This window comes from Oratosquilla oratoria, chromosome 2 (genome assembly GCF_046742065.1).
Source record: "Oratosquilla oratoria isolate Oo_2021 chromosome 2, ASM4674206v1, whole genome shotgun sequence".
Taxonomy (NCBI): domain Eukaryota; kingdom Metazoa; phylum Arthropoda; class Malacostraca; order Stomatopoda; family Squillidae; genus Oratosquilla; species Oratosquilla oratoria.
This window is the reverse complement of record NC_134778.1, coordinates 82,872,370-82,981,924: the sequence shown is the minus strand read 5'-3', so window position 1 is coordinate 82,981,924 and position 109,555 is coordinate 82,872,370. Positions and strand designations below refer to the sequence as shown.

The 109,555-nt window shown below is 42.3% G+C and overlaps 2 protein-coding genes across 3 annotated transcripts; one reads left to right on the top strand and one right to left on the bottom strand.

Annotated features, from left to right (window-relative positions):
• Positions 1-20,872: 20,872 nt before the first annotated feature.
• On the bottom strand, positions 20,873-83,150 carry LOC143040772 (actin-histidine N-methyltransferase-like). Of its 2 annotated transcripts, none has more exons than XM_076212206.1 (12): positions 82,996-83,150; positions 81,285-81,397; positions 80,114-80,218; positions 63,723-63,799; positions 63,229-63,370; positions 59,321-59,512; positions 58,955-59,078; positions 50,210-50,321; positions 47,126-47,267; positions 37,891-38,076; positions 35,170-35,321; positions 20,873-30,117 (listed from the first exon to the last, which is right to left on the bottom strand). In XM_076212206.1, exons 2-12 carry the CDS (start codon positions 81,394-81,396, stop codon positions 29,992-29,994), a joined length of 1,470 nt encoding a protein of 489 aa, XP_076068321.1. In that variant the 5' UTR covers position 81,397; positions 82,996-83,150; the 3' UTR covers positions 20,873-29,991. The 2 variants fall into 2 exon arrangements, with proteins under 2 accessions (XP_076068321.1, XP_076068325.1); XM_076212210.1 differs by lacking the exon at positions 82,996-83,150 and adding an exon at positions 82,862-82,884.
• Positions 71,761-76,576, top strand: LOC143033437 (uncharacterized). The gene is made up of 2 exons (XM_076198882.1): positions 71,761-72,426; positions 76,167-76,576. Exons 1-2 carry the CDS (start codon positions 71,761-71,763, stop codon positions 76,242-76,244), a joined length of 744 nt encoding a protein of 247 aa, XP_076054997.1. The 3' UTR covers positions 76,245-76,576.
• Positions 83,151-109,555: the final 26,405 nt, after the last annotated feature.

Sequence of the window (109,555 nt, the reverse complement as noted above, 5' to 3'; positions counted from 1 at the left end):
CCACACAATTCGTCTCACGATTCTAATGTCTACGCCCATGTGCACCCTATCCCACACTCCACCCGTGGCGCAACTTTGGACCAAATCGCTCACCCTCGGATTTCACCCAAAAATCCATGGGGTACCCCCTTGAAGATTTTCCGGATTTTGGGCCATTTTGCTCACCTCCACCGATTTACCCCCTATCACACCCACAGGTCCCGCAAGGCCTGGGATGCCCTCCAGTCCAATCCCACACCAGTCACCCACACCCTATCCCTGCCAGAGGCATATACGTCAAAAGGCCCTACTTTCCAGGGCTCTCACCGCCACACAATTCGTCTCACGATTCTAATGTCTACGCCCATGTGCACCCTATCCCACACTCCACCCGTGGCGCAACTTTGGACCAAATCGCTCACCCTCGGATTTCACCCAAAAATCCATGGGGTACCCCCTTGAAGATTTTCCGGATTTTGGGCCATTTTTGCTCACCTCCACCGATTTACCCCCTATCACACCCACAGGTCCCGCAAGGCCTGGGATGCCCTCCAGTCCAATCCCACACCAGTCACCCACACCCTATCCCTGCCAGAGGCATATACGTCAAAAGGCCCTACTTTCCAGGGCTCTCACCGCCACACAATTCGTCTCACGATTCTAATGTCTACGCCCATGTGCACCCTATCCCACACTCCACCCGTGGCGCAACTTTGGACCAAATCGCTCACCCTCGGATTTCACCCAAAAATCCATGGGGTACCCCCTTGAAGATTTTCCGGATTTTGGGCCATTTTGGTTCACCTCCACCGATTTACCCCCTATCACACCCACAGGTCCCGCAAGGCCTGGGATGCCCTCCAGTCCAATCCCACACCAGTCACCCACACCCTATCCCTGCCAGAGGCATATACGTCAAAAGGCCCTACTTTCCAGGGCTCTCACCGCCACACAATTCGTCTCACGATTCTAATGTCTACGCCCATGTGCACCCTATCCCACACTCCACCCGTGGCGCAACTTTGGACCAAATCGCTCACCCTCGGATTTCACCCAAAAATCCATGGGGTACCCCCTTGAAGATTTTCCGGATTTTGGGCCATTTTGCTCACCTCCACCGATTTACCCCCTATCACACCCACAGGTCCCGCAAGGCCTGGGATGCCCTCCAGTCCAATCCCACACCAGTCACCCACACCCTATCCCTGCCAGAGGCATATACGTCAAAAGGCCCTACTTTCCAGGGCTCTCACCGCCACACAATTCGTCTCACGATTCTAATGTCTACGCCCATGTGCACCCTATCCCACACTCCACCCGTGGCGCAACTTTGGACCAAATCGCTCACCCTCGGATTTCACCCAAAAATCCATGGGGTACCCCCTTGAAGATTTTCCGGATTTTGGGCCATTTTGCTCACCTCCACCGATTTACCCCCTATCACACCCACAGGTCCCGCAAGGCCTGGGATGCCCTCCAGTCCAATCCCACACCAGTCACCCACACCCTATCCCTGCCAGAGGCATATACGTCAAAAGGCCCTACTTTCCAGGGCTCTCACCGCCACACAATTCGTCTCACGATTCTAATGTCTACGCCCATGTGCACCCTATCCCACACTCCACCCGTGGCGCAACTTTGGACCAAATCGCTCACCCTCGGATTTCACCCAAAAATCCATGGGGTACCCCCTTGAAGATTTTCCGGATTTTGGGCCATTTTTGGTCACCTCCACCGATTTACCCCCTATCACACCCACAGGTCCCGCAAGGCCTGGGATGCCCTCCAGTCCAATCCCACACCAGTCACCCACACCCTATCCCTGCCAGAGGCATATACGTCAAAAGGCCCTACTTTCCAGGGCTCTCACCGCCACACAATTCGTCTCACGATTCTAATGTCTACGCCCATGTGCACCCTATCCCACACTCCACCCGTGGCGCAACTTTGGACCAAATCGCTCACCCTCGGATTTCACCCAAAAATCCATGGGGTACCCCCTTGAAGATTTTCCGGATTTTGGGCCATTTGGCTCACCTCCACCGATTTACCCCCTATCACACCCACAGGTCCCGCAAGGCCTGGGATGCCCTCCAGTCCAATCCCACACCAGTCACCCACACCCTATCCCTGCCAGAGGCATATACGTCAAAAGGCCCTACTTTCCAGGGCTCTCACCGCCACACAATTCGTCTCACGATTCTAATGTCTACGCCCATGTGCACCCTATCCCACACTCCACCCGTGGCGCAACTTTGGACCAAATCGCTCACCCTCGGATTTCACCCAAAAATCCATGGGGTACCCCCTTGAAGATTTTCCGGATTTTGGGCCATTTTGGTCACCTCCACCGATTTACCCCCTATCACACCCACAGGTCCCGCAAGGCCTGGGATGCCCTCCAGTCCAATCCCACACCAGTCACCCACACCCTATCCCTGCCAGAGGCATATACGTCAAAAGGCCCTACTTTCCAGGGCTCTCACCGCCACACAATTCGTCTCACGATTCTAATGTCTACGCCCATGTGCACCCTATCCCACACTCCACCCGTGGCGCAACTTTGGACCAAATCGCTCACCCTCGGATTTCACCCAAAAATCCATGGGGTACCCCCTTGAAGATTTTCCGGATTTTGGGCCATTTTGGTCACCTCCACCGATTTACCCCCTATCACACCCACAGGTCCCGCAAGGCCTGGGATGCCCTCCAGTCCAATCCCACACCAGTCACCCACACCCTATCCCTGCCAGAGGCATATACGTCAAAAGGCCCTACTTTCCAGGGCTCTCACCGCCACACAATTCGTCTCACGATTCTAATGTCTACGCCCATGTGCACCCTATCCCACACTCCACCCGTGGCGCAACTTTGGACCAAATCGCTCACCCTCGGATTTCACCCAAAAATCCATGGGGTACCCCCTTGAAGATTTTCCGGATTTTGGGCCATTTGGGTCACCTCCACCGATTTACCCCCTATCACACCCACAGGTCCCGCAAGGCCTGGGATGCCCTCCAGTCCAATCCCACACCAGTCACCCACACCCTATCCCTGCCAGAGGCATATACGTCAAAAGGCCCTACTTTCCAGGGCTCTCACCGCCACACAATTCGTCTCACGATTCTAATGTCTACGCCCATGTGCACCCTATCCCACACTCCACCCGTGGCGCAACTTTGGACCAAATCGCTCACCCTCGGATTTCACCCAAAAATCCATGGGGTACCCCCTTGAAGATTTTCCGGATTTTGGGCCATTTTGCTCACCTCCACCGATTTACCCCCTATCACACCCACAGGTCCCGCAAGGCCTGGGATGCCCTCCAGTCCAATCCCACACCAGTCACCCACACCCTATCCCTGCCAGAGGCATATACGTCAAAAGGCCCTACTTTCCAGGGCTCTCACCGCCACACAATTCGTCTCACGATTCTAATGTCTACGCCCATGTGCACCCTATCCCACACTCCACCCGTGGCGCAACTTTGGACCAAATCGCTCACCCTCGGATTTCACCCAAAAATCCATGGGGTACCCCCTTGAAGATTTTCCGGATTTTGGGCCATTTTGTTCACCTCCACCGATTTACCCCCTATCACACCCACAGGTCCCGCAAGGCCTGGGATGCCCTCCAGTCCAATCCCACACCAGTCACCCACACCCTATCCCTGCCAGAGGCATATACGTCAAAAGGCCCTACTTTCCAGGGCTCTCACCGCCACACAATTCGTCTCACGATTCTAATGTCTACGCCCATGTGCACCCTATCCCACACTCCACCCGTGGCGCAACTTTGGACCAAATCGCTCACCCTCGGATTTCACCCAAAAATCCATGGGGTACCCCCTTGAAGATTTTCCGGATTTTGGGCCATTTGGGTCACCTCCACCGATTTACCCCCTATCACACCCACAGGTCCCGCAAGGCCTGGGATGCCCTCCAGTCCAATCCCACACCAGTCACCCACACCCTATCCCTGCCAGAGGCATATACGTCAAAAGGCCCTACTTTCCAGGGCTCTCACCGCCACACAATTCGTCTCACGATTCTAATGTCTACGCCCATGTGCACCCTATCCCACACTCCACCCGTGGCGCAACTTTGGACCAAATCGCTCACCCTCGGATTTCACCCAAAAATCCATGGGGTACCCCCTTGAAGATTTTCCGGATTTTGGGCCATTTTTGTGTACCTCCACCGATTTACCCCCTATCACACCCACAGGTCCCGCAAGGCCTGGGATGCCCTCCAGTCCAATCCCACACCAGTCACCCACACCCTATCCCTGCCAGAGGCATATACGTCAAAAGGCCCTACTTTCCAGGGCTCTCACCGCCACACAATTCGTCTCACGATTCTAATGTCTACGCCCATGTGCACCCTATCCCACACTCCACCCGTGGCGCAACTTTGGACCAAATCGCTCACCCTCGGATTTCACCCAAAAATCCATGGGGTACCCCCTTGAAGATTTTCCGGATTTTGGGCCATTTGGGTCACCTCCACCGATTTACCCCCTATCACACCCACAGGTCCCGCAAGGCCTGGGATGCCCTCCAGTCCAATCCCACACCAGTCACCCACACCCTATCCCTGCCAGAGGCATATACGTCAAAAGGCCCTACTTTCCAGGGCTCTCACCGCCACACAATTCGTCTCACGATTCTAATGTCTACGCCCATGTGCACCCTATCCCACACTCCACCCGTGGCGCAACTTTGGACCAAATCGCTCACCCTCGGATTTCACCCAAAAATCCATGGGGTACCCCCTTGAAGATTTTCCGGATTTTGGGCCATTTGGCTCACCTCCACCGATTTACCCCCTATCACACCCACAGGTCCCGCAAGGCCTGGGATGCCCTCCAGTCCAATCCCACACCAGTCACCCACACCCTATCCCTGCCAGAGGCATATACGTCAAAAGGCCCTACTTTCCAGGGCTCTCACCGCCACACAATTCGTCTCACGATTCTAATGTCTACGCCCATGTGCACCCTATCCCACACTCCACCCGTGGCGCAACTTTGGACCAAATCGCTCACCCTCGGATTTCACCCAAAAATCCATGGGGTACCCCCTTGAAGATTTTCCGGATTTTGGGCCATTTTGCTCACCTCCACCGATTTACCCCCTATCACACCCACAGGTCCCGCAAGGCCTGGGATGCCCTCCAGTCCAATCCCACACCAGTCACCCACACCCTATCCCTGCCAGAGGCATATACGTCAAAAGGCCCTACTTTCCAGGGCTCTCACCGCCACACAATTCGTCTCACGATTCTAATGTCTACGCCCATGTGCACCCTATCCCACACTCCACCCGTGGCGCAACTTTGGACCAAATCGCTCACCCTCGGATTTCACCCAAAAATCCATGGGGTACCCCCTTGAAGATTTTCCGGATTTTGGGCCATTTTGCTCACCTCCACCGATTTACCCCCTATCACACCCACAGGTCCCGCAAGGCCTGGGATGCCCTCCAGTCCAATCCCACACCAGTCACCCACACCCTATCCCTGCCAGAGGCATATACGTCAAAAGGCCCTACTTTCCAGGGCTCTCACCGCCACACAATTCGTCTCACGATTCTAATGTCTACGCCCATGTGCACCCTATCCCACACTCCACCCGTGGCGCAACTTTGGACCAAATCGCTCACCCTCGGATTTCACCCAAAAATCCATGGGGTACCCCCTTGAAGATTTTCCGGATTTTGGGCCATTTTGGTCTCACCTCCACCGATTTACCCCCTATCACACCCACAGGTCCCGCAAGGCCTGGGATGCCCTCCAGTCCAATCCCACACCAGTCACCCACACCCTATCCCTGCCAGAGGCATATACGTCAAAAGGCCCTACTTTCCAGGGCTCTCACCGCCACACAATTCGTCTCACGATTCTAATGTCTACGCCCATGTGCACCCTATCCCACACTCCACCCGTGGCGCAACTTTGGACCAAATCGCTCACCCTCGGATTTCACCCAAAAATCCATGGGGTACCCCCTTGAAGATTTTCCGGATTTTGGGCCATTTGGCTCACCTCCACCGATTTACCCCCTATCACACCCACAGGTCCCGCAAGGCCTGGGATGCCCTCCAGTCCAATCCCACACCAGTCACCCACACCCTATCCCTGCCAGAGGCATATACGTCAAAAGGCCCTACTTTCCAGGGCTCTCACCGCCACACAATTCGTCTCACGATTCTAATGTCTACGCCCATGTGCACCCTATCCCACACTCCACCCGTGGCGCAACTTTGGACCAAATCGCTCACCCTCGGATTTCACCCAAAAATCCATGGGGTACCCCCTTGAAGATTTTCCGGATTTTGGGCCATTTTGGGTCACCTCCACCGATTTACCCCCTATCACACCCACAGGTCCCGCAAGGCCTGGGATGCCCTCCAGTCCAATCCCACACCAGTCACCCACACCCTATCCCTGCCAGAGGCATATACGTCAAAAGGCCCTACTTTCCAGGGCTCTCACCGCCACACAATTCGTCTCACGATTCTAATGTCTACGCCCATGTGCACCCTATCCCACACTCCACCCGTGGCGCAACTTTGGACCAAATCGCTCACCCTCGGATTTCACCCAAAAATCCATGGGGTACCCCCTTGAAGATTTTCCGGATTTTGGGCCATTTTGAGCTCACCTCCACCGATTTACCCCCTATCACACCCACAGGTCCCGCAAGGCCTGGGATGCCCTCCAGTCCAATCCCACACCAGTCACCCACACCCTATCCCTGCCAGAGGCATATACGTCAAAAGGCCCTACTTTCCAGGGCTCTCACCGCCACACAATTCGTCTCACGATTCTAATGTCTACGCCCATGTGCACCCTATCCCACACTCCACCCGTGGCGCAACTTTGGACCAAATCGCTCACCCTCGGATTTCACCCAAAAATCCATGGGGTACCCCCTTGAAGATTTTCCGGATTTTGGGCCATTTTGGAAACCTCCACCGATTTACCCCCTATCACACCCACAGGTCCCGCAAGGCCTGGGATGCCCTCCAGTCCAATCCCACACCAGTCACCCACACCCTATCCCTGCCAGAGGCATATACGTCAAAAGGCCCTACTTTCCAGGGCTCTCACCGCCACACAATTCGTCTCACGATTCTAATGTCTACGCCCATGTGCACCCTATCCCACACTCCACCCGTGGCGCAACTTTGGACCAAATCGCTCACCCTCGGATTTCACCCAAAAATCCATGGGGTACCCCCTTGAAGATTTTCCGGATTTTGGGCCATTTTGCTCACCTCCACCGATTTACCCCCTATCACACCCACAGGTCCCGCAAGGCCTGGGATGCCCTCCAGTCCAATCCCACACCAGTCACCCACACCCTATCCCTGCCAGAGGCATATACGTCAAAAGGCCCTACTTTCCAGGGCTCTCACCGCCACACAATTCGTCTCACGATTCTAATGTCTACGCCCATGTGCACCCTATCCCACACTCCACCCGTGGCGCAACTTTGGACCAAATCGCTCACCCTCGGATTTCACCCAAAAATCCATGGGGTACCCCCTTGAAGATTTTCCGGATTTTGGGCCATTTTGGTCACCTCCACCGATTTACCCCCTATCACACCCACAGGTCCCGCAAGGCCTGGGATGCCCTCCAGTCCAATCCCACACCAGTCACCCACACCCTATCCCTGCCAGAGGCATAAACGTCAAAAGGCCCTACTTTCCAGGGCTCTCACCGCCACACAATTCGTCTCACGATTCTAATGTCTACGCCCATGTGCACCCTATCCCACACTCCACCCGTGGCGCAACTTTGGACCAAATCGCTCACCCTCGGATTTCACCCAAAAATCCATGGGGTACCCCCTTGAAGATTTTCCGGATTTTGGGCCATTTTGGTCACCTCCACCGATTTACCCCCTATCACACCCACAGGTCCCGCAAGGCCTGGGATGCCCTCCAGTCCAATCCCACACCAGTCACCCACACCCTATCCCTGCCAGAGGCATATACGTCAAAAGGCCCTACTTTCCAGGGCTCTCACCGCCACACAATTCGTCTCACGATTCTAATGTCTACGCCCATGTGCACCCTATCCCACACTCCACCCGTGGCGCAACTTTGGACCAAATCGCTCACCCTCGGATTTCACCCAAAAATCCATGGGGTACCCCCTTGAAGATTTTCCGGATTTTGGGCCATTTTGGTCACCTCCACCGATTTACCCCCTATCACACCCACAGGTCCCGCAAGGCCTGGGATGCCCTCCAGTCCAATCCCACACCAGTCACCCACACCCTATCCCTGCCAGAGGCATAAACGTCAAAAGGCCCTACTTTCCAGGGCTCTCACCGCCACACAATTCGTCTCACGATTCTAATGTCTACGCCCATGTGCACCCTATCCCACACTCCACCCGTGGCGCAACTTTGGACCAAATCGCTCACCCTCGGATTTCACCCAAAAATCCATGGGGTACCCCCTTGAAGATTTTCCGGATTTTGGGCCATTTTGGTCACCTCCACCGATTTACCCCCTATCACACCCACAGGTCCCGCAAGGCCTGGGATGCCCTCCAGTCCAATCCCACACCAGTCACCCACACCCTATCCCTGCCAGAGGCATATACGTCAAAAGGCCCTACTTTCCAGGGCTCTCACCGCCACACAATTCGTCTCACGATTCTAATGTCTACGCCCATGTGCACCCTATCCCACACTCCACCCGTGGCGCAACTTTGGACCAAATCGCTCACCCTCGGATTTCACCCAAAAATCCATGGGGTACCCCCTTGAAGATTTTCCGGATTTTGGGCCATTTGGGTCACCTCCACCGATTTACCCCCTATCACACCCACAGGTCCCGCAAGGCCTGGGATGCCCTCCAGTCCAATCCCACACCAGTCACCCACACCCTATCCCTGCCAGAGGCATATACGTCAAAAGGCCCTACTTTCCAGGGCTCTCACCGCCACACAATTCGTCTCACGATTCTAATGTCTACGCCCATGTGCACCCTATCCCACACTCCACCCGTGGCGCAACTTTGGACCAAATCGCTCACCCTCGGATTTCACCCAAAAATCCATGGGGTACCCCCTTGAAGATTTTCCGGATTTTGGGCCATTTTGGGTCACCTCCACCGATTTACCCCCTATCACACCCACAGGTCCCGCAAGGCCTGGGATGCCCTCCAGTCCAATCCCACACCAGTCACCCACACCCTATCCCTGCCAGAGGCATATACGTCAAAAGGCCCTACTTTCCAGGGCTCTCACCGCCACACAATTCGTCTCACGATTCTAATGTCTACGCCCATGTGCACCCTATCCCACACTCCACCCGTGGCGCAACTTTGGACCAAATCGCTCACCCTCGGATTTCACCCAAAAATCCATGGGGTACCCCCTTGAAGATTTTCCGGATTTTGGGCCATTTTTGTCACCTCCACCGATTTACCCCCTATCACACCCACAGGTCCCGCAAGGCCTGGGATGCCCTCCAGTCCAATCCCACACCAGTCACCCACACCCTATCCCTGCCAGAGGCATATACGTCAAAAGGCCCTACTTTCCAGGGCTCTCACCGCCACACAATTCGTCTCACGATTCTAATGTCTACGCCCATGTGCACCCTATCCCACACTCCACCCGTGGCGCAACTTTGGACCAAATCGCTCACCCTCGGATTTCACCCAAAAATCCATGGGGTACCCCCTTGAAGATTTTCCGGATTTTGGGCCATTTGGGTCACCTCCACCGATTTACCCCCTATCACACCCACAGGTCCCGCAAGGCCTGGGATGCCCTCCAGTCCAATCCCACACCAGTCACCCACACCCTATCCCTGCCAGAGGCATATACGTCAAAAGGCCCTACTTTCCAGGGCTCTCACCGCCACACAATTCGTCTCACGATTCTAATGTCTACGCCCATGAGCACCCTATCCCACACTCCACCCGTGGCGCAACTTTGGACCAAATCGCTCACCCTCGGATTTCACCCAAAAATCCATGGGGTACCCCCTTGAAGATTTTCCGGATTTTGGGCCGTTTTGGTCACCTCCACCGATTTACCCCCTATCACACCCACAGGTCCCGCAAGGCCTGGGATGCCCTCCAGTCCAATCCCACACCAGTCACCCACACCCTATCCCTGCCAGAGGCATAAACGTCAAAAGGCCCTACTTTCCAGGGCTCTCACCGCCACACAATTCGTCTCACGATTCTAATGTCTACGCCCATGTGCACCCTATCCCACACTCCACCCGTGGCGCAACTTTGGACCAAATCGCTCACCCTCGGATTTCACCCAAAAATCCATGGGGTACCCCCTTGAAGATTTTCCGGATTTTGGGCCATTTTGGTCACCTCCACCGATTTACCCCCTATCACACCCACAGGTCCCGCAAGGCCTGGGATGCCCTCCAGTCCAATCCCACACCAGTCACCCACACCCTATCCCTGCCAGAGGCATATACGTCAAAAGGCCCTACTTTCCAGGGCTCTCACCGCCACACAATTCGTCTCACGATTCTAATGTCTACGCCCATGTGCACCCTATCCCACACTCCACCCGTGGCGCAACTTTGGACCAAATCGCTCACCCTCGGATTTCACCCAAAAATCCATGGGGTACCCCCTTGAAGATTTTCCGGATTTTGGGCCAGTTGGGTCACCTCCACCGATTTACCCCCTATCACACCCACAGGTCCCGCAAGGCCTGGGATGCCCTCCAGTCCAATCCCACACCAGTCACCCACACCCTATCCCTGCCAGAGGCATATACGTCAAAAGGCCCTACTTTCCAGGGCTCTCACCGCCACACAATTCGTCTCACGATTCTAATGTCTACGCCCATGTGCACCCTATCCCACACTCCACCCGTGGCGCAACTTTGGACCAAATCGCTCACCCTCGGATTTCACCCAAAAATCCATGGGGTACCCCCTTGAAGATTTTCCGGATTTTGGGCCATTTTGCTCACCTCCACCGATTTACCCCCTATCACACCCACAGGTCCCGCAAGGCCTGGGATGCCCTCCAGTCCAATCCCACACCAGTCACCCACACCCTATCCCTGCCAGAGGCATAAACGTCAAAAGGCCCTACTTTCCAGGGCTCTCACCGCCACACAATTCGTCTCACGATTCTAATGTCTACGCCCATGTGCACCCTATCCCACACTCCACCCGTGGCGCAACTTTGGACCAAATCGCTCACCCTCGGATTTCACCCAAAAATCCATGGGGTACCCCCTTGAAGATTTTCCGGATTTTGGGCCATTTTGGTCACCTCCACCGATTTACCCCCTATCACACCCACAGGTCCCGCAAGGCCTGGGATGCCCTCCAGTCCAATCCCACACCAGTCACCCACACCCTATCCCTGCCAGAGGCATAAACGTCAAAAGGCCCTACTTTCCAGGGCTCTCACCGCCACACAATTCGTCTCACGATTCTAATGTCTACGCCCATGGGCACCCTATCCCACACTCCACCCGTGGCGCAACTTTGGACCAAATCGCTCACCCTCGGATTTCACCCAAAAATCCATGGGGTACCCCCTTGAAGATTTTCCGGATTTTGGGCCATTTTGGTCACCTCCACCGATTTACCCCCTATCACACCCACAGGTCCCGCAAGGCCTGGGATGCCCTCCAGTCCAATCCCACACCAGTCACCCACACCCTATCCCTGCCAGAGGCATATACGTCAAAAGGCCCTACTTTCCAGGGCTCTCACCGCCACACAATTCGTCTCACGATTCTAATGTCTACGCCCATGTGCACCCTATCCCACACTCCACCCGTGGCGCAACTTTGGACCAAATCGCTCACCCTCGGATTTCACCCAAAAATCCATGGGGTACCCCCTTGAAGATTTTCCGGATTTTGGGCCATTTAGATCACCTCCACCGATTTACCCCCTATCACACCCACAGGTCCCGCAAGGCCTGGGATGCCCTCCAGTCCAATCCCACACCAGTCACCCACACCCTATCCCTGCCAGAGGCATATACGTCAAAAGGCCCTACTTTCCAGGGCTCTCACCGCCACACAATTCGTCTCACGATTCTAATGTCTACGCCCATGTGCACCCTATCCCACACTCCACCCGTGGCGCAACTTTGGACCAAATCGCTCACCCTCGGATTTCACCCAAAAATCCATGGGGTACCCCCTTGAAGATTTTCCGGATTTTGGGCCATATTGCACACCTCCACCGATTTACCCCCTATCACACCCACAGGTCCCGCAAGGCCTGGGATGCCCTCCAGTCCAATCCCACACCAGTCACCCACACCCTATCCCTGCCAGAGGCATATACGTCAAAAGGCCCTACTTTCCAGGGCTCTCACCGCCACACAATTCGTCTCACGATTCTAATGTCTACGCCCATGGGCACCCTATCCCACACTCCACCCGTGGCGCAACTTTGGACCAAATCGCTCACCCTCGGATTTCACCCAAAAATCCATGGGGTACCCCCTTGAAGATTTTCCGGATTTTGGGCCATTTTGGTCACCTCCACCGATTTACCCCCTATCACACCCACAGGTCCCGCAAGGCCTGGGATGCCCTCCAGTCCAATCCCACACCAGTCACCCACACCCTATCCCTGCCAGAGGCATATACGTCAAAAGGCCCTACTTTCCAGGGCTCTCACCGCCACACAATTCGTCTCACGATTCTAATGTCTACGCCCATGGGCACCCTATCCCACACTCCACCCGTGGCGCAACTTTGGACCAAATCGCTCACCCTCGGATTTCACCCAAAAATCCATGGGGTACCCCCTTGAAGATTTTCCGGATTTTGGGCCATTTTGGTCACCTCCACCGATTTACCCCCTATCACACCCACAGGTCCCGCAAGGCCTGGGATGCCCTCCAGTCCAATCCCACACCAGTCACCCACACCCTATCCCTGCCAGAGGCATATACGTCAAAAGGCCCTACTTTCCAGGGCTCTCACCGCCACACAATTCGTCTCACGATTCTAATGTCTACGCCCAAGAGAACCCAATCCCACACTCCACCCGTGGCGCAACTTTGGACCAAATCGCTCACCCTCGGATTTCACCCAAAAATCCATGGGGTACCCCCTTGAAGATTTTCCGGATTTTGGGCCATTTGGGTCACCTCCACCGATTTACCCCCTATCACACCCACAGGTCCCGCAAGGCCTGGGATGCCCTCCAGTCCAATCCCACACCAGTCACCCACACCCTATCCCTGCCAGAGGCATATACGTCAAAAGGCCCTACTTTCCAGGGCTCTCACCGCCACACAATTCGTCTCACGATTCTAATGTCTACGCCCATGAGCACCCTATCCCACACTCCACCCGTGGCGCAACTTTGGACCAAATCGCTCACCCTCGGATTTCACCCAAAAATCCATGGGGTACCCCCTTGAAGATTTTCCGGATTTTGGGCCATTTTGGTCACCTCCACCGATTTACCCCCTATCACACCCACAGGTCCCGCAAGGCCTGGGATGCCCTCCAGTCCAATCCCACACCAGTCACCCACACCCTATCCCTGCCAGAGGCATAAACGTCAAAAGGCCCTACTTTCCAGGGCTCTCACCGCCACACAATTCGTCTCACGATTCTAATGTCTACGCCCATGAGCACCCTATCCCACACTCCACCCGTGGCGCAACTTTGGACCAAATCGCTCACCCTCGGATTTCACCCAAAAATCCATGGGGTACCCCCTTGAAGATTTTCCGGATTTTGGGCCATTTAGGTCACCTCCACCGATTTACCCCCTATCACACCCACAGGTCCCGCAAGGCCTGGGATGCCCTCCAGTCCAATCCCACACCAGTCACCCACACCCTATCCCTGCCAGAGGCATATACGTCAAAAGGCCCTACTTTCCAGGGCTCTCACCGCCACACAATTCGTCTCACGATTCTAATGTCTACGCCCATGAGCACCCTATCCCACACTCCACCCGTGGCGCAACTTTGGACCAAATCGCTCACCCTCGGATTTCACCCAAAAATCCATGGGGTACCCCCTTGAAGATTTTCCGGATTTTGGGCCATTTAGGTCACCTCCACCGATTTACCCCCTATCACACCCACAGGTCCCGCAAGGCCTGGGATGCCCTCCAGTCCAATCCCACACCAGTCACCCACACCCTATCCCTGCCAGAGGCATATACGTCAAAAGGCCCTACTTTCCAGGGCTCTCACCGCCACACAATTCGTCTCACGATTCTAATGTCTACGCCCATGTGCACCCTATCCCACACTCCACCCGTGGCGCAACTTTGGACCAAATCGCTCACCCTCGGATTTCACCCAAAAATCCATGGGGTACCCCCTTGAAGATTTTCCGGATTTTGGGCCAGTGTGGTCACCTCCACCGATTTACCCCCTATCACACCCACAGGTCCCGCAAGGCCTGGGATGCCCTCCAGTCCAATCCCACACCAGTCACCCACACCCTATCCCTGCCAGAGGCATATACGTCAAAAGGCCCTACTTTCCAGGGCTCTCACCGCCACACAATTCGTCTCACGATTCTAATGTCTACGCCCATGTGCACCCTATCCCACACTCCACCCGTGGCGCAACTTTGGACCAAATCGCTCACCCTCGGATTTCACCCAAAAATCCATGGGGTACCCCCTTGAAGATTTTCCGGATTTTGGGCCATTTAGGTCACCTCCACCGATTTACCCCCTATCACACCCACAGGTCCCGCAAGGCCTGGGATGCCCTCCAGTCCAATCCCACACCAGTCACCCACACCCTATCCCTGCCAGAGGCATATACGTCAAAAGGCCCTACTTTCCAGGGCTCTCACCGCCACACAATTCGTCTCACGATTCTAATGTCTACGCCCATGTGCACCCTATCCCACACTCCACCCGTGGCGCAACTTTGGACCAAATCGCTCACCCTCGGATTTCACCCAAAAATCCATGGGGTACCCCCTTGAAGATTTTCCGGATTTTGGGCCATTTTGCTCACCTCCACCGATTTACCCCCTATCACACCCACAGGTCCCGCAAGGCCTGGGATGCCCTCCAGTCCAATCCCACACCAGTCACCCACACCCTATCCCTGCCAGAGGCATATACGTCAAAAGGCCCTACTTTCCAGGGCTCTCACCGCCACACAATTCGTCTCACGATTCTAATGTCTACGCCCATGTGCACCCTATCCCACACTCCACCCGTGGCGCAACTTTGGACCAAATCGCTCACCCTCGGATTTCACACCCAAAAATCCATGGGGTACCCCCTTGAAGATTTTCCGGATTTTGGGCCATTTTGCTCACCTCCACCGATTTACCCCCTATCACACCCACAGGTCCCGCAAGGCCTGGGATGCCCTCCAGTCCAATCCCACACCAGTCACCCACACCCTATCCCTGCCAGAGGCATATACGTCAAAAGGCCCTACTTTCCAGGGCTCTCACCGCCACACAATTCGTCTCACGATTCTAATGTCTACGCCCATGTGCACCCTATCCCACACTCCACCCGTGGCGCAACTTTGGACCAAATCGCTCACCCTCGGATTTCACCCAAAAATCCATGGGGTACCCCCTTGAAGATTTTCCGGATTTTGGACTCCACGCCAGCTCCTGTCGGTGTCATAGCGGGGAAATCGGTGGAGGTTACGATAATTACATCAATTTCACCCAAAATCCCAAAGCCACCGATTTGATCTAAACTTGTCCCACAAGGAGAGAGACGGATACATTGCACATCAACGTAGACATCAGAAGTCTCAGACCAAGGGTGTGGCGGTGACAACCCTCCAAAGTTGGACCTATTCACCCAAGTAGTATGAAAGGGAGAGTAGCAGCGTATTTCACATTTTAACCATCTCTCAACCACCAAAATCTACTTTTAATATATCATGGTTAGATCTAAATCTAACTTTAATATATCGTCTTTAGATTCAATCACCAAATCTAACTTGAATCAAAATACAAGTAAAAGCGCCCCATGCCTCCATACTACCCTCTCCAACTGCACATCTTCAAGCCGCTTCCAGATTCAGAAGGGACCAGAGTGCACCTCAATTCCTTATACCCAGCCACCCGACAGTAATCCATCGTCTTATGCATGGCCTGTCGGACGTGTACTGAATTGGGGGAGAAGGATAGCATGTGGTTGGTATTATTAGTCATCCACGCCTGAACATGATTATATAGAATTGCTTAATGCGCACTCGGCAATTCCAAACCACTTTCAAATATGGATAACCCCTCGAGGGAGCACCGCAATGCAGATTCGAACTCGGACCGTTGGGCTTAATAGGTCCAGTCTTAGTCCGCTTGGCCATGGGTGCCCAACGTGCTTTAAAAGTGGAACTTAATACCATGGTCGAAGATTAACAATAAGTTCTCTGTAATTTCACTCTAGATCAATTTTTGCAATTCAATTTATTCATCTCCTCCTTCTTCTCCTCCAATTTATTCATCTCCTCCTTCTCCTCCTCCTATTTTTCCCCCTCCACTCATAGATTAATCAAAAACATTTGCACCCAGCATGGGAATCGAACCCAAGTTCTATAGCACTTTGCCACTATCATTTCCTTACATCCGGCTTGAACATGACGTATTATCTCCCTCATTTTCTTTCATTAGTCAATGGGTAACTATATCTTAGACAGGTCACCGAAAAAAGTTCAAATTTAGAAACAAAATTCCATTGTCAAATTTGTAACAAGACCATTTTTAACCCTTTAAGACATGACAAATCAGTCTATCACAAAAAACGGTTAGATCCTAATTACAATCAAGAGAGAAAATTTCATTGCGAAATTTGTCATCAAATTATGTTTAACCCTTTAAGACATGAAAAATCAGTGTATCACAAGAAACGGTTCAATCATAATTACAATAGGTTAAATAAGTAGGGAAAATTTAATTGCCAAATTTGTAACAAGACCATTTTTAACCGTTTAAGACATGAAAAATCTAAGAAACATTACTACAAGGTTAATCCCCAAGATATTCCAAAGAAATCAAAACCAAAATGTCAGATATGTAACATTGAAGTCTCAAACCTCAAAAGGCACAGTGAAAAAAAAAAAAACTTTTCAGAACCTGATATCTAAAGTGACATGTAAATACGATGATAGTCGGGAAGGTTGTGGAGGTCAATTACGAGTTTATTGTTATTCCGACATTAGTACAATTGATCCAAAACTTTTGATCATGAGTATGGTGGATGTTATAGAGAACAGAGTCAAAAAGGTTTGAAAATTTCTCTTTGTCTCAAAATTCGCCTCTACAAGAAGTTAGGAGATGGGAGCAGATCAATTCAAGAGCCCTGGATCAAGAGTGGCGAGATGAAGCCGATGACAGATCTTTCAGAAATAAAAAGTGTAGTGCTAGATATGATTGGTGTCAGGTTGCTTGGATGAAAAGGACAAAGAGAGAATTAGTAAGACAGTTGAGGCTGCTGCTCAAAATTACGATTGGAGTGGAACAGAATTCCCAGTCAAATTAGATAAGATCACCATATTTGAAAAGAAGAATGCCATCAGCGTCAGTGTCTTTGCCTTTGATAATGATGAAAATAAAAGCCTGTATCCTTTAAGAATGACAAAAGTGAAAAAAGATCAAGATGTAAACCTTCTGTATATATCCGAGGAAGAAAATAAGCACTATGTATTGATGGAAGATTTGAGCCCATTTATTAATAAAAGTCATAATGGACGAGTTTTCCCTTGTTCATACTGTCTGCATCCCTTCTGAAAGAAGGAGGTACTTGATAAACATGAACCTGAATGTTCAGTCCATAAACCTGTACGAATGGAGCTTGTAGAGGGACCTATTGTCTTTAGATCATTCTTTAAAAAGATAGAACATCCTTTTGTAATATATAGCGATTTTTAAAGTACTCTTCATAGAATAAAAACAACACAGCCAAATCCTCAAGGATCTTATACCTTCTATATGCAAAAACACGAGCCTAACTCATTCGCATGTTACGCAAAATGCTCGGTTGATAAACACTCAAAGTATACAGAAGACGTAAGTAGCGGAGCTGCCCCGTGACCGGAGGCCTTAGGTGAGGATACAGCAAAGAAATTTGTAGAGTATTTAGTTGAGGAGATGAAACGTATATACAATATCATGAAAAAGATCAAAGCAATGCGCCTCACCAAGGATGATTGGGACAAATACAATACAGCTACTCATTGTAGCTAGAAATCATAAGGCTACAAATGTTGATAGCGAGAAAGACCTTGTCATTTTTGTGAACAAGTCTTTGAACCCCAGTGAACATATTGCGAGCATCGTAATAAAGGCAAATGAAGTTGTGGGGAGTATCAAAAGAACAATGGAGGATAAGAGTATAAACAATAGTGTATGCCTTTACAAATAGCTAACACACCCACATCTTGAGAACTGTGCCAAAATCTGGCAGCCATACGACAAAAAAGATGATGTAGATATGGTGGAATTATTATAGTGAAGAATGATGAAACTGGTTCCTTCCCTAGCATCGTAATAAAGACCTACCTTCTGTCCTTTTCCTCTTTTTCCATCTATCCTCCACTCTCAACTTACCTTCCATCAAAAAATGATCTGATATTCCCCCACTCTCACCCCTTAGAACATGTACATCCAAAATTTTCCCTAGTCTTCTCCTGTTTACCACTATATAGTCCATTAAAGCTCTATCCTCTCTTCCACCTACCACCCTCTCCCATGTGTACTTATGCTTGACTTTCTTCCTAAACACTATATTTGCTATCATCAAAAGGCATTTGATAAGGTACCACATAAAAAAAAAAAAAAAAAAAAGAGTCAATAGGTGGCATCAGAGGAAAATTATTGGAATGGATGAAAGACTTCCTGATTGGGAGGAAAATGAGGGTAGTAATTAGAGATAAATTCTCAAACTGGGAAGAAGTGATAAGTGGTGTCCCACAGGGATCAGTACTGGCCCCGATCATGTTTGCCATATACATTAATGACATGGATGAAGGTGTAGAGTGTTATATGAATTTCTTTGCAGATGATGCAAAGATACTAAAGAAGGTAAAAACAGAGGAAGACTGCAACTCATTGCAACAAGATTTGGACAAGATCTGGAATTGGACTCAAAAGTGGGAAGTAAAATTCAATATAAAGAAATGTAGTATAATGGAATTTGGAGAGAGTAAAAACAGAATATTAAAAAATTACAAAATTGGTGAAGAGGTGAAAAAAGTAAACTCTGAGAAAGATCTTGGAGTGATGATCAGCAAGGACATGACACCGGATAAGCATATTGATAAAATATTCAGAGAAACCTACAATTTATTGAGGTCAATTAAAGTGGTGTTTGCTTATTTGGATGAGGAAATGATAAAAAATACTCTAACTACACTAATAAGACCAAAACTTGAGTACGCACAAACACTATGGACACCCAGTACCAAAAAGAATATAAAAAAAATTAGAAAGAATACAAAGAGCAACAACAAAACTAGCACCAACTCTTTCCAAACTGACATATGAGCAAAGACTGTCCAAATTAGAATGACCAACTTTGGAACAAAGAAGGGAAAGAGGAGACTTGCTGACTATCTATAGAATAATGAAAGGAATGGAAGTCTTAGATATGAATGACTTGTTAATATGGGATAATGGTAAAACAAGAGGACACGAAAATAAACTAAAAAAGGATAGTTACAGAAAAGATCTGAAAAGGAACATCTTCCCACACATAGTGATAGATACTTGGAACAAATTAGACAATGAAACAGTGTGTGCAAATACTATTCAAGATTTTAAGAAAAACTTGATGCTGAGAGATACAAAGACGGGTTACCACGAGCATAGCTCTCTTCCTGTATAATACAACTAAGTAAATACAACTAGGTAAATACATGCACACACACATCAGGATAATAAAAATTAGTGCAAATGAAGTAAAGAAAGTGGGATCTGAAAAAAACCTGGGAGTAATTATCACAAAGGATAATGTCTCCTGATAAACAGATAAACAAAATTGTTGGAGAAACCTATAACTTGCTAAGATCAATAAAGGTGGCTTTTACTTATTTGGATGAAGAAATGGTAAAGAAAATACTAGTCACATTGATAAGGCCAAAATTGGAGTATGCAGCAACACTATGGTCACCCAGTACCAAAAAGAATACAAGGAAAATTGAGAGAATACAGACAGCAACTATGAAGATGGCCCCAACACTACCAGAACTGTCATATCAAGAGAAATGTCAAAACTAAAATTGCCAACTGAAACAAAAGAGAGAAAGAGGTGACTTGTTGACTCTCTACAGAATCATGAGAGGTATAGAAGTCCTTGATAGAGAAGACATACAGTAATAAATTGGGATAAGAGAAATACAAGGAGACATGAAAGGAAGCTCAAAAAGGACAGTTATAGAAGAGACCTAAAAAAACAGCTTTCCCTACAGAGTGGTAGATATATGGAAGAAATTAGATGAAACAATAGTGTGTGCAAAAACCATACACAAATTTAAGATCAAATTAAACATGGCGAGATACAGAGACAGGACACCGCAAATGTAGCTCCCCTTCCTGCAAGATACAACTAGGTAAATACACATGGATTATTGAGCACTAGGGAGAACACATTTATCATCCATAGAAAATGATAATTGAAGGGCTGACTCAGTGAGAGATTATATAATAATTTTTTAATATATTCAGGAAGCCTCACATCCCCAAGCACCTCTTGTGGTAATATCTTCTTTATTAGAGCATGGATAACTTCATTATTCCACTCCACTGAGAAAAGTGTATAGATACCAAGTAAATGATGAGAAGAGTTTTTGCACTTGAGAAAAATTATCAATGTTTACATACAGTGGTCAAATGACTGATTATTGCCACAATATACATTCTATAAAGCTTATTTTCTATTTCAGGATAATTTTATACAATTAAATAATTTATCTTTTATTACTAAATAAGTTGTACATACATTTTTTAAATATGTTGTAAATATTAATAATATTAACATATATCTCAAGTTTCTTTCCCTCGGATCTCTTTCAAGGTGTGGACTACAACAATGTTACATTGGGCATCCCTAGGCTTGGATTCCAACCCAAGTCCCCCAGCATTGCACAAAATCCATCCTTAGGCTCAGAATCCAACCCATCTGTTCATTAGTATAACCACACCTTAATTGGTCACATTTCCAAAGATTCCTGACAATAGCCAAAGGTGTGAAGGTGTCGTTTTCTAAATGCAGACGATTTATTTAGCTCTAAAATGAAATTTTTGTTGCCTGAATATAAGTACAATAGAAAAAATATTACATAGGAATTGTTGGCAATTACTGTTTTTTTATTTACTATGCTTGGAGTTTTGCAAGTGTCTCCCATTGTGCATTCTGATCTTTAACATTGACAAATGGAAGTAATTTCTTGTCATAAAGTGGCTGTATGAAGCAGGCATGTCATGTTCTCTGGTGTAAAATACTGGTGCTGTTTCAAAATGTCAGTTATGTTGACATGGAGACAGCCATGAATGCACGTGGTGGTTGTTTTTAGGTGGTTTGTTGGGTGTTGTTCCCAGCATCTTTGCTCCATGTTTAGCATTACTGATCAGAGGACTGGATAGGTAGTCTGTAATTGGCTGTGGAATGGAGGCTTCGAGAAGGGTGGATACCATCAAGCCACCTTGTTAGCTTCTTCATTGCCCAGGATGCCTACATGAAGTGGCACCTAGCAGAAGAATGGAGATTTGAGGTGGAATGGAAATTTGGATGATTCATGAATGGATTTTGTGGGCAAATAGGTGGCAGAACTTCAAGGTGAAAATTGCTTTATGGAGCTTTGTGAATCTGATATCATTATAGATACGGGGGTGGGAGGTATGAAGTTGGGTGTTGTATTTATAGTTGTAATATACGGGAGGGGAGCTATGCTCATGGTGACCTGTCTTTGTATCTCTCCGCATCAAATTTTATCTTAAAATCTTGTATAGTGTTTGCACATACTGTTTTGTTGTCTAATTTGTTCCATGTATTTATCGCTCTGTGGGAAACTGTTCCTTTCAAGTTTTTCCTATAACTATCCTTTTTCAGTTTTTTTCCGTGTCCTCTCGTTTTACAGATGTCCCACACTAACAAGTCATTGCTGTCTAAAACTTCCATTCCTTTCATTATTCTGTAGATAGTCAGCAGATCTCTCTCTCTTCTTTGTTCCAGAGTTGGTAGATTCAATTTGGACAGTCTTTGCTCATTTGCTAGTTTGGTTGTCGCTCTTTGTAATCTTTCTAGTTTCTTAATATTCTTTTTGGTACTGGGTGTCCAAAGTGATGCTGCGTACTCAAGTTTTGGTCTTATTAGTGTAGTTAGTATTTTCTTTATCATTTCTTCATCCATATAAGCAGATGCCACTTTGATTGACCTCAATAAGTTGTAGGTTTTTCCGAATATTTTATTTATATGCTTATCTGGTTTCATGTCCTTTCCAATCATCACTCCAAGATCTTTTTCCGAGTTTTTTATTTTTATTTTTTCTTCCCCAATTCTGTAATCTTTTGATATTCTGTTTTTACTCTTTCCAAATTCCATTATACTGCATTTCTTTATATTAAATTTTACTTCCAACTTTTGTGGATGTGTAAAGCAGCGAGACTGGTGAAGAGTTCAGTAAACTACTCCATGGTTAGAGTAGAAACCATTGGCACTTGTGGTGACAACTGTTTAATTGGTAGGTGGGTGGGAAAGATTCTTCTTGAATGACTTAAATTGACCAAGGTGGCTAAAATGAGCCAGGGGTGTATTGGAGGAAGTAGCCGGGGGGCTTGGTTGGGTGTTGCGAGGACTTTGTAGGGATAGTTTGATAGTGATTGATGATACTATCAGTCTTGGTCACTGCCTTACTCTTACCAATGATAGGAGTCAACCTAGGAGTACCATGTGGGGATGAGGTAGCAACTGGTTTTCCTTACTGTTTTTGAATCCCTCTTTGATATCTTGACTCCCTCTTCTTAGGCAGGAATTAAGAGTGGGCTGCAAGACTTCAAAACAGGATTCATAGTGGGTAGGGAAAACCTCATCCCCTGTATCCTATGAATGATATCTACATGACCATAAATCTGGAGTTTAAAAACCTATAGGTCATTCCACTGTCATATGCACTTCACATTTTATTTTGGTTGGTGCAAAGGTGATTTTGTTTTGTCTACAGAATTTTTTCAGTTAAGGGGTTAATGAAATGCATTTGCTATAAGCTAAAGGACGAAAACTAGTGCACTTAAATTACCACCACATCTCAGGTTTAAAGTCTCACCAGCCCATGAAAATGTTTCCATGTTATGTAATTATTTAATTGTAGTACTGTATATAGGAAAGGATCAACACTCATTGTTTCCCATCTCCTAGTCTCCAATTTGTCATCTCTAGCCTCAAATTCATGTACATTTCAAACTTGATCTATACCCTTGATTTCCAACTACTCTATTCAGATTTTAATTCAAGTACTTATGCATCTTTTTTTTCTTTTAGGAATGTCCCCTGTGGGGCTACAAGGAGAAGGATGCCTAGTCCCAATCCCCGTCCCTTTCTTCTCGCCTCTTACGATCCAAATGGGTAAGAGTATGACAGAAAATTTTGAAAGTAATAAAAAGATGTTTTGGAAAGAAATTTAGAGAGGAAGAGGAGGCAAATCAAGTAGAGAGGAAAAGGTAAAAGGTGCAGATGGAGAGATGATAATGGAAGAGAAGGCAATAAGGGGAAGATGGGCAGAATATTTTAGGGAGTTGCTAAATGTGAAGGATAGGGAGGGAAAGATAGCTGCAGTGGGAAATGCTAAGAAAATGAGTGATGAGTGAGGAAAATGGAGGAGAAATAAGGAAGGATGAAGTGAAGGCAGTTGTTAAGATGATGAAAGCAGGTAAGGCACCTGGTCTGGATGGATGCCATGCAGAATGTCTAAAAAAAGGAGGTACAGTGATGGTGGACTGGCTGGTGAGGTTATTTAATGTTTGCTGGAGAGAGGGTAGAGTGCTGGAGGACTGGAGGAGTGCCTGTATAGTTCCACTTTACAAGGGAAAAGGGGACAAGTGTGAATGTAGTAGTTTCAGAGGGATTAGCTTGTTAAGTGTAGTTGGGAAGGCTTATGGGAGGATCTTGATTGAGAGGATTAGGAGAGGAACAGAGGAAGTAATTGGTGAGGAACAGTGTGGATTTAGGACAGGTAGAGGTTGTGTAGATCAGATTTTTGTGGTAAGACAGATATGTGAGAAAGCTATAGGAAAGGGGAAGAATGTTTTTTGGGCCTTTATGGACCTGGAAAAGGCTTACGACAGGGTAGACAGAAAGGCACTGTGGGAGGTTTTGCGGATATACGGGATAGGAGGAAAGCTTCTAGGAGCTGTCAAGAGTTTTTATGAGAGTAGTAGAGCTTGTGTCAGGATTAGAAATGGAGAGAGTGAGTGGTTCGAGGTAAAGGTGGGACTTCATCAAGGATGTGATATGTCGCCCTGGATGTTCAACTTATACATGGATGGGGGTAGTACGGATGACACTGCGCTTGTGGCAGGATCAGAGGAGGGATTGAGGAAGTTGTTGACAGAGTTTGGGAGAGTGTGTGACAGAAGAAAGCTGAAGATAAATGTGGGTAAAAGTAAGGTGATGAGATGTACAAGGGGTGAAAGTGGCACTAGTCTGGAAGTGAGCATTAAGGGAGAGCGACTGGAGGAAGTGGATGGTTTTAGATACTTGGGTGCAAATGTGGCAGGAAAAGGTGGAGTGAAGGTGGAGGTAGAATGTAGATTGAGAGAAGCAAGTAAATGCCTTGGTGGATTAAAAAGTGTAATGAGGAATAGACATTTGGGAATGGATGCTAAGAGGAGACTATATGAAGGAGTGATTGTGCCAACAGTACTGTATGGGGCAGAAACATGGAACATAAGAGAGGAAGAGAGGAGTTTGAATGTGTTTGAGATGAGGTGTCTGAGAAGTATGATGGGGGTTACTAGGCTAGATAGAGTGAGAAATGAGGAGGTGAGGAGGAGAACAGGGGTGGAAAGGGGGTTGGGAGATAGGGTTGATGAAAGAGTATTAGGATGGTTTGGACACATGGAAAGAATGAGTGAAGACTAGTAAAAGAGGTATGGAAGACAGATGTGGAGGGAGTGAACATGAGGGGATGTCCTAGGATGAGGTGGATGGATGGGGTGAAGGGGGCTTTGGGGAAGAGGGGAATGTCTGTTGAGGAAGGATGAGAGAGGACAGAAGACAGGGGTGAATGGAGAATGGTTGTGTGTGGATGATGTTGTGATGCATGAGGTGGAATGGGCGGGGATGGGGGGTGAGGTAGTAGGTGTGAGCAAGTTTGGATGCAGCCCGAAGGAATTTCTCCCCATCTTCTCCTTTATGCATGGGGGGACGGAGAGGTGGGGTCGCCGATTTAATGAAGCGGCCTTGCTGTGGATGTGCTGTGTCTTGCGACACTGCTTCTGACCCAGGGCAGTGGACAAGGTGCAGGGATGACCCATCATCCAGGAGGTGCTAAGATGGGAGTGAGGGTGGAGGGGTGTGGAGTGTATTCAGGGATGGAATGGGTGGGAATGATTTTATGCCTTTTCCTTTTTGGCTACCTCCCTTGTAAGGGGGAAAAAGCCTTGGTATATGTATGTACTTATGCATCTATATGGAAAACTATTTCTTCACATCCTTTAGACATATTGTCTTCCTTAAAATGTTCTCATGACCTCTTAAAGCCCTCCTATCCTTAATCAAAAGAACTCGTCTGTCAGAATTGATCTTCTTTAGTGACCTGAATCATATCACCTCTTTCTCTTGGGTCTTTCAAAGTTGGCAGACTTGCTCAAGGTAGGTCAATAAAACACTCAGAAAAATGTGAAATTTAAAAATCTGCTAACTCAACAATCCATACTGTACAAAAGTTTCTAAATACAAATCTTCTCTAGCACCATTCAAGATCAAGTGTCTTACCCCTCCAAGACAGGTGGGAAGGGCATTGGGGGGAGGGGGGCTGCACCAAAAGTCATCATTTGTAAAAAATAAAAATGCCTTCAAATTACACTGTAAACCCTGCTGTCATAAGAGGTATTGATAATTATCTTGCAGTTTCCTCCTCCCCAAATACACTTGCATACATAACAGAATTAATATTACAAGGTCACAAGTGGAGGGAGGCAGGCCTATTACTCGGGGGTCATTGCCAACCAGAGACCAAAAGTTACACACTACAGTACAATAGACACAAGCTGAACAGTATTTACAGTAACTATAAACTTGATTAAAAAAAATGTTCCAATGTCTTGTGAACATGCTATTTGAGATTCAAGTGCCTAATGAACTTGTCACCATTTCCCACCTTATATGTGATATATTTCAATTTCATTAATTTAATTTTCCATAAAGAAGAAAATGGGGCATTATATTCTCTACATCATTAAAGTCCAAAAACATATCCTTACCTTCTGCTGAAATCTTCTTTTATATCTTACAGCAAATACTTGATATATGCACCCTCTTTTTCTTCTAGATTGTCATACAAATCTAGTACATATTTCTTCTCTAAGTGATTTATGGTCCTAACCACAGGCTGTTGCTGGATTCTTGGATGCTGGAAGTCTTCGGCAAGAGACCTGGGGCAATTGATTGATTGACTGACCATACAAGCCTTAAAAGTGGCAATTATGATATCAATGGCATATACCACAAAACTGTTGTCGACATCATTGCTTGATTCAAGCATTCTCAATGAAGTTGTCCCAATATAATCCCTTCTTTTCAAAACAAGGAGAAAAATGGGAATTTTCACCATATAAAATGGGATCAAAGATTTACTATATGTTATGGAAGTACTAGACAATCCAGAGAAAACCTAATCCCATGTATCCTTCAAACTATATCTACATGACCATAAGTCTAGTTTAAAAACCTATCACTCATTCCAGTGTCATATACATTTGTCTCATCCTGTGTGCAGGTACCTTGCAGGTTAAGTTTATTACATTTTTATCATGTTAAAGTATGACTTGTGAGACTAGTTGAGTCTCTTATCCCAGCATGTACATTCTCATTATGAAAATATACTTCCCATGTGACCAATACAGCCTCTCAAGCCAATAGAAGTTATTATGAAAGGACACCTATTATAGTGTCACCACCAGTCTTGCTTCTAATACTTCAACAACTACACACTAATAAATCTGATAAAACACTAATCAGTCCACTGCCCTAGGTCTCTCTTGTATAAGACTGATGGCTCCCAGGTAACCACCAAGTTCCCAGATTTGCCTACAAGTCACTCAAGGAAAAGATACTGTGTTAATGTCTAGGTAAATCTATACAAGTGTAGTGTAAAATGAGAGTGTCTTCTGTGTGGTGATTGCATCTGAGGCAACTTGATTCTATGGCCAAGCCTTCTCTGTGTTGGCAGTGTTTTAAAGCTGAATGGTGTCCTGAATGCAGTCATGTTAATATGGTTCTTACTTGTTGCAGGAGGGATTTCTTTGTGCGACTGATGTCCAGGGGAGTTTCATGGTGTATGGAGTTTAGTCGTTGGCCTCAGAGTGCTCATGACCTGTGTGTGTACGTTTTTTTCTTTATGGAAAAGTTGTATGGTGAAGATGATAAATTTTTGTAGGTGTTTGAATAGTATTCTCTCTCTCTTTTTCCTAGTTGGATGTATTGTGTTGAGGAGATGGATGGTTGAGGCTGAGGGCTTTTACAAAGAATTGCATGCCTATCAATTTCATGTGATGTTTTATGGGAAGGATTTTGTGAGTAAATGTTCTATTGGGTTTTAGTACATCCTATTACTATTCTTAATGTTTTGTTTGTGTAGTTTGTAGGGTGTATATGTTTTCTTGATTGTAGGGAACCATGCTGCTAAGGTGTAGTGAAGTGTAAATATATGGAAGATGTTATAAACAACACAACACTGGAAGTAGATAAAGTGTTTAAACTACCCAAGGACCTGGAAGTGAGGCCTGGCAAGATGGTATTTTAAATTGGTAATTGAAAAAATGTGAAGAGAACCAAAGGCAGTGGGGTTGGCTGAGTCAATGCATGACTTGACCCTTTATGGAAAAACATATAGAAAGGGGAATACCTAGTTCCCTGACTCCACCCCATTTAGTCACATTTTATGACATGTTTGGGAATGTGGTCATGGCATTCACATCCCCCTGTCATAGGAGCATGTCACATTACCAATATAGAAAAATAATTTGTGCGATACAAAGAAAAATGTTGTCTGATCTGAATCTGTTACCATACTCCCTTCACATGCAAACTATAGTGAATCATAAAAAAAATCTATTACAGGTACTCCATAACAAGGACTTCATCATAAAGCAAATTAATTGATAAAGTACCACTTGATAACAATGTTTCTAAAACATTCTTTGCTTTCAAAATGCAGATGATATGGTATCTTGCACTGATGCCATATAACAACAAACTTAGCTTTCTTATTAAATCTTATAACAAATACTGCAACATTACCATATTTTTACACTGCACTATCAAAGTATACATTAAATATTGACATATTATCACAACACCCAAGTAAAACCTTGATCTAACACACTAACTGCTGCAGGTAGCAATTCATCACAGCTGCATCCAATTACATCTTGCAGCCAGATTCAAGTGCTTGCAAAGGCACACACTGCCTTTATTACTCATGAGGTCAACACAGAATGTAGCAGCATACATGAGTAGCCTGTCCATTAAACTGAGAATTACTAATTCTGGGTTCTTTAAATCAAGGGTTTATGGTGTTGTATTATCTAACCTTTGTAACTGAGTGAAATAGTCATGAACTGAACTAGATATGGTAGTGCTATGCCTTGCTGATGTAGCAGAGGGCATGCTGACCTTCTCAAGTAACCCCATTATGAAACCTCTCAAGATTTTATTCTGGCTAAAGCTTAATTACTTAACTCAGCTTTTGGCAGGACTTATCCTACTCAAAGGGTTATGGTAATTGGTTTCAGCCTTTCGGGAAATGAATCTTGTTTCCTGATCATATCATGAATAGTACCAATATGAAAGTAATAATGGGTATTTATGGGTTATCCAGCTATGTCCCCATCAGTACTTATGAAAAAAAAGGCAAGTACCTGTGTGAGGTGGTCCTATAAGATGAGCATCAGAGAATCATCTTGTCACTTGTCTATAAAAACCCATTAACCCCTTCACCTCCATCTGGAGGTGCAGTCCCATGGGGCTGACATGGTCTCTGCACTGATTCCAAAATCTCTCTCATCATCTTTCACCATTCTCATGTGTTATCCCCAAACTTAACATATCAAGGACTCCAAACTTTACAAATCCAAACATTTATCATACAAACCTAGTTTGTACCAAGTACCAAAGGAGGATTCTTTCAAGTATGGCTCTATATAATCTTGATGGATTTCATGAATATTTTTATACTAAAAAAGTTACTTTGTCTTGAATAAATTTGCTACCTAGAGGTTCTGGTGTACACAGTCATTTTAACATATCCTCCCATCACCTGCTGAGCAAGAATTACATTTCTGCAGTGCAAATACCTCTCTCACATTGGAGATCCATAGAAAATGATCAGAAGCTCCAAATATATGTTTTTATCTAGTTGCATTTTTCAAGATGGAAGTTCACTGTATCCTACTTCTTGATGTATATGTGTATTAACCTAACTGTATTTATTTGTGTGCACATGTGTATATGTACTGAATCTATTACACAAGTTTGAGAAACATTCATTACAATAAATACAGTCATAAAATATGATTATGAAATGCTTTGCATTCCTACCATTACTAATGTCTCAATTGCAAGCTCTAAAAACATCACACACCATGAAGCAATGAAGAAAATGCATCAGCAATAAAACTTCCACATAGTCTCTATCACACACTTGATAGATTTTTGCTGTTCAAAATTATTACTGTTTATATACATGGGCTTCTACAAAAAACAGATCACACATCTCAAAGCAATGAAGAAAATGCATCAGTAACAAACTTCCACATAACCTCTATCACACTTCATAAGTTTTTGTGGTCCAGAATTATGTTACTGCTTACATACACGGGCTTTTAGAAATATGCTGGCATCCCTCAGAATCTTCTTCTCACAGAGCAAAAGGTTCCTGATTGTGGATTCAGGTTCCTGAAGACTGACAACTGCTTCCTCATCCTCCTGTTGGATCAGACCAGGTTTCTTCAGTTTTCATTGTAGAATATAATGATTCAATTCTTGTGAAGAATGACACTAAACAAGAATTACAACTAAATAGATACATAAACAATCTTATGATACCCCTGTTCATGGATGGTCACATATAGTTCTACAGTGAATGGAAATGGCCTTTGAATCCTCCCACAGATCTCTCTGGGAAGAAACATTGGACTGTTGTCTACACTGTATTAAATATAATTTTAGGAAGGGATACCAGACAGAATGTAAATGAAGGCCAAAATATCATGATAGGATGTAATGTCGCTAGAGGACGAAATGTCACATTAGGATGTAATGTCATAGGACAAAATGTCACAATGGGATATAATGACAGTGGAGGACAAAAGATCACGATGGGAAGTAATGATAGTGGAGAACAAAATATCATGATAGGATGTAATGATAATGGAGGAGAAAATATCACGGTAGGATATAATGTCAGTGATAGTGGAGAACATAATATCATGATAGGATGTAATGATAATGGAGGAGAAAATATCACAGTAGGATATAATGTCAGTGAAGGACAAAATGTAATTTTAGGAAGGGATACCGGACAGAATGTCAATGAAGGCCAAAATATCATGATAGGATGTAATGTCGCTAGAGGACGAAGTATCACATTAGGATGTAATGTCATGGGACAAAATGTCGCAATGGGATGTAATGACAGTGGAAGACAAAAGATCACGATGGGAAATAATGATAGTGAACAAAATATCACGATAGGATGTAATGATAATGGAGGAGAAAATATCACGGTAGGATATGTCAGTGAAGGACAAAATATAATTTTAGGAAGGGATACCAGACAGAATATCAATGAAGGCCAAAATATCAAGATAGGATGTAATAACAGTGGAAGACAAAAGATCACGATGGGATGTAATTATAGTGGAGGAAAAAATATCACGGTAGGATATAATGTAACTGGAGGACAAAATATAATTTTAGAAAGGGATGCCGGACATAATGTCACTGAACGACGGGAGGCCGGCGTGAATCACGGTGACGTAGGGGGAAAAAATGTACAAGAGAGACCGGATGACCGTGATCGACCAGATGTCCGTGATGGGGTAAATGTTAATTTTGATAGGAGAAATGTTAATGAGGCATTGAATGTCAATGAAGGACCAAATAATAATATAGAGCAAGGTATAAATAAAAAACAAAATGATAATATAAGACATGATATTGAAACTCAAAATGTGTCAAAAAGAAATAATCACGAGTTTCTTAAAACCATGTACAGACGCTCCTCTACTTACGTTCATTCGTTTTACGTTTTTTGATTTTATGTTTGAACAGACTGTAAAAAAAAAAAAAAAAAGTTATTTTTTTAGTTTAGCGCGCTCTCCTTAGTTCGAACGATACTTACGCATGACGCTGCGTCCATTGTTCACATTGCACAAACGACAGACTGAAAGTGCCTTGCCTCATCCTCCTCCTCCCCTCCTCCTCCACCATCTCAATTTATGTTGCTTGAATTTAATTTATTTGAAATTAATGTTATTATTTTACAATGTTATGTGTATAATTAATGATTTAGGGGTGTTTTGTAAGATACGGTAATAGAATTTATGGATGTATAGTACAGTAACAACTTACGTTCATTTTCAACTTGCGTTCGGCCGTTCGGAACGTAACTAAAACGTAAGTTGAGGAGCGTCTGTACTTTAATGCTCATAGTATTAGGAACAAATTTCAAGAAATACAGGCGTATGTCAAAAGCGAAAATCTCTATATGATAGGAATAACTGAGACATGGTTAAATGGTACAGAGTTCGAAGCTGAATTTAATATTGCGGGATTTAAACACTTTCATCAAGATAGAAACCACAAGAAAGCTGGGGGTGTTCTATTGTACGTTAAAAACAATGTTCATGCTTGTGTTTTAGAAAAAAAGAAACAGGATGCATATGATAGTTTGTGGGTTGAGTTAACCCAAACAAATGGACAAAAAATGAATATAGGTGTAATATATAGGCCAAAGACATTATCATTAGCAGACGACAAACTGTTATTTCAAGAACTGTCTAGTTTCTGCAACCGGGATTTATTGATAATGGGTGATTTCAATTTTACTGACATTGATTGGATGACCCTTGAACATGGCCATATAGGTAGTCGCTTGATTGATTTTCTTGGTGACAATTACTTAATTCAGCATATAAAAGAGCCCACAAGATATGGAAACTTACTCGATCTTTTGATCACTAGCCGCGAAAGCATGGTAACTGATGTAGAATCGGTGAATCTGTTGCAAATAGCGATCACAACTTAGTTAGATTCAAACTCCTAAACAATTTTAGAATAGATATTTGTGTTTCTAAAATACCCGATTTCAGTCAAGCTCAGTTCATAGGACTACGTCAGGAGCTTCAGCTTACAGATTGGGAGGCAAAATTAAACGAAAGACCTGTAGATCAGATGTGGGAAATATTTCAAAATACGCTCACTAAGATGATTCAAACTTACATTCCTTTTAAGGACAGACGTCCCCCAAATCAGGCTCGCCTAAAGTGGCTTGACAAAGAAACTGAAAAAAGTATAGCTAAAAAGAGACAGGCTTATAAGAAATATAAGTGCTCGGGTGCATCTAATGACTATGAAAGTTATGTATCAATACAGAGAGATTTAAAAAAGACAATAAGAAAAAGAAAACGACAATACAAAATGAACATAGCTGATAAATCCAGAGAGAATCCCAAAGAATTCTATAGTTACATTAGAGATAAAAAGGTTGTTAGGAATCACATTGGTCCACTATTATCTGCTGACGGTCAGCTTGAATATTCAAATGAAGGAATGTGTAATATCTTAAACAATTATTTTAGCTCGGTATTCGTAAACGAAACACCTCAAAATGAATTCCAAACTGAAACCTGTGAAAAGTCTGGGGTAAACTTACTCACTACGGTAAATATAACAAAAGAAAAAATTAAAAGGTGTATAGACAAACTCAAAGTTGATAAAACACCAGGGCCTGACGGTTGGCATCCAAGAATCTTAAAGGAAATGAAAAATGAGATTGTTGTTCCATTAGAAACTATTTTCAAGAAATCCATCATATCCGGAGATGTCCCAAGAGAATGGAAGCTCGCTAACATTACTCCCATATTCAAAAAAGGTGACAAAAAGAAACCAAATAACTATAGGCCTATAAGTTTGACTTCAATCGTAGCAAAAATAATGGAAACTATCATTAGAGATGCTATCGAACATCATTTAGAAAGTAACCGTTTGATAAATGATAGCCAGCATGGTTTCAGACGGAAACGTTCTTGCGTGACTAACTTACTCGAATTCTACAACACAGTTATCTCGAATTATGACAAAAGAAACAATATAGATTTAATATATCTAGACTTTGCAAAAGCTTTTGATACCGTCCCACACGAAAGACTACTTACTAAATTAGCTTTGCATGGAATAAGTGGTAGCCTATTAGGTTGGACTAGTAATTGGTTGAATGGTCGAAAACAGAGTTGTTTTAAATGGAAAAACTTCTGGATGGAAAAGTGTTGCAAGTGGAGTTCCTCAGGGTTCCGTTCTTGGGCCACTTCTATTCATAGTATATATAAATGATATAGACCATGGACTAAAATCTACTGTTTCCAAATTTGCTGATGATACAAAACTGTGCGGAGTGGCAAATGATCACTCAAACCAATTAGTTATTCAAGAAGATTTAGCTCAATTACAGCAATGGTCTGAAAAGTGGCTAATGAAATTTAACACAAGTAAATGCAAGGTAATGCACAAAGGTAAAAATAACAGTAAGTACTATTACAAGTTATTTGGAAATTCGTTAACAAAAGTGGATAGTGAAAAAGATCTCGGCGTAATTATCAGTAACGACCTCAAATCATCCAAGCAGTGTATTTCAGCCTCTGAGAAAGCAAATGAGATTCTGGGACTGATTGCGCGATCTTTTGATTTTAAAAGTCCATCACTCATTAACAAGCTATATAAATCGTTAGTTCGTCCACATTTGGAATATGCTGTTTCCGTATGGTCACCGAATCTCATTAAAGACATTGACAGACTGGAAAAAGTACAACGGCGAGCCACAAAACTGATTCCAAATATCAAAAATAAATCATACGAAAATCGACTAAAACACATGAATCTGTTTTCCCTAAAAAAGCGTAGACTCAGAGGTGACTTGATACAGGTCTTTAAGATTTTAAAGGGAATTGACAACATCAAGTGACAAAATTTTCACATTGAATGAGAATCAGACAAGAAACAATGGTCTCAAACTGTCCGGAAATAGATTCAATTTGGAAGTAGGTAGAAACAACTTTGCCAACCGTGTAGTTAATGAATGGAATAAACTTCCTGCACAGGTAGTGCAATGTAGTTCAGTTCGAAGCTTCAAGAATCATTTAGATAAATACCTAAATAAGATGCTGTAATGATTATAATTTATCTTATATTATTTGTTTTTGTTTTGTTATCATTTGTCTGTCTGATTTTCATTTATTATTAGTTATATGTCAATTTATTGTTATTTACTATTTACCTGTTTGTTTATTATTTAACTATACCTATGCATTTATTTATGTATTTTATTTGTTATTTACATTATTATAGTTTTTATTTATTTATTGTTTTATTATTATGATTTTTTTTTTTGCATCCGACCTAGATATGGACCAAAAGGTCTCCTGTCAGCATGCTCCGCCTTTGTAATCCTTTGTGTGGGAATGTGTCTATCTAACTGGGTTATATTAGAGAGTCAATAATGTCTCAGTCTTTGGTAAGTAGAAGTCCAACCCCATGAGAGTGTGATCCTCTCCTACTCCAAGTCACCCTCTTTACTAATTGGTCATTGTGTCCCCAAGAACAGAAGCAAATGTTATAACCAAAAAATTTTGTACTGAATACTATGCAAGGGAGTGATTACTTGCAATTATCAGTTTGTACACAAGCTGGAATCTGCTATTGCATAGACACACATCATTCATTTCCATGAATATAGAAACCATAAAGCCCCTTGAAGCCTACCTCTAGTGTCGTTGGGTAGGCACGGGTAAGGAGGGCCACCCGTGTGCTCAGAAAAGCCCATGTTTTGTCCTGGATAGTTGTGCCTACATCACAGTCCTCATGAAGGAGTCCCTGAGCCTTAGAGCCATCCTTCACCCACTTCTGGAGGGAATCTGGTTGACCAAAGAAGACAAGAGAGTAAGTTATGATGAATCACTTGGTACAACAATCAATCTTAACTCCTTCAATATGATATCATACTTTCTGCTTTATTCTGGCTGACAATGGACCAATGACAGGTACCTGCATATGGTGGTCCTGCAAGATGGACAGGGAAGCTGCCTATTTTAAAAACCCATCAACCCCCTCACCTTAATCACAAGGTGCACCCCTGAGTGGCTGACACTCAGTCTACAGACAAGGAACAAGGTATCACTTTATCAACTTCAACTGTATTTCTTGAATTTTTTCACATGTGGAAAGCTAACAGCCAGCAACTGCTTTCCTCTCCCTACCACTATGAACTGGTGAAAGAGTACCAAAGCCACTTAGATAAAAACAGTGCCAGCCACCATTTTTTTTTTTCTTTCAGATTTTCTATTTAACGAAACTTGAGGCAACAATTGCTTAATTGATTGATTAGCTGACAATCAGTAAACTCAAACCTGTATTTATTTGAATTCACTGCGAGTTACTGTGGGAGGTTTTGCAGATATATGGGAAAGGAGGAAAGCTGCTGAGAGCAGTCAAGAGTTTTTAAGACAGTAGTAGGGCCTATGTTAGAATTAGAAATGGGGGAGTGAGTGGTTTGAGGTGAAGGTAGGACTTTGCAGGGATGTGTCATGTTGCCATGGCGGTTCAATTTGTACATGGATGGGGTGATGCAGAAGGTAAATGTAAGGGTAATGGGCAGGGAATTGGAGATGATTAAAGAAAACAGAGAAAAATGGGAGATAAGCCAGTTGTTGTTTGCTGATGACACTGCACTTGTACCAGGATCAGAGGAGGGATTAAGAAAGTTAGTGACAGAGTTTAGGAAGGTGTGCAAGAGGAGGAAGTTGGAGGTAAATGTGGGTAAAAGTAATGTGATGAGATGTACAGGGGGAGAGGATGGCAGCAAATTGGAAGTGAGCATGAAGGGAGAAAGACTGGAGGAAGTGGATAGCTTTAGATTCTTGGAGGTGCATGTGGCGGGAAAGGAAGGGGTGGAAGCAGAGGTAGAATGTAATGAGAAATAGAAATTTGGGAATGGATGCTATGAGGAGATTGTATGAAGGAATGATTGTGCTGACGGCACTGTATGGGGCAGAAACATGGAACATAAAAGAGGAAGAGTTTTAATGTGTTTGAGATGAAATGTCCAAGAAGTATGTTAGGGGTTAACTAGGCTGGATAAAGTGAGAAATGAGGAGAGTGGGGGTAAAAAAGGAGTTGGGAGATAGGGTTGATGAAAGAGTACTGGGATGGTTTGGACACATGGAAAGAATGGGTGAAGAAACATTAGTAAAAGAAATGTGGAAAGCAGAGGTGGATGGAGTGAACAGGAGGGGGGTGAATGAGGAAGGGGCATTCAGGAAGAGGGGGGATGTCTGTTGAGGAAGGAAGGGAGAAGACAGAAGATAGGGGCAAGTGGAAAATTGTTGTGTATGGATGATGCTTTGATGCATGGAAAGGATTGGGTGGCGGATGGGAGAGTTAGGGAGTGGTTATGTGTGAATGATATTTTGATTCAACCTGAAGGGATTTCTCCCCATCTCTTCTTCTGCATGAGGGGATGGAGAGGGGGGGGCCGCCGATTAAATGAAGTGGTCTTGCTGTGTCCTGCTGCATTGCTTCTCACCCAGGGCAATGGGTGAGATGCAGGGATGACCTGTCATCCAGGAGCCAAGAAAAGAGGGAAGGAGGGAGGGATGGTGAATGGGTGGAGTGGGTGGGGATGAAATGGGTGGAAGTGGCATTATGCCTTTTGACTTTGGCTAACTCCCTTGTAAGGGGGAAGGAGTCCTTGGTTTATGATGAGAACCTCTTTATTCAAAAGCAATGAGTCTCCTACAAGAGAGACCTGGGGTAATAGAATGGCTGGCTGATACAGTGAGTCCTTTTTATACGGTAATTCTTTATCCAGTACATTCACAGTTACGGTATTTGGTAATTACTACCCTCGATTCTATTTACGGTAAGAAAAAATCACAGATATCTGCTCGTGTTTTGAAGAGGAAAGAGCAGGGAGAAGGTACATCTGCCATATCCTATTATTACATGATATAACGGGTTCGGTATATGGTAATTTCAATTTGCAGTAAGGTTTTCAGGAACGCATGTATACCGTATAACAAGGACTTGCTGTATCCATATTTGTATACAAAATAAATATACAAGTAAATGTGGGTAAAAGTAAGGTGGTGTGATGTACAAAGGGTGAGGGTGGCAGTGAGTTGGAAGTAATTCTTAAAAGAGAAAGGCTGGACAAAGTGGGCAGGCTTCAGATTATGTCTACAATCTATCAACTTCTATACATTTTTTTCCACTGTTTTTCATGTAAGAAGAGAAAACAACCATTGACTGCTCCCCTTCCCCTTCTCTCCCTCCTATCAGCACTTACAAAACATTACCTTCCAATATTTCTCACAAAAGAAATTAGAGAGGGTATGAAGACCACTGCTGAGTGGTTTGGGTTGGTATTTGTAGCTACAATTGACTGATCAACAGGGGCTCCTTACTATGCTCCTGGCAAATGCTTACCTTTATCCATACAAAATACTCTGGTGAAAGCAAGGAGTCCTCGTGTGATAGGATGAAGACCTCTGACCAAATGGAAGGTCCCTGATGAAGGGAGGCCCAAGGACTGAAGAAGCTGGTTTTTCTCATCATGGAGAGGGTCACTCTTGCTCACTCCTAACTTAATACTCAGGTGGTTATTCTCATTATCTGTAAGTAATGGAATTGTTGTTATGTGTAAATAACTATTCAGTGGGATCAATGATGAATGCCTGCAAATGGTGATCCTGCAAGATGGATGTCAGAGAAAATATTTCTCTGTGTCCATTTTCAAAACCCATCCACACCTTCACCTTCATCTGAAGATGCAACCTTACATCTAGTCTCTATACCAGGCCCAAGGTCTCTCTCAAATTCAGCTTCACATTAACACAACAAAGACAACAGTCCAAATTTTCTTCCCAGAGCACTCTATGAGAGACCCTGAGAACTGTTGCTGGCTACTTTGGAACTACAGGTTTCCACTCAGTGTCAGTTAGTTTTTTGCCACTAGTCTCTCTTACAGAAGACCAGTGTACTTTAGGTAACCAGCAACAGCCTCCGGGTGGGACCATAAGTTGCTCAGGGAAGGTGTGTTGTTATCTGAAGATTGTTAGTAAGGGGCATTGTAATATAAGGTGTTCTGTCTCTTTTGTGTGGTGGTTGCACCTGGGGCAGTTTGGATCTGTGGCCAAGCCTATTCTGTGTTGGTACTGCTTTAATGTTGGATGGTGTCCTGAACACAGGTGCACAGTTGTGGTTCTTATCTCTTGTGGGAAAGTCTTTTCTGTGGGGCTTATTTCTAGGGGTTGTTGTTGGAGTATTGAGTTTGGCAGTCTGTCTTGAAGTGATTTATTATTATTATTTATATTACTATAATTTTTATGGAGGGGAGGGGAGTGGAGTGTATTTAGGGATGGAATGGGTGGGAATGATTTTATGCCTTTTTCTTTTTGGCTACCTCCCTTGTAAGGGGGGAAAAGCCTTGGTATATGTATGTATAATTTTTATCTATCTTATTTATTTTATTTTTCATTTACCGTATATACTCGTCTATAGGTCAATCTCGTGTAAAGGTCGACCCCCCCATTTTTGGCCAAAAAATCTGGAATTTTCCATATACCTCATGTACAGGTCGAGTGGCTTGTTTTTGTTTTGGTGCTGTGGGCATTCCACTGTCTTAATGCTTTGAAGTGGCATGGCTTGCCTGGTATAGCAATTGATTATTATGGTTTTTTCACTTCATTAACTCTGATGTATTTTGGTTTATGTTTTTTTCAAGTTCACGGACTTTAATATTTAATAAGTTTCACTGAAGTTGCCATTTTAGCAGAGTGAAAAACTTGAACAGATTACCAAGTAATGTACGGTATACTGAATAAACTGGCTAGGCATGTTTTGTTAGAAACAATTTTAACCAACAGTGTCTCAGAGTAGTCTTGTAATCTCAACTGTGCGGATGATCTGGCTAATGATAATGTGGAGGAGGAAGATAATGTTGATGTTCCTATGGCTGATGAAGTTGATCCATATGACGATACTCTACACAGAAGTGAGTGGGAGGAGCTGTTTGGTGGTGAAGGTGACGACAGCAAGGAAAACAATTTTGGTGGATTTTAGTTAAAATATTTAGGATTATACCATGTGTCACTGTAACAGTAACAAGTTGGCAATACTGAACAGTTTGTTTTCGTGATGGTGAGATCCATGCATTGTTTTGGTAAGGGTAACAATAATATATATCATATAGAAAGCTAAATTTGGGTAAATTTTTAGTTTCAACCATGGGCGCAATATAGCAATAAAAATTAATTATAAATTTTGTAAATTATAATGTATCAACGTAATATGCAATTTTGCGAGCGGAAAAAAAAAAAAAAGGTGCTAAAACAGATTTCATAAGTAACGAAGTCGTGTCGGACGAATGGTACGCCATGTTTGTTATGATAGATGCCGACATCGAAGAAATGAAAGGATGATAAATTCGTCTAACCTAAACTAACCTAACCTAACCTGTGTTTAATAAATCATTACCTGCAAATTAAATGTCATCCGGCTCGTCCTCGTTGTCGTCGTCGGGAGAGAAGTTGGCGGGCTTTTCAACCACTCTCTCAGCTTGCGGGGTATACAAAGTTCTTGCAGCTTGAAGGAATGCATGTATCTCCGCTCCATAACATTCCTTCAAGAAAATGTACCTGACAAGGTACTGTCGGAAGTACCGAGGCCGTCAATTGACAGACAACAAGATGGCGTCCCGATCCTATGCTACCAACTTCATTCATTAGCATATTTGCTTGTAGCAAGGTATTTTTTATTTTCACTTCCGCCCACAAAATTGCATATTACATTGATACATTTTAATTTACAAAATTAATAATTGATTTTCTATTGCTATATTGCGCCCATAGTCGAAACTAAAAAAATACCTAAATTTGAGAATATCACAGCATTTTATTATTTTTTAAACTATGGGTACTATAATAGTATACATGATATAATAAGCTCGCCTGTGCTAAGAATTTTAACAAACAGGTAAAACCACAGTATGGGGTTACCATATCTAGAAGGAATTTCACATGTTTTGGTACGTACCGTGTATTTTATGTCCCCATTGTTTATTGGTAGTGACTAGTAGGTAAATATTTTGATTTCTGAACCTAAAGAAAAGGTAAGACTTCTTCCTAGCCTTTCTTGTCATGTCTGGATTTCAACCTAACAAGATTATTACTTGAGTATAGGTCGACCTCTAGGTTTTGGCCTAAAAAAAATTCCTTAAGATTTCGACCTATAGACGAGTATATACGGTATCATTATTACAATTTTTTTTCCTGCATCTGACCTAGTTATGGACCAAAAGGTCTCCTGTTGGCATGCTCAGCCTTTGTAATCCTTTGTAATCTGAGTGTGTATGGATTTTAGTGTGGATGTTTTGTGCTGTACAGATGGTTGGTTGTTCTACATATTTGTGTACTATGCCTCAGGTGTAGTTTTTTGTTGCATTCTGTTAGTGGTGCTTGTGAAATGTAGTGTGAAGGGTGTGTGGTGTTTAGGGTTCTGGCATAGAACTGTTTCTGTCCTTTCCATGTGGTTTCTGTATGGATGTGTCCAATAGAGGTTGTTTTGATGCACCCTGTTATTACTCTTAGAGCTCCATTCTGTAAAGTTTGTAAATTGTTTGTGTTTATTTTGCCAATTGCTGGGAACCATACTGTGAAGGTGTAGTAAAGGGTGGTTTTTATAAATTGCTTGTGGTTGATTTTTATAATTCCTTTCTGTTGGTGTCAGGTTCATATGTGGGATGAAAGTCATAGAAGTAGCAAATGTTACATTAGAGATAAAAAGGTTGTTAGGAATCACATTGGTCCACTATTATCTGCTGACGGTCAACTTGAATATTCAAATGAAGGAATGTGTAATATCTTAAACAATTATTTTAGCTCTGTATTCGTAAATGAAACACCTCAAGGTGAATTCCAAACTGAAACCTGTGAAAAGTCTGGGGTAAACTTACTCACTATGGTAAATATAACAAAAGAAAAAATTAAAAGGTGTATAGACAAACTCAAAGTTAATAAAACACCAGTGCCTGACGGTTGGCATCCAAGAATCTTACAGGAAATGAAAAATGAGATTGTTGTTCCATTAGAAACTATTTTCAAGAAATCCATCATATCCGGAGATATCCCAAGAGAATGGAAGCTCACTAACATTACTCCCATATTCAAAAAAGGTGACAAAAAGAAACCAAATAACTATAGGCCTATAAGTTTGACTTCAATTGTAGGAAAAATAATGGAAACTATCATCAGAGATGCTATCGAACATCATTTAGAAAGTAACCGTTTGATAAATGATAGCCAGCATGGTTTCAGACGGAAACATTCTTGCGTGACTAACTTACTTGAATTCTACAACACAGTTATCTCGAATTATGACAAAAGAAACAATATAGATTTAGTATATCTAGACTTTGCAAAAGCTTTTGATACCGTCCCACACGAAAGACTACTTACTAAATTAGCTTTGCATGGAATAAGTGGTAGCCTATTAGGTTGGACTAGTAATTGGTTGAAGGGTTGAAAACAGAGAGTTGTTTTAAATGGAAAAACTTCTGGATGGAAAAGTGTTGCAAGTGGAGTTCCTCAGGGTTCCGTTCTTGGGCCACTTCTATTCATAGTATATATAAATGATATAGACCATGGACTAAAATCTACTGTTTCCAAATTTGCTGATGATACAAAACTGTGCGGAGTGGCAAATGATCACTCAAACCAATTAGATATTCAAGAAGATTTAGATCAATTACAGCAATGGTCTGAAAAGTGGCTAATGAAATTTAACACAAGTAAATGCAAGGTAATGCACATAGGTAAAAATAACAGTAGGTACGATTACAAGTTATTTGGAAATTCGTTAACAAAAGTGGATAGTGAAAAAGATCTCGGCGTAATAATCAGTAACGACCTCAAATCATCCAAGCAGTGTATTTCAGCCTCTGAGAAAGCAGATAAGATTCTAGGACTGATTGCACGATCTTTTGATATTAAAAGTCCATCACTCATTAACAAGCTATATAAATCGTTAGTTTGTCCACATTTGGAATATGCTGTTTCCGTATGGTCACCGAATCTCATTAAAGACATTGACAGACTGGAAAAAGTACAACGGCGAGCCACAAAACTGATTCCAAATATCAAAAATAAATCATATGAAAATCGACTAAAACATATGAATCTGTTTTCCCTAAAAAAACGTAGACTCAGAGGTGACTTGATACAGGTCTTTAAAATTCTAAAGGGAATTGACAACATCAAAAGTGACCAAATTTTTACATTGAATGAGAATCAGACAAGAAACAATGGTCTAGAACTGTCCGGAAATAGATTCAATTTGGAAGTAGGTAGAAACAACTTTGCCAACCGTGTAGTTAATGAATGGAATAAACTTCCTGCACAGGTAGTGCAATGTAGTTCAGTTCGAAGCTTTAAGAATCATTTAGATAAATACCTAAGTAAGATGCTGTAATGATTATGATTTCTTATATTATTTGTTTTTGTTTTGTTATCATTTGTCTATCTGATTTTCATTTATTATTAGTTATATGTCAATTTATTATTATTTACTATTTACCTGTTTGTTTATTATTTAACTATACCTATGCATCTATTTATGTATTTTATTTGTTATTTACATTATCATAGTTTTTATTTATTATTTTATTATTAATAAGTGAGGAGTTAGGTAAACAGGTAGAGGAGTGGAAGGAGGTTTCCTCAAGGATAATGTGGATGAAGGTGAAACTGGGAAAGGAGATGTGGGTCTTTGTAAGTGCATATGGGCCTGGCAGTGAGAAGAGTGTAGAAGAAAGGGAGGCCTTTTGGATAGATTTAACCCCTTCCATACGGTGCCGCACACGTAGGCGTCATGGACTTAGATCTCAGTGGCAGCAGCCACTGCCAGCCGTACGACGTGTCGTAATAATACTCGCATCATAAAATATAGTCACCGCTTATATCGATCGTTCTCTCTTCACCCGTGAATTTTGATAACCATAGAAAATGCGATTACAAAAGAATTAGAAAGAATGTCATTATGGAGGGGCGACTACAATAAATATAATCAAGACGCCGATATGGCAGCCTCGCGAATACACTCGCTCCCCATGACGCCTACGTGTGCGGCACCGTATGGAAGGGGTTAAATGAGTGCATAGAGGGTTTAGGAAGAAATGTCAATGTAATAGTACTGGGAGACCTTAATGCTAGGGTGAGAAATGGTCCAATCGATGAAGTGGTTGGGAAGTGTGGAGTTCCAGGAAAGAATCGTAGTGGAGAGTTGATGGTGGAAATGTGTCTAGAAAGAGAGTTGATGATAGCAAATACAGTGTTTCGGAAGAAAGTCAAGCATAAGTACACATGGGAGAGGGTGGTGGAGGGAAGGGTGGTAGATAGAGCGCTAATGGATTATGTAGTGGTAAATAGGATTATGATAGGACGAGTTAAGGATGTACATGTGCTAAGGGGAGAGGGTGGGGGAATATCAGATCATTTTTTGGTGGAAAGTAAGCTGAGAGTGGAGGATAGATTGAGAAAGAGGAAAGGGACAAAAGGTAGGGAGGTTGTTAGAGTGAACTCCTTGAATGAAAAGGAAAAGGAGAAGGAGTACGAAAAGAAGCTGAAGGAGGAGTGGGAGGGAGTAAAGGATGGAGCAGAGATGGGTGTGGAGGAGGAATGGGGATGGTTCAAGGAGGGAGTCTTAAAGTGTGCAAGGATGGTGTGTGGAACAAAAAGGACAGGGGGAAATAGAAGAACGGGTAGTGAATGGTGGGATGAGGAAACAAAGAAGGTTGTAGAAGAGAAGAAGCGAGCATTCACAGATTGGTTACAAAAGAGGACGGGGGAGTCATATGAGACGTACAAAGAAAAGAAAAGAGAAGTAAAGCAAAAGGTAAAGGAGGCAAAGAGGAGAGCAGATGTGAAATGGGGTAGGAGTATGACAGAAAATTTTGAAAGTAATAAAAAGATGTTTTGGAAAGAAATTAAGAGAGGAAGAGGAGGCGAATCAAGTAGGGAAGAAAAGGTAAAAGGTACAGATGGAGAGATGATAATGGAAGAGATGGCAGTAAGGGGAAGATGGGCAGAATATTTTAGGGAGTTGCTAAATGTGAAGGAGGATAGGGAAGGAAAGATAGCTGCAGTGGGAAATGCGAAGAAAATGAGAGTGATGAGTGAGGAGAATGGAGGAGAAATAGGGAAGGATGAGGTGAAGGCAGTTGTAAAGATGATGAAAGCAGGTAAGGCACCTGGTCTGGATGGATGCCATGCAGAATGTCTGAAAAAGGGAGGTTCAGTGATGGTGGACTGGTTGGTGAGGTTATTTAATGTTTGCTGGAGAGAGGGTAGAGTACCGGAGGACTGGAGAAGTGCCTGTATAGTTCCTCTTTACAAGGGAAAAGGGGACAAGTGTGAATGTAGTAGTTTCAGAGGGATTAGCCTGTTAAGTGTAGTAGGGAAGGCTTATGGGAGGATCTTAATTGAGAGGATTAGGAGAGGAACAGAAGGAGTAATTGGTGAGGAACAGTGTGGTTTTAGGACAGGTAGCGGTTGTGTAGATCAGATTTTTGTGGTAAGACAGATATGTGAGAAAGCTATAGGAAAGGGGAAGGATGTTTTTTGGGCTTTTATGGATCTGGAAAAGGCTTATGATAGGGTAGACAGAAAGGCACTGTGGGAGGTTATGCAGATTTATGGGATAGGAGGAAAGCTTTTGGGAGCTGTCAAGAGTTTTTATGAGAGTAGTAGAGCTTGTGTCAGGATTAGAAATGGAGAGAGTGAGTGGTTTGAAGTAAAGGTGGGACTTCGTCAAGGATGCGTTATGTCACCCTGGCTGTTCAACTTATACATGGATGGGGTGGTGCGAGAGGTGAATGCTAGGGTAGTGGGTCAGGGATTGGAGATGGTTAAAGAAAATAGAGAAAAGTGGGAGGTGAGCCAGCTGTTGTTTGTGGACGACACTGCACTTGTGGCAGGGTCAGAGGAGGGATTGAGGAAGCTGGTGGCAGAGTTTGGGAGAGTATGTGATAGAAGAAAGCTAAAGATAAATGTGGGTAAAAGTAAGGTGATGAGATGTACAAGGGGTGAAAGTGGCAGTAGACTGGAAGTGAACATTAAGGGAGAGCGACTGGAGGAAGTGGATAGTTTTAGATACTTGGGTGCAAGTGTAACAGGAAAAGGTGGAGTGAAGGTGGAGGTAGAATGTAGATTGAGAGAAGCGAGTAAATGTCTTGGTGGATTAAAGAGTGTAATGAGGAATAGACATTTGGGAATGGATGCGAAGAGGAGACTGTATGAAGGAGTGATTGTGCCAACAGCACTGTATGGGGCAGAAACGTGGAACATAAGAGAAGAAGAGAGAAGGAGTTTGAATGTGTTTGAGATGAGGTGTCTGAGAAGTATGGTGGGGGTTACTAGGATAGAGTGAGAAATGAGGAGGTGAGGAGGAGAACAGGGGTGAAAAGGGATTTGGGAGATAGGGTTGATGAAAGAATATTAGGATGGTTTGGACACATGGAAAGAATGAGTGAAGAAAGACTAGTAAAAGAGGTATGGAAGGCAGATGTGGAGGGAGTGAACATGAGGGGATGTCCTAGGATGAGGTGGATGGATGGGGTGAGGGGGGCTTTGGGGAAGAGGGGAATGTCTGTTGAGGAAGGAAGGGAGAGGACGGAAGACAGAGGTGAGTGGAGAATGGTTGTATATGGATGATGTTGTGATTGCATGAGGAGGAATGGGCGGGGGGGTGGGGGGGGGTAGTATGTGTGAGTTAATTTTGACGCAGCCCGAAGGGATTTCTCCCCGTCCTCTCCTTATATGCAAGGGGGGACGGAGAGGGGGGGTCGCCGATTAAATGAAGCGGCCTTGCTGTGGATGTGCTGTGTCTTGCGACACTGCTTCTGACCCAGGGCGGTGGGCAGGGTGCAGAGATGACCCGTCATCCAGGAGGTGCTCAGATGAGAGGGAGGGTGGGAGGGGTGTGGAGTGTATTTAGGGATGAAATGGGTGGGAGTGTTTTTATGCCTTTCCCTTTTTGGCTACCTCCCTTGGAAGGGGGAAAAAGCCTTGGTATATGTATGTATGTATTATTAATATGATTTTTTTTTCGCATCCGACCTAGATATGGATCAAAAGGTCTCCTGTCGGCATGCTCCGCCTTTGTAATCCTTTGTGAGGGCTACAATTTGGATTTGGTGATTCATTTTTACAAAAGGGTGTTTTATTTTATTTGTATCTGTCAGGTGTGAGTAACATCACTGTTGACTTCTGGAATGAATTGATCCATTCATTGTAGTTCAAGGCAACAATCATTAATATTCTTCCACATTTTCATATAAGGAGAATTGACAAGTAGCAATTTCTCCCCTCCTACCAAAACTATGAGCTAGTTGACAGAAACAGTCCCACACTTATACAATAGAGACAATAGTCGAAAAGTCTTTAGGTGTGCCCATGGACTGGTGTCAGCATATGCGGCACTGCAGAGTTCCGGTCAGAAAAAAAAAAAAAAAAAATCCTTATATAAATCTTTCCCTTCCCAGGATCTATATGAGGAAAGATTTTTTTAAGAATACCACCCGTTACACCATTAATCAATCTATATACTAAGGGCTTCTCCCCTCCCCCCCCTCTCTCTCCCTCTCTTGAAAAAAAAAGTGTTTTCTCACCTGCGTATACAAATCCATTGTGAATGAACAGCTCAAAATTTGATCTTTGTCCATAAAATATTGTAAACTGCTCCCCTGCTTTGAAGTCCTTCTGTGCTAAGCAGACACTCTGCCTTTTTTCATCATCAAAATCAGTTGAATACTGAAAATCAAAGAACCTTTAGTTATCTGACCTGATAAGATGACTAAATATTCAACATGATAACTGTTTAATAAAACACTACCAACAGAAATATACATACATACATACATTCTGAAAGAAAGAAGGGTACCACAGGACTGGAAAAATACAAATATTGTACCAATCTATAAAGGAGGAAGCAAAGAAGATCCAACCAACTACAGACAGGTCTCTCTAACAAGCACAGTAGCAAAAATATGTGAACAAGTTATCAAAAGTACATGGGTTAAACATCTGGAAGAAAGAACTATACTGAATCCAAATCAATTTGGATTTAGACACGGAAGATCATGTACAACAAACCTGATCTGCTTCTATTCGAGACTAATAGAAATAATACAAGGGATGGATGGGCGGACTGTTCCTTTCTAGACCTACAAAAAGCATTTGATAAGGTACCACACAGGAAACTAATAAGAAAAAAAGAATCAATAGGTGGCATCAGAGGAAAATTATTGGAATGGATGGAAGACTTCCTGACTGGAAGATAAATGAGGATAGTAAATAGAGACAAATACTCAAACTGAGAAGAAATGATAAGTGGTGTCCCGCAAGGTTCAGTAGTGGCTCCAATCATGTTTCCCATATATATAAATGACATGGATAAAGGAGTAGAGTGTTATATGAATTTCTTCGCAGATGACGCAAAAATACTAAAGAAAGTAAGAAGAGGATTGTGAATCATTACAGTTAGAGCTGGACAAAATCTGGAAATGGACTCAAAAGTGGGAAGTGAACTTCAATATCAAGAAGTGTAGTATAATAGAGTTTGGAAAAAGTAAAAATAGAATATCAAGAAATTATAAAATTGGTGAAGTTAAAAAAGTGAACTCGGAAAGAGATCTTGGAGTAATAATCAGCAAAGACATGACACTGGACAAACATATTAATAAAATAGTCGGAGAAACCTTCAACCTATTAAGGTCAATGAAAGTGGCATTTGACTACTTGGATGAGGAAATGATTAAAAAAATATTAGTTACACTAATAAGACCAAAACTGGAGTACGCAGCAACACTATGGACACCCAGTACTAAAAAGAATATAAAGAAATTAGAATACAAAGAGCAACGACAAAGTTGGCACCAACTCTCTCCAAATTAACACACAAAGATTGTCCAAGTTGTAATTACCAACTCTGGAACAAAGAAGAGAAAGAGGAGATCTGCTGACTATTTATAGAATCATGAAAGGAATGGAAATCCTAGATAAGAATGATTTACTAAAATAGGACAATGGAAAAACAAGAGGACACGAAAAGAAACTCAAAACTTGATGCTGAAAAATACAGAGACAGGTCACAATGAGCATAGCTCCCTTCCCGTATAATGATGATGATATGGTTTAATGTCATAAACTCCCCCCTATCGGAAGGCTAGGATGGTGCCCCTCACAGAGGGCTTTGTAGCGTGGAATTTAATGAACCATGCCCTTGGTTCAACTTCGCTGGTGGCACGATTCAGATTGCCATCCCCTCGACCTTCGCTGCAAGTAATGACACCCTAACCTGCTCAGCCAATAAGCTTCCATACAATACAACTAGGTAAATACATACATATACCAAAGGCTTTTTCCCCCTTACAAGGGAGGTAGCCAAAAAAACCAAAGGCATAAAAACCACTCCCACCCCATTCCATTCCCATCCTTTCCCTCCCTCTTATCTTGGCTCCTCCTGGATGACAAGTTATCCCTCCATCTTGCCCAATGCCCTGGGTCAGAAGCAGTGTCGCAAGATACAGCACATCCACAAGGCCACTTCATTAAACTGGCGACACCCCCTCTCCATCCCCTCATATACTCCAGACATTTTTACACCTATTCCAAATAAAGACCTCTCATAACATGCATAAAATTATCTGGTGTTTGCCAGAATAAAATTTATAAATGTACAGTGGCAATGGCAGTAATTGGGATAACCTTAACCCCTTCAGCATAAGGTTCTGCCCTAAAATTATGACACAAAGTCCCACATCAATATTGCACAGGCAACATTCCAAATTTTCTTCCCATAGAGATCTGTGATTCACCAAAGTCTTGGATCACATGTTGGACTCATGATCAACAGCTATCACCCTACCAGATGAGAGCTCATATATTCCTGATCTATGGGTAATGATGTGACCTTATACATACATACATACATACACACATACACACGAGGAAATGGTGAAGATAATGCTAGTTACATTGATATGACCAAAATTAGAGTATGCAGCGTCAATATGGACACCCAGTACAAAAAAATCAAAGAAACTAGAAAGAATTCAAAGAGCACTAACAAAGATGGCACCAACACTTAGCATGTTGACATACGAACAAAGATTGGACAAACTAAACTTATTAACTCTGGAGCAAAGAAGAGAAAGAGGCAATCTGATAACCATCTATAGAATTATGAAAGGGATGGAAATCCTTGACAGGGATGATCTACTTAAATGGGACAGAAGAAATACAAGGGGACACAAGAAGAAACTTAAGAAGGACAGTTACAGAAGAGATCTGAAAAAGAATAGCTTTCCACACAGAGTGATAGATACATGGAATAAATTGAAAGAGAAAACAATGAGTGCTAAAAATATACACAACTTTAAGAAAGAAGTGGACTGGATGCGGAAAGATACAACTGCGGGTCCCTACGAGCATAGCTCTTCTCCCGCAAAATACAACTAGGTAAATACACACACCCCAACTCCTTGATGGTGAAATTGTTTCAGTCCTGGGTGGGAATCAAACTCAGACCACAGGATTAGCACTTGTGAACAGTAATACTGCACATGGAAGGGACTGGGGGCTGTTATCAGCTAATGTGGAGGCTGAGGGTTCTCCACTCAGTAAAACTGGAGTCAACATTCATCTTGACACATAATGTGATATGTTAGTGATGCTTTCCTAAGGCTACTCACAATGCCCTGTTGATGATTTGCCATGTCCCAGGCAGGGATAAGTGCCAGCTGTCCACTTGACTCTTTGGATGAGATCAGGTTCTGTCGTGTCATCACACTGGAAACAGCCCATCTGCACAGGAGAAAGATGAAAATAGTTTGGTGAAAACCTACTCAAGCTCTCTATTTCAAAAAAAGGTCTGACAGCCTTAATCTTTTTATGGTCTTCACAGATGTTCTGGACACTGATGGATAATGTTCTTTTGCTGATGCCAAGCCCCCCTCCCTGCCATTTATATATACACACACACACACACACACTTCAACGAACGGACGGCTTAGAAGATGTTCTGAAGAAAAAGTGAAATTTCGTGGATCCCAAAGCAAAGGAAGTACCTATTGTATTTACAGGGTGGGAGGGAAATTGCTCGTGGTGTAGGGAAAGTAAGGAAAAAGGAGAAGGGGAGGGATTACTGAGGGAAATGGAAGGAAATGAGGAAGGTGAGGACTTGGCCCAGGCAGGCAGACGAAATCTAAACAAACGAGGTCCGGACCAATTTAGCGATGATGAAATGTCTAACAAAAATGTAAAGATTAGAAGTATAGATAAGAGCAATACAGTAGAAGATGATGAGAATATTTTCCAGGGATTTAAAGAGGGTGGGGGGGACACAAACCCCCCCCCCCCCCGATTAACAAGACTAGAAGAGAAACTCGATAAGATGATCAAGCACTGGGAATTTAAGTTCAGTCACGTTAACAACATTGTGCAGAGAGTTGAAAAATTGGAAGAACTAGAGAAGGCGAACAAAAACTTAACTAAGGAAATTGAAGAATTAAAAAAAAATAGTTAAAAGAAAAGAAGAGAATAAAGTCTTAAAGGAGAATAATAAGGAGAACAAGGAGGGTTGGAAAAAAATTCAAGAAAATAGCAAAGTTGCATTCACTGACATAATCAGACAGCAAATGAATGAACAAACTGAAGACTCAGTTATTAAAGTGATGAGACAGAAGGAGAATATAGTAAGAGACTTAGCAGACAGAAAGAAATGTATAATTATATTAGGAATGGAAGAGAAACATAACCCAGATAGAACCACAAGAATCAAAGAGGAAAATGAAAAAGTAAGAAATTTACTAGAATTAGTTCAGGAAGATGAACCAGAAATAATGAAACAAATCGAAGAGAAATTCAGGCTCGGCAAATATAGTACAGACAAGACCAGACCAATTAAGATTAAATTCAGGTCACAAACTACGGCTGAGAATATCTTATCCAAAACAGGGAAACTAGCAACAAGTGAACAATATAAAAAGGTATGGATAAAAAGGGAAATGAATAAAGAGGAAAGAGAGGAGGAAATAAGGAATAGACATGAAGCTAAGAAAAAAAACGAGGCCAGAACGGAGACAGAAAAACTAGAATTCTACTGGAGAGTAGTGAATATGAAACTGAAGAAATGGAACATAAGAGAAAAACAAAAGATACAGAGAATACAATGGAAATAACAGAAAGTTAAGAGTATCCTACACAAATATAGATGGATTAATAACAGGACTGAATGAACTGAACAAATACCTGAAAGAAAAAGATCCGGACATAATGGGAATTGTTGAGACAAAATTAAAAGGCCCACTACCACCCAACAGCATAGGACACAATGCATATAATTATTGGATTAGAAACAGAAAGATAAAACAAGGGGGTGGAGTTATGTTCCTGACTAAGAAGGATATAACCTGAAGAGAGTCACAAATGGGAACAATAGAGTAGAGATGATAATGATAGAAGTAGAAGATAGAGATAAGAAGAGCAGAAAGTTTGTAATAAACTACGTGCCCCCACAAACAGCCTCATGGGAAGAGAATGAACATAAAAGCATGTTAGAAGACACAAGAGTAACACTAAACGAGATAATGGAAGATGGAGGAAGAATAGTTATGATGGGCGACTATAATTGCAAAGAAATATGCTGGGAAGAGATGACCGTAAAGGGTGGAGAAGACTCATGGGGAAGTGTTCTACTTGAGATGATTATTGACCACACAATGACACAACGGATCCAAGAGAACACTAGGTATAGAAATGAAGAAGAACCATCGAGACTAGACCTAATAATCATATCAGAACCTAAAATAGTGGAAAAGATAGAATACCTGGCACCAATAAGCAAAAGTGACCACATATTGATAGAACTAGAACTAAATGAGAAAAAATACATGAAAAGAAATGAACAATATAGAAAAGGAAGATTGATGTATGAAAAAACAAATTTTGATAAAATAAGAGAATTCTTCCAAAATGAAAACTGGGAAAGAATACACAAAGAAGATACAACAGTAGAAGAGAAATGGAATATTTTGACAAAAATCTATAAAAAGGAGTAGAAAAGTATGTCCCAAGACAAAAACAAGAAAAAGAATATGTAAAATGCTGGTACAACAAAAGTTGTAGGGAGATAAAAGACAATAGAGACAAAGCTTGGACCAAATGGAAGAAAAACAGACCAGAAAAATGGAAAATATATACTTGTTATAGAAATGAATATGTACAAGCGTGCAGAGAGGAAAAGAGAAAATATGAAAAAGATGTCATAGAAAAATGTAAAGATCAACCAAAACTATTCTACAGATTTGTAAACAACAAACTGAAAAACAAACAAGATTTGGAGAAATTAAGACAAGGAGGAATTGAATACACAGAGGAAATTGAAATGGCGGAAATTATGAACAAACATTTTAAATCGGTGTTTACAAGGGAGAACATACAACCTGAAGAGATCGAATGGAAAGAGAAAGTCCCCCTATGAAAGAAATAGAAGTAACAAAGAATGAAATATTGAACCACTTGAGTAATCTTGATGTCAGAAAATCACATGGACCAGATGAAATAGCAAACTGGATTTTGAAAGAATGCAGGAATGAACTAGCAGACATAATACATAGCATAATAAACAGTTCCTTGAAAGAAGGTAAAGTTCCAGAAGATTGGAAAAAAGCAAATATAGTACCTATATATAAAGGAGGAAATAAAGAAGACCCTAACAACTATAGGCCAGTCTCTCTAACAAGTACAATAGCAAAAATTTGTGAAAGAATTGTCAAAAATAGATGGGTAAAATATTTAGAAAAAAACAATGTGCTCAATCCAAGGCAATTTGGATTCAGACAAGGACGATCATGCGTCACCAATTTAATATGTTTCTATTCAAGGCTAATAGATATAATACAAGAAAGAGATGGATGGGCTGATTGTGCATTTCTAGACCTAAAAAAAGCTTTTGACAAAGTACCACATAAGAAGTTGCTTAAGAAATTAGAAACTGAAGGAGGAATACAGGGCAAACTGCTAAATTGGATGGAAGACTTTTTGCAAGAAAGAAAAATGAGAGTAGTGATAAGAGATCAACACTCAAAATGGGATGAAGTAATAAGCGGTGTTCCACAAGGAACAGTTCTGGCCCCAATAATGTTTGTTATATATATTAATGATATGGATGAAGGAATTGAAAGCTATATGAGCTTTTTTGCAGATGATGCAAAACTATTGAAAAAAGTGAACACGGAAGAAGATTGTGAATCACTACAAAGAGATCTAAATATAGTACAGGAATGGAGTAGGAAGTGGGAGATGGAGTTCAATACAAAAAAGTGTAGTATAATGGAATTTGGAAAAAGTAAAAACAGAATAACAGGATCATATAAATTGGGAGAAGAAGGAATAAAAAAAGTAGAAAATGAAAAGGACCTGGGAGTCATTATTATGAATAATATGTCACCTGAAAAACATATAAATAAGATTTTTGGAGAAACCTATAATTTAATAAGAACAATCAAAGTGGCATTTACATACCTGGATGAAGAAATGGTGAAGAAAATTCTTATCACTATGATAAGACCAAGATTGGAATATGCAGCAACAATATGGTCACCAAGTGCAAAAAAATGCATAAAAAAAACTTGAAAGAATACAAAGAGCAATTACAAAATTGGCACCAACACTCTCAAAACTATCATATGAAGAGAGACTAGCAAAACTTGAACTACAGACACTAGAGCAAAGAAGAGAGAGAGGAGATTTGATAGCTATTTACAGAATCATGAAAGGCATAGAAATTACTGATAGAGAGAATCTGATAAAATGGGATGACAGAAATACAAGAGGACATGGAAAGAAAATAAAAAAAGACAGCTATAGAAGAGACCTGAAAAAGAACAGCTTTCCTCACAGAGTAATAGACAGTTGGAACAAGTTAGATGAGAAAGTGGTGTGTGCAAAAACAATACATGAATTTAAAAATAGTTTAGATCAAATGAGATACGAAAACGGGACACCACAAGCATAGCTCCCCTTCCCGTAAAATACAACTAGGTAAATACACATATATGGTCATACGAGCTCTGAGCTCTCATCCAGGAGGTTACTAACTGTTGATCATGTGTCCAACATAGGATCCATGACCATGGTGAATCACATATATACCAAAGGCTTTTTCCCCTTTACAAGGAAAGTTAAAAAAAGACCACTCCCACCCATTCCATCCCCACATCCTCCTGGATGATGGGTCATCCCTGCACTCTCGCTCACTACCCTGGGTCAGCAGTGTTGCAAGACAGCATATTTACAGCAAGGCCCCTTCATCAAATCGGTGACCCCACTCTTTGTCCCCTCCTGCATAAATGGAGAAGACAGAGAAAAATCCCTTTGGGTTGTGTCAATTCATTATTCATATATACTCCCTCACCCCCATACCCCAACCACTCCCCTTCATGCATCACAGCATCACCCATACACAACCATTCTCCATTCATCCCTAATCTTCTGTCCTCTCCTGTCCTTCCTCAACAGACATTCCCCTCTTTCCCAAAGCCTTTTTTATCCCATCCTTCCATCTCATCCTTGGTTGCCCCTCAATGTTCACTCCTTCCACACCTCTTTCATTAATCTCTCTTCATGCATTCTTTCCTTATGCCCAAACCATTCCAATACTCTTTCATCAACCCTATCTCCCAACTCCCTTTCCACCCCCGTTCTCCTCCTCACCTCGTTTCTCACTCTATCCAGCCTAGTAACCCCTATCATACTTCTCAGGCACCTCATCTCATATATATATATATACACAGTATATATATATAAGAGAGGAAGAGAGAAGGAGTTTGAATGTGTTTGAGATGAGGTGTCTGAGAAGTATGATGGGGGTTACTAGGCTGGATAGAGTGAGAAATGAGGAGGTGAGGAGAAGAATGGGGGTGGAAAGGGAGTTGGGAGACAGGGTTGATGAAAGAGTATTAGGATGGTTTGGACACATGGAAAGAATGAGTGAAGAAAGACTAGTAAAAGAGGTATGGAAGGCAGATGTGGAGGGAGTGAACATGAGGGGACGTCCTAGGATGAGGTGGATGGATGGGGTGAAGGGGGCTTTGGGGAAGAGGGGAATGTCTGTTGAGGAAGGACAGGAGAGGACAGAAGACAGGGGTGAATGGAGAATGGTTGTATATGGATGATGTTGTGATGTATGACGTGGAATGGGCAGGGGGATGGAGGGTGAGGTAGTATGTGTGAGCAAAATTTGACGCAGCCCGAAGGGATTTTTCCCTGTCTTCTCCTTTTATGCATGGGGGGACGGAGAGGGGGGGTTGCTGATTTAATGAAGCGGCCTTGCTGTGGATGTGCTGTGTCTTGCGACACTGCTTCTGACCCAGGGCAGTGGACAAGGTGTAGGGATGACCCGTCATCCAGGAGGTGCTAAGATAAGAGGGAGGGTGGAGGGGTGTGGAGTGTATTCAGGGATGGAATGGGTGGGAATGATTTTATGCCTTTTCCTTTTTGGCTACCTCCCTTGTAAGGGGGAAAAAGCCTTGGTATATGTATGTATGTATGTGTGTATATATATATATATGACCCATCATCCATGAGGAACTAAGATGAAAGAGGGAAAAGGGTGGTGGATGGGAGTGGAATGGGTGGAAGTAGATACATACCTTTGACTTGGCTACCTCCCTTATAAGGGGGGAAAAGCTCTTGGTATATAGATAGAATATATATATATATATATATATATATATATATATATATATATATATATATATATATATATATATATATATATATATATATATATATATATATATATATATATAGAAGAAAGTATACGCTGGACTCGACGTACGTCCAGCGTATACTTTCTTCCATAAAATGGTTCCTGGACTCCAGCTATTTTTGAATATATATATATATATATATATATATATATATATATATATATATATATACACACACACACACACACACACACACACACACACACACACACACACCAAGGGCTGTTACCTCCATACAAGGGAGGTAGCCAAAAAACAAAGGTATAAAATCCACTCCCACCCATTCCATCCCCACATACTCCACTCCCATTCACCCTCCTCCCTCTCTCTTATCTTGGCTCCTCCTGGATGACGGGTCATCCCTGCATCTCGCCCACTGCCCTGGGTCAGAGGTAATGTACCACGACACAGCACATCCACAGCATAGCCTCTTCATTTAATCAAAGACCCCCGCTTCTCCATCTCCTCATGCAGAAAAAGAGAAGATGGGGAGATATCCCTTTGGGCTGTGTCAAACTATCATTCAAACATACTTCTTCACCCCCCATCCATACACAACCATTCCACACTCACCCATATCTTCTGTCTTGTCTCGTCCTTCCTCAACAGACATTCCCCTCTTTCCCAATGCTCCTTTTACCCCATCTATCCATCTCATCACTGGTTGCCCCCTCATGTTCGCTCCTTCCACCTGTGCCTTCCACACCTCTTTAACTAATTGTTCTTCACTCATTCCATGTGTCCAAACCATCCCAACTCCCTTTCAACCCCCAATCTCCTTCTCCCCTCCTTGTTTCTCACTGTATGCCTAGTAACCCCTAACATACACCATACTTCTCAGGCATTTCATCTCAAACACAGAAGGAACAGAGGGAGTAAATGGTGAGGAAATGTGTGGGTTTCGGACATGGAGAGGTTGTGTGGATCAGATTTTTGTGCTAAGACAGATATGTAAGCTTTAGGAAAAGGTAAGGATTTTTTTTGGGCCTTTATGGATTTGGAAAAGGCTTATGACCGGGCAAACAGGAAGGCACTGTGGGAGGTAATGCAGATATATGAGATAGGAAGAAAGCTGTTAAGAGCAGTCAAGAACTTTTATGAGAATAATAGAGCCTGTGTTAGAATTAGAAATGGAGAGAGTGAGTGGTTTGAGTTAAAGGTGGGACTTTGCTAGGGATGTGTTTTGTCACTTTGGCAGTTCAATTTATACATGGATGGAGTGGTGAGAGGTAAATGCAAGGGTGGTGGGTCAGGGACTGGAGATGGTTAAAAAAAATGGAGAAAAGTGAGGCTTGCCGACAACACTGCACTTGAGGCAGGATCAGAAGAGGGATTGAGGAAGTTGGTGACAGAGTTTGGGAAAGTGTGCAAAAAAAAGGAAGTTGAAGATAAATGTGGGTAAAATTTAGGTGATGAAATGTACAAGGGGAGAAAGTGGCAGCAGACTGGAAATGAGTATAAAGGCTGAGACACTGGAGCAAGTGGGTAGTTTTAGATATTTGGGTGCGAATGTGGCGGGAAAAGGAGTGGAGGTGGAGGTAGATTATAGATTGAGAGAAGCAAGTAAATGCCTTGGGGGGATTAAAAAGCATAATGAGAAACAGACACTTGGGAATGGATGCTAAGAGGAAATTGTATGAAGTAGTGATTGTGCTGACAGCACAGTATGGGGCAGAAACATGGAACATAAGAGAGGAAGAGAGGAGTTTGAATGTGTCTGAGATGAGATACCTGAGAAATATGATAGGGGTTACTAGGCTGGATAGAGTGAGAAATGAAGATTTGAGGAGGAGAGCAGGAGTGGAAAGGGAGTTGGGAGATAGGGTTAATGAAAAAACATTGGGATAATTTGGACACACGGAATAAATGAGTAAAGAAAGATTTATAAAAGAGGTGTGTAAAGCTGAACTGGAAAGAGCAAACATGAGGGGGCAACCAAGGACGAGATGGGTGGGGTAAAATGGGCATTGAGAAAGAGGGGAATGTCTGCTGAGGAGGGATGAAGGAATACAGAAGATAGGGGTGAATGGAGAATGGTTGTGTATGGAAGATGCTGTGATGCATGTAAGGGAGTGGGTGAGGGATAGGGGAGTGAGGGAGTATGTGTGAAAAATAATTTGACACAGCCTGAAAGGATTTCTCCCCATCTTCTGTTTTTCTGCGTGAGGGCATGGAGAGGGAGCCACTGATTAAATGAAGCAGCCTTGCTGTGGATGTGCTGTGTCTTGCAACACTGCTTCTGACCCAGGACAGTGGGCGAGAGCAGGGATGACCCATCATCCAGGAGAAGCCAAGATAAGAGGGAGTGAAAAGGGTGAATGGGAGTTAAGTATGTGGATATGGAATGGGTGGGAGTGGATTCTATGCCTTTGTTTTTTGGCTGCCTCCCTTGTAAGGGGGAAAAAGCCTTTGGTATATGTGTATATATATGTATATATATATATATATATATATATATATATATACATATGTATATACTGTATGTCTATATATATATATATATATATATATATATATATATATATATGTATGTATGTATGTATGTATGTATGTATGTATGTATGTATGTATATATATATATATATATGTATATATATATATATATATATATATATATATATATCATAGAGCCAAAAGTGTGAAGAATCAAAGTATGAATCTCACCTGTACGAATCAAAAGTGAAGAAATCTCGTATAGGCCAACTCTTGGCCTCTTGTAGGGACTGTAAGATCCGGTAAAAGTAGGAGTACTGCCGGGAAATGTTCCGAAACATCTTCAAGGCTTCCTCTGCAAGAGTGGCACATGGCAAAATTACAAAACACTTTTAGCAATTTCATCATAATTTCTATTGCATTTGCAAAAATATGTTATTAATGGAAATATAAATGACATCCTACATCTCACCAATATTACAAACCATTCTGACACCTCTTCCACTTTTCTGTATTCCTAAACTGCCTCTTCTCTATCTTTACTGTGGCTACCAATGACCACATGTTTGCCAACTCATGATTTTTAATGTGTCTAACCTAGAGCAGGAGATCCTTTGAGCAACTGCATCTGTTCAGGTGTGTAGTAAAGAGTAGTGCTGTAGGACTCAGGCAGCACATGTATATATGGTGCCCACTTGGAGTCTGGGTTGACAGCTTCCCCCAGGAGATGGAGGGCCAACGAAACATTGCCCATGTGCTGAAGGATGGGATCCCGTTCAATCAACGACCCTGTAGGGTAAGAACAATGTGAAGTGTAACTTAAAAAGAGTTTCAAATTTTTCATATTATATTCATTTTTATGATGTCAGTTTTGTACTTGCTAATTGTTCCAAATATGGAAAAAAAAATATTTTGAATAAAGTCATAGAATAAACACATACAACAAAAAGGACTTTTACTCCTTATAAGCAGGTTGGCCAGCAAAAACAAGCACCCACCTTTCACTCATTCAACATTTATTTCTTCTCCTTTTTACCTTCATTCTTTGTAGATGAAGGGATATCCCATCTCCTACCCACTACCTGGGTCAAGAAATACAACACAAAATACCCCATAGCAAGGCTCAATGGCCAAAGTTGATTTATCCCCTGTGTGAGAGGTCACTAGTGGTGACCATGGTGTAATTGGTAAGCACACCTACCCAGCAAAAGGGAAGTTCCAGGTTTGATTCCCAAGCAGTGCCGACTTTTCAGTGAAGCTCCCTATCCAACATGGCACAGTGAGTAGGATCCTATCACAGTGCAAACTCTTGGATCTACCCCCAGCAGCCAGGGCCGAAGGGGAGATGTGTGAGTGGTCACTGGAGGTGACCATGGTGTAATTGGTAAGCATGACTCCCATGCAATTGGGTTATCCTGGATTCAATTCCTGGGTGGTCCCAATTTTTTGGTGAAAGCTCCCTATCCAACACCCCCACTTCCTCATTACATTTTAACCCCCCCCACCCTCTAATCAACTGATGAGAAATACAGAGAAGACATGAGAAATCCCTTTAGGCTGTGTCAATTTACATTATCCATTCACAACAACTCAACTCACCCCTAACTCTTGCCCTCTCTCTTCCCAACTGAACATTCCCCTCTTACCCAAAAAATAAAATACCATTCACATTCCCTCTGAAATATATATATATATATATATTACACATTTACTATTATTACTAAAAATAGTGATGGGTCCTACTGCATTGCCTTTGACCTGATCAGGGGGGGGCGGGGATCCTTCGTCCATGAGGTACTCAATACACTTTCATATTGACAATCACCTACTCCAGCAATAAATCAAATCACAGGTTATTGCAAGCTTAGAAATATGCCTCTATAGATGACCATCAATACGAAATTGTAATGTACATACATACCAAAGGCCTTTTCCCCCCTTTCATCTCATGGTCTCTGGTCCCTTCACTAACAGCTCCTTTTTATCAAGTAAGCCTATCCACACCTTACACCTTGGTAAGGCTGGCTCTGGCAAACTGTCCCCCTTAAATGAAGAAATCAAAGGAAGGATTCTAAAATGTTGTGAAAGATCAAGTGAGCAGTGGGCCTATTCTAGAGACTAGGTACTAGGCCTTTTCCCCCTTACATGGGAGGTGGCCAAAAACAAAGGTATAAAATCCACTCCCAACCATTCCCTCCCCGCATACTCCACTCCCATTCACCAACCCTCCCTCCCTCTTCTCTTGGCTCTTCGTGGATAACGGGTGTAAGAGGCCGGTAGATTGAGGTAGACAAGTAGGTAGATAGAGGGGTAGGTGGAGGAATTCATTTTTTTAATTTGATGTTTTGAAACAATGGCCGAGAGGAAGTTGCAGAGTTGCACATTCTCACTCACCATCCAATATTTGTAAACACAAGCTAGGGTATTAATAGAGGTGATGATGTTGCAAAATGTATATGCTAAGCCACTTTCGCTTCGTGACAGAAGTGCTTGTGTAAGCAGTACTGGTTGAGACAGTATAACTGCCTTTCTGATTAGAGAAAAGGGTGGAGGAGGAGAGAAATTATTGGTGCATGGAGGTAAAGTCATGCATACGGTGCCACATACGTAGGCGGCATGAGGAGCAAGTGGATATGCGAGGCTGCCATATCGGCGTCTTGATTATATTTATTGTAGTTGCCCCTGCGTAATGACATACTCTCTAAACTGTCTTCATCACATTTTCTATGGTTATCAAAATTCACGGGTGAAAGAGAGAACGATCGATATAAGCGGTGACTATTTTATTATGCGAGTATTATTACGACACATCGTACGTCTGGCAGATAATGCTGCCCGCGAGATTTTGGCCCGGAGTGAAGAGGTTAACCCCTACCATACGGTGCCGCACACGTAGGCGTCATCAGGAGCAAGTGGATTCACGACGCTGCCATATCGGCGTCTTGATTATATTTATTGTAGTCACCCCTGCATTTTTACATTCTCCCTAATATGCACTGAATCCCATTCTCTATGGTTTTCAAAATCCATGGGTGAAAGAGAGAATGATCGATATAAGCGGTGACTATATTTTATAATGCGAGTATTATTACGACACGTCGTACGGCTGGCATTGGCTGCTGCCCGCGAGATTTAAGTCCCGGAGTGAAGTGGTTAAAGGGTGGCACTTATCTGTAATGTTCAAAGTTATTGGATGAATTAAATAGTGACGTCGAAGCAGACTTGGCTTGGTGGGTGTACAAGGATCCCAGGTGGGAGTCCTATGGTGTACTTACTCAACTAAGTTGTAGAAGTGTAACATTATTCGGAAGAAAAGAAGAAGAAAATTTATGTTTAATTCACCTTCATACTGAATAATGGAACTTGACTACGTAGGATGAAAGAGGCATGGGGCCTACAGATGAATAATGTACAAATATAAGTGGATAAAAGAAAGTGAAGAAAATTGTAAGTGACTGAGGACTTACTGAAAGTGTTAGTAGCAGCGGAACTAACATTGGGTCATCCCTGCATCTCACTCACTGCCCTGGGTCAGAAGCAATGTAGCAAGACACAGCACATCCACAGCAAGGCCACTTCATTTAATCAGTGAACCCCTTCTGTCCCCTCATGCAGAAAAAGAGAAGACAGGGAGACATCCCTTTGGGCTGCATCAAAATATCATTCACACATACTCCCTCACTCCCCATCCACTCCCTTTCATGCATCACAGCATTATCCATACAGATCCATTCTCCATTCACCCCTATCTTCTGTGTTCTCCCATCCTTCCTCAACAGACAATCCCATCTTTCCCAATGCCCCTTTTACCCCATCCATCCATTTACTCCTTGGTCACCCACTCATGTTCATTCCTTCCACCTCTACCTTCCACACCTCTTTTACTAATCTTTCTTCACTCATTCTTTCCATATGTCCAAACCATCCTAATACTCTTTCATCAATCTTATCTCCCAACTCTCTTTCCACCCCCATTCTCTTCATCACCTCCTTATTTCTCACTCTATCCAGCCTAGTAACCCCTACTATACTTCTCAGGCATTTCATCTCAAACACATTTAAACTCTTCCTCTCTTATGTTCCATGTTTCTGCTCCATACAGTGCTGTCAGCACAATCACTCCTTCATACAATCTCCTCTTAACATCCATTCCCAAATGTCTCTCAGTACACTCTTTGATCCCCCAAAACATTCACTTGCTTCTCTCAATCTACATTCTACCTCCACCCCCACTCCTTTTCTCGCCACATGCACACCCAAGTATCTAAAGCTCTTCACTACCTCCAGTCTCTATCCCTTAATACTCACCTCCAATTTGCTGCCACATTCTCCCCTTGTACATCTCATCACCTTCTCAAACCACTCACTCTCCATTTCTAATTCTAACACAGGCTCTACTACTCTCACAAAAACTCTTGATGGCTAACAGCTTTCCTCCTATCCCATATATATGCAATATCTTCTATAAAAATACTTTAATCATCAGGCAAGGATCAGCTTCATACCTAAATATGATTTTTTGGCTGTCTCTTCTGTCATCATAGCATGAACAGGGACTGTGATAACTGGATGACCCTGAGGAATGTCCTTCTCAGTTTGAAGCCCCAAACCTTCTGCCCCATAATCAGCTATGGTCACTCCATCAACCTGTAAAGAAACATGAATTATTAAAAACTAAGCAAGAACTGTACATTAAATATTGGTACCACTAAGTAAATACACCTTACACCTTGGTAGGGCTGGCTCTGGCAAACTGTCTGCCTTAAATGAAGAAATTAAAGGAAGGAATCTAAAATGTTGTGAAAGATTGAAAGAGCAGTGGGCCTATTCTGGAGTCACACCTCTGGGTGAAAACAGAGGGCTGTTAGCTGCTCTGTGCATTGGTCAAGTTGACAGTTCTTCCTTAGGATACTGTGCCTTTCAGGGTTCCATCATCCTTCCACCAACTTGATGTTGCCACTTAAATGTGCACCTTCTTGACAAACATATTTATACATACCTGGACTCCTTTTTCCTGTAGCCAGACCATAAAAGCTGACACCTCATCCATGCGTTTATACTTGGGAAGCACCAATTCTGCAAAGAATTATAAGATTGCTGTAGCATATCAAAGGTTGGTCTCAATTTTAAACTACATATTGCTACATTTTATCAACCCTGTAGAAAGTTAATTTCCTTTACTGATTATATAACTAACAACTCCCCTCTTGATTAAACCTACTGTTTTATGATAAAAGCCCATTTATTTAGGAGTAACAATACTGAAAATATTTGTTTTGGTATTAGAGCCAATGTTATAGTACTTTTTACATAGATATAATAAAGAATAATACATCAATGAATATATAAATGTGTATTTACCTAGTTGCATTATACAGGAAGGGAACTATGCTCATGATGACTGTTTTTGTATCTTTCAGCATCAATTTTTTTCTGAAAATTTTGAATAGTGTTTGCACACACTGTTTCCTTATCTAATTTATTCCAGGTATCCACCACTCTTAAGTGGGAAGCTATTATTTTTTAGATTTCTTCTATAACACTGGGTAACAGCCAAAAAATCGTCAGGGGTTTCTCAGCTGATTTAGACTAATTTTGGTGTTCTGAGTCCGAATATCACATTGGTTTTGCTCAATCAGGTCAACTTTTTGAGATACAGCCATAGGCCTACCTGACGAGCTATACATATGATAATTTGAAGGGTTTTGAGTTCAATCCTATTTTTCTTGAAGAATATAGCGAATTATTCATATATAAATGGTTGCTTCTGGTGTGTTTCTGTTTGAAATTGACTAATTGACTTATTTCTTTCTTTTCAGGGTATTGATATGGCTTCGGCGCGACGGTCATGCAGGAATAATCCTGACATTTTCTGCTACATTTGCGGAGAATACACGCTGTCAATGCACAGGAAGAGCATCACAAGCTTTGTGAAGCGCGCATACCAGGCTTACTTTCAAGTCAAGCTGGGTGACCAAAATAAGTCCTGGGCACCGCACACGGTGTGCATGACGTGCGTGGAATACCTCCGGCGGTGGACGAAGGGCACGAAAACTTCACTGAAGTTTGGGATTCCGATGGTTTGGAGGGAGCCGTCTGACCATGAATCGGATTGTTACTTCTGCGCCATCAATACTACTGGCATCAACCAGAAGAATCGGAGCAGCCTCCAGTACCCCGACCTTCCATCTGCCCGCCGTCCAGTTGCTCACTGCGAAGAACTTCCTGTACCAGCGTGCAGAGAGCTTCCTGACAGCGATGACGAGGCCACCACTGCATATGAGGGAGGAGATATAGAAGAAGAGTATGAAACACAAGATGGTCCACAGCCCTTTTCACAATGTGAGCTTAATGATCTGGTTCGGGATCTCAGCTTGTCGAAGACTTCCGCCGAGCTGTTGGCCTCCAGACTCAAAGAGAAAAATCTACTCGGCGAGGACGCGCGTATCACGTTCTTTCGTAGAAGGCATCAGGACTACATGGGCTACTTCTGCCAGGAGGAAGACCTCGTGTACTGCCGAGATGTCGCCGGTCTTCTTGTTAAACTCGGCACTCCTCAATATGATCCGAGAGATTGGCGACTCTTCATAGACAGTAGCAAGCGCTCTTTGAAGAGTGTGCTCATCCACAATGGGAACGAGTTCGCCTCAATTCCTCTTGTGCACTCCACAACTCTCAAAGAGAAATATGAAGCAGTCAAGTACGTGCTCGACAAAATCCAATATGAGCAGCACCAATGGCTCATCTGCGTCGACCTTAAGATGGTGAACTTTCTACTTGGTCAGCAGTCCGGGTACACAAAGTACCCATGCTTTATATGTAAGTGGGACAGTCGAGACAGAGCCCAGCACTATGTGAAGAAAGAGTGGCCGGCACGAGAGCAGTTAGTACCTGGGGCGAGCAACGTCATAAACGAACCTCTTGTTGACCGGGAAAAGATTTTGTTCCCACCACTTCACATCAAGCTTGGGTTAATGAAACAGTTCACGCACGCTCTGGACAAGGATGGGAGGTGCTTCAACTACCTGTGGCGAGCCTTCCCTGGAGTGACCATTGAGAAGCTGAAGGCCGGCATTTTCGATGGCCCACAGATACGGCAGCTCATCAAGGACACAGAGTTCGAAAACTCCATGAACACGCTAGAGTGCACCGCCTGGAGGTCATTTGTGCAGGTGGTGAACAACTTCCTGGGGAACAAGAAAGCAGCAAACCACGCCACACTCATCAACAGCATGATAAAGAACTTCCAAAACCTCGGGTGTTTGATGAGTATAAAGATGCATTTCCTGTTCTCACACATGGAGAAGTTTCCTGAAAACCTTGGTGCGGTCAGCGACGAGCAGGGAGAAAGGTTCCATCAGGACATGCGTCAAATGGAGGAGAGGTACCAGGGGAGGTGGGACGCAGTCATGCTCGCGGACTACTGCTGGTCGCTGAAGAGAGACAACCCAGCAGCTGCTCACACACGGAATTCGAGGAAACGGCGATTTACGCCGTGAACTCCGAACTTTTGTGTCACGTAACGCTCATGTACATGTATTAAGCTTATCATATGTAATCGAGTATATAAAAAATGAATGAATTTGGATACGTTGACTTTTATTTCCCCAGGAAAACGGAAAAACTGAATTTTTATGATCCGCAGAAATTGGGTTTTGGACGAAAAATCGTTTTTTTTCTTAAATGTCTGTAGCAAACAATCCTGACCTGATTGAGAAAAACCAAGGGCATTTTTGGACTCAGAGCATCACAATTAGTCTAATTCCACTGGAAAACCCTGGACGATTTAAAAAAAAAAAAAATTTATTACCCAGTGTAATTATCCTTTTTGAGATTCTTTTCATGTCTTCTTGTTTTTCTGTTGTCCCATTTTAATAAATCATCTCTATCTAGGATTTCCATTCCTTTCATTACCGTAGTCTATAAACAGTCAGTAGATCTCCTCTTTCTCTTCTTTGTTCCCGAGTTTGTAGTTCCAATTTGGACAATCTTTGTTCATATGATAATTTGGAGAGAATTGGTGCCATCTTTGTCATTGCTTTTTGCATTCTTTCTATTTTCTTTATATTCATTTTATTACTGGGTGTCCATAGTGTTGCTGCGTGCTCCAGTTTTGGTCTTATTAGTTTAACTAATATTTTTTAAATAATTTCCTCATCCAAATAGTCAAATACTACTTTCATTGACCTTAATAGGCTGAAGGTTTCTCCAACTATTTTATTGATATGTTTGTCCAGTGACATGTCTTTGCTGATTATTACTCCAAGGTCTCTTTTATAATTTCTTGATATTCTATTTTTACTTTTTCCAACTTCCATTATACCACACTTCTTGATATTGAAGTTTACTTCCCACTTTTGACTCCATTTCCAGAATTTGTCTGGGTCTATCTGCAATGATTCACAATCTTCCTATGTACTTTCTTTAGTATTTTTGCGTCATCTGCGAAGAAGTTCATATAACATTCCACTCCTTCATCCATGTCATTTATATATATGGCAAACATGATTGGAGCCATTACCAAGCCATGGAGGGCACCACTTATCATTTCTTCCCAGGTTGTGTGTGTGTATTTACCTAGTTTACCTAGTTGTATTATATGAGAAGGGGAGCTATGCTTGTAGTGACCCATCTTTGTATCTTTCAGTATCTAGCTTGTTCTTAAATTCTTGTATGATGTTTGCACACACAATTGTTTCATCTAATTTGTTCCAGACATCCACCACTTTGTGCAGAAAACTATTTTTTTCAGATCTCTTCTATAACTATCCTTTTTGAGTTTCTTTTCATGTCCCCTCATTTTTCTTTATCTCACTTTAATAAGTCTTCTCTGTCAAGGGCTTCCATGGCTTTCATGATTCTGTAAATGGCCAATAGATCTCCTCTTTCTCTTCTTTGTTTCAGGGTTGGTAGTTCCAGTTTAGCCAATCTTTATTAGTATGTCAATTTTGAAAGTGTTGGTGCCATCTTTGTCATTGCTCTTTGGATTCTTCCTACATACATACATACATATACCAAGGCTTTTTCCCCCTTACAAGGGAGGTAGCCAAAAAGAAAAAGGCATAAAATCATTCCCACCCATTCCATCCCTGAAAACACTCCACACCCCTCCACCCTCCCTTTTATCTTAGCACCTCCTGGATGACGGGTCATCCCTGCACCTTGTCCACTGCCCTGGGTCAGAAGCAGTGTCGCAAGACACAGCACATCCACAGCAAGGCCGCTTCATTAAATCGGCAACCCCCCCTCTCCGTCCCCCCATGCATAAAAGGAGAAGACGGGGAGAAATCCCTTTGGGCTGCATCAAATTTTGCTCACACATACTACCTCACCCCCCATCCCCCCACCCATTCCACCTCATGCATCACAACATCATCCATATACAACCATTCTCCATTTACCCGTCTTCTGTCCTCTCCTGTCCTTCCTCAACAGACAATCCCCTCCTCCCCAAAGCCTCTTTTATCCCATCCATCCATCTCATTCTAGGACATCCCTTCATGTTCACTTCCTCCACATCTGCCTTCCATACCTCTTTTACTAGTCTTTCTTCACTCATTCTTCCCATGTGTCCAAACCATCCTAATACTCAATTATCAACCCTATCTCCCAACTCCCCCTCCACCCCCGTTCTCCTCCCCACCTCCTCACCTCTCACTCCATCCAGCCTAGTAACCCCCATCATACTTCTCAGACACCTCATCTCAAACATATTCAAACTCCTTCTCTCTTCCTCTCTTATGTTCCATGTTTCTGCCCCATACAGTGCTGTTGGCACAATCACTCCTTCATACAGTCTCCTCTTAGCATCCATTCCCAAATGTCTATTTCTCATTACACTCTTTAATCCACCAAGACATTTACTCGCTTCTCTCAATCTACATTCTACCTCCACCTTCACTCCACCTTTTCCTGCCACATTTGCACCCAAGTATCTAAAACTATCCACTTCCTCCAGTCTTTCACCCTTAATGCTCACTTCCAGTCCACTGCCACTCTCACCCCTTGTACATAACATCACCTTACTTTTACCCACATTTACCTTTAGCTTTCTTCTATCATATACTCTCCCAAAATCTGTCACCAACTTCCTCAATCCCTCCTCCGATCCTGCCACAAGCGCAGTGTCATCCGTAAACAACAGCTGGCTCACCTCCCAATTTTCTCCATTTTCTTTAACCATCTCCAATCCCTGACCCACTACCCTTGCATTTACCTCTTGCACTACCCCATCCATGTATAAGTTTGGAATCCATGTATAGGATTCTTCCTAATTTCCTTATATTCTTTTTTGTACTGGGTGTCCATTGTGTCACAGCATACTCCAATCTTGGTCTTATCAGTGTGACTAATACTTTTTTTACCATTACTTCATCCAAGTAATTAAAAGCCACCTTTATTGATCTTAGTAAATGGTAGGTTTTTCCGACTATTTTGTTTATATGCTTGTCTGGGGGCATGTCTTTGGTGATAATTACTCCTAGGTCCTTTTCAGAGCTAACTTACTTTACTTCCTTTGTATTGATTTTATATTGTCCTGATATTCTTTTCTTCTTTTTTTTTCTTTTTACCTTTTCCAAACTCTATTATACTACATTTCTTAATGTTGAAGTTCACTTCCAACTTTTGGCTCAATTTCCAGTCTTTGTCCAGGTCTCTCTGTAGTGGTTCACAGTCTTTTTCTGTATTTTACCTAGTTGTATTTACCTAGTTGTATTTTACGGGATGGGAGCTATGCTCGTTGTGACCCATTTTCATATCTCCCCACCTCCTGTTTATTCTTGAACTCCTGTATAGTTCTGGCATTCACTGTTTAGTTTGTTCCGGACATCGATCACTATGTGTGGGAAACTGTTCTTTTTCAGGTCTTTTCTGTAATTGTCCTTCTTTAGCTTCTTATTGTGTCCTTTTGTTTCTCTCTTTTGTTCCATTTCAATAGGTCATCTCTATCAAGAACTTCCATCCCTTTCATAATTCTGAAGATGTATGTGCTAGTGTGTGTATTTACCTAGTCGTATCTTATAGAAAGGGGAGCTACCCTTGAGGTGTCCTGTCTTTGTATCTTGTAGTGTCTAATTTGCTCTTAAAATTGTGTAGGGTTTTTGCACACACTATTGTTTCATCCAATTTGTTCCATATATCCATCACTCTGTGGAAAGCTGTTCTTTTTCAGGTCTCTTCTATAACTGTCCTTTTTGAGCTTCCTTTCATGTCCCCTTGTATTTCTCTTATCCCAATTTAGTAAGTCTTCTCTATCAAGGACTTCCATGCCTCTCATGATTCTATAGATGGTCAACAAGTCACCTCTTTCTCTTCTTTGTTCCAGAGTTGGTAATTCCAGTTTTGACAATCTCTCCTCATATGACAGTTTTGAAAGTGTTGGGGCCATCTTCGTAGTTGCTCTTTGGATTCTTTCAATTTTCCTTATATTCTTTTTAGTACTGGGTGACCATAGTGTTGCTGCATACTCCAGTCTTGGCCTTATCAGTGCGAGTAGTATTTTCTTCACCATTTCTTTGACCAAGTAGGCAAAAGCCACCTTTATTGATCTTAGCAAGTTGTAGGTTTCCCCAACAATTTTGTTTATTTGTTTATCAGGGGACATGTCCTTTGTGAGGATTACTCCCAGGTCTTTTTCAGATTCCACTTTACCTCATTTGTACTGGTTTTATATTGTCCTGATATTATTTTTTTTACTTTTTCCAAATTCCATTATGCTACATTTCTTAATGTTGAAGTCCACTTCCCACTTCTGACTCCATTCCCAAACCCTGTTCAGATCCCTCTGCAGCGACTCACAATCTGTTTCAGTACTCACTTTCCTCAGCAATTTTGTGTCATCTGCAAAGAAGCTCATGTAAGATTCCACACCCTCATCCATGTCATTTACAATAAATAGCAAACATTATCAGACCAAATACAGAACCTTGATTAGTTTTGAAAGTGTTGGGGCCATCTTTGTTGTTGCTCTTTGGATTATTTCTATTTTCCTTATATTCTTTTTTGTATTGGGTGTCCACAGTGTCGCTGTATACTCCAATCTTGGTCTTATCAGTGTGACTAGTATTTTCTTTACCGTTTCCTCATCCAAGTAATTAAAAGCCACCTTTATTGATCCTAACAAATTAGAAGTTTCTCCGACTATTTTGTTCATCTGCTTGTCTGGGGACATGTCCTTGGTGATGATTACTAATAGGTCCTTTTTGGACCCAACTTTCTTTACTTCCTTTGCACCAATTATATATTATCCTGATATTCTTTTTTTTTACTCTTTCCAAATTCCATTATACTACATTTCTTAATGATGAAGTCCACTTCCCACTTCTGACTCCATTCCCACACCTTGTTCAGATCTCTCTGTAGTGATTCACAATCTTTTCTGTACTTACTTTCTTTGATAGTTTTGTGTCATCTGCAAAGAAGTTCATATAACATTCTACACCTTCATCCATGTCATTTACATATATAGCAAATATTATCAGAGCCAGTATTGAACCCTGTGGGACTCTACTTAAAATTCTTATCTCTGAGCACCACTCTCATTTTTCTTCCATACAAGAAATCTTCCATCCATTTCAATAGCTTTCCTTGTATACCTCCTGCTATTTTGAGTCATCTTAATTTTTTGTGTGGTACTTTATCAAACGCCTTTTGTAAATCCAGGAAAGCACAGACAACAACAAAAGTGACAACATTTTCACACTGAATGAGAATTAGACAAGAAACAATGGTCTCAAACTGTCTGGAAATAGATTCAATTTGGAAGTGGGTAGAAACTTCGCCAACCATGTAGTTAATGGATGGAATAAACTTCCTGCAGAGGCAGTGCAATGTAGTTCAGTTCGAAGCTTTAAGAATCATTTAGATAAACACCTAAGCAAGATGCTGTAATGATTATCATTTATTTTGCTATCATTTGTCTGTTTGATTCTCATTTATTATTAATTATATGTCAATTTATTATTATTTACTATTTACCTGTTTGTTTATTATTTAACACCCTCCACTCAGAGCTCCCTACGAGAAAGTAATTCAACATGGCACATACCAGAAACAGCAACAGCTCCAAGAAACTTGAAGATATGGTGGAGAGTCTTGTGAAAGCAAGAGAAGAGGACAGACAGTTCCTGATGCAAGCAAGGAAAGAAGACCAACAGTTCCTAAGCGAGCTGAAAGAGATAGTTAAACAACAAAGGCAGGAGATACAATATCTCAAATCGACTGTAGTTAATCTCCAAGCTAGAGTGGAAGACCTAGAGCAGTACACGAGGAGAGAAGATATCATCATCAGTGGTTTAAAGATTGTGAAAACGTATTCGGAAGCTGTGAAAGGTGACTCCGACTATAGTGCAGATAACAGTGGTCAGAACATTGTAGAAAATCAAGTGATCCATTCTCTAAGTAACAAGGGAATACAGATCAGAGACACAGAGATATCAGCTTGCCATACACTGGGAAAAAGAAAACAGGACGGTACCCAAAATGTGATCGTGAGATTCGTTTCAAGAAAGTCGAAGGTGAACGTGCTGAAAAACGCCAAGAAATTGAAGGGGACGGGCGTCTACGTGAATGAACACCTGACAAAACGAACCGGAGAGATTGCCAAAACAGCACGCGACATGAGGAAACAAGGGAAGATCATCTCGACATGGACAAGAGACTGCAAGGTGTATATCAAGTGCAAGGATGAAAAAGTACATCAAGTAAGTAATCTTGAACAATTAGTTGAATTTCAATAGTTCACATTCCTTAATCTTCTAACACAAACATAACCATGAACACTACAACTAACACAAAAACTAAAACAAACATATCAAAAAACTGTTCTTCATGCCATACCCTTGTCCCTACCAATCACCTCAAATGTACATTATGCAAACATTTATATCATCTCATGTGTGCAAATATACCCGTAAATACTACCAAAAATAACCCCAATATTTTCAATAACTGGTTCTGCCTAGACTGCTCAAAAACATTTCCCTATCATGCCATCTCAAACACAGAAATTAATATTTTGTTTTCCGCGCCAAATCTCGCATCAAAAAACCCAGATGTATATACCGCCATTAAGAAGTATAAAGAAATAGACAAAATATCAGAAAAGGAATTTTCGATATTTAATCACAATAATACCCAAATTGACCCCGAATTAAATTTTTACTCAAAATTAACAAAAGACAGCGATTACTATAGTGATACACAATTTGACACGGTATTTCGTGATATTGATGGTTTCACACTAATTCACATCAATGCAAGGAGCCTAAATGCCAATTATCAGAAAATTGACTGTTATCTCAAGTTACTCAATAAAAGCTTTGACGTTATAGTGATAAGCGAAACATGGATTGACCCAGGATGTCTAGTAAACTTCTTACAAGACTATACTCCTTACAGTGCTAATAGACAGATCCAAAAAGGCGGCGGAGTCTCTATCTTCATAAAAAAATCAATTTCATGCAAACTAATAAATCAATCCACTAATTCGTATGAAAACCTATTTGATTGCGTAGCTGTTGAGATTTTCAGTAAAACTAAAAAGAATACCGTCATAACAAGTATTTACAGAAAGCCAGGCACAAACATCAATGAGTTCACAAATATGCTTGAAGAAATCATAACTCCATTTAGAAATAAAAATCTATATCTCTGTGGTGACTTCAACATAGATTTACTTAAGTATGAGACTCATGAACAAACAAGACACTTTACAGATATGATTTTCTCTTTAGGTATATATCCTTTGATAAATAAACCAACCCGAATAACAAATACAAGTGAAACATTGATAGATAACATTTTCACCAATATTGTAAACTCCGAGATTCATAGTGGTATCTTAATAAGTGATATAAGTGACCATCTACCGGTATTCACTATCAGTCCAAAAGAAATGCACTGCATAACAAAACCCAGAATTGTACTTAAACGTAAAATTGACGAAAAAGATATTGCAAAATTAAATCAATGCTTAACCCCTTCCATACGGTGCCGCACACGTAGGCGTCATGAGGAGCAAGTGGATTCGCGACGCTGCCATATCGGCGTCTTGATTATATTTATTGTAGTCGCCCCTGTGTTTTTACATTCTCCCAAATGCGCCCTGAATCCCATTCTCTGTGGTTTTCAAAATTCGCGGGTGAAAGAGAGAACGATCGATCGATATAAGCGGCGACTATATTTTATGATAAGAATATTATTACGTGACGTCATACGGCTGGCATTGGCTGCTGCCCGCGAGATTTAAGTCCCGTACTGAAGTGGTTAAAAGAAGAAAATTGGGATCAGGTTTACGAGTCAGAAAATGCCAATCTATCATATAACGAATTTGTAAGCATTATCATGAGTAATGTAAACAAATGCTGCCCAGAGAGAGAAGTAGAAATAAAACCACGTAACGTAAACTCAAAACCATGGTTTACAAACGGTCTTAAGAACGCGTGTCGAAAGAAAAACCAACTTTACAAGAAATCAATTCAAAGCAAGTCCTTGACAGACGAAAACAAATACAAAGTGTACAAAAACAAACTTACAACAATTTTACGCAACTGTGAAAAAAAATACTATGACACACTGCTTGAAGGTTATAAAGGTAATATAAAAAAGACATGGGAAGTAATAAACAACTTAACTAGGCACAAAATTAATAACACCAATGAATTCATAGACATTATTAAAAAAGAAAAAAAGAAAAAAGAAGTGGCAAACGAATTTAATGAATTTTTCTCCCATGTAGGACTTAACCTCGCGAAACAAATAAAGACAACACATCAAACTTACGAGACATTTTTGAAACACCGAATAAATAACACTATGTTTTTAAAACCCGTCACGGAAAACGAACTTATGAACACAGTAAAATCAATGCAGAACAAGAAATCACTCGATTGCACAGGAATCAATATGAACCTCATAAAACAAATTATGCCTATCATCAAAGATCATTTTCTGACAATATGCAATAAATCATTTGAACAAGGGATATTTCCAGATGCAATGAAAATAGCAAAAGTAATACCGATATTCAAATCAGCCGACAAATCAAGTTATAATAACTATAGACCAATTTCACTATTACCACAGTTTTCCAAAATTCTTGAAAAGTTATTCACAATTCGCCTTGACTCATTTCTAAAAAAAAATGACGTCATTTACCATAGTCAATATGGATTTCAACGAAATCTTTCAACGTCTACAGCAGTAATGGAATTAATTGAAGAGATAACTAACAATATAGAACAAAAGAAAAAGACAGCCGGCATATTTATTGATCTTAAAAAGGCATTTGACACAGTAAATCATGAAATCCTAATTCGAAAGGCCGAATACTATGGGCTAAGAGGTAAAGTTAATGACTGGTTAAAAAGTTATCTAAAAAACAGGAAACAATATGTGGCCATTGAGGAAGAAAGATCACACATTCTACCAGTTACATGCGGAGTACCTCAAGGTTCAGTTCTAGGACCCAAACTATTCTTACTATACATTAATGACATTACAAATGTATCCAACCTTATGAAATTTATACTGTTCGCCGACGATACCACCATTCTATGCTCCGATACAAATTCCGACAAACTGATCAAGACAATTAATGAAGGATTATGTCAACTATCCAACTGGTTTTCAGCCAATAAGCTATCCTTAAACGTATCAAAAACTAACTACCTGCTTTTCTACAAAAATAATGAAAGTACTAAGCCGATCAAAATAAACAACGAAATTATTGAAAAAGCGTCCGTCAGTAAATTCCTAGGCGTGTATTTAGACGATCAACTTAATTGGAAACATCATATAAATCACGTGATAAATAAGATATCCAAAACTTTAGGAATTATGCATAAAATGAGAAATATCCTCAATGAAAATACCCTACGTACCATTTATTGTAGTCTACTACTACCATACTTAAACTATTGTTCAGAAATTTGGGGTAATACTTATCAAACTAATCTTCAACGCATAATTACCTCTCAAAAAAGGGCACTGCGTATAATCTGCAATGTAGGTCGTTTGGAACATACAAATAATTTATTTAAAAAACTAAATCTACTCAAATTCAATGACTTAATAAAGTACAAAACTGCCATTGTTATGCACCAAATCTACAATAAACACATGAATCAAAACATATTGAAATTTTACTCAACTTACGAAACTCGCTATGCGACTAGGCAAACAAACGACTTCTTTAAAACTCAATACAGAACAACCAAAAAAAGCCAATGCTTATCTATTATAGGTGTTAACACATGGAATAAACTGGAAAAGGATTTACCTAAGACAAAATGTTTATCATCATTCAAACGATACTTAAAAAAGTCTTTAATCTATAAGTATTAGTATATTGAACACTTCAGGTCCATTTCATGGTTGTATTCATGGAGAAACTGTCATGCACTGCCCAAGTCTGCCGCTCTTTTTTTTTCTATTCCAGCAGGTCACGGTGACCCAGATCTGCGCATTAAGCAATTATCGTCCCGTCAACAATCGACCTGACCTCTCACCTCTCACCTGACCCCCACAAGTTGCGATGCTCGCTCGTGCCCCCGATTTCTACGTGAGGTCGGAGTTAGCGGACGTCGTGACGCATGCAATTGTGTGTGTGTATATATGTGTATGCATGTATGTGTGTATATATGTGTGTAGATGTGTATGTACCATACTACCATGTAACAAAAATAAATAAATAAAAATAATTTTTTCCTTAAGGGAGAGCAACTCCCCATAAGCTTTGCTTCTCGCTCTCCCTTTTCAACTACCAATTTTGTAAAAAAAAATGTATATATGTATGTCTAATTGTATTTAATATTGTTGAATAAACCTATAATAATAATAATAAAAAAAATAATAATAACTATACCTATGCATTTATTTATGTATTTTATTTGTTATTTACATTATTATAGTTTTCATTTATTCATTTATTATTATTATGATTATTTTTTTTGCATTTGACCTAGATATGGACCAAAAGGTCTCCTGTCAGCATGCTCCGCCTTTGTAATCCTTTGTCCTTTTCTTGCATTACATCTATTAACCTTGAATAGAAACAGATCAAATTTGTGGCACTCTTTTGTGTGTGTGTGTGTGTATTTAACCTAGTTGTATTCTACGGGAGGGGGAGCTATGCTCACAGTGTCCTGTCTTTGTATTTCGCAACATCTAGTTTGTTTTTAAATTTATGTATGGTGTTTGCACACACTATTGTTTCATCCAATTTGTTCCAGACATCCACCACTCTATGTGGAAAGCTGTGAGGAAATGAGTCTCCTGGAACACCTGCAGCCCCCAGCTGTGCTGAGCATCTCCCAAGGGACACTTAATGCAAGGGTCATGACCTGATCCTGGTGAATATAAGAGGTCACCAGGATTTCACAAAGGAAAGATGGCTTCACGACTGAGGGAGCTATCTCCAGCCACCTCCAGCACTGAGACTTCACTGAGGACAGCCACTATCTCCTCCTCCTCTTCCTCTCACTGCCAGAAGCAAGCTTATTTATCTGATTCATTATGCGCCCAACTATAAATAAACTAGCAAAACTTTGGAGAGTTTGTCTTCAGCCCGGCTCATGTCCCCTACGTTCCTGATACTATATATATATATATATATATACACATATACCAAAGGCTTTTTCCTCCTTACAAGGGAGGTAGCCAAAATACAAAGGCATAAAATCCACTCCCATTCATTCCATCCCCACATACTCCACTCCCATTCACCCCCCTCCCTCCCTCTAATCTTGGCTCCTCCTGTCTGATGCGTCATCCCTGCATCTCACCCACTATTCTGGGTCAAAAGCAGTATCACAAGACACAGCACATCCACAGCAAGGCTGCTTCATTTAATTAGTGATCCCCCACCTCTCCATCCATCCCCTCATGCAGAAAAAGAGAAGATGGGGAGAAATCCCTTCAGGCTGCATCAAATTATTTTTTTCACACATACTCCCTCACCCACTCCCTTTCATGTATCACAGTATCACCCATACACAACTATTCTCCATTCACCCCAATCTTCTATCTTATCCTGTCCTTCCTCAACAGACATTCCTCTCTTTCCCAATGCCCCTTTTATCCCCATCTCATTCTTTGTTGCGCCCTCATGTTCACTCCTTCTACCTCTGCCTTCCACACCACTTACTTATTTTTCTTCATTCATTCTATACATGTGTCCAAACCATCCCAAAACTCTTTCATCAAATTTCTCCCAACTCCCTTTCCAACCCCGTTCTCCTCCTCAAATCTTCATTTCTCACTCTATCCAGCCTAGTAACCTCTATCATATTTCTCAGGCACCTCATCTCAAACACATTCAAACTCCTCCTCTCTTCCTCTTGTATGTTCCATGTTTCTGCCCCATACAGGGCTGTCAGCACAATCTCCTATTAGCATCCATTCAAAGGATTACAAAGGCGGAGCATACCGACAGGAGACCTTTTGGTCCATATCTAGGTCGGATGCGAAAAAAATCGTATAATAAAATAATAAATAAAAACTATAATAATGTAAATAACAAATAAAATACATAAATAAATGCATAGGTATAGTTAGATAATAGACAAACAGGTAAATAGTAAATAATAATAAATTAACATATAACTAATAATAAATGAAAATCAGACAGACAAATGATAACAAAACAAAAACAATATAAAATAAATTATAATCATTACAGCATCTTGCTTAGGTGTATATCTAAATGATTCTTAAAGCTTCGAACTGAACTACATTGCACTACCTGTGCAGGAAGTTTATTCCATTCATTAACTACACAGTTGGCAAAGTTGTTTCTACCTACTTCTAAATTGAATCTATTTCAGGACAGTTTGAGACCACTGTTTCTTGTCTGATTCTCATTCAATGTGAAAATTTGGTCACTTTTGATGTTGTCAATTCCCTTTAGAATCTTAAAGACCTGTATCAAGTCACCTCTGAGTCTACGCTTTTTTAGGGAAAACAGATTCATATGTTTTAGTCGATTTTCGTATGATTTATTTTTGATATTTGGAATCAGTTTTGTGGCTCGCCGTTGTACTTTTTCCAGTCTGTCAATGTCTTTAATGAGATTTGGTGACCATACGGAAACAGCATATTCCAAATGTGGACGAACTAACAATTTATATAGCTTGTTAATGAGTGATGGACTTTTGAAATCAAAAGATCGCGCAATCAGTCCTAGAATCTTATCTGCTTTCTCAGAGGCTGAAATACACTGCTTGGATGATTTGAGGTCGTTACTGATAATTATGCCGAGATCTTTTTCACTATCCACTTTTGTTAACAAATTTCCAAATAACTTGTAATCGTACTTACTGTTATTTTTACCTATGTGCATTACCTTGCATTCACTTTCCCAAATATCTATTTCTCATTACACTTTTTTATCCATCAAGTCATTTACTTGCTTCTCCCAATCTACATTCTACCTCCTCCTTTTTTTGCCACATTTGCACCCAAGAATCTAAAGCTATCCACTTCCTCCAGTCTCTATCCCTTTATGCTCACTTACAGTCTGTTGCTACTTTCTCCCCTTGTAGATCTCATCACCTGTTTTACCCACATTTATCTTCAACTTGCTTCTTTTGCACACCTTCCCAAACTCTGTCACTAACTTCTTCAATCCCTCCACTGATCCTGCTACAAGTGCAGTGTCATCAGCAAACAAGTAGCTTATCTCCCACTTTTCTCAATTTTTTTTTAACCATCTCCAATCCCTAACCCATTACTTTTGTATTTACCTCTTGCACCACCCCATCCATGACAGCTAAGGCAACATAACACATCCCTTTACCTCATACCACTCACTCTCTCCATTTCTGATTCTAACACAGGCTCTACTACTCTTGTAAAAACTCTTGAGTGTTCTTAACAGCTTTCCTCATATCCCATATATCTGCATTACCTCCCACAGTGCCTTCCTGTATACCCTGTCTTAAGCCTTTTCCAAATCCATAAAGGCCCAAAAAACATCCTTATCTTTTCCTAAAACTTTCTCACATATCTGTTTTACCACAAAAATCTGATCCATGCAACTCCTACCTGTCCTAAACCCACACTGTTTCTCACCAATTACTCCCTCTATTCCTCTCAATCAAAACCTTCCCATAAGCCTCCCCAACTACACAACAAACTGATCCTTCTGAAACTACTACATTCACATTTGTCCCCTTTTCCCTTGTAAAGTGGAACTATATGGGCACTCCTCCAGTCCTCTGGCGCTCTACATATACATAAAATGTAGTCAATACCCTGTATTGGGATATTGATTGCATGTTATCATGCAGTAGTGACTGTGTGGTAGTATGCAGCCAATGGTTTAGGAACAATTCTGGGGTGTCCCTACAGACTGTAGTCACGCATGACTTGTATAAAATATCTATTTACCACTTTCATATGCCCTGATTTTCTCCACCAGTGCATACAACTCTGTGTACTCAGTCCATTCCTGTGCTGGGCTTGGGGTGACTGCTGAGGGAACTTTGGTGCATCCTGGAAAAAGAAGAAAAAATTGCATTTCAGAGTAAGATCATCAATGTAGTTATTTAGAAGAAAAAACATCATATATTCACAAGTGGCTTTTATTGGCATCCTCTCAGAATGCTATCCAGTACCAAAACAATACCAAAGAACCTAACTTCTCCACAGGTACCATATACCCCTAATATAGCACAGGCATCAATATAACATTTGTTTATGAACCAATTTATAAATCTATTAACTCTCCAGCTGCCTCTGAGTGGCCAGTGCAGGTGGGGCAGTATAGGATAAGGTGCTTTGTGACTTCTGTGTGAGGGTTGCACCTGGGGGCAGTTAGTTTCTTTGGCTAAAGGTCAAGAGAATAAAATGAAAAAGACCATATGTTTGAAGGATGTGAAAAGATACAGCTTTCCATTTAGATGCATAAGCTCCTGGAAGAGTCTAAAAAAGGATAAAACCCAAGGTGTGATAATTGAAGAATAAGAGACAGGACCCCAAATACATAAGCTCCTTTCATGTACAATACAATGAGATTAATATATACATATTTGATACCAGAAACTTTTGCAATCTTCAAGGCTCACTAATCCTAAACAAGATACTAACAAGTGTATCAAGGAATACAAAACCCCATGCATCCTATAACTTATTTAACATATTTTTTATAGCTACAATAATACAGGTCTTTACAGCCAAAAGGCATGCCTAGGATGGAAGACTTTATTTGGATCATATGAAGAATCGTTACCCCAGACTTTGAGAGGGTGACAATTCTTCATGTGGGCCATCCCAAGTTTACAATTCTTTGGTTGCATAAGTTGATGACAATAAGCATAACCCTTATTCAACCTAACCTAACCTTATCTTTACTCCACGGTTGATATCTAGCGTACTGGATTGACAATTCTTCATGTGACCCCTTTATTTAAATGACCCATCACTCTTGACACCATCAACTCCACAGCTATGAATTAAGATATCTGGCCTATCATGAATATAATCTAAACAGTGTGTCACCATGTTCAGAGAGTTAATTTTCTACTCAAAATTCCAATCCAATATAACATCTGTTACTTACGCTTGAAGACCTCATCCACTACACTTGATAGTTCTGACCTCGTTTGAGGCAGAAGGCGGCGTGGTCCACTCTTGTTGCTCCCAGCACGTTTTGCATTGCTCTTCTTGCCCATTCTGCATAGACATATATACAAGAGTGAAGATCATTAAACACATTAGGATACAAACTAGGTGACTATTTACTCCCAAAATAAGACTGCCTTCAGGAGGGATGGGAACCTGAAATTTATTGTTCATTCTAGATGGAACTGTACCAGTGAACTGCAAAGTTCAGACTACCTTCCATTATAGCCCAGAAGCCTTTATGTTTTATTCTCTATCTCAATATTCTGGTACCATAGCAGTGACAGACAGAATGTCACCATCTCATCAGGACAAAAGCTCATAAAAAGACACCAGTGCCCACTGAAAGAGGAAACAGTTTCATTCTCCCCACCTCTACCTAGAGGTGTGGCCACAAGGGACAGGTGGCTGGGATCCAGAACTTTTTCACTTCTTTCAGAACCCCACACCCCTACCCTCTCTCTTTCACATAAAGAGTCAATACTCCAGTGTCTGCCTTCCCACAGATTCTAGCTGGTGATATTGAAACATATTCACTCTTCATAGGTCCAACATACACAAAACTCATAAATTACTCACATGCCACTATCCTGTGCAACACATACAACTTACATACACTACTTTCACAACTACATACCGAGTGAGGAATTCCTAGGTTCAAGAGGACAGTATAAAAGAGGGACATAATAGTACTAAAATATCATCATTCCTTTATGAGTGCAGATTTTAAACTCTGATATGTAGGAGCACCCAAAAACCATCCCTAAAATAACAAGTGAATGTTACTATGTAGTCAATACCCCACTGCAGGTCTACTGAAAACTGCCAAATGTTCCCCTCAAGTTGACAGTAAATTTCCAGAATCATGCAAGCATGTACAATGGCTCTTAACCTAACCTAATGTAACTGTTCCATAGAGGAATATAGATCTTTCAAATAAAAAAAAGAAATAAGAAACATCTCACAACTTAGACAATATAGTCATACACAGAAGTGAACAGTCTGAGGAGGAAATGTCAGACTCTGACATCCTCCTCATGTGGTCCATGGAGGCCAGAAGACTTTTGCCAGCTACATTTCTTAATTACTTAGCACATATCAACAAAAACTCTATTTTAGCTTTACAATTATATTTATTTCTTTCTTTATTATTATTAGTTTATATTTTATGTAAACCTAAACAAGGAAGGGGGCAGAGAACATGTACAGTAGTGAACCATTCTATTTGCATAGCTCCCATGTTCAATGGTTGCAAATCTAGCAGGGGGCAGAGAACAGGCCAATTCTTCAGTTTTTGCTATCAATTTCAATGTTCTGTAATGACTAAAGCTGTCAAGTAGTTTGATCAAATAAAACCTGAAAATTTAGAGGATTATTCAGATGCATTTTTATTCAGTGGCACTACAAGAACCAAGGCGAAAGTATCACATATCAAATAATTCGTTAGATTTAGTTTCCTCAAGGAAGGATGACAGAGAACTGTGACATATAAACTACTTCGAACATGTGGATTACCGGTACGTGAGGTAGTATGCTCCTGTCACTGACACAGTTCGACTTTCCCTGGTACAGAACGTGATATTTCAACGTTACACTGCCTTCTCCTTTAGAAGATCTTTTAACAAATATATTCAACAGATTCCACTTACTTTTTATTGTATATGATAAGAACACCAGGTGTATATACAATTATTGCTACAGCTGGGACCCGCGGTTATTTATAGTAAACAGCTGTCTTGACAGAACGGAAACAATTGAAGATTTCTTTGCGAAAAACGAGATAAACTGCAACTGCGACGATAGTCAGTGAGACCTTATGACGGACTCCATATGCGTATCTCTATCACTACAAGTTTCAAACGTTAGGAGTCAAACGTTTTATGTAAGGCGTAAGCCAATGACGAATGAAGCTCCACAAAAACCAATTACACCAAGGGGTTTTTACCCCTTACAAGGGAGGTAGCCCAAGTCCAAAGGTATAATTCCACTCCCACCCATTTCATCCCTACATACTCTACTCCCATTCACCGCCCCTCCATTTTTTCTTGGCTTCTCTTGGATGACGGATCATCCCTGGATCTTGCCCATTGACTTGGGTCAGAAGCAGTGCAGCAGGACACTGCACATCCACAGCAAGGTAATTTCATTTAATCGGCGACACTCCCTCTCCGTCCCTTCATGCAGAAAAAGAGAAGATGGGGAAAAATTCCTATGGGCTACGTCAAAATATTCACACATAACCACTCCCTAACCACCCATCCCCTACTCACTCCCACGCATCACAGCACCACCCATATACAGCCATTTTCCACTCAACCCTATCCTCTGTCTTCTCCTTTCCTCCCTCAACAGACACTCCCCTCTTCCCCAAAGCCCCTTTTACCCCATCCAACCATCTCATCCTCGGTCGCCCCCTTCTATTCAATCCACCCACCTCTGCCTTCCATGCTTCTTTTACTAATCTTTCTTCACTCATTCTTTCCATGTGCCCAAATAATCCCAATACTCTTTCATTAACCCTATCTCCCAACTCATTTTCCAACTCCTCCTCACCTTATTTCTCATTTTTTCCAGCCTAATAAACCCTACCATACTTCTCAAACATTTCATTTTGAACACATTTAAACTCTTCGTCTCTTATGTTTCAGGTTTCTGCCCCAAAAAGTGCTGTCGGTACAATCACCCCGTCGTACAATCTCCTCTTAGCATCCATTCCCAAATGTCTATTTCTCATTACACATTTTAATCCCCCCAAGGCGTTTACTTGCTTCTCTCAATCTACATTCTACCTCCACCTCCATCCCTCCCTTTCACGCCACATGTGCCCCAAGTATCTAAAGCTACCCACTTCCTCCAGTGTCTCTCCCTTCATACTCACTTCCAATTTGGTGCCATCCTTTCCCCTTGTACGTCTCATCATCTTACTTTTACCCACTTTTATCCTCAACTTCCTAATTTGCACACCTTCCCAAACTCTGTCACTAACTTCCTTAATCCCTCCTCTGATCCCACTACAAGTGCCGTGTCGTCAGCAAACAACAACTGGATTATCTCCCATTTTTCTCCATTTTCTTGAACCATTTCCAATCCTCTGCCCATTACCCTTGCATTTACCTCACGCACTGCCCAATCCATGTACACATTGAACAGCCAAGGTGACATAACACATCCCTGGCGAAGTCTCATGTTTACACCTCAAACAACTCACTCTCTCCATTTCTAATTCTAACACAGGCTCTATTACTCTCTTAAAAATCTTGACTGCTCTTAACAGCTTTCCTCCTACCCCATATATCTGCAGTACCTTCCACAGTGCCTCCCTGCCTACCCTGTCATGAGCCTTTTCCGAATCTATATAAGCCCAATAAACATCTTTACCTTATCCTAAATCTTTCTCACATATCTGCCTTGCCACAAAAATTCGATCCACGCAACCCCTACTTGTCCTAAACCCACACTGTTCCTCACCAATTACTTCCTCTGTTCCTCTCCTAATCCTCTCAATCGAAACTCTCCCATACGCTTTTCCAACTACACTCAACACATGACCCCCTCTGAAAATGCTGCACTCACATTTGTCCCCTTTTCCCTTGAAGAGCGGAATTATATAGGCAGTTCCCCAGTCCTCTGGCACTCTACTCTCTTTTAAACAAACATTAAATAACTTCACCAGCCAGTCCACCATCACTGTACCTCCTATTTTTAGACACTCCGCATGATATCCATCTAACCCAGATGTCTTACCTGCTCTTATCATTTTGATAACTGGTTTCACCTCATCTTGTCATATTTCTCCCCCATATTCCTCATTGTCATTTTCTTAGCGCCCCCCCTAGTGCAACCACCAATTCCTCCTACCATCCTTCACATTTAGGAACTCCTAAAATACTCTGCCCACCTTCCTATTATCGCCGGCTCTTTCATTATCATCTCTCTATCTAAACTTCTTGCCTTTTCTCCTGTACTTGATCCGCCCCAATTCCTTTCTTTATTTCCTCCCCAAACATCTTTTTGTTACTTTTTATTTTATTCTGTTATACTCTTACCCAATTTTATATCTGTTTTCCTTTTTGCCCCTTCATCTTATGTTTTACTTCTCTTCTTTTTTCTTTGTACATACATATACTAAAGGTTTTTTCCTTATATGAGAGGTAGCCAAAAAACAAAGGCATAAAAATCACTCCCACCCAATCCATCCCTATCACACTCTACTCCCCTCCACCCTCTTCCCTCCCTCTTATCTTGGCACCTCCTGGATGACGGGTCATCCCTGCATCTTGTCCACTGCCCTGGGTCAGAAGCAATGTCGCAAGACACGGCACATCCACAGCAAGGCCGCTTCATTAAATCGGCGACACCCCCCCCCCTCTCCGTCCCCTCGTGCAGAAAAGGAGAGGACAGGGAGAAATTCCATCGGGCTGCGTCAAAATTTTCTCACATATACTCCCTCATCCCCCATCAATTCCATCTCATGTATCACAACTTCCTCCATACACAACCATTCTCCATTCACCCATGTCTTCTGTCCTCTCCCGTCCTTCCTCAACAGACATTCCCTTCTTCCCCAAAGCCCCTTTTTACCACATCTATCCACCTCATCCTAGGTCGCCCCTTCATGTTCACTTCCTCCACATCTGCCTTCCACACCTCTTTTACTAGTCTTTCTTCACTCATTCTCTCCATGTATCCAAACCATCCCAATACTCTTTCATCCACCCTATCTCCCAACTTCCTTTCCACCCACGATCTCCTCCTCATCTCCTCATTTCTCACTCTATCCAGCCTAGTAACCCTTACCATACTTCTCAGACACCTCATCTCAAATACATTCAAACTCCTTCTCTTTTCCTCTTATGTTCCATGTTTCTGTCCCATACAGTGCTGTCGGTACAATCACTCTTTCATACAATCTCCTCTTAGCATCCATTCCCAAATGTCTATTTCTCATTACACTTTTAATCCCCCAAGGCTTCTCTCAATCTACATTCTACTTCCACCTCCACACCTCCCTTTCCTGCCATGCTCGCACCCAAGTATCTAAAACTATCCATTTCCTCCAATCTCTCTCCCTTAATACTCACTTCCAGTCTGCTGCCACTTTCACGCCTTGTACATCTCATCACCTTACTTTTACCCACATTTATCTTCAACTTCCTTCTTTCACACACTTTCCCAAACTCTGTCACTAACATCCTCTATCCCTCCTCTGATCCTGCTACAAGCGCAGTGTCATCCGCAAACAACAGATGGCTTACCTCCCACTTTTCTCCATTTTCTTTAACCATCTCCAATCCCTGGCCCACCACCCTTGTATTTACCTCTCACACCACCTCATCCATGTATAAATTGAACAGCCAGGGTGACATAACACATCCCTGACAAAGTCCCACCTTTACCTCGAACCACTCACTCTCTCCATTTCTAATCCTTACACACGCTCTACTACTCTCGTAAAAACTCTTGACAGCTCCTAAAAGCTTTCCTCCTCTCCCGTATATATGCAATACCTCCCACAGTGCCTTTCTGTCTATCCTGTCATAAGACTTTTCCAGATCCATAAAAGTCCAAAACACCAAAACACACCCTTACCTTTTCCTATAGCTTTCTCACATATCTGTATTTGTACCTCTCATATGTTTCTCTCATTCTATTTTGTAATCACTCTGTGTATGCTCGTTTTTTTTTCTTCTAAAATATTCTTTGCTTCATTATTCCACCGCTCACTACCCTTCCTTTTATTTCCTCCTGTTCTCCTTGTTCCACACACCATCTTTGTACACCTTGAGACTCCCTCATTGAAGCATCCCCATTCCTCCTCCACTCCTATAGCTCTACTCTATCCTTCACTTCCTTCCATTCTTCCCTCAACTTCTTCTTGTACTCCTCCTTATCTTTTTTATTAAACAGTTTACTCTAAGCACCTCCCTAACTTCTGTCCTCTTCCTCTTTCTCCATCTATCCTCCACTCTCAACTTACCTTCCACCAAAACTTGACCCGGCATTCCCCCCACTCTCTCCCCTAAATACATTTACATCCAAAACTCTTCCTACTCTTCTCCTAGTTATCACTATATAGTCCATTAAAGCCCTGTCTACCACCCTTCCATCTACCATCCTCTCGTTACCTCTTCACTATGATTTTTCCTGGCACTCCACAACCACTCTGTCTATTGGTTCATCTCCTACACAAGTATTGAGATCTCCCAGTACCACTGCAATGACATTTCTCCCTAATCCCTCTATGCACTTATTTAAATCTATCAAAAACCTACCTTTCTTCTACACTCTTCTCAATACCAGGCCTATATGCACTTACAAAGACCCACATCTCACTTCCCGGTTTCAAATTCATCCACTTTAACTTTGAAGAAACCTCCTTCCACTCCACCACACGCTTACCTATTTCTTCACTTCTAGTATAGCCACCCCTTCTCTACCTCATCCTTTCTTCACCCCCGACACCCCCAAACTCAGACTCACCCCTCCCTTTCAACTTAATTAATTTCACTCATTGCCAACGTATCCATCTTCCTTCTCACAAACATACTACCTATGTTATTCCTTTTACTCTCATCTGTACCACACCCATGTACATTAAAGACCCAAACCTTAGGGCTCTTGTTGGAAAACTCCTTACAGAAATGTCCAACAGAGAGTTGGATGCCTAGTCCTATCTTCCGTCCCGTTTTAGTTGCCTTGTACACTCAGTGGCAGTATTCTTTCTCCTCTACCAATCAAGTAGGAGCTATAAAACATTTCTAGTTGTGGAGAAAGGCCAAAATAACCTCTGTGGCAAGTCTGGACATAATGTAAATAGAAAATGTATATAATTCTATGAACAGCATGTCATTGTGAGGTCTACCGTCCTGTGGCATTGTACTACTATCATTCACCCAGTGGTCAGTTCACTGTTGGACATTTCTGAAACTACTTATTAGAAGTTCAGCCAAAATATCAATAAGGGTGGGTATAAGGACTTCCCGTACATAAATAACCTCTGTGGCAAGTCTGGACATAATGTAAATAAAAAATGTATATAATTCTATGAACAGCATGTCATTGTGAGGTCTACCGTCCTGTGGCATTGTACTTCTATCATTCACCCAGTGGTCAGTTCACTGTTAGACATTTCTGAAACTACTTATTAGAAGTTCAGCCAAAATATCAATAAGGGTGGGTATAAGGACTTCCCGTACATAAATTTTAATATCATCTCGCATGTAGCCTTATTTTCACAAGCTCACAATTGGACATTCCTTCATTTCTCCAAGAACAATGGATTAAACAACGGATCAATTGTAGAGCCCCCCTTCCCCCTCGCTGATCCGTTGGCGTCCGGGATCCTCCTGTCGTGGTTAGGTTCAGACAAGCCAGGGAAATGAAACTCACAATTGCACTAAGGCACACAAGATTTAATGAATACTAGGCTCGGAGGTCACGGACGAGGGCTCGTAGAGGGAAGGTCCGGAGTGAGGGCCTCTTCAAGTGTCGTGCGCTGAGAGCGAAGGGCCACAGGAGGGAAGGTCCAGGGTAAGGGCATTCAAGTGTCGTGGGCTGAGTGCAAAGGGCCACTTGAAGCTTGGAGATGTTGTGCCCGAGGCGACTTGCTGGAGAGAACTGGTCACGAGGCGACTTGCTAGAGAGAACTGTTGCTTGGAAAGAACTGGATTCTGGATTCCAAGAAAAGACCACCTCGCTTGCGCGGGATCGGGTTTTGGGGGAGGGGAAGAATGTCTGTTAGAAAATGAAAAGATAGTAGTGTATAAAAGAGGGCTATTGCCACCGGGCGAATTGCGAGCGATTAGGGGCTTATTTGTTGTCGTGGCTTAGGAGAACTGGACCGGGAGCTTGGAGGGCAGCGTTTGACGCCGGAGGTTAGGATTACCAACGGGGTTAGGATCACCAACGAAAGTTTAGAAAATGGTAGGAGGCGTAGTAGTAGAGAAAGGTGGAAAAACGGAAAAATCTTTAGTGGGAGGTAAACTGAAATGAGAAGATGTAGTAGAAGAGAAAGTTAGAAAGGAAGCGAATTTTAGTCGAAGAAAAAGTAAGTGTGGATGTTTGTGCGTGTGTTGTGGCTCTGTTCGTGAGAGGTGTATGTGTGTATCTTACGAGAAGTGAGTTGATTTCACTTTCCGCGTGTAGAGGGCGGTCCTGATAAGCCACAGGGGGGGCGAGCGTACCCTGATTATCCCCAGGTTTTGGGTTTGAAGTCCTTTTAGAGTTGATCAAGGGGCGGTGCGAGGGGGGGCAGACGGGCGGTGTACACCCGCCTGCCGACGTCAACGAAGAGATCAGTGACCAGAACGGGAGCGGCAAGGAGATAACTCCTCGCCGCCACCGCTGGCGAGCGCGTTCCTGATGAGCCACAGGTGGGGCGAGCGTTGCCTGTTTATCCCCAGACTGGGTTTGGATTTCGGAAGAGTCGATTCAGTGGCGATGCGAGGGAGGGGCAGACGGGCGGGTGTTGTATGGTCTCTTTCCTTCCAATCACAACTCTGAAAACAGAGAATTACGCGATTGGGAATTGTGTGTAAATGTCAGAAGTGTAAACTCGCTCACCAGCGTCAGCGAGAGGCCAGCGTTTGGTTGCGGGCCGGTCGGACAGAAAGGTGTCCCAAGTCTCTCCGTCAACCAGCCTGCGGTCAGATTGGGCGTACTGAGAGAGACGGTTTGGGCCTCTGCTTTGCTAGCGAGAAAGTGTGCATGTGCCTCTTTTCTTCCAAGCACTACTCTGAAAACAGAGATTTACGTGACTTGGGAAATGTGTGTGTGTATTTGTCTTGGTGTAAACCCGCCTGCCGACGTCAACGTAGAGGTCGGCCATGCCAGACCGGCAGCAGCTAGGAGATATATCCCCCAGCCACCACCGGCCGGCGATGATACTTGGAGCTTGTGGAGAGAGTTGGTTGAAGAGACGTCCGACCTCTAGGAGCGCTGAGTTGAAAGAACTGGTTGTCTCGGCAAGACGCCGTCCTTTTAAAGGAGGTCGGCGGCTCAGCGAGGTCCCCGGAGAGCTTTCCCGAGTTTCTGATTGGGTGCTGGCTGGAGGTGGTCGAGACGTCTTGCTAACTTCGGTGAGTATATAGGCCTAGCTCGAGATGTGTAACTTACCTATCTCAAGGAGAGACTGAAGGCAAGAACCACAGTTATGAGAGCAATGACGGGGAAGGCACTCGGTGCCACGCATCGGGTCCTTCGCACATTCTATGTGCACGCAGTCCGCAGTCTGGTGGACTACGCTGCCCCAGCTCTCATAAATGTGGCGACTGCCAAGCTTGAAGACCTGGAGCCTTGCCAAAATGCCGCAGCAAGGATTATCCTAGGAGCTCAACCTTGGACTAAGATCGTTAACCTCCGAATGGAGGCTTCGTTGCCTTCATTAACATCACGGGTCAGAAGGCTGGAGGTCGACTTTCTTGCCAAGTTGGTCCAGAGCCCCAGGATAACTGACCTGAGTCAGAGCCTTGTGACAGCTCTGGGACGGTTGGGTACTTTTATCCACTCCGATACCTGGCTGGCACAGGCGGCAGAGATCCTGGACTCCTTCAAGCTCACCAGCACTCTCCTTGAGAAAAGCAGGGACTCTCCACATCCAGAGTTCAAGCCCCCACCACCATGGCTGTCGATACCTGCAACTTTCGTTGTCACAAAGCTTCCCAATAAGAAGAAGTTATGTGACCAGGAGAGAGTACGAGCTCAGGCCCTACAAGGCGTCCGCGCACTGTCGAGACCTGGAACGGCGGTCTATTACACGGATGGCTCTGTAGACCCCAACAGGCCTCGCAGTGCGGGGGCTGCTTTTGTGACGGATGGTTTGACCTACGGCAGGAGAGTATCTGATCATGCGTCCACTCTCCAAGCTGAGGCCATAGCGGTCCAAGGAGCGTTAGAGCATGCTCTAATATCTCGAGCTAGTCCTGTGGTGATCCACACGGATTCACAGTCCTTGCTAGGCAGTTTAGAATCGATACAGCCCAGCGACATTGTACGCCTACTGACCTCCATCCTAGCACTCCTGCTGAAGCTGCATCAGCAAGGCAGGAGTGTTACGCTCAACTGGGTGCCAAGCCACGTAGGCGTCCCAGGTAATGAGTTAGCCGACGCCGCAGCAGAAGCGGCGCGCAAAAGACCTGAAGTCGATGTTGTCGTCCCTCTCAGCAGAAATCAGTTGCGTCTACGCACCAGGGCTCTTAACCAGGTACAACGGTTCCTCGAGCACAGACTGGAGGCAGAGGTGTCAGAGAGGGCGAGGTGGTACAGGGCAGTCACAGACTACGAGCCCCTTGTACTTCCTCGCTCCACACCTAGAAAAGTGGAAACTCTGCTCTTCCGTCTGCGGCTGGAGGACCGTTGTTTCTGGCAAATCAAGACGAACCCCACACCAGAAGAAAAGAGATGCCATCATTGCCGCCACCCTGAAGCCACCCTGAACCACTACCTCAAGCATTGCCCCGCAACTGCTTTTCTGAGGAGAGGGCCTCCGACAACATCTGAGGGTCTTGTGCGCCGCCTATGCAGCCACTTAAGTCAGTTTGAACTGCGTCGGCTGGTGGAGTGTCAGCCCCCCCTTTAATATATTATATATACATGTCTCTTTCGGAAGGGTGAATTCATAGCGATGTGCATACGTATATTGCATACGTATGCACATCTAATGTATGTATGAGTGTGTGTGACCAAGGCCACACACGCTCATACATTGAATCACCCCCCCCTTTTAATTTCAATATATATATGCTTATTGTCAGGAAGGGTGTATTCATGGTGATGTGCATACGCATATTGCATGCGTATGCACATCCAATGTATGTATGAGTGTGTGTGGCCAAGGTCACACACACTCATACATTGGATCACCCCCCTCCCCTTTTCTTACATTATATTTACGAAGATGTCACCACCTACCATCCAATTCAGCTATATTGAGAAGGGTGCATTCACGGAGATGTGCATGCGCATTCTTATGCGTGTGCACATCTTGTGAATGTATGAGTGTGTGTGGCTGGGCCCACACACACTCGTATGTACAATCACCCACCAAACGGGCTCACACCTAAAGCCCGTGGGAGCCTCTCTCCCAAATTAAACACACACATGTGTGACGGTCAGTCTGGTTTTGACCAGCGCTGCGTCACCATACTGCCGTTGCTCAAGTCAAGGTATTTTTTTTTATTAACTAACCTAATTTAATCTAATCTAACCATTAATGCTCACAAACAGTTAATTGAGTAATAGAAAAACGTTACCATGACCTGAGTGACGGCGGAGCACTTCGGGCCTTTGTCGCATGGTGTGTGTATGGTGGGGGGGGGATTCCACAGTTAATTCTAAACAGCTACTCGACCACGTAAAAAATTGAGGTGCTTCTCACCACCGCCCCCCCCCCCTCCATATGGTTGAGCCACTTTTTGTTATGCCGGTCCACACTGTGCCTCATGCTCTGCATGTAGCAGGTGGCGGTGTTGAATACTGAGCTAAGTGTCCACATTGATGTCCACATAAGTGAGCATGAGGAAAGAATACTAGTCTCACTATATCATTGGATGGCTCCTATCCAGTAGTGGGATTCAAATTTTTCGTCAGCCGGTTCTGTTATAGTCGGTGTATTTCCATCTGACACTAATTTGCAACCACTTCTTAGCCACATTTTCTTTATATTATTGTTATCAATTAAATATTCTAACTAGAAATATGGAAAACTAACAATATTATAATTAAAATGCATCTCTGGCTGCCAAACGTAAAAAATATTCAAATATTTACATACGAAAAACCTGAAAAATTGTCAGGTGGAAAAAAAAAATGGGGTATAGACCTGGGTGCCAACCTATAGTTAGTCTCGTGATCAAAAAATTCGATTTGGGCAACCTAGTGCAGGTGTATTTATTTTTTTACGGACGCATGTTTGTGTGGGGGTAGTGTGTGCATGTATAGGCTATGTATGTGCTTACACGTGTGCATATGTGTACATGTACATGAGTATGTGTGTGCATGTGTGCAATGCATTTGTGTTATTTATAAACAAACATGTTTGTGTGGGTAGGCCTAAGGAGTGTGTATGAGAGTGCGTGTATGTATGTATGTCCATAATTATAATAAAATGTAGTTTAATAACACAAATATACAGAGAAACCAAGCACTATATACATGAAAAAAACTGGTAACCACTTGTGTAAATAAACTATGCAATAAATCACTAACGAAAGTTACGAAACATACCGTCCCGGTACTTATCGGATGAGATGCAGAAGACCACTGACCAGCTGAGCAACTAGTCGGTTCGCCAGTTAGCCGGTTCGCCGAACTGACAAATTTGCGTGAGCCGGTTCTAGCGAATAGGTAAGAACCGGCTGAATCCCACTACTGCTCCTATCATTCTGAGTATTTTGAGCCTCATAAATAAAAATCTCAAATTGATAATAAAGTCAGTATCGATTTATTGATTTATTCTTATCTTTATTATTATTACTATTGTTATTATTATTATTATTATTATTATTATTATTATTATTATTATCATTATTATTATTATTATTATCATTATTATTATTATTATTATTATTATCATTATTATTATTATTATTGTTATTACGAACAACAGCTACGCCCGAACTCGCTACGCGGGGGCTCGGCCCTTCGAGTGAGCTCGCTTTGCTCGCAGGCGCCTTCAGCCAATCAGTCGTCTCCGATGCCGTGACGTTACCACTCTCAACCAATCAGGGGCCGGAGGTGACGTGTCCCCTCGAGGGATTTACGATTTCCGGTCCGATATAGATCGATATCAACAGGAATTATTTTATCAGTATATAGATTATCATTATTATTATTACTATTATTATTATTACTACTACTATTATTATTATTATTATCATTAGTATTATGATTATTATCATTATTAGTATTACTGTTTGCAGGGCCTGGGGGGGTGGGTGAATATCACAATCGTGCCTAATCTAAAAACTATGTTGTAAATATGTTACCATCGCTAGGAGGAGGAAGATATCAAAATCTGCTGTCTGAAAATTGTTTCAAAATTTCGTACTATCTTATGTTTATTAAGGAAAAATCGGCGTATATGAAATTGTCTGCCTGTCTCACAGATGGAATTCTAATCTATGCCATTGGATAGCTCCTGTAAATCTATTTTGAGACACAAATATCGCAAATTTAGTAACGTCATTGCCGTGTGTCACAACTTTGGGTTGTGACACACGGCCTACCATTTCTTCTCATTTTCTTCCGTCTGCTCCTAAACCACAGTTACCAAATACTTTCGCTCAAGGGCCTAGCCGACGCAGGCTCCACATTTTTTCGTTTCCTTTCAGCCCTTTTCGGCTATCAATTCCCTCTACTCTTTGGAATTACCGGAACTCTTAAGGCTTCTAGCAACTACTTCTTGATATTTTTCCTTCTTATCCTCATTAACTGTTGCGCCAATTTGGCAGTCAATTACAGTGCCTTAACGAATTTGAGAGGGACTTCTAATTGCTCAGGAAAACCATCCCCCCTTCCCTTTCTAGGTGTCTGCCTATGCCTGCGAGCAAAGACACGAATGTTTAAAATTAAGTGTGGGATTCCACAACCTCTCAAGTTTACTGATCCTTCTTGCAGTTGTAAGTTGCTACTTTATGAATAGAATTAATGTATTACATCCAAGAGTTACCGTTCGAATTGGTTCTAACGGTTCAGACCCCCCCCTGCGCACTTGGCATTTATTGTTTAGGCTAGTTTTAATTAGACTGGTTAGGATCATATCTTCCACTCTCGTGAGTAGTGACTACCCTCAAGGAACAATTAGAACTGATTCAACTTCCACATAAACGTGCACGGCGCTCCCTACGGAACTACTGATTTGACATTTAGAAAAAACGGCAACGGTGTATGCCATACAGTGTATGGGCATAGGCAGTTGACCCGGCGGTGCCGGGCACTGGGCAGTCATCCCTCTGGGCCCCCACAGGGAGGTTGGGCCACTCGTATTCTCGGAAGTTCAAATGCGCCCTACCCTCCCATACGGTGGCTATCGAGGATTTTCTCCTTAAAGTGACTCGTTTACGCACCGTCAGACCCTACACGAGTGATTCATGTGCCCCCCCCCCCCCCGAGACTTATCGAATTGTGAACAGTGATGCGAGTGACGCCCGACCCTCGTGGGAACGGGTTTGAACGGTGTCGCGACGAGGTCAGCCTCCAGTGAACTCGACGAATTAGAGTGAACAGTTCCCCCCTTTTCGGGACATCCTGACCGGAAAGGAACTGGCATAACTACGGAGAGACTCCTGCGGAATCGATCTCACCTCCCGCCGTGAAGTGCCACCCCACGAGGGCAGTCAGTTACCGCCGAGCTCAACCACAAAGGCATCCTCACACCCACGACGCATCCTGCCTGAACGAGGGACCCGCGCCTATTTGAAGACATCCCCGCAACCAGCAGAAGTCACGTAGAGAAGGAAAGAATATATCGACCTAGTGGTAAAGTATTAGTTAGATGTCATAGGCTTTGCGCAGGGGTTAGTTAGTCAGGATACATAAGTGAAATTAGGTTATCTATTAAGAAATTCTACTAAGGATTGGAGTAGCATGCCAATAACGTCTGATTGTAGAAATAATCTTGATCATTAAAACTCACAATAGGATGATCTGTTTGATTAGCCTAGGATGGTCTACTTAATGAGTTGTCCCACCCCCCTTTGAGTTATATACACGCGCGCCGAGAAGGGAGCGCGCGTGGTCCCGGTCGGTGACTCAAATCTCCTGGACTTCGGCTTCCCACTGCGGCTATCCTTCCCCCTTCATCCCTCACTTAAGGTAGGTATTTCCCACGCCCCCACAACCACCACCTTCTCCTTCCACTGTCCAGGGATTTTGTGACATATATATATATATATATGAGAGAGTGATAGGTTATATATATATATATATATATATATATATATATATATATATTTTTTTTTTTTAGGGGGGTGGGGTGACTGCAATGGAAAATAGCACAACCGCACCCAACCTAACCTAGAAAATCTCATTTCTAACGTCATGGTTCAGAAGTGACAACTCTGTTCTCATAACATCAAGGCTTGCACTCCTTATGTTCTTTATTTTGTATTGCTCTTGATGTTCCATATGCAGGGATGCTGCTTCATTGAATTTATAAAATATTGTGTGTGGCTTCTCGCCCACTCAATGAGGCTAACAGAAGAATTAAATTAGAAATGTTATCACATCCAATCAACAGGGTTTTAAGGAAGACCACTCTATCAGCACTCTGCTTACATACATCACACAAATACTGGAAGGATTTAAAAAAATATGATTGCTATATAAACAAGACTATTTATAAGGTCCCCGGACACATACTATCCAAAAAGATCTTCGCAACAGGTATCTATAACAATGACAAAAAGTGGTTAATCAACTTTATGGCAGGAAGATGATGTAGAGTAACCCAAAACGAACAAATCTCATGTGTAAAAAGGCCATAATATGGAGTCCCTTTGGGTGCAGTACTTTCACCTTTACTATTCAACCTTTTCATGGTTTTTCTCCCAACTCCAGAACCAGAAGTGAACACCAATATTCTCTCATATGCTGATAACATGACAATAATAACCCAGCAGAGTAAATAAAAAATAGCAGCAAAGAACACACAAATCACTGGCATATAGAAGTATGATGATGCCCAGGGCCAACCCCTTGATTGTATGCCCCAAAGCTTCAATTATAAGGCCTAGTATGGAGAAATATTATGAGGAAGATATTTTAAGGGGACCCGCCCAAAATCTTTTTTTCTGAAGGATCTTGCTGATTTTTTCTGTGTGATATCTAGATCTGAGGAAACCTTCACAGCATAAGTTTTATTCAGATCTGACGAGTAGTTTTTTATTTTTTAATAAAAAACGTGAAAAATACCGTATTTTTGGGCTTCTTTCAAATCCTATCTCCTCTTACAATTTTTATTCGATGTCTTTCATTTTACAGCAAAAGAATCTTCTACATATATAAAAAACAAAATAGAGAGATTTTTTTAATATCTTTGTTTAACGCAGAGGAAAAAAATATAAAAAAAAATTATCGAAAAAAAGCAAAAATTTGACTTTGACACGTTATTAAAAAAAATTATTTAACATATGCAAAAAAACTCTCTATTTTATTTTTTGTCATTTATCTAGCTATTAATAGAGACCTCATATGCAAAAATCGGTTGAAAATTGAGGGAGGAGATAGACTTTGAGTATCAAAAACTTACATTTTTCAGAAATGAGTGTTAAAGTTTTTTTTTCCTTAGTTTGACTAAATATTACATTGGACCATCTAAGACCCATTGAAAACAGGTTCCATTGTATTTTCATGATGATTTTGCATCTTTCAAGTAACTCAGGCACTTTGTACCCTCCTACAGTGTAGGATATTATTCACTCAAATTAATGGTCTCATAAGCCGCCACCTCACTCTTTGTCGCAAAGTTTGAGTTCTTGGTCTAGAATGACCCAGCAAGGTAGTCTGATTGCTGGGATTCAGCTCTCTTTCTTTTCTTGGGTTTCCTTTCTGGTGTTGGAACAGGCTCTTGCTGCATCAGGGACATCACTGTGAGGTTTGAGACTCTAAACCCAAGGTGTTGCAACAAGGAGGCATCCTTGTAGCCACTTGTTAGCAAACAGTTGTTTGCGTAGAGACAACTTGTCTGATATAGGTGTAGAGGACAGAGGATCAGGTGCTGAGGATGTGGATGTAGATGGAAGGGAGAGAGCTGCTGGGGGAGTACTAGTGGTGATGGCGGAGGTGGTGATAACAAAGTTGATGCTGGGGTTCTTTCTTTCTCCCCTTGAGTTGCTAATGTAGACGTTCTTATCTTCTGCAAGTGTGCCTTTTGTTTGGATAGCTTAGGCATGGCTATCTTCAAATATCTCTTCACTGAAAAATAGATGCGAATTTCACACGGCAAATTAGTGAATGCGGCAAGCTAATGTGTACATGTCCTTTACTTTGTAAGACTCAGGCCACTGCCAGTCATGCAGGCTGAACTTCCTCACACCACATACTCACGTGCATGCCGGACGTAAGAGAAAACTTCATGAGTGTATCAAACGCAAAAAAATAGGGTAAAATATGGTCAAAACGTATGTAAACAATGGTCGTGCGCAGCATGTGGCTGCCGGGGGGAGGGAGGGTAGGCCCTTTAAACCCTTTAAAAATGGCGGTACGATAAAAACACTTTACCAGCATCTAGAGCAAGATCCCTACTATGTATTTATGCAATAAAAAAAAATCTAATTTTTCTTAAATTTGGGGGCGGGGGGGTCCCCTTAAATGTGTAAACACAGGTGAAACTAAATGGACACTTTGTTTGATTTAAATACACATACATATATCAAAGGCTTTTTCCCCCCTACAAGGGAGGTAGCCAAAGTCAAAGGCATAAATCCACTCCCATCCATTTCATCCCCACATACTCCACTCCCATTCACCATCCTTCTCTCCCTCTTTTCTTGGTTCCTCCTGGATAACGGGTCATCCCTGCATCTTGTCCACCACCCTGGGTCAGAAGCAATGTAGCAAGAAACAGCACATCCACAGTAAGGCCACTTCATTTAATCAGCAACCCTCCCCCTCTCTATCCCCTCATGAAGAAAAAAGAAGATGGGGAGAAATCCCTTCAGGCTACATCAAAATATCACTCACACATACTCCCTCACTCCCTATTCCCCATCCACACCCTTCCATGCATCATAGCATCATCCATAGACAACCATTTTCCACTCATCCATATTTTCTGTCTTCTTCCTTCCTTCCTCAACAAACATTCTTCTCTTTTCCAATGCCCCTTTTACCCCATCCATCCATCTCATCCATGGTTGCCCCCCATTGTTCACACTTTTCACCTCTACCTTCTACACCTCTTAAATCTTTCTTCACTCTTTCTTTCCTTGTGTCCAAACCATCCTAGTATTCTTTCATCAACCCTATCTCCCAACTCCCTTTCCACCCCCATTTTCTTCCTCACCTTCTCATTTCTCAATCTATCTAGCCTAGTAACCCCTACCACACTTCTCGGGCATTTCATCTCACATTTAAACTCTTCCTTTCTTATGTTCCATGTTTCTGCTCCTTCATACAATCTCCTTTTAGTATCCATTCCCAAATGTCTATTTCTCATTACACTTTTTAATCCCCCAAGGCATTTACTTGCTTCTCTCAATCTATATTCTACCTCCACCTCCAATCCTCCCTTTCCTGCCACATTCACCCAAGCATCTAAAGTTATACACTTCCTCCAGTCTCCCTTAATACTCACTTCCAATTTGCTGCCACATTCTCCCCTTGTACATCTCATCACTTTACTTTTACCCACATTTACCTTCAATTTCCTTCTTTTGCACACCTTCCTTACTCCGTCACTAACATCCTAAATCACTCATCTGATCCTACTACAAGTTCAGTGTCATCACAAAACAACTGGCTTATCTCCCTTTTTTTTAATTTTCGTAAACCATCTCCAAAACCTGGTCCATTACCCTTGCATTTACCTCTTGCACCACCACATCCATGTATAAATTGAACAGCTAAGGTGACATAATACATCCCTGGTAAAGTGCCACCTGTACCTCAAACCACTCACTCTCTCCATTTCTATTTCTAACACAGTCTCTACTACTCTTGTAAAAACTCTTGACTGCTCTTAGCAGCTTTCCTCCTATCCCAAATGTCTGCAATCTCCCACAGTTTCTTCCTGTCTACCCTGTCGTAAGCCTTTTCCAAATCCATAAAGGCCCAAAATACATCCTTACCTTTTCCTAAAGCTTTCTTGCATATCTTCCTTACCACAAAAATATGATCCACGGAACCCTCAACCTGTCCTAAACCAACACTGTTCCTCTCCAAGTACTCCCTCTGTTCCTCTCCTAATCCTTTCAACCTCCCCTAAGTCTTCTCAACTACACTCAACAAACTGATCCCTCTGGAACTACAACATTCACACTTGTCCCCTTTTCCCTTATAAAGTGGAACTATACAGGCACTCCTCCGGTACTCTACCCTCTTTCAGACAAACATTAAATAACCTCACCAGCCAGTCCACCATCACCATACCTCCCTGTTTTAGATATTCCAAATGATACCCATCCAACCCAGATGCCTTACCTGCTCTAATCATTTTAATAGCTGTTTTCACCTCTTTTCTTATTTCTCCATTTTCCTCATTCATCACTGTCAGTTTCTTAGTACTTCCCACTGCAACTACATTTCCCTCCATATCCTCCTTCACATTTAGCAACTTCCTAAAATACTCTACCCATCTTCCTCTTACTGCTGTTTCTTCCATTATCATCTCTCTATCTGCACCTTTTACCTTTTCTTCTCTACTTGATTCATCTCCTCTTCCTCTCTTAATTTCCTTCTAAAACATCTTTTTATTACTTTCAATATTTTCTATTATACTCTTACCCCATTTCACATTTGCTCTCCTCTTTGTGTCTTATCTTATGCTTTACTTGTCTTCTCTTTTCTTTGTACCTCTTATACGATTCTCTTGTCCTATTTTGTAGTCAGTTTGTGAGTGTTTGTTTCTTCTCTTCTACAACCTTCTTTGCTTCATCATTCCACCACTCACTACCCTTCCTTCTGCTTCCTCCCATCCTCTTTGTTCCACAAACCATCTTTGCACACCTCGTGACTCCCATTGAAACATCCCCATTCCTCTTCCACTCCTAGTCCTACTCTAACCCTCACTCCCTCCCACTCTTCTCTCAGCTTCTTGTACTTCTCCCATGTGTAATTATATTTGATTTTCTTCCTAAATACTGTATTTGCTATCATCAACTCTTTTCCTAGACACATTTCCACCATTATCTCTTTACAACGATTTTTTCGTGGAACTCCAAACTTCACAACCACTCAATTTATTGGTTTATTGCCTACACTAGCATTGAGATATTCCAATACCTTTACAATGACATTTCTCCCTAAACCTTATATGCACTCATTTAAATCTATCCAAGAAGCCTCCATGTCCTCTACACTCTTCTCACTAACAGGCATATATACATACATACATATACCAAGGCTTTTTCCCCCTTACTAGGGAGGTAGCCAAAAAGGAAAAGGCATAAAATCATTCCCACCCATTCCATCCCTGAAAACACTCCACACCCCTCCACCCTCCCTTCCATCTTAGCACCTCCTAGATGACGGGTCCATGACTTTTCGTCGCCGTCTTTTCGTCGCCGGACTTTTCGTCGCCGACGTTTCGTCGCCGGACATTTCGTCGCCGCGACTTTTCGTCGCCGGACGTTTCGTCGCCGCGACATTTCGTCCCCGCGACTTTTCGTCGCCTGTCTTTTCGTCGCCGGACGTTTCGTCGCCCCAAGCAAAAATGTATGCAAAGATTGACAATATTTGAAATATAAAATAATTGAAATATAAAATTGGAAATATATGATTTAATGCCAAATTCAATATACTTCTTCTGATTGATCTTGATGTGATTATTGGTAGTAGCGTCTGTCCAGTCACTTTTTTTCTAGTAATAATCACACAACATCGTGCCTTACTAAAGAACTTTACATTTCAATACATATTTACTAATTTACTATTTACTAATAACTTACTAATTTTATAATAAATGATTTTACCCTTACACTTTAATGAATAGCTTCATAATTATGATTTCGTGTCAAATTATTACTGCATGATATGCCAATAATAAATCATCATATATACTGACGTGTCAAATATATATTTAGATAATGATGTATTAAATTATTTATTGTAATTTAAATAAAATTTGCCACACTCATATTATTGCATTGGGAGTAGGAATATAAGTACAAGTATGACATTAAATCATATATTTCCAATTGTCAATCTTTGCATACAATTTATGCTTGGGGCGACGAAAAGTCCGGCGACGAAAAGACCGGCGACGAAAAGTCGCGGGGACGAAATGTCGCGGCGACGAAACGTCCGGCGACGAAAAGTCGCGGCGACGAAAAGTCCGGCGACGAAAAGTCGTGCACCCCTAGATGACGGGTCATCCCTGCACCCTGTCCACTGCCCTGGGTCAGAAGCAGTGTCGCAAGACACAGCACATCCACAGCAAGGCCGCTTCATTAAATCAGCGACCCTCCCCTCTCCGTCCCCACATATAAAGGAGAGGACGGGGAGAAATCCCTTCGGGCTGCGTCATAATTTTGCTCACACACACTACCTCACTCCCCATCCCCCCGTCCATTCCACCTCATGCATCACAACATCTTCCATATACAACCATTCTTCATTCACCCCTGTCTTCTGTCCTCTCCCGTCCTTCCTCAACAGACATTCCCGCCTTCCCCAAAGCCCCCTTCACCCCATCCATCCATCTCATCCTAAGACGTCCCCTCATGTTCACTCCCTCCACATCTGCCTTCCATACCTCCTTTACTAGTCTTTCTTCACTCATTCTTTCCATGTGTCCAAACCATCCTAATCCTCTTTCATCAACCCTATCTCCCAACTCCCTTTCCACCCCTGTTCTCCTCCTCACCTCCTCATTTCTCACCCTATCTAGCCTAGTAACCCCCATCATACTTCTCAGACACTTCATCTCAAACACATTCAAGCTCCTTCTCTCTTATGTTCCATGTTTCTGCTCCATACAGTGCTGTTGGCACAATCACTCCTTCATACAGTCTCCTCTTAGCATCCATTCCCAAATTTCTATTCCTCATTACACTTTTTAATCCACCAAGGCATTTACTCGCTTCTCTCAATCTACATTCTACCTCCACCTTTTCCTGCCACATTTGCACCCAAGTATCTAAAACTATCCACTTCCTCCAGTTGCTCTCTCTTAATGCTCACTTCCAGATTACTGCCACTTTCACCCCTTGTACATCTCATCACCTTACTTTTACCCACATTTATCTTCAGCTTTCTTCTATCACATACTCTCCCAAACTCTGTCACCAACTTCCTCAATCCCTCCTCCGATCCTGCCACAAGCGCAGTGTCGTCTGCAAACAACAGCTGGCTCACCTCCCACTTTTCTCCATTTTTTTAACCATCTCCAATCCCTGACCCACTACCCTTGCATTTACCTCTCGCACTACCCCATCCATGTATAAGTTGAACAGCCAGGGTGACATAACGCATCCTTGACGAAGTCCCACCTTTACCTCAAACCACTCACTCTCTCCATTTCTAATCCTGACACAAGCTCTACTACTCTCATAAAAACTCTTGACACCTCCTACAAGCTTTCCTTCTATCCCGTATATCTGCATAACCTCCCACAGTGCCTTTCTGTCTACCCTGTCGTAAGCCTTTTCCAGATCCATAAAGGCCCAAAAAACATCCTTCCCCTTTCCTATAGCTTTCTCACATATCTGTCTTACCACAAAGATCTGATCTACACAACCTCTACCTGTCCTAAATCCACACAGTTCCTCACCAATTACTTCCTCTGTTCCTCTCCTAATCCTCTCAATCAAGATCCTCCCATAAGCCTTCCCAACTACACTTAACAAACTAATCCCTTTGAAACTACTACATTCACACTTGTCCCCTTTTCCCTTGTAGAGTGAAACTATACAAGCATTCCTCCAGTCCTCTGGCACTCTACTTTCTCTCCAGCAAACATTAAATAACCTCACCAACCAGTACACCATCACTGTACCTCCTTTTTTAAGACATTCTGCATGGCATCCATCCAGACCAGGTGCCTTACCTGCTTTCATCATCTTAACTGCTGCCTTCACTTCATCCTTCCTTATTTCTCCTCCATTTTCCTCACTCATCACTCTCATTTTCTTAGCATTTCCCACTGCAGCTATCTTTCCCTCCCTATCCTCCTTCACATTTAGCAACTCCCTAAAATATTCTGCCCATCTTCCCCTTACTGCCTTCTCCTCCATTATCATCTCTCCATCTGCACCTTTTACCTTTTCTTCTCTACTTGATTCGCCTCCTCTTCCTCTCTTAATTTCTTTCCAAAACATCTTTTTATTACTTTCAAAATTTTCTGTCATACTCTTACCCCATTTTACATCTGCTCTCCTCTTTGCCTCCTTTACCTTTTGCTTTACTTCTCTTTTCTTTTCTTTGTACGTCTCATATGACTCCCTCGTCCTATTTTGTAACCAATCTGTGTAAGCTCGCTTCTTCTCTTCTACAACCTTCTTTATTTCCTCATCCCACCATTCACTACCCTTCCTTCTATTTCCTCCTGTCCTTCTTGTTCCACACACCATCTTTGCACACTTTGTGACTCCCTCCTTGAACCATCCCCATTCCTCCTCCACACCTACCTCTACTCTGTCCTTCACTCCCTCCCACTCCTCCTTCAGCTTCTTCTTGTACTCCTTCTCCTTTTCCTCTTCATTTAAAGAGTTCACTCTAAGCACCTCCCTACCTTTTGTCCCTTTCCTCTTTCTCCATCTGTCCTCCACTCTCAACTTACCTTCCACCAGAAAATGATCTGATATTCCCCCACCCTCTCCCCTTGGCACATGTACATCCTTAACTCTTCCTATCATGGGAATACTTGGTGGCAGTATTCTTTCTTCCTTACTACAAGGTAGGGGAGAAATTTATTAAGTTCTTTTCCTTAGATGATCTGATTGAATGTCCCTCCCCATTTAGATGCCCAGGGCCACCATTCCTTTGCTCCCCCACCCTGCATGCCACTGACTCAAATAATACTTTACACAAAGGAGCACCAAGAGTAATAACAGGGTGTGCTAAAACCATCCTTGTTAGAAACCTATGTACAGAAATAAAAATCCTCCAAATGGAACATCAAATGAAAATGAGAACATAATTCTATGCCAGAACCCTAGACAACACACACCCTTCACTAGAATCAGTACAGAGGAGAATGACCAAAATGATACATGGGCTCAGAAATTTACCTTACAAAGAGAGGCTTAGGCACTTTAACTTATGCTCTCTGGAAAGACACAGAGTGCGGGGTGAGCTAATAAAGATATTCAAGTGGATCAAAGGCAAGGGTGATGTAAACAAGGTAATCATATTAAGAAAACAGGGCAGGACTTGCAGTAATGGCCTTAAATTGGACACTGCTTCTGACCCAGGGCAGTGGACAAGGTGCAGGGATGACCCGTCATTCAGGAGGTGCTAAGATAAGAGGGAGGGTGGAGGGGTGTGGAGTGTATTCAGAGATGGAATGGGTGGGAATGATTTTATGCCTTTTTCTTTTTGGCTACCCCCGTGTAAGGGGGAAAAAGCCTTGGTATATGTATATGTATGTAAGAAGGAAATAGGCAAGAATTGGTTTACTAATAGGGTGGTCAATGAATGGAATAGACTTAGTAACCATATAGTGAATGTTGAAACTAACAGTTGTTTTAAGAAACAGACAATTTTATGGATGGGGACGACAGGTGGTAATGGACATGGAACTCCCTAGTGTAGGCCTTATGGTCTCTTGCAGTCTCCTTCATTCTTATGTTATTACATCTAAACCACACAAATCATCCACAGAGAAACATGCACTTACACCCAGATGATTAAACAAGACCTTCTAGGCACCCACCAAATTCAACATTCCAATCCTTAGATATGAGCCCAACACAGAGAGAGAGAGAGAGAGAAACTGACAAGAGCCATACTGGCATACCTGTGCTCTGTACACCATCTAGCATTAAAACAATACCTAAAGGCCACAGACTGATCCAATGGCCATTCTGTTGTGGTAGTAGCAGCAGTGTCATATCCTTCCTGGGTTGGGAGATAGGTGTTTAACAGCCATTGTGTTGCCAAACCAAACTGGTTCATGGTGGGGGGCTCACTGTCCTGTTGATGGGGAGGTATAACAGCATTGGGCACAGATGCAGCAGAGGATATTTGTGGAGTCTGGAAGTGCAACTGCACCCTCCATTCCTGTTTATAGTGTATCATTGTTATGGCAACAGATTGGGTGACTTTTTAGCCAAATGAAGGCATATTATGTTTAGGGTACTTTATGTTGGGTGAGCAGTGATTCCTAAATAGGGCTGCTCAGATATGTGGATAGCTGCCAAACAGTACTTCTGCTCTGGTTCCAGTGATGGGCAACTACTGGGCCTACACTGTCACCATGTGGATCATGACAAAAGGATTCCAGAAATCACTAGCTACTTCTCCCATTGACAAGCACCATCATTGGCAGACTTGTGTAAGTATACGAAAGAATGAAGTTGAGATTGATTATACTGTCAATTAGTCAGTCACTAGTACTTCACTCTTACCATTGACTCCCCTGGTGGGGGTTGATCCCATGGGGGTACCATAAGGTGGTGAATCAAGGACTTACACCTGTTTTTACATAATCAATATTAATATCTGAGCAGCTTTGGCAGTGTAAAAAAAAAAAAAAAAAAAAAAAAAAAAAAAAAAAAAAAAAATAATAATAATAATAATAATAATAAATTAAATTGCATCACCAGGCATTACCTAAATCTATGCAAAAATTGAAGGTTGCATGTGGTTCATTTTAGATTGGGGCTCTGGTAAAATTATTGGACTTTGCTGATTTGGGCTTAGGATTCAAGCTCCATTATTAGGGATCTAATGACTGGGTCACCATTTGACAGGACTGATCTATCAATCCTTTGTTCTAGGTATCTCTTGCAGGAGACCTGGAGTGTCCAGGTAATCAGCAGTTGCTACTGATTTTAACTACAAATCAATTGCAAGATACTTTGTGTTGATGTCTGAAAGGGACGGGGAGTGGGACTAGGCATCCTTCTCCTTGTAGCCCCACAGGGGACATTCCTAAACGAAAAAGTAAAGGCATAAGAGGGTCTGGGAGTTTTCGGAACAGTACCCTAAGGTTTGGGTCTTTCAATGTGCGTGGATGTGGTACAGATGAGAGTAAAAGGGAAGAGATAGGTAGTATGTTTGTGAGAAGAAAGGTGGATGTGTTGGCTTTGAGTGAAACTAAGTAGAAAGGGAAGGGTGAGTGTAAGTGGGAGGTTATCAGGAGTGAAGAGAGGGCGAGGGAGGGAAGGGGTGGCTATTCTAGTGAAGAGATAGGTAAACCTGTAGTGGAGTGGAAGGAGGTTTCCTCAAGGATAATGTGGATGAAGGTGAAACTGGGAAAGGAGATGTGGGTCTTTGTAAGTGCATTTGGGCCTGGCAGTGAGAAGAGTGTAGAAGAAAGGGAGGCCTTTTGGATAGATTTAAATGAGTGCATAGAGGATTTAGGGAGAAATGTCAACGTAATAGTACTGGGAGACCTTAATGCTAGGGTAGGAAATGGTCCAATTGATGGAGTGGTTGGGAAATGTGGAGTTCCAGGAAAGAATCGTAGTGGAGAGTTCATGGTGGAAATGTGCCTAGAAAGAGAGTTGATGATAGCAAATACAGTGTTTCGGAAGAAAGTCAAGCATAAGTACACATGGGAGAGGGTGGTGGATGGAAGGGTGGTAGATAGAGCATTGATGGATTATGTAGTGGTAAATGGGATTATGATAGGAAGAGTTAAGGATGTACATGTGCTAAGGGGAGAGGGTGGGGGAATATCAGATCATTTTTTGGTGGAAGGTAAGTTGAGAGTGGAGGATAGATGGAGAAAGAGGAAAGGGACAAAAGGTAGGGAGGTGCTTAGAGTGAACTCTTTAAATGAAAAGGAAAAGGAGTACAAGAAGAAGCTGAAGGAGGAGTGGGAGGGTGTGAAGGATAGAGTAGAGCTAGGTGTGGAGGAGGAATGGGAATGGTTCAAGGAGGGAGTCACAAAGTGTGCAAGGATGGTGTGTGGAACAAGAAGGACAGGAGGAAATAGAAGGAAGGGTAGTGAATGGTGGGATGAGGAAACAAAGAAGGTTGTAGAAGAGAAGAAGCGAGCTTTCACAGATTGGTTACAAAATAGGACGAGGGAGTCATATGAGACGTACAAAGAAAAGAAAAGAGAAGTAAAGCAAAAGGTAAAGGAGGCAAAGAGTATGACAGAAAATTTTGAAAGTAATAAAAAGATATTTTGGAAAGAAATAAAGAGAGGAAGAGGAGGCGAATCAAGTAGAGAAGAAAAGGTAAAAGGTGAGATGGAGAGATGATAATGGAAGAGAAGGCAGTAAGGGGAAGATGGGCAGAATATTTTAGGGAGTTGCTAAATGTGAAGGAGGATAGGGAGGGAAAGAGAGTTGCAGTGGGAAATGCTAAGAAAATGAGAGTGATGAGTGAGGAAAATGGAGGAGAAATAAGGAAGGATGAGGTGAAGGCAGTTGTTAAGATGATGAAAGCAGGTAAGGCACCTGGTCTGGATGGATGCCATGCAGAATTTCTAAAAAAAAAAAAGGAGGTACAGTGATGGTGGACTGGCTGGTGAGGTTATTTAATGTTTGCTGGAGAGAAAGTAGAGTGCCAGAGGACTGGAGGAGTGCTTGTATAGTTCCACTTTACAAGGGAAAAGGGGACAAGTGTGAATGTAGTAGTTTCAGAGGGATTAGCTTGTTAAGTGTAGTTGGGAAGGCTTATGGGAGGATCTTGACTGAGAGGATTAGGAGAGGAACAGAGGGAGTAATTGGTGAGGAACAGTGTGGATTTAGGACGGGTAGAGGTTGTGTAGATCAGATCTTTGTGGTAAGACAAATATGTGAGAAAGCTATAGGAAAGGGGAAGGATGTTTTTTGGGCTTTTATGGATCTGGAAAAGGCTTACGATAGGGTAGACAGAAAGGCACTGTGGGAGGTTACGCAGATATATGGGATAGGAGGAAAGATTCTAGGAGCTGTCAAGAGTTTTTATGAGAGTAGTAGAGCTTGTGTCAGGATTAGAAATGGAGAGAGTGAGTGGTTTGAGGTAAAGGTGGGACTTCGTCATGGATGCATTATGTCGCCCTGGCTGTTCAACTTATACATGGATGGGGTAGTGTGAGAGGTAAATGCAAGGGTAGTGGGTCAGGGATTGGAGATGGTTAAAGAAAATGGAGAAAAGTGGGAGGTGAGCCAGCTGTTGTTTGCTGATGACACTGTGCTTGTGGCAGGATCAGAGGAGGGATTGAGGAAGTTGGTGACAGAGTTTGGGAGAGTATGTGATAGAAGAAAGCTGAAGATAAATGTGGGTAAAAGTAAGGTGATGAGATGTACAAGGGGTGAAAGTGGCAGTAGACTGGAAGTGAGCATTAAGGGAGAGCGATTGGAGGAAGTGGATAGTTTTAGATACTTGGGTGCAAATGTGGCAGGAAAAGGTGGAGTGAAGGTGGAGGTAGAATGTAGATTGAGAGAAGTGAGTAAA

Bases quoted from the DNA above. Each gene is read 5' to 3' on its own strand.
- LOC143040772 (XM_076212206.1), bottom strand. From the start codon at position 81,396: ATGGGCAAGAAGAGCAATGCAAAACGTGCTGGGAGCAACAAGAGTGGA. The intron at 59,079-59,320 runs GTTAGACACATT...CCACTCTTGCAG, and splicing joins CAAAGGATCTCCTGCTCTAG to AGGAAGCCTTGAAGATGTTT. The intron at 35,322-37,890 runs GTAAGCATTTGC...TTGGTCAACCAG, and splicing joins AGTATTTTGTATGGATAAAG to ATTCCCTCCAGAAGTGGGTG.
- LOC143033437 (XM_076198882.1), top strand. From the start codon at position 71,761: ATGGCACATACCAGAAACAGCAACAGCTCCAAGAAACTTGAAGATATG. The intron at 72,427-76,166 runs GTAAGTAATCTT...CTATTCCAGCAG, and splicing joins AGGATGAAAAAGTACATCAA to GTCACGGTGACCCAGATCTG.